Below are 127,500 nucleotides of genomic sequence, written 5' to 3' on the forward strand. Positions count from 1 at the left end.
CCAAATACTAAGAATTGAAAAACATCACCATTTTTTGCTGTTGTTTCGGGCTGGTTGACAAGGGGTCATGTTTGTAACGACCTCTCCTAGGGATTTTATCCCTAATCCACGTTCAACACTTTGTAGGAGTGTTATCACATAGACTTCCTGAGTAAAATTTGTTCTGCAAAATGATGTGAGACTTTTTCAGGAAACGGTGTGGGTTTTTGTGCATCAACTAAAAAGATTCGAAGGAAGACATCGTCAGGAAGTCACCTTTCTCAGAGGTGACTTCTTGGCGGTTTTATTTAGAGACCGAGTATAAGCACATTCGACGTTGCCCACATGTGCGCGGTGCTGCTGCAGCTCCTACACCTTCTTTGGGTGCGTCAGGATTAATACTATTAAGAGAACACGGCACCACAACCATACTTCATGACCTATGTTTTTCTTATCAACCCATCTTCAACATGTTGTTCTTTTCAATTAATATGCAGATGACACACTGTTACATATTCATGAAATCTTATTAAATTTTAAAATAAAAGCCATAGTTTACAATCTGAATTTCTCTGAGGCTTAATATACAACTATTCAGTCTCATGACTTGTACAAAAGCGGATTCTGGTACTAGAAATTCTGATCTCCTTTCACTGCTGAGCTGGCATAAAGGGATAATGTCAGTCCTCATTGTTCACATGATGCTGAGGCACACAAACGTTGCCTCAAGCCTTCACTATTTCCTTTCTTCGCTGTATTGGATTACTTGTACAACTCTTAAACACACTTCAAGCTTTCTTAAATATAGTAGCTTACAGATAGGTCGGTCAGCGCAAATAAGCCAGCTAAGTGGTTTGCAAATGACTTCTGTTAATCTGTCCGCTTCAATTGAAATAGTCCGTACAGCGACATGCTGAATGTAAATGTCACAACTATTATACTAGAATCCGATACTTACACTATCGTTCATACTTTAAAACAATCATCGGAGAAGTAGTATCATGAGCCACTGGGAAAACAAAATTGACAACATAAACAAGATGTCTTTGTCCGTGTTCTGATTCTCTATTTTTTATCGTCCTGTCTTTCCTTTTCCAAGCCTCTTTGAAGTTCATGTTCTGCAATAGTGGGCGATAGCGATTGTTTGAGATTGGCAATTGCTAACGTTTGATTTTTTGGTTATGTCAGTGTGTGCACAGATAGAGGCATAATGAATGTGTCATGCAGTCGATCTGGTGTGAATGTGGTATGGACGACCACTATGTTTGCTAAAAATGTAGGTTTGGTTGGTGTCTTTGTCTTTCTTATTTGAGCGCTTTGATGCTATAATAATTATGGATCCCCCTCAACTGAAGGTATGTCACCCAAATGTTGATACGGTTAAACGCATAAATGAAACCATTTCTCAAATACACACATCAAAGAAACTTACTGTTTGGAGCTCATAGATACCTTAAAGGGCAGGAAGCAGCAAAAATATTTGCTTCTTTTGCGATCATACGGTTTTCTTTTAAGCCCTGCAAACAGTTCCACTCTCAGTTTACACTTATGTCACAAATCCTTAAAGAACCAGCACATTTAAGAGTAACTGTGTCCGTCCTACATACCGGATGATCTGCATCTAAGTCAGAGCCGTACATCAGAACTCTCTTCCCACACAAATCAAAGTCAGAGATCTTCTTAGGGAACAAGGGTACACCAGGCAAAATCTGAAATACAATTCAGGTTTTTTCATGCAATCGTGATTTAACAGTAAGCCTGTGGCTTAGATCAAGTCGAGAAGCTTATTTAGATTTGGACTGCTTTTAAGGGATATAGGAAAAAAAATATAATTTAATCTGTTTATTCAAAAAGTAAAGTAAGGCCTACCGGGATCAGTCAGATGCGGAGGTTTCAGATGGAGAAATCTCAATGATATCAGCATGCTTCCTCAGCTGCTGAGTCAGCTCTTTGAGCTGTTCGTTGTGGTGTCACAATCAACAAAAATCTCAAAATTGAATCCCTTCGTTTGGACTTGCGAGACTCAATGTGAATGAGGTTGACGGTTTTCTCTGCACATAAAAGATGAACAAAACATATAGAAAGCTTCCAAGCAGTGAAACAACAACATCCAGAGAAAATCATTTCAGCAAAAAAAGATTCGCAGTTTGTCTTTAAACGTTAACTGTAACTTAAAAACCCACCTGGAAAAGCTTAAGTACTTTGACAAGACCACCAACTTCATTTCTCAGCGAGAATATGATAGTTGCAACACATTTCTCAGCGCTGGTGGTCTTTCCAGTGGAGTGCTTCTGTGTGTCCTGGTTCCCATCAATTTTACGGAATGTAACCTGAGTAATTTAAGAATAAAAACAAAACATTTAGACATATTGTATACTGTTACATTTCTTATGGCTTGAAATAAACAAATAAACATGTTTTTCAATGCTTACTACACAGCTTTGTTGAAATATCTTATTCTGATTGGGCAATTCTTACATCTACGTCTGTTTATTTATTTATAGCAGACCGCTGCGAATGGACATATACACCCCTTCAAGACCATGCACACCCTTAGGAGTTTATTTGTGCAGTAATGAACGCTTCACCTGTACTACATCATCACCTCACTTATTGTACCTACAGCTGCACTCAGGTGGTGAAATAAAGGTACTGTAATGTATGCTGGCATAGGTTGAACTGCGTGGACTTAATGGATGTATAAATCATGTATTCCTACTGCGCAGGAACAAACTGAGACTGAGCTCTGAGATTTGGTCTCATCTTGGTCTAGCTCTCAGAGAAATATTGGTCCACTGTGTTCCATAGTCATTAGCTTTTCCTGCTGTTTGGTGCTGTGCAGTAATGTACAGTGAAAACAGTAGCAACACTCCATATAGCGTAGAGGGAAACTGCAGAGTTGGTTGATAAACTCGCTCTAGTCCTCTCAGTCCATTCGATGCTTGTCAATATAGAAATACTGATTGACGCAGCTTCAAAATATTAATATTCAAATGAATAAAACATGTAACTATCTGCAACAACGGCAAATATATATGAAACATAAGCTAACTGAGAAACATTCCCCAATTTTACAAGACAAACACAACATAATACAAAACTCATGACCAAATACAGTGTATAATTGCAGTCGGACAAAATAAAAACAGAAAGTTATATTGCCCAGGGCAAGTAAAATGCTACATCAAGCTGTTAAGTGTATCAACCCACTTGCTCACTGGGAAATGATGATGAAATGATGATGATGATAGTTTAAGAGTTAGAGTAATAATACAGGAGATTTTATCAATTAGACTAGGGATGGAACCCAATTTTTTCCTACTGGGATATATCAAAGGACATAACATAAATCGCTTTGAAAAAATCTTCATAAATATGGGAATACTACAAGCAAAGAGAGTGATAGCTCTGACGTGGAAAAATATTGGCAAACCAAGTATACGCAACGGTTCAAAGAAGTGTCTTTATGTTTACCATTAGAAAAAATTACATGTACTTTAAAAGATAAACAAGAGATATTTCAGAAAATATGGGGGTGCTACATCCAGTAAAAGAATAAGATTTATCTGACTTACTGTGTGAAACAGGGACAGCATATTTCCCTGTACAGGACCACAATCATATGCTGCAACCTGAAGATACTTTATAACACCTGTAAGAACTCATGGACTCAAGTGCTCTTATAAATGTACCTAGTGTTTGTATATTGTTCGAATATGTAGGTCTGGTGTACTTTTGTATCTATGTAAAAACTATGTCAAAATTGGATTATTTCCATTAAACTGTAATCAAGCTGCCATAACAAAAGTAGACAGCATCTTGCTTGCGTGGCAGCTAAGAGTCTGTTGTTATTTCATAACCTTTGTTATAGATGGGGTGTCATGTTGGTGCCAAATTTCTGTCAAATGATTTTGCTGCCTTTGAGGACATTAACCTGTCCCCACCCTGTCTCGTTATGTTGGACACACAGTTAGAACTTATGGAAATGTGACGACACTCCTTATACAGGGGTTTGAAAAAATCCTCAGATAAGGCATCCTACCAAAAGGAATTTCTATATTTTGGCTCTAAAGGTGAGCAAACATCAACCATTACCGAGAGCATCTCCATCATGGAAGCAGTTTGTAGATGCTGGATGAAAGCAGCAGCCCTCACTTCTGCCTTGGTAACGCTACTGTTTGTATGATTCAATCTAATCAATCAAAGTGATGCAGGGTCCTCTAACAGTTATGATACTCTACTGTTCTAAATTTGAGTTTTATACCTTTTCTCTATCTCATTATTTGCAGTTACAGGGTGTTGGGTGGTGCAACAGATGATGTGACCTGTGCTATTCTGAATTTAAAACACTAAAAAGCATCTTTGGCAAATTCTTCATGACTTTTCTTCACTTTTGTTTGGTTGCAAAAAAGAAATAACATAAAAACATTTTTTTTGCTTGCAAACACAGCTGAGAAGAGCCACAAAACATGACAAAAATACATATTTGATTGGGTTCATCAGTTTTTAGTGGTCTTTTTCAGTAAATCTCAGACACCAGATGTGTGTTTTATAAATTTTAATATGAAAACATTTTCTGTCGAAGCAGCTCTTGCTTTCATGTAAAACATTAATTAATACTATATAATGTAATCATGATAATACTCTTTTGAATTAATTCTTCTTTATTTTAGTCAATAATTAAACATTGATTTTTGTTGTTCATTTGTATAGAAAAGGACAACTGAAATTAAAATGCTTTGATAAGGCGATGTCTTTTTGTGAAGTGCATTATATGTGAAATATATATAATAAAAACCATATAAAGAAATCATTTTAAACATTATTATTGTGTGACGTGAAGCTAAATCAAATCTTTCATAAAGCAGTGACATACTCGCTCAGTTTGTTGACGGTGTCCTCTTCCACTGCTCAGCTGCTGTCACAGATGTCACACAAGCTCTGGTCCAGCTGAGATGACAAAGAGAATTTCTGAATTTCCCCACGACCAAAAAACATTTTGACACTATTGTTTAACAAAATGGGATCACTAAGTGTGAATAATGTTTGATCTCAAATAATTAGAAATAATTTGACACCTTTGAGGTGAGGTCCAGCGATCAAACAACTCTCCATCAAGGTGACATCGACTTAAAGCTGCTACTATAACTGTCCATTCTTCTTTCAGGTGGAGCTTTTCAAGACACCGAACACGCACATCATTAGTGCTACGTACCTCATTGTTGAGCGGCTTCGCCTCAGAGTTTACGGAGTCAAAAGAATTCCCTCTGTGTGGCCCCTGTTCAGAAACTTCTGGGCATACATGCCTGTCTCTAGATCAGTAGTAAAAATGTAATAATTATCAGCTACAGCAAGCTTGGAACTAAGTGACTTTGAATTCTATGAAAGGAACCTCTCAGCAGTAGATGACTTTGACTTTAAATGAGCTACAGTACAAGCTGCCATCTGCACACAGAGCAAATTGCTGTGGTATTTATGACGCTGTAGGGGAGGGGAGGGCGCATGAAAAGAGGAAGCAGCCATTTCTTTCAGCTGGAGGGAGATGAGGAAGGGTCATGATTAACGTCATGGCCGACTTGTAACAGAATACCATAGAGGAGGAACCAAAAATGATTTATAGATGCCACAGAGTACCAATTATTTGTCAGTATAGTTCCAATTGTTTATGGAATTTCCTATCCTTAGGTTACATGAGGTCATGTGTGGGCCTTGAGTAGTATTAGTTTGGCTTTGATTGGGAACAGTAGGTGCCGGTCTATCTCAACACTGTGTGGGTCAGGGTCGAAGAGACCTATTGCTGCCTTCCTAGTCAAAATAGATAGCTTGCCGTTGACGTTCCAATCTGCGTAAACAGACATCTGTGTCTCCAGACTAGAATATGCTGACAATAAAACCTGCATGGGTATAGTATTTAGTTGTTATCTGTAGAGGTTTAAAGTCTATACACCAGGATGAGTTTGGCAGAATGTGAGACCGACTCAGGCACTTCTGATGAACTTTGAGAGTGTCTCTAATTCCCTTGATCAAGCGTCAATCTAACGTAACTGTACCTGTCAATCAAAGCGACCAGGCTTTAATTCTGAATAAGTAGACTTAATATAATTGAACAGATGAGTTGTATATAAATTCACCCTCAGTACAGTTGTCATGAACAGGGAAATTAGCTATAGAGACCAAAAGTGTTTTGGTCCCAGGCTGTGTTGTGTTTTATTTCTGCTGTGAAGTTGGACATTTTAACATGGGTATTTATGGAGTGGTTGCCGCTTAGTCAGAACACACCCATTTCCCTAAAGGCACATTGCTGCGAAAATAACTAATGCATGTACACTGGTCCAACCTTGTATTTTAGCTTAGGTAAGGCAAAATGTGGCACTGATACATACCCTTAACTAGTTTAGTATGGTATGTAAATAAACCTCGGGATAAGGGGCTGTTCGACGTTTTTTTTGGAATACTGGGAAAAATGGACCATCACCAATGCTGTAGGTCGCATGTCAGTGCCAATACAACTTGTTTGAAATAATTCTAATGTCAGTTTTCTTTTCGTTGCAGGTTTTGTTTCCAATGGCCAATTTCATTCTCGATGACAAAAAGAGTTACTGTGGTGTGTTTTAGGCTGGGGGTTGGGCTCCATGTGCTCTCTTGCAGAGAGTAGCAGAGAGTTGTTGTGGAGCTGACTGCGCACACCTGAATCAGATCATCATCGTCTCGAGCAGTATTTAGAGGCTGAAGAGCCTTCCACCACCCTCGTCCCGGCTCTATCCCCCCCCCCCCCGTGAGCTTGCCTGCCTCCGCTGCCTTCCTGGCTTCCGTGACACCTCCCCACCATTTTCCCTTTGTCTAATAAACGGCTGTTTATTTGACGACTCAGCTCCTCTGCATTTTTGGGTCCAATACTACCACCACATCACAGTTACTGCCGAACTGCTGATTCATTTGAAAATGAAACTTTTGACCATTTATTAATAATTTCTATTTTACCCCACTGGCAACCTCAAAGTCATGAACCCTATAGAAAATGCAACAGTTTTTCATCAACCTTCAGAAGTTTTTATGTGGCATAATTTCAGGTTGCAGGCTAGAGGGCTGAGAAAGCAAACCTGGCTTGCACATAATCAGTTCTAATCATATTATTTTTGCCATCACAGATATGTAGAATTTGTATAAGTTGCAGGCAACACTGAGGACTGTTGTATAGTGTGATCTGATGTTATGTTGCATTGGTAATCCCTTCATAAGTTGCCTTTGCACGTACTGCAGTAATACCAAGGTAGTTCTAAGAGCTTTAGTGTGTGACTCATGAATGTACTGAAGACTGCATAGTGCGTTCATGATGTTGCAGTTATGAGCAACCAACATGTTTACAAGCTCTTACCATCAGTAGCAACTTCAGGGGTGAAAATAACGAGGTTTCCTCTATTGTTAAAACAGACTAATGAGTGAATCAGACATTCTGATGGGATAGTTCAGGATTTGTGGCTGCTTTCATCTACATCTACGTCTTCACATGTCAGACATGCTTATAAACTCTATTGTTTTAAGTTTGTACATCTTGGTTCCTTTTACAAATTAATTACACATTAATTTAAATGAAATGGGACGTTGATTCCCAACAGAGTGAAACAAAGCCTAGCACACTCACGACTGAGGCCGATGATATGGCTGAGTGGTTTTCTCTCACACGATGAATGTGGGTGAGGAAGCACAGGCATGACGTATGTTTTGTATCACTGGCAGTGGGGGTAGACCACATAAATTCTACTGGTTTAATTGTCACAGTATGAGTCATGGATGCTCTTATTTTGAAGTGTTTAAAGTCAAAGTTAGTATATATAGCCTATCCTTGAGCAATCTTTGAACCTTATCGTCTGACAATTTAGCCTCTGGGGCCAAAAAAAAAAAAAATGGACTAATGGATATCTGCTCTAACATCAAACTCAGTGTGGTGCCTCTGATTGTACCCATCCTGGCAGTCCTGCCTCTGCCAACTCCAGACTAATCTAAAAATGGGCAGAGACGTGCAGCATAGCTATGGCGAGCTGAATGACGCCTCAGCATTCAAACAAGCCATCTGTAATGGCACCCACCTGTTAAATAGAGTGGCCAAGGTTGGTTTAATTTAATTAATTTAATTCTGCATAACTTTAAGCCTTAAATTAATTTGAAAAGGTGAGTTCTATATAAATTTACCCTCAGTACAGTTGTCATGAACGGGGAAATTAGCTACAGAGACCAAAACTATTTTTGTACCAGGTTGTAAAGATTTTATTTCTGCTTGGATATTTTAACATGGAGACTTATGGAGACTGACTTACCTCTGGAGCCAGCCTCAAGTGGATGTTTGAGTAACTGTTTTGGCACATCATCATCATCATCATGACACACACATCTAGCAACTTGGCCAAAACTTCCTCTGCAGTCCAATTAGCAACTAAATACATGAGAATGATGAAAAAGACATTTCTGCTCATTTCTATAAACAGACACCTGTATATGAAGACAGATTGTAATGAAGGTTGTCTTCATTACTTACCTTTCATAGTCATGTGAATTTCATATCACAATGAGTTAGATATATTATAGAATGAGGCACAAACCAAAGCAGTGAATCCTTTATTGAAACTGTGTGACTATTGTGTTAACAGTGTATGTGTGTGCAGGTTCTGTGTTGCCCTCGGTGGGGACTGATTGGAGACCAGGCCTGCAAGAGAAACATTCAGTTAGTTTGAATAGTTTGGTAGCTGGAACAAAGATGCTCTTTATGGTAATGTGCATCTGAAAGTATTTGGTAAAATGTGATGCAACTGTGAAAATAAGTTGAGGAAGTTCAGAAGAGAACAAGGGTCGGAACCAGGTCAGGGAGGTGTCCTTTAAACATGTATATTCTGCTGACTAGAGAACGGAGAAAGACGTTATGATGCCATCTGTATCTATGGGGAGGTGTCCGAGACAGCCCGTTTTCGAGTGAATAAGAACTAATTGTCGAGGCTCTTCTGGGAGCCTGATTTCTCTGTGTTGCACTGTTAAACGCTCCTTCTTGTACAAGAATAATAAATTCAACTTAAACTTTGATACTTCAAATCCAGTCTTCCTTATTAAATGGTCTTTTAATAAAGTGAATTTGTGAGCTCTCGGTCTTCGCTTGGCTGACTCACTCTAACTGGAACTGGTTGACAAGTCTGCATTACTTTAATTTTCACTCAGCAAATGATTGAACTGACTTCATTACATCACACTTGCACAAGCACAGATATATTTTACATTGTTCTTATGCATATAATTTTCCCCAGCTAAAAGAAATGTAAGGCCCAAGGGCAATGGCTTATAATGGGCCATTCATATCCACAGAGAGTGGGTCCTCTTCCATGGAGACCTCCATGTTTCTACAGTAGCCCAGAACAGTCAAACCAAACACTGGCTCTACATATGGCCATTTGCTTTTTATGTGAGTGTTTCTCATGTTTGGATGGAGAGGGTGAGGTGTGGGAGAGTATGCAGATGGCAGTTGGTTGCCTGCTAGGTGTCACTAAATCTTACACACTGGACCTTTAAGTGAACTAATTGTATGTATGATAAGTGACAAAAAAAATTGAAGTGTGTTAATAAAATTAGGATTATACTGGGGTTCAGATGTTTTTAAATCATATAATGTGTGTTTTCTTACATGTCTTGAGAAAGAGAGAGGTTGAACTGTATGTATAAGTTGAGGAAGTTCAGAACAGAACAAGGGTCGGAGCCAGGTCAGGGAGGTGTCCTTTAAACATGTATATTCTGCTGACTAGAAAACTGAGAAAGACGTTATGATGCCATCTGTATCTATGGGGAGGTGTCCGAAACAGCCCATTTTCGAGTGAATAAGAACTAAATGTCGAGGCTCTTCTAGGAGCCTGTCTTCTCTGCAACCCCCTTTTGTGTGTTGCACTGTTAAATTCTCCTTCTTGTACAAGAATAATAAATCCAACTTAAACTTTGATACTTCAAATCCAGTCTTCCTTATTAAAGGGTAATTTGAAAATTCTTTTAACAAAGTGAATTTGTGAGCTCTCGGTCTTCGCTCGACTTCACTCTAACTGGAACTGGTTGACAAGTTTGCATTACTTCAATTCCACTTAGCAAATGATTTAACTGACACAGATATATATTTTTTTACATTGTTCTCTATTCCCAGAGTCCTTATGCATATATTTTCCCCAGCTAAAAGAAATGTAAGGCCCAAGGGCAATGGCCCTGGGCACATGCCCACTTTGCCCATACTGTAATCCATCTATGACGACTAATTATAATTGTAGCAAGAGACAGGAAGTCTCTCTCTGGTTCTTTAATTTTGTCTGAAACAGTAGCCTGTTCCTAGCAGGCCTCATATGAGACCTGGCATATTTAAACCCATTTACAGCCGGATCTGACCTTCAACAGGCAATCACTGATGCAGGTTCACTAGTACCAAGTTATCTGCAGCCAGGATTTTCTGAGAGGTAAATCTGACCTTGGTGCAGCTCTGCTCCTTTGAGGAGCTTAATGAAAACCAATCTTAGAGTGTGATCCATCTGCTCTCTTTTAATAAAATTACAGAGCCAGGCCTTTGTGTAGCATTTAGAGGTATTGTGTCCAATGTGCATTACTGCTGTATGGTCTCTGTACAGGCCAGGGTCATTCTGTAACCACACATTATTTTATTATGCTATGCCCTTTCAGCACTGAACCATTTTAAAATCATTCACATGGATGATAGGGAGGCTCCTCCTCATGTGAAACTCAAAATAAGACCATGAGAGAATAAAAGAAAATTCTTTGCTGCCACAAATGATGGTTCATGTGTCAACAGTAAAGAGTGTATAAGGTGTGGTTTGACTGGTCTGGAAACAGTCTAAATACAGGCTCTGTGTCTGTGCGGATCCTTTTCACTATAAAACATTATGATTGTGTAGACCAGGGGTGTCAAACTCATTTTGGTCCAGGGGCCACATACAACTATATATGAGCTCAATATTTGAAAATATAAAAAAATATATAGATAAAAAAATGTGCTAAAAACAAGTGCAATACAAAATCTTTTTTCTTTTCTTCAATAAAATAAAAAGTAACAACCTGGGGCTTTAAAAGTAGATGATTTACAAAACAATCATCATTGATAAACAAGAAAGGCTTTTGTCATCACTTTTATCAATATAATATAATTTTTAATGATGGTAATTACCCAACAGAGTGTGATTGTATTGTCATAACCTTAAATACACATCATTTCATGACACCATGTTATCAGTTTTAATTATTCTTTACAGCGTGGTCACCCATCTCAGTACTGTCGCCTGAACCGTCATGTCCCCGTCTTGGTCATCTATTTTGATGGTGAGAGTGAACTGCGCCCAGACTTCCACCTTTCAAGACCAACTGTTGTCCACCTTATCCGGCTCCTTCGCTCTACATTAGACTACGGCTGGGGTCATGACCTGGAGGTTTTGGTCTTCCTTTTCTGGATGGCAAGCGCTACATCTTACCGTGTCGTGTCCAGAGCATTTGCCATCCTGCGATCCACGGTCCATGACATCATCCACAGGGTCACCGAAAAAGTCCTGGTGAAGAACTGGCTCATCTTTTTCCCCTCAGCTGATCAGCTTCAAACAATTGGTGCAGGGTTCGAACGTTTGGCTGGATCTGCAGCGTTTGCCAGGGTTGTGGGCAGTATTGACGGCTGCCAAGAACATGTCCTGCCTTGTTCCTGTGCCAAAGACGCCGCGTCCCAGCGGCCCTCAGGACTACAGAACGGTATCCTTGACATCCCACATAATGAAGACCCTAAAGAGGCTCGTCCTGGAGCAGCTAAAACCTGTGGTCAGGCCCTTCAATGATCCATTATAGTTTTGCCTACCAGCCCCGACTGGGAGTTGAGGATCGCATCATCTACCTGCTGAACAGACTCTACTCTCGTCTGGACAAGCTGGCGAGCACTGCGAGAATCATGTTCTTTGACTTCTCTAGTGCTTTTAACACTATCCGACTCTACATGGGTGAGAAGATGACTGCAATGCAGGTGGAGGCCTGTTGACTACCTGATGGTCAGTACATCTACAGAACTGTGTCCGATAGGGTGGTCAGTAACACTGGGGCCCCACAGGGGACTGTTCTCTCTCCCTTCCTCTTCACCATTTTCACCTCAGATTTCAACTATTGCACCAAATCCTGCCACCTTCAGAGGTTCTCTGATCATTTAGGTTGTATTGAAAAAGGTGATGATGGTGAATACAGGACTGTTGTGGGCAACTTTGTCACTTGGACTGAGCTGAACCATTTGCAGCTCAATGTGACAAAGACGAAGGAACTAATAGTGGATCTGAGGAGAGTGAAAACACCAGTGACCCCCGTTTCCATCCAGGGGGGTCCCTGTGGATAGTGTTGAGGAGTATAAGTACCTGGGGGTGTACTTGAATAAAAAATTGGACTGGACTAGAAACACAGAGGCTGTCTACAAAAAGGGCCAAAGCCGTCTCTTTTTCCTAAGGAGGCTGAGGTCTTTTAACATCTACCGGACAATGCTGAGGATGTTTTATGAGTCTGTTGTAGCCAGTGAGATCTTCTTTGCTGTCACATGCTGGGGCAGTGGGCTGAAGATCGCAGACACCAACAGACTAAACAAACTGGTCAGGAGAGCTGATGATGCTGAGCTGGACACTCTGACGACCGTGGCAGAGAGGAGGATGCTGTCCAGGCTTCAGTCCATATTGGACAATGTCTCTCACTCTCTCTATGACACACTGGCTCTGCAGAGGAGATTCTTCAGCAGCAGACTCCTCTCTCTGAAATGCACCACAGAGCGACACAGGAAATCATTCCTGCCTGCTGTCATTAATCTCTATAATAACTCTCTCAGCTGACACAAACACGGACATTTACTTTTGCATTTGTTGCACTTTATTTGTTTAATGTTAATGATCTTGTATATACCTTTTATTTATATATATATAATATATCAATATAATATATCTATATATAATATGTATTTATATATTTATGCATTTATTCGGAATTGATGATTACTTGTTTTACTTATACTGGGTATTGTACAACATATTAATTAATTATAATTATTAATTATTCTGATTATGATTAAGCCACCAAGTGCTGATGCCCAATGTTATTTTAACAGAAAACTGTTTCACTCCATACAACTCCAAGCAGTGTGTGACCACCAGTGCCAGTTTCTGGACATATTTGTTGGCTACCCTGGCTCTGGAGTTTTAAAGAACAGCCCCCTTTACGTCCAGAAGTTATACCCACCTGAAGGCTTCCAGATTCTCGGAGATGGTGGGTATCCCTGCACCTCGGAACCAATTGCCCTCATCACCCCTTACAGAAACAGAAACCCTGTTGAGGTCAGATTTAACAGGCACCACGCCAAGGCCCGTTCAGTGGTTGAGAGGGCATTTGGCATCATGAAGGCCAGGTGGCGCTCAGTTTTTCTCAAGGTCTTGGAGGTGAAGCCACACTTTGCCGTCAAAGTCATCGCTTGTTGTGCCATTCTCCACAATCTCTGCCTGAAGGATGGAGATATTCTGGAGCCTGTGGAGGAGGCACTGGGGCCAGATGATGGCGGCGATCAGGTCCAGCCAGATTTGGCATGCGGAGAACGGCTGCGTGGTCGCATTGCTGCTGCCGTTTCAGCATCAATTAACAATCCTCCAGCTCTACAAGACCACGATTATTAAGAGACAAGAAAGATAACGAAATCACAATCAATCGTTAATAGGTTAAGCTTAGATGTTCTCTCTTTCTTCTTACAAATTTAATTATTTTCTCTCTAACCTAATTTCACCCGTCACTCTCCTCTGCCCTCTTATCTTCTCTTGGTTCAAGTTGTAATTCATGTAAATAGTTTCAGTAGCCCTTGATCTGTTTTATATGTTCTCTATTCTATATGTTCTGTTTTATTCTCTGTAATTTTGTTTGTTCAGATGTTAATATTTTATAATTTAGTTGTTAAGTTGATAAAGGTGCAACTGATTGTAGGTGGAAACCAACCAGCAGATGGAAAAAGAGAGGAAAACTCTAGAGCAATCTCATGCTTCCCATGAACCTCAACTGGAGGAGCACAGAGCCGAAACTAGGAAGATCACATCTGCCATTAAAAACGCAAAGGATCTCCCAGAAACTGAGTTCCTGTCTCCAGGAAAAGACCACCATCCTAGAAGAGACTCAGAGATCAAAATCTGTCTTTGCTGCTCAGCTTGAGGAGCAGAAAGAGAAACAACACCATCGTGGCTGCTTTGAAGAAGGCTAAGCACCGCTGTCTAATTACTGAAATGAGTGACAAAAGGACAAAACATCCCTGATTCAGTGCCTTCAGAAAACTTTGGAGGAAAAAGTACTTTAAACAAAAAGGAATATAGAACTCCCACAGGCTTCACATCAAGCCGAAATGGAGGAGCACAAAGCCGAGTTCCAGAAGACTAATTTCCCTGAAAAGGCAGAGTATCTCCTAAAAACCGAGCGCCTCTGTCTAAAGGACAAGACAATCCTCCTGAAAGAAGCCCAGAAATAGTACACTCTCCATGTGGCTCAGCTTGAGGAGCGGAGACAGGTGAATGACACCGTCGCGGCTGCTCTGAAGACGGCTGAGCAGCAGTTAGAAAGTCAACAATTTGAGTGGCTAAAGGACAAAACATTGATCGTCCTGGCCTCCGATGCTCCGATGCAACTGATTGTAGGTGGAAACCAATCAGCAGATGGAAAAAGTGAAGAAAACTCTAGAGCAATCTCATGCTTCCCATGAACCTCAACTGGAGGAGCACAGAGCCGAAACTAGGAAGATCGCATCTGCCATGAAAAACGCAAAGGATCTCCCAGAAACTGAGTTAATGTCTCCAGGAAAAGACCACCATTGTAGAAGAGACTCAGAGATCAAAATCTGTCTTTGCTGCTCAGCTTGAGGAGCAGAAACAAAAACACCATTGTGGCTGCTTTGAAGAAGGCTGAGCACCGCTGTCTAATTACTGAAATGAGTGACAAACGGACAAAACATCCCTGATTCAGTGCCGTCAGAAAACTTTGGAGGAAAAAGTACTTTAAACAAAAAGGACTATAAAATTCACACAGGCTTCACATCAAGCCAAAATGGAGGAGCACAAAGCCGAGTTCCAGAAGACTAATTTCCCTGAAAAGGCAGAGTATCTCCTAAAAACCGAGCGCCTCTGTCTAAAGGACAAGACAATCCTCCTGAAAGAAGCCCAGAGATAGTACACTCTCCATGTGGCTCAGCTTGAGGAGCAGAGACAGGTGAATGACACCGTCGCGGCTGCTCTGAAGACAGCTGAGTAGCAGTCAGAAAGTCAACAATTTGAGTGGCAAAAGGACAAAACATTGATCGTCCTGGCCTCCGATGCTCTCAGGAAGACTCTAGAGGAAAAGGAGGCAGAGTGGATAAATCATGAAGTTGTCTTGAAGACTCGTATTAAGGAACTCGTGGTGTATGTTGCCAGTGTAGCAGGATGGACTCATTGGAAAAATGGGTAAGCATGAAACTAGAGGATGACACCTTAAAGCTTACCCATAGACCCAATAACAGAGTGACCATGAATATGAGCAAAGCCTCACTCAAACAATACCTAGATGAGCCGAGCTATGACTTTTGGGACTTTGAGACAAAACAGTTGAAAAGAGCAATACGTAACCTGAAATATAAACTCAATGAGGCTCAGGCTATAAATGTAGTCATTAAAGGGGACTGGCGATCTGAAATTGCAACTGGAAGATCAGTCAGTGTTGCTGCAGACCTCCAATGACGAGGTCTTGGACGACAAACTGAAGACAGAACGAGGCCCTTGAAAATAATTTGGTATATTTGTTGTTTCATTATCATAGATTTTTGGTTAAATTTTGATTTCTTTCTTTGTGATTAAGTACAGTTGTTTTATATTGTGTTGTGTGTGTGTTTCACTTGTTTGCTTCACGTGTGCGGTCCCTGGGATCCCTGTTCTTTTTGGACCCATTTGTCACTGTAGGTCTCAGCCCTAGTTGGCTCTTTTTATCTCCAGAGTAAGCGATTTTAGTGCCAGAGTTAAAAAAAAAAAAAGTAATTTGTAATAAATATATTTTGTATTCTCAAGCCACTGTCTCTGTCCTCCCTTGTGAAATGGACCTGAGTGCTTTCCTTTTGTGATCAGTCCATTTAAAGAAATCTCTGGGTGAAATTCCCAGGGTGGCGTTGTCAAGCAAGTCAATTCATTACTAAGGCTGTGAAAGATTCCATGCTCTTCACTGTCAAAAGACTCTTAAAACAATTTGCAAAAGAAAAAAGAATCATGGTCAGTGCATGGTATATTAACTTAGAATATTTTGTTGAGACGGATGTTGATTAAATGTCAAGGTTGAAGTTGAGTTTACTGTTAATTCTGTAATTTATTACAACCAGCAGTTTGTACGGGTTATTTTATTTTGAAAATCCACTGGATTCTCTATGCTGTTTCTGTGTCTGGCTTATGCAACCTCGAGATGCTCTGTGTAAATTGATGCAGGCTGCTCACAGCGTCCGTCAAAAATAGAACAGCCACATGGAGCCGAAACCCCACCGAACATGTGACGAACATAAAGCTTGTTAATTGAACTGCAGTTTAAGTCTTCCTTTAAACTATACACATTTCTCATTCATAATTTCCCTTTGAAAAATTACTAGACCGGCCATGATGCACATGGGTGCTCATTGGGCACTAACACTTACATCACCGTCATGTTGCGGCCGTGATTGTTTTGGTCCCTTCTCCACGCAACTTTACTGTAATGCCCAAACCCTATAGTAATATGCGGCCATTCTAATCAATGTATCAAACCCCACTGGCTCCGCCGTGGTGCGTTTCAAATGTGTCCCAGAAGCGTCTCTACGCTCGGCTATGTTGAATACATATCTGTTCTCTTTTTGACGCTTGACGCAAGGAGCACACATCAATTAGACCACCTCCAGTGGCACAGAAAAATCCGGATTTTCAAGCTAAAATACCCCATGCAAACGTAAAAAGAGACAAAAGTGTAACTAATTAACTACATAGCATATTTACGCATGTAAAAGCATATTTTGAAGAACATACACCGGGAAAATGGCCAAATCTGAGCAAGTCAATGTCTGGCAGGCTTAAATGCGAGCTTCTGAAACGCTCCCGGTGGGGTTCGACGTTCGTGGAGGACAGACCTAATACGCGACGCTCACGCAACGCGGACAGGCCTGGTGGAGTTTCGGTGTAAGAAGCTGTGTTCTGCCTGCCAGACTTTAAGATTTTTTCTTGGTTTTTCTAAATATGTAAATATTGTGTTATGTAGTTAAATTGGTTCCCTTTTGTTTGTTTTTATGATCAATTGTTTTTTACAATTTTTAAAACATTTTTTTTTTATTTTGATTCTTTAAGCCATTACTGTCTTTAACTTCAAGCCGGCTTGTGACATCTGTCATTTCCGTATTTCTGGCGGAGCTCTGAAACCCTTTTGAAACAGATCACTGCGTGTTGTTTACGTGTCCGCGATTAGCTCCACTGTACACGGAACACGTCACGCCTTTGCCCATTGGAAATTGGCCTTTAGTGTCGAGTCCCGTTATGAAGAGTATGTGGTGTACAGCTAAATTTGATTGATTGGACTGTATTTTACCTGTTGCGTATATAGTGCATTGATGTTTTTCACTCACTTTAACAAGGGCAGATAAAATACTCTAGTGGTCCAAAGCAGAAATAAATGCAGGACCAGCTGGACTCCATGAGAAATGCCCTACGGGAGAATAAAAAAATCAAAAAGTAGCTGGAGTGAATTTTTTTTGTGAAACATGTTACATTACTTGACACCTGCTAAAGAAACTGATACTTTTTTGATACAAAGCTTGCCTCACATTATACTCAACCATCTATGTAACTTTTCAGTACATGTTTTTATTTTTATTATTGTTTTAAGTGTGCCTCTTATCACTTAACAAAATTAAAGATTAAATAATAAGTGCAACTTTAAAAACAATCTCCAGTGCTTTATATTAATATAACATCAAAACAATGTTTTGTCTTAGGCGAGTCTCTTATCATTTGAGAACAAAGTATCTTCCGTGTCTCAAACCTCAGCATGAAATAGAACTTAGAAGTTGAACCACTCTAAGCGCACCTTTCCTCATTCAAACAAGAGTTTAACATTATTACAACATATAAACTTATAACAATTTTTAAACTATAAATCTGCATTTAAAGATACAATAATATTTATTTTTTTCCCCCAGTTTTCACCATGCTATCTGTCATACTTTCTATGTCTTTTTTTCCCTTGTACCTGTGCTTGTTTAATTTCTGCTGTTTGTACCATGTTCCCACTTAGCTATCGAGACCAAAACTGTTGTCTGAACCAGACTGAAGAGATGTTTTTGGCAAGAAGCAGAAATTTTTCCTAATGTCCATGATGCTGTTATGAAACCCACCCGTTGAATCTTGTTTAATTATGAAAGACTGTGGTGTCAGTTTTCTCGAACCCTCCTTTCCTCTCCTCCCAAAATGTAGCTGTTTATTTGTGTTCATTGCCTCAGAGTTTCTCAATATTGTCAGGCCCTCTTAAGTGATTGCATGGTGATGGTCAGTTTTATCAGAACGGCTGTGCCGCGGTCACGGGAGCTGATCGCTGCCAGTCTAATCAATCAAACCATTCACAGCTGGTGCGCAACATCTTAGCAGCGTCTCTCCGCGTTGCAGCCCCATCATTCCGTAGCACTTCTATTTTAACGCGAGCCATTGCTAAACCGTGTGAAACCCAACAGAGCAGATTGCACCAGACACGAAATCCGACACAGAATCAACGTAATACACTTCCGTCCCCTTTCAAAATAAAACACATACGCAGTTCATGTCGCCTATCACAACTTCACATCAACGTTATGTCATGACCGGTGGCACCAGGTCAAAGGGTCTCAACATAAACGATGAGAGATTGTTGAAGTGGAACAACACAATAATTTATGACACAACAGATCCTTTTTATAATGTCTTCCATGTCATAGAAGCAAAGTAAGCTGTTTGTTGTTGTTGTTTCCTTTAGGCAAGGCAAGGCACAATTCGTACACAAAGCAATTCATAGTGCTTTACAGAGGCAAGGAAAAACATTTGACATTAAGACAAGCAATAGCAATAGAAATAAAAAATTAAAAAGAGAAGAAAATTTAATTAAAAACATCAGAATGTCATTTAAAATCATTAAAACAGCTAATTTTAAAACAATTTAAAACGTTAAACGAATCACTGGATTATGATTAAAAATCCATTAAAAGTTCCTTATACACAGTTTATCGTGTACGTTCAGGATTCTTGTGTGATTTCGCGTGAATACGGCTGGCTTGCTACACTGCCGTCACGTGCCCAGTGTGAATTGACGCCAGGCAGAGGATGAAGCAAAACCGTGGCGCAGCCGTTCCGCAATGCTTACATCCCATGTGAATCCCCAGTAAGAAACTTAAGTCCATTAAAGACATTGTTTGATGCGGTGTGGTGGTCTTGCATGATTCACCATGTCCGACTATAAGGGGGTTTGTTAAAAAAAATGGTTGATGCTCTTAACCTGACTAATGAAGTAGTACTGACCCTGGTGACTTCTTTTTTTTTTTTTGGCATTTTTAAGCTTTTATTTCTGATAGAGACAGCTGAAGAGTGACAGTACAGCCGTCCCTCGCTATAACGCAGTTCACTTTTCGCGGACTCACTGTTTCACTGATTTTTTTGTGTAATTTTGCATGCTTTTTTTACAGCGTACTGTACAGTATGAAGACGCATGTTCTGCGTCCTGATTAACTAAGGGAGTACTGTACAAAATGTGTGTAAAAAGGTGTATAAAAGTGTGTTTTACGGCCTTAAAACATGTATAATCGCGGATTTCATTTATTGCGGGTTATTTTTTAGAACGTGTCCCCCGCGATAAAGGAGGGACTATTGTAATACAGGGAGAGAGAGACAGGGAGTGACATGCGGGAAGGAGCCACAGGTTGGATTTGAACCCTGGACTTCCACAGCAAGGACTGAGCCTTTGCACATGGGTCGGCTGCTCTACCAACTGAGCTAAAAAAATCACCTTGAGATCATCTTTTGTAATTTTTGCAAAATCCACAGCTTGTTTTGTGTTTTTTTTAGATAATCCTGGAAACATTTTACAACCCAAGAAGTTGACTGGGACATACTGACTAATTAAGCTCCTCACATGACATCAGCACATAGCTCTCCTTTGGTTTTGAGTTCTTTTCATCCTCTTCCAACCATTCAACTCAACCACCATACAATTAATTAATAATTAACAACAAAACAATTCATTCAGCACTCTAAAAAAAAGCTCCAGGACACGGGTGATTCACTTTCATTAAGTTTACTGGGAATCTTGTGAAAAGTTTTTGCCTTAGCGAAGAGGGAGAAAGAGAAGCTGACGGCTGAGAGAGCTCACGATTAACCGTAGCTGATCACGGCAGTTGGTAGTTGGCAGTTCTATTCTTGTTGCTGCTCAAACAGACTGACAAACATATTTTCATTGATTCATTCATTTATTTAATGGGAGCATGTACAGTATTAAACATAAACGATTACATTTGATGTACTGCACCAGAGTTTTGAATCTGCAGTCCTTTCGGCAGACACAATTAAAACATACTAGAAAATTTCTACAGAAATTTTGGCTACGTTTACACGTAGCCGGGTATGTTGAGAAACGAATATTTCCCTCCCTCCGTTTTCCAAAATAACATCGTGCACATAGCATCGTTTTCAAAAAAGTCAACCCGCATAAATACGCCATCGAGCGCCGTCATAACTACGCCAAGCCTGTGGGTGGCAGTGTAGGAAGAAGGCGAATCCTCTGCAAGCCAATCAGAATAATGCTTCCATGAGCATCGTCATAGCAACAAGTAAACATTGGTCGCACTTTTGCCGCATCCGCTGCCTAAAACTCCGTTTATCTCAATTTACACGCAAACGCAAAACCGGAGTTTTCCAGAATCTCCACTCTAGCCGGAGTTTTTAGAAAGATTCGTTTTCAGAGGCGAATTCACCGCTTGCGTGTAAAAGATAGGTACAAACGAAGGGAAATGTCTCTGGCTGTGTCCGAAATCACTCCCTAACCACTAAATAGTGCACTATATAGTGACCACGCCATTTTGTAGTGGTGTCCGAATGTTTAGTGTCCACTATATAGTGCACTGCATGTATCCCACAATTCACCGCGAAATGTAGTGAACATCCGATGGTCACTAACCGAAGCAAGATATCCCATCATGCATTGCCAGAAGTTCTCTGGGCGCGGAAAGGAAATAAATTGAAATAAAAAAGTAAATAAAAAGTAAATAATTGAATTATTGATAAAACACAAACAGCCAGACTGACAGTAGATGGCATTTCTATAGCGCTACATGAGTTTTCTAAAATAACGGTGTATGTTTTTTTCGGCGGATGGATGAGAGGATGAGGATGATGCTTAAATAGAAAACAAAACACGAAAATAAAACATACAGGACAGTAATCAAAAGACTCTAATTTAATAAAAATGCAGTAGTAAATGGACAAGAATTATGTGAGACGACATTAATGTGGTACGTTTTAATTGTGCGACAGCAATGACGTAATTACCGGCGCCAAGAGAAGTGTCTGAAAGTGTCCGAACATTTTTTCTGTTAAGCTCACTATATAGTCCACTACATTTATTTCCCTATGTAGGGAGTAGGGAGTAGGGAATGAGTGAGTGATTTCGGACACAGCCTCTGTTTTTAAAAATACCCGGGTACGTGTAAACAGGGCCTTTGAGAGTGCCTGACTCTGGCCCCGTCGCCCCCATACATTATTACTGACACTGCTCAGCGAATTCAGTACTAGAAAATTCCTGCAGAAATTTTGAGAGTGACGAGTTTTCTGTTGCCAGGGGTCTGTATTCAAACAGCACACCTTAAATAGTCATTTTTAACATGTTTATTTAGACACAGGAGCAGCTAGCACTGATGCGCTAGCAATTAGCATTACCATGTTAGCATTAACATGTTAACATTAGCATGTTAGCGTTGATGCGCTACCTGTTAACATTAGCATGTTAACATTAGCAATTAACATGTTATCATTAGCATGTTAACGTTGATGCGCTAGCAATTAGCATGTTAGCTTGTTAATATTAGTATGTTAGCATTAACGTGTTAGCGCTGATGTGCTGACGTGCTAGCAATTAGCATGTTAGCATTAACATGTTTACATTAGCATGTTAGCAAGTACTGCACCAGAGTTACCGTACAGCTACTTTTCATCTGCAGTCCCTTCAGCAGACACAATTAAAACGTATTACAGCACAATAACAAACAGTACAAAGCAAAAAACACACAGGACACATAATACAAAATACAAAGTTACACACAATAGCACATAACACGATGTCAGTGGCTACAGAGCTGAGTATCCTTTAGCAGACTTTTGCATTTGGTCTTAGGAACTGCAGCTCTTTATATCATCAGGTTGGGCATTCCACTGAGTTGTGGCTTTCACAGAAATGCAGAGTGACGAAATGGTACGGTACAATCTTACTGTTGGTTGGTAGCTAACTGGCACTTAGCTGACAGATGCAGTTGTATCTTGGTCCTTTTTTTTTTAGCTTGTAGTTGATGGAAATTCTTTGTTCTTTCGCTCAAATGTTTCTTAGAGTCTTCATCCATTCATTGTTGTCATCGTTTACTTTGAATTTTCATCTACTTTGTCGTGAAAAAAAAATACATATTAAAGATAAATCAAGGGAGTATTGTTTATGTCTTTGTCATGCATTCTGTTCCCAAGCAATACAATCTCTTTAACAAGAAATGATCTTCACACTGAATAGCTTCATTTATTTGTGACACTGCAAACCCTTGTGGATATTGTGGGTATTGCACAGGTAATGTGAAGCTTAAACAGTGAGGCAAAAAGCATTAACAATAATGTAGCGACCCGGAACAATGAAGCTACGAAGCAACTGGTTTTTCTGGACTTTATTCTCGAACTGGAACACAGGCTACTGTGGGCCGTAGCCAACGCCAAAATAATAAACGGGCAAGCACAGCAGCATATAACATTTGCACATTAGCTCTCTCTCGGCTCTCTCGTCCGGCTCTCGTCTACACACACACCTGAACACACCCCCCACGGGTCCTCAGCCAATCCCAGGTGGCTACTTCGCGCCCCTCACCGCCATGGCAACTGCCATGATTGACAGGCTTCACAGCCTCTAACAACGCCACTCCCCCAAACGTCACCCCATACACTGCAGCCTAACTTAGTAGAACACAACTCACAGCCACAGTGTATACACAGTCCATACACAGTCCGTTACACTACCCCCCCTTTTCAAAGTCCCTCGCCCCCGAGGGGGCAAACAAAGTCTCTCAGATGGGCAGGGGGTCTGTGATTTCTCCGTGGCCGTGTCCGACCCAGGTTAGGAGAAGGTGAAGAGGAAGGGGCAGGGAAGGGGCCTGGTGAAGGGAAAGGTTGTGAGGGCCCGGATGACACATCCGGGTCCCCAGAGGGGGCTTGTTGGGGGCTCTGGGCTGTGTCTGGGGGGTCTGGTGTCTTATTCCTCGGTCCCAGTGGAGCAGCTGTGCCCCGGTAGGGAGCCAGCCTGTCCCGATGTAGAGCAACTTTCCGCCCCCTTGGTGGCAATTGGACCCTGTACACGACCTCACCCAGTCTCTCTAGGACCCTGCAGGGCCCCACCCACACACTGTCCAGCTTAGGGCATCTGCCCTTCTTCCTTTGGGGGTTATATACCCACACTGACTCTCCAACCTCAAAATGGCGTCCTCTGGCACGCACGTCATAGTTCCTCTTCTGTCTCGCTCCTGCGCTCAGAAGCTGACCCCTGGCGAACTCGTGGGCGGATTCAAGGCGGTCCTGTAGCTTCCTAGCATACTCCGGTCCCGGGGGAACCACAGGGGTGTCAGGTGGTTTTCCTACCATCATCTCTGCTGGAGTCCGGATCTCTTTGCCCAACATGAGGAGGGAAGGGGAGCAGGCAGTGGAGTCCTGGGCCGCATTAACACCAGGGGGACGTGTGTATCCCAGTCGCGTTGGTGTTTAGCTGTCACGATGGCTAGCTGCTGTGCTAGTGTGCGGTTAAATCTCTCCACGAGACCGTCGCTCTGAGGGTGGAGGGGTGTGGTTCGGGTCTTGTGGGAGCCAAGTTTTTCACACATTACTGCAAACACACGGGACTCAAAGTTCCTCCCCTGATCAGTGTGGATGACCTCTGGCACCCCAAACCTGCTGAACATCCCCTCTACCAGCGCGTCCACGATGGTCTCAGCCTCCTGGTCTGGCAGACTGTATGCCTCTGGCCACTTGGTGAAGTAGTCCATAGCAGTGAGAATGTACCGGTTTCCCCTATCTGTACGGGGAAACGGCCCGAGAACATCAATTCCCACCCTTTCCATGGGGCACCCTGTTGGAAACTGCTGGAGCTGAGCATAAGATCTCTCTGTGGGGCCCTTCCGTGCAGTGCAACTGTCGCAGCGGCGACAATAGTCTTCCACGTCTCGTCGATGCTGGCCCCAATAGAACCCCTGTCGGAGCCGGCGGAGGGTTTTAGCTACTTCAAAGTGGCCAGAACCAGGTGCACCGTGCACTGCCTGGAGCACCGTCTCCCGCAGGGCCTTTGGCACCACCACCTGCCACCGTGTCTCTCCTGTAGCTGGCTCCTTCCAGCCCCTCTGTAGCACTCCATCACACAGGCGCAGAGCTCCAAACATCGACCAAAGTCCCTTTGTGGCTCGTGAAAACATGGCAACATCTTCCCGTGGAGGTTGACGCTGTGCCGCCACCCAAGAGAGTACAGGTCTGATGTCCACATCATCCCCCTGTTTGTGTGCCCACTCTGCTCTATTCACATCTGTCAGTCTCTGGTCGGTGGTCGGCCCCTCTTCCCCCACAGCTGCACATCTCACATCAGGGTTTAGTTGCTCTCTCTCCAGCATCTCTCTTTTCTCACAGAACTGGCAGGAGTCAGCGCTGCAGGGGCGGCGAGAAAGTGCATCAGCGTTCCCATGCTGGGCCCCTGGCCTGTGGACCACAGTGAAGTCATAGGCTTGTAGCTCTTCGATCCAGCGTGCCAGCTGACCCTCTGGTTCTCTGAAAGACATGAGCCACTGCAAAGCGGAGTGATCAGTCCTGACCGTGAAGTGGAGGCCGCCCAGGTAATACTTGAAATGTCGTATGGCACTGACCACAGTGAGCAGCTCTCTTCTGGTGACACAGTAGCGACGTTCTGCCTTGTTGAATGTCCTGCTGTAGTATGCCACTACTCTCTCTCCTCCAGGCGTCGCCTGAGCCAGCACAGCCCCTGAGCCAACGTTGCTGGCGTCTGTGTCCAGGATGAAAGGCAGGGTGAGGTCAGGTGGGGACAGAACCGGGGCCTCCACAAGGGCTCTTTGTAGGGCGGTGAATGCTGCATGGCACTCCTCTGTCCATGTGAATGTCTCTCCTTTTTGCAGGAGACGGAACAGGGGCGCCGCTATGCAGGAGAACCCCCTCACGAACTTCCTGTAGTAGGAGGCCAGTCCCAGGAAACTTAGTCATCTGGATAACATGTCCATCTGGAAAGGTGAGTGTGCCTTTCCTGGTGTTAATAACACAGTCCAATGCTTCAAGAACATCCAGTCCCAGAATCCAGTCCTCCAGGCTCGCGACCCACACCGGGCAGCGAACCGACTTCTTCCCCAACCCCAGAGTCACTACTGCTTCCCCCACCATTGGAGCTCGTTCTCCGGTGACAGTCTGCAATTTCACCACGGTGGGGAAAACCAAGATCTCAGCACTCAGCACACTGGGTTTTATCAGGGTGGCTGAGGAACCCGTGTCCACGAGTGCAGAGCAGCATGTTTCTCCAATAGTCACTGACGCGTACCAGCAGTCTCCAATCCAGGTTCGGCCCAGTACCACTAGCCGTTCCAGCTGTCCATCAAGATCCTCTGCTGGTCGCTCTGCTACTGCTTGGTTGGAGTGTTGCACTGTTGGAAGAGGTCGGGACACAGGTTTAGGGGTCCGCATTGTCCCGGTCATGCGGTCCCCGGTGCGTTTCCCTGATTCTGGGGTGTGCGGGGGCAGTCCCGGACTAGATGGCCTGGTTGTCCACATCCCCAGCAGAGCCTTGAACGTGGCCTCCCCCTCTGTTCCTCTCTCAGTGTGGCAGCCTGCACTAACTGTGTCAATTTGTCCATCCAGGCTGGTTCTGTTGCATTTGAGTCGGCTACATTAGCAGCTCTCACCTTTGGTGATGTTTCGAGTGTGCCTGCCAGGGAACCAGCACACAGCATCTCTCTTTCTATAGCCAGCTCCAAAGCCTGTTGTAGAGACCTAGGATGAGCCAACAGTGTTTGGATACGCAGGTCGGCTGGCAGCAAGGCCTGGAGGAAATGGTCTCGGGCTAACTCGCTCTGGATGGCCGGAGGCATGTGAGCATAGGTGCGATGAACTAGACCTTCAACATCATTGGCCAGATCTCTCAGTGGCTCTCCTGGTCGCCGCTGGCGGCTGCACAGCTCAGATCATAGCAGGCTGGCTGCTGAGCATAGTCCAAACCGTTTCTTTAGAGCTCTGACTAAGGCATCATAGTCGCTCCTATCGTCCGGGCTTAATAGCAGCAGGCTTGACAAAGCGTCCCCAGTAAGGCACATTGCTAGCTGCAGTGCTTTCTCTTCAGTGGACCACCTGCCAGCACATTGCTAGCTGCAGTGCTTTCTCTTCAGTGGACCACCTGCCAGCTTGAGCTAACAGTTCAAATTGTGCATGAAAAGCTTCCCAGTCCGCTTTGCCATCATATCTGGGGGTTTTAATTGTGGGTGGGAGGGCGCCACCGTGTGGCTCTACCTGTCTGCTCATGTCCATGCTCCTGGCAGCTGCTGTTTTCCCGCCTTTAGCATCGCCCTCTCCGGCGCAGCGAGAAGAGCCCAAGCCAGCCTCTGTAGCCATCCTCACTGCCATCTCTCTCATCCGCTCTCTGTGTCCTGCCGCACTCTGAGCGGTGTCCATGTCCTCATCAGATACCTCCTCCCGCTTGATCTTGAAAAGTTTCTGTGGCAACATGTTGCTCCCCCGCAGAACACTTAGCAGCAGTTAGCACCTCGTCAAGCTAGCGAGCGGCGTGGTAACCCCGTTGGCGAAGTCCGGTCACTTCTGACACCAATTGTAGCGACCCGGAACAATGAAGCTACGAAGCAACTGGTTTTTCTGGACTTTATTCTCGAACTGGAACACAGGCTACTGTGGGCCGTAGCCAACGCCAAAATAATAAACGGGCAAGCACAGCAGCATATAACATTTGCACATTAGCTCTCTCTCGGCTCTCTCGTCCGGCTCTCGTCTACACACACACCTGAACACACCCCCCACGGGTCCTCAGCCAATCCCAGGTGGCTACTTCGCGCCCCTCACCGCCATGGCAACTGCCATGATTGACAGGCTTCACAGCCTCTAACAACGCCACTCCCCCAAACGTCACCCCATACACTGCAGCCTAACTTAGTAGAACACAACTCACAGCCACAGTCCATACACAGTCCATACACAGTCCGTTACAATAATATAAACAATAGAATAACACTATAATTATTATTAATATAAACAATATAACAATATTAACAATAATATGAACATTATAACAGTATCAACAATATGAACAATAAAATAACTATTAACAGTACAAGATCATTTACAATATAACAGTATTAAAAATATCAAAACAGTATTTACAATATAATAATTAGTATTAACGGCTATACCTGATTTGGGCCCAGAGAGTTGTAGAGTACATACAGTGGTACAGAGAAAAGAAGATAGGGTATGATGAGGAAGAGCAGAGATGGGAACAGTGTTAAGGCTACAGATGTTTTATAATAAATAATAAACAGCATTAGCCATGACATTCAGGGCTACTTTTAGGCCTCACAAATTGTGTCCTAAAGGCCAGATTCAAAGGCAGTGACGCTCCACACTCTAAGCAGTTCACTGCATTTGGAGGTGATCTTTAAGGCAGTTAGCTAATGCACTTAAACAAATATCATTTCCCCAAAGCGTGAAATGAACTCCACCTATCAAAAGTAGCCCAGGAGTGTCCTGTCTAATGTAAAGGGTACTCAGTCATGGCACTTTGGCACAGATTTTTGGTGTCATCAGCACCTTGGGCTCAAATATGAAAATAAGATCATGACAAGCTGACGTTCTCCATGTTGTTGCCGTCACAGTGGATGATGTGGACATCTGGTGCTGTTCTTCCTCACAGGGAGTGGCAAAAGAAGGGGAGGCAGTCCACATCAGCCAAACCAGCAGATGCAGAGGTCTGGTAGGTTTAGGCTGCTTCCTGACATCTCTGCAGCTCCCTGGGCACCAAGTTGGACATAGCTGTCATCAATAATGCACACTGTGAATACAGGAAAAATAAAGTAAACTAAAAAGGGTGGCTCATATATAGGAGAAAATAAGACAGATGACAGTATTAAAAACTTTTTTTGTTGGACTTTTGAAGACTTTGTGACAGTCCACATAGAGTTTATGCCATGTAAAGCAGGGATAGTGGAAGACTGAATTAAAGAAATAAACATATTGATCTCTCACCACAATACACATTAATTACAGTACTCAATGCATTGAAAATTTCAACTTGTGTCTAACTTATCAGTACCTACTTACATGAACTGAATCCCTACAGCAAGTACTCCAAATAAAACATACAAAACAAGCACACATGTATCCCAATAAGTCTGCAGTGCTTTATGAACATTAAATACCTTGTATAAGGTGAATAGCAGGAGAGGAATAAAAGATGCAACCCATGCCTTCATTCATCTGTATGTAGTGATAAAAAGGAGTGCGACCCCCCTGCTGGAGCTCGGAGGCATTACTAGCAGATCACTGTTGCATAAGAATGACTAAACAGCTAACATCAATCACATGTAAGTTAATGAAGTGACATCCAAATAACTGAAGTTATGCGGAGTATGTAAATTAAGGCTAAGTGATTTGCTTCAAATTGCTTATCAGACATGTAATGTTACACTGATTGATGGTAACGCTGGCCTAACGTTTGACAAATTACCACAAATATATATTCAGAAAACATCGTTTTTAAGCTTGTAAAGCATAATCTCAGTAACAAGTACATCATTATTTAAAGTTTTGTCTAACAGTTTATTAAGCTGAGTGTACAGAGCGTCCAGACTGGGAGTTAGGAGGCAGCACAATAGATCAATGCAATCTAGTGTTACAGGCACTGAGCTACAGCACCCATCAACAGTTTTATATATTCTGAAAAAGAAGAAAGATACAGGGAGATGTTTGCATTGTCTGTTTTTTTCTTTTCATTTAACCAGTATTCACTGCACATTCACTGTCTCTCTACACACATTTTCCCATAGATAAGACCATTACTACATTATCTCTACATTTATCTTAACAGATAAATTGCATCACAAATGCATTGACACACAGTTAATAGCAAGTATTGTTAGGACCTATTTAGGCAAGTTTAGTTACTGAAAATCTTTAAAAACAGTTTGTTTCTAGATTACAAACCTGAAAATAGAGGAAAGAAACAATACAGAAAGACGTGGCTTGACTTTACTATTTTAGTTTATCAAACGCATGAATCATACAGAAAGCCTTTAGAAAAAACAAAACAAACAAACATGTTGTTTAAGGTCCTTTGTCTATTACTGAGCTACTGAGGGTCTGACCCAAGATCAACCTAACTGACGTGCTAAACTTTCCTCTTTCCTGGCTGTGTGTTGCGTTCAACATCGAATCCCCACCTTGTTCTTGATGCTACAATGATGCTTTATTTTCTGTGCAACATAGAACAATATTTGTGAGGTCTCTTCATCAAACCATACACTAAGCTTTTCAAACAGTGGTCAAAAACCGTTTGCCCTTCGGGGATCAAAGAGCACCTGACATCAACACTATATTTATACCTGTGGCCTGGATATTTATACAGCGCCATCTACTGTACCTAGAGAAAAAAGACAACACCATCATTCTGCAGCAGCAACACACTTCCATAGCTGTCAGTGGATATTATTATGTAATTGTAAATAACTTTGATAAATAACTTTGTTACTTGTTATTTATAATAATAAATAACAAGCAATAACATGTCCAATAATGTAATACCTGCAAATAATGTAATAAATTTGGACATTTTAAATGTAATAAAGCCACTAACGTAATAACATGCCAATAATGTATCACGTTATTGAAGTAGCGTTTAAAAAATCATTATCCTCAATACAAGGCGGCTGATATCGCTCTACCCAGATGATTTTTGACAGACCCTGAACAATCTGCCCCGTATTTGCTCGATTTGATAAAGTTTTGATTTGGTGTGGTTTCGGGATACACCATAAACTGGCAAAAAAGTGACCTTCTCTCTCTCACAGCTGATTTAGACCTGACATTCGTGACCTCAACTCAGTTTAACATTTAAAAAAACTGTGTTAAATATGTAGGTGTTAAACTCACTAGAAAACCAGAGTAACTTTTTAAATATAACTTCATGGAGAGCTTAAATGCCCTGAAAAAGAATATTGAAAAATGGAGAACATTGCCGTTAGGCTGTATAAATACAATACATAATTATTACAGTGGTCTCTCTGCCACGATTACTTTCCTTGTTTCAAAACATCCCAATTTTTATCCTGATCCTGTCCTTCTTCAAAATGACTGACTGATTTTACCATTTATTTGGGGATATAAGGCACAAAGAATCTCTAAACAACATCTTCAAAAGCCAAAGGAGTTTCGAAGTCTAGGCCTACCATGTTTCCTACATTATTACTGGGCCGCTAATAGAGCAATGATATATTGGCAACTGGCTAATAAACCTGATTCACAGACTGAGCTTCTTGCAAGGGAGATCATTACACGATATCTAATGCTCAAAAAATCTGGATGCAGATCAGAAAATGTTGTGATCTTCCAAAGACATCAGTGCATGCCCCTATATGGCTTAATCATGCTTTTCTCCCTTCAAACACAGATGCAGTTTTTAAGGAGTGGAATAGGAAAGGAATAGGGTCCATTAAAGATCTTTATGTTAATATACATCTGAATTATTAAAAAAAAAAAAAAGACCTGCCAAAATCAAACTTCTTTAGGTATTTACAGTTACGTCATTACATAAGACAAAATATTTCATAATCTGATTCCTTGCCAGAAGAAAGTGCTATTTTTAAGCTCTTACTTGGCCCACCAGAAGTGAACGGTTTGTACTTTCTCTCACACACTTGCACAACCTGCTGTGGGAGGCTGATCTTAACATCACAATTCAAGATGAAATATGGAAACAAGCTTTAAGTGACATTCACCATTGCTCAGTTAGTGCTAGGTCACAATTGATTCAATTCTAGGTCAAACACGTCCCCCAGACTTCTTCACTGTGTGAAAGGTGCAAGAAATCAAATAGCACACTTGCACACCAATTTTGGCTATGCCCTGAGATTCAGAATTCCTCCACATTGAAAAACTAAGATACGAGATACGTGGCAACCTACAGAAATTCTATGGTGTATGGAGACCTATCCTGGAGTACTTGAAACTGTAGTTAACCCCTCTAATGTGTATTTTAAGAGTACCTATGTTCGATGCACTTAAGTGGACATTCAACTCTGACATTATATTAAGCCTCTTTGTGTGTATTTTATTTTGGCATGTTATGGTTTGTGTCAAGTTTTTATTTAGTTATTTATTTACTATTATTATTACTACTACTACTGTGTGTGTGTGTGTGTGTGTGTGTTGTTGTATTGTAAAAATAAATATTTTAAATAAATAATGTAATAATACACAAATAGAACTAAATTTCCTGGAAAGAAAAGATTATTTTGCAGTTTTTGTGCAGTTTGCTCATCAGAAATATATATAGTGGATGGTATAGTCGTCATAATCATTCATCAAGGGTACGTACTATGCAGCACTCTCTCACCTTATGGTTGTAAGAACAAAATCGTCATTTAGAATATTGTTTATTTGCTTAGATGTGTAAATTCATAATTTCATGTATGGAGGAATATTACTGAATGTATTACTGTGTATTACTGTGAAGTAGTAGTTAGATCACTTAGTGGAATGTGCTTGGACTTTAGACCCCAGACCTCGAACAGACCAGAGCACACAGGACAGAGCTCTCACCTACAAATTACTGGTATGTCAAACTGCTTTCTTCAATAAAATACAAAACAACTGCAACTGTCAAAATGTCTGGAAAGTCAAATCTTTGGGTCTGCGTCGGTTCACTCCTATCCCCACCTGTGAAGTAATGACAACCTGAATGAAAAGGCAATTGTTTGGGAAATGGAAAAAAATTGTCGTTACACAAATATATAACTGAAGCTATTGATTTTATGTCTGCAACCCTGTTTTTTTTTTTATTAAGTCATCCCACCTGAGAGAGACTGTGGAAGCCCTGAAAGGCCATACATACATACATTTTATTCCACCCGTTTCCCCGTGATAACGAGATAATTTCTTACATTTTCCCGCGATAACAAGATACATTCCTCCGTTTTCTCATGATAGCGAGATAATTAATTTGAGATCTCGAGAAAACAAAACGATAGTTATGTTATCTCGTTATCCCGGGAAAACGGAGGAAAATTATCTCGTTATCCCGGGAAAACGGAGGAAAATTATCTCGTTATCACGGGAAAACGGGTGGAATAAAATGTATGTATGGCCTTTTAGGGCTTCCGTAAATGTGCTTGGACTTTGGAGCATCCAGATATATAACTGAAGCTATTGATTTTATGTCTGCAACCCAACCCTGTGTTTTTTTTTTTTATTAAGTCATCCCACCTGAGAGAGAGGGACAGCCGGCAGGGGTTGTTGTTGTTGTTGTGAATCTGCACATGTATGGAACGCAGCCCTGCTTTTAGGTTGTAGGTGTAGCTGGAGATGTGTTGAACGCAGCCCGCCCGCAAGCCCGTCTGGTTCCTGTCTCCGGCAGAAATCGGGGCTCCCTGTTCACAGACAGACAGCGCTCGGTAGCTGTGGTCAGCGAACTTTAAAAACAAAGTTACCCTGTGTAGTTTTACACCCAGGAGAAGAAACGACGCGGTGAACAAAATGCCAGCGGTCTCTAAAGGGGACGGGATGCGTGGCCTGGCCGTGTTCATCTCTGACATCAGGAACTGTAAGTTTGTTTATCACTGTCAGACACTGTTTGACACAGGCTGCCACTCACAGGATAGTTCGCTGCTGTGGGCTTTAGCGAGCTGGCAGCTCTTGACATGTGAAGAAGTCTGTGTTTTCTTTCACTCAAACTGTTTGTCAAACTTTAACGTCTTAAAGTAGCTTCAGACGAGCTAGTCTGCGTTAGTTAGCCGCTAGCCTCCAGTTGCTAACGTCATGTTGAAGGGCGTGGACCGCACCGCTAAGTGCAGATAATGCCAAAACTTTAACATTTTTAACTCTGACACGACAATGTGTCGTTTAGCATTTTACAAACAGCTCGCTGCCAGAGTTGACATTTCCTGCGTGTAAAACGTTACGACTGGAGGAATATTTCAGTCAAAAAAGGAGGTGCAGCGCGAAAATTGTGAACAGCTGTGGCGTGTTTTGTTTTTTGTTTTTTTTCCATAGCAGCATAAAGTGTGTTTTAAACAGCCAGAGAGTGTTCACTGTGTGTTTCTACAAGCGGAACTGTTGCCAAACAAGTTGCCTAACATTTCTGCCCCGTTACAGCATACACATACATGTACATGTTTTAAAAGGTGCTGACTTACGGAAGCCCTAAAAGGCCATACATACATACATTTTATTCCACCGGAAGCCCTAAAAGGCCATACATACATACATTTTATTCCACCGTTTTCCCGTGATAACGAGATAATTTTCCTCCGTTTTCTCATGATAACGAGATAATTAATTCGAGATCTCGAGAAAACAAAACGTTAGTCTAGTGTATTAAATCAAGTGAGCCCGTATTACAGAATGTATGGCAAATGCATGTAGTCCATGATACGGAAGCCCTAAAAGGCCATACATACATACATTTTATTCCCACTGTTTTCCGGTGATAACGAGATAATTAATTCGAGATCTCGAGAAAACAAAACGATAGTCTAGTGTATTAAATCAAGTGAGCCCGTATTACAGAATGTATGGCAAATGCATGTAGTCCATGATACGGAAGCCCTAAAAGGCCATACATACATACATTTTATTCCCACTGTTTTCCGGTGATAACGAGATAATTAATTCGAGATCTCGAGAAAACAAAACGATAGTCTAGTGTATTAAATCAAGTGCGCCCGTATTACAGAATGTATGGCAAATGCATGTAGTCCATGATACGGAAGCCCTAAAAGGCCATACATGCATACATTTTATTCCACCCGTTTTCCCATGATAACGAGATAATTTTCCTCCGTTTTCCCGTGATAACGAGATAATTAATTTCGAGATCTCAAGAAAACAAAACGTTAGTCTAGTGTATTAAATCAAGTGCACCCGTATTACAGAATGTATGGCAAATGCATGTAGTCCATGATACGGAAGCCCTAAAAGACCATACATACATACATTTTATTCCACCCGTTTTCCGGTGATAACGAGATAATTTTCCTCTGTTTTCTCGTGATAAGGTGATAATTAATTCAAGATCTCGAAAAAACAAAACGAGAGAGTAAGGACTGGAGTGAGGATTAGCCAAAGTGTATCAACCTTTGTCAGAAATTATAGATCAAAGGGATTTTACAGTAGAGTAAATATTGTACATAATGCCCTTTTTCATTTCAAAATAATGAACTTTGAGGATGAATTGCTCCAAAATGATACAGTAAATATGCTTTATACTGAGTGAGTGAACAGTCAGGATGGTCCTGAGATCAAGTGTATCAACCTTTGTCAGAAATTATGGATCAAAGGGATTTTACAGTGGCGTAATAGGTTTGCTCGCTCTGTATCATGGACTACATGCATTTATCATACATTCTGTAATATGGGCGCACTTGATTCAATACACTAGACTATCGTTTTGTTTTCTCGAGATCTCGAATTAATTATCCTGTTATCACTGGGAAAACGGAGGAAATTATCTCGTTATCACGGGAAAACGGGTGGAATAAAATGTATGTATGTATGGCCTTTTAGGGCTTCCGTAGACTTGATCAGGATGAAAGTATTTGTCACATTTTACAGTTACTCAACAACTCTGCTGAATGTCTGACTGTGTAAATGTATGAAACGGAATCAAATTCACGACTTTCACACCCCATAATTATGACTCATAACATTATAGTCATTATTGTGTAATTATAGAGTGTTTGTCTCTCAAATATGAGAAAACGGAACTCTTTACTGTGAGAAAAAGATTGAAGATGATGTAAAAATACAGATGACTCATGATTTCTGCCTTGTTTGAGATTTATATTATCGACTATATAAAAAAAAAAAAAATGTTAATGTCAGCATTGCTCAGACATGGCTGGGTTGGTCCAGTCACAGCCACACCCAGAGCTCACACTGATCCACTCGTTATCTTGTCTGTCCACCAGTCTCAGCTCGTGCACGTCGTTTTTTTCTTTGCTGTTTACTGTCAGCAGTACACATACTGACAACAAACTGTTCCTATAACTGTGAAGTATTAGTATATAGTCACCAGAGGTGTTTACTCTCACTTAATGCTGATGTAGCGTCTGCACAGAAGAAGTTATCACCAACCTTGAAACCTCGAGATTGGTTCTCAGTCAGGAGGTCTTGGAGTCCTCCCTCAGAAAGAGTGAGTTTCAGACACAAGACAAAATAATAAAGTAACACTGCAACAGTGTGTTTATGTGCAATACTTTAAATTTGACTTTACAATACAGAATAATTCACCCATCTGCATTCATTCATTCATTCATTGTCTCCTTTTTTGTCTTTGTCTGTCGCTCACTGAGGAGGATGAGGCCTCTTCTGCATCACGTGCATGTCAAGGAAACGACTTTTGGTGTAGCTGTATTGTTGTCCGGGTGGAAACGGTGGACGATTAGAATCCTAGGGCTTATCTAAGCTGGTGGAGTAGCAGAAACAGGTTGTGATTAAGACAGAGAGAAAAAAACGTGTGAGCATTTGGGGAGAAAACCGGGAGAGGAAAACGAAAAACTGCAGCGAAAATCCAGAGGGTTGGCAAGTATGATGCTCACTGTGATAAAAGACACAAACTGGAGGACTGTTTGGATCTACTTACCACAGCTCCTACACATAAACATAATTTCATACAGGTCTTATATGGGAGTTATTTCAAAAAATGATATGATATGAGATACTAATACCAAGGGACTTATGTCACAATCACAGGAAAAGGTCTCACATTTCTTTGTTTGGTGTGAATGAAATATAGTTTTGACATTTCAGTATTACAGTGTGTCATCCTGTGTCTCTGCATCATCGAGTTCATTTTTACAAAAACACAGAAAAGAGCTGCAACGTTGTTGTTACGGGAATTTTAAAGAAAACCCCTTAAATAAGGAGGATCGGATTCAAAGCATCAAAGTTTAAGTTGAATTTATTATTCTTGTACAAGAGGAGCGTTTCACAGTGCAACACACTAAAAGGGTTACAGAGAAAAAGGCTCCCAGAGGAGCGTTAACAGTTGGTTCTTATACATTTTCCTGAAGATGGGCTGTCTCAACCTCTGTGAATTGTTAACAGTCAATTTGCATATAATGCATTTAAACAGCTTTCTTCAACATATCCCCTAATGAGTAGCCAGTATGTCCCCAATCTTGATGTCACCTCTCTGACCTGTCCCTAGGCCCCATTCTGTTCTCAAATCCCTCTATTTATACATTAACCTGAACCTTACCTTACCCTGCCAGTCTCAGGAAAACAGCAATAAAGGGAAGTGCCCTCAAGACATGTAATAAATAGGAACAAACATTGTATAAGTTCAAACATCCAACTAGCTGTGTAACCCTAATTTTTATAACATTTCCCCCCTGTTTGTACTATTTCAAAAAGGTACAAAAATAAAATCACAAGAATAAAAATTAATCAGTGTTCAATAGTTGGTACAAATAATCATGAATAATGTGGGAGCGAAAAACCTGTCTGGCAGTTCTTTAACATTCTTATTCTTCATACTGTTGCTTTCTAGACAGGAAAATTCTCCACACGGCCCCGCTGCCCCGGCGGCCAACAATTTGTATTAATAACCGTTACAATCACTTCAGTATGCTTAATCACTCAAAAAGATGTCAAATATTAATGCAAAAAATATTCATTCTGATAACAGCAAATGTATAGGTACATTTATGAATCTAATAAAGAAAAATAAAACAGGCTGATTGACTCATCGGACCCTCTTTCCCTGCCTACGGGTGCTGTCCCTGAGACGAGAAAAAAACAAAACCTTAAATGTATATACAATTTGCCATCAGTCTTTTTCTCTCAAGCATACGTTACATCAGAACACTATTGTGCTGTGGAACAAACTAAACAGTGTGTCTTTCTCAGTAGGTGTTTCTCCTCCCATGGGCGCGTAGATTGACTCTTCTACTCGCTGAACTGGACCCATTCTTCGTACTCGTCCTCATTCTCGTATCTAACCACACCTTGTCCTTCAGTCATCTCATGCCTCTTGAACTCATCAACTGTGGAGACAGGCTGATAGAACAATTGTTGTTTCGTTAGTGTGGTAGTAATCAATCTTTGTATCAATTCTCTCATACATGGAATACAACAGCATCCGCAGGTGACTAGGACAGCAATTGCAATTCCTACAGACATTATCAGTACCTTTAGGGTCCCCATCTCCCAAATATGCTTTCCATCCATTTTGTGATTGGATCTGTCATACCTGAGTTGTCTACCAGCTCATCTGACAATGACGTCAGTCCTTCTAGTGCCTTTGTGATGCTGCCATCAGGTGCTGTGTTATTTGGGATGAAGGTCCAACATAGATTTCCAAATATCTTACACACACCTCCTTTTTCAGCTAGTAGCATGTCTAAAGCTAATCTGTTCTGCCAGGCCATTAAACTAGTTTTATCTAATTGTTCGTGGATTCCTCTAAATCCATCACGAGTGTAATTAATAAAGCGTTGTTGATTATAATAGATGTAATTTATCCAATCCACTTTTTTATTTATTGTCACCCACCAGGTAAAGAATGATTCAAAACCTGCTGCCACCTGGTTTCTAGCTTTAAACTTATTTCGGACCCCTCTGGGAGCACCAATTGAATCTAAATAAACTCTAGAATCAAATGAAGTGGGTATTATCTTATCACGTTTAACCCTGTGCATATCCTCTATATTTAGTTTAGGAAACTGTGGACGCATAGGAAGCAATTATGTAGGCATCATTAAGTGAATCAAAGTGCAGGTACCATACCAGAGTTTAGGCAACCTAGGTCTTAACCTCTGTCCTCCACAATACCACCATATATCTGATCGTGCATATTCGTGTGTAGTCATCAGCTCATAAATGATCCCATAGGGATTTTCTCCTACCGTAATTATAGTGCCACACCCTGTCAGGGATCCTGTGTCTTGTCCTCTCCTTGTTTCCCTGTTTCCTAAACAGGCAGGTGTAATTCCCCTCGTATGGTGTGAACCATGGTGGAATAATCTCAGTGGAAACAGCTGGAAAGGGATACTTGAGAGTGGTACAGTCCTGTAATATTAGGTTGTATGTGAAGACTCAGCATTACTGCTGACAAACAGGTTACCCATGCTTTTCCTGTCTCGTCCATGGCTTTCCTAAGTTTAGCCTTGATTGTACCGTTCGCTCTTTCCACTAGTCCTGCTGATTGTGGATGATAAGAACAATGATATTTCATTTTCATGGAAAACAGTTCACTCAATTTAGCAATTACATCATTTCCGAAATGTGGTCCATTATCACTATATATGATTTCTGGAAATCCAAATCTTGGTGCAATATGTGTTGCTATAACTTTAGCTACTGTTATTGCATCATTTCGTGAGGTTGGAATAACTTCAATCCATTTTGAGTATAAGTCTATGATCACTAGACAATACTTCTTATTTTCACATTTGTTTAATTCAATGAAATCCATGCATATCGTATGGAATGGATACTGAGCATTAGGCATTTTACCTGGTCTTGGTCTTAATCTGCCTTGGACATTCTGCTTTCCACACACTAGACATGATGCACAAAAAATTTTTTTTGCATAATTTTGGAATCCATATGCTGTATATATTTTATTTAATAGCTCATACATCCCCCCTGTTGACGCATGTGTTAATCCATGCGTCAACACTGCTGCAAATCGAAATAAATTCTTTGGAAGTATGTACTTGCCCTCTGGTCATTTCCATAACTCATTATCAGAAAATGTCGCCCCCCTGTTCATCCAAGATGGTTTTTCTGATTCAGGTGAGCTCTGTTGAATATCTTTTAAGATGTCATGGTCAATGTGTGTGATCTCCTCAGCCGTGTATATGTCTTGGTAATCTTTTCTAGCAGCAGCTATCTTTGCTTCCTCATCTACTTTACGATTTCCTTGTGAAACCAAGTCTGTACCTGTTGTGTGGGCTGCACACTTACATACTGCTATCTGAAGTGGTAGTTGCACAGCTTTTAATATGGCTAAAATCAGATTTGTATGAAAAATCGATTTACCTGTGGATGTAATCATACCTCTATTTTTCCACTGTTGTGCAAAAACATGTAGAGTATTAAAAGCATATGCACTATCAGTATAGACAGTTATTCTCTTTCCTGCTCCTAATTTGCATGCTTCAGTTAGTGCAATCAGTTCTGCTGCTTGAGCTGAGAGGTGAGGCGCGAGTGCTCTAGAATTTAACACTTTGTCTATAGTTACCACTGCATATCCACTACCGTTTGTCCCATCTAGGTTCTTTTTGCATGATCCATCTACAAACATCACTACATCCGGATTGTAATGCCACATCAGTTAAATCCGCTCTTGGCAACACTTTTTCTGTTGTTTCAGCTACACAATCATGTTTAACGCCTTCTATTTCGTTTGGTAGTAGCATTGCTGGATTTAAAATTGTACACCTTTCAATAGTTAGATGAGGCTGAGAGAGTAGGATAGTCATACAGTTTAGATGTCTAACTGGAGACATGAAGGATATTTTTTTACTATGTCAGTAGTGCATCTACAGCATGTGACACCTTCAGTGTTAATGGGTGAAACAAGACAATTGTAGCTGAACTCTGTATTGCTAAGGCTGCGGCCTGTACAGCTTGCAGACACTGCGGCATTGCTCTGGCTATTGGATCTAATTTAGACGAATAGTATGCTACGGGTCTAAGTTTTCCTCCAAAAAGTTGGGTTAGCACACTGGTCATAAATCCACTTCTAGCATCACACATTTGTATGAATGGTTTTTTATAATCTGGGAGTGCTAAACTCCTGAACTCACACATATTTCACTACTTCTTTCCATAACTGCAATTTATTTTTACTCACTTTGTGGCCCTGTTCTGCTAAATATTTTAATAGAGCAATAGTGTCAATTTTGCAGTCCTGTTCATTTTCTGAGGCTAGCAAAATATCATCAACATACAATAATAGCTGACTTCCTCTCGGGGGAGTAAATTGTGCTAAGTTAGATGACATTGCCATTGAAAAGATGGCCGGACTTTCACAATATCCTTGTGGGAGTCTTGTGAATATATACCTTTTACCTCTATACTGAAATGCAAACCAAAATTGATCTTCTTTGTGAAGTGGTATAGAGAAAATGCATTAGCTAAACCTACCACTGTAAAATATTTTGCTTTTGGATTGAGTTCATTTAACAGAGTGTGTGGGTCTGGTACAAGGGGAGCATGTGGTATTATCGCTTTGTTTACTGTTTTTAGATTTACATGGCGCGCTTTCATACCGAGACCAATTTTGTCCGGTACTACTGCTGTCCCTAGTTTAGTCATCGGATCTCTCCCTAAAAGGTTAACGGGACACAATTGTGATGACACAACTGAGGCCAGGATACTTCTCTTTTTTTTTAGGATCACTTATTTTTAGTGGTTTGGTCATAGGTTCAATAGTTACATGTCCTGTGGCTGACCTGACTCTCAAAGCACTATTTCGCTGCAAAGGGAAATTTTCTTCTGTTTCGCTACATCGCACAACTGTTCTACAGGCTCCAGTGTCACACAAGAAAATCATTGTTTTCCCATGCACTTCTAATTTTATCCATGGTTTAGTTCCTTCCTGTGATAGTAGAATCTCAGCTGTCTGTAACGATAGAATCTCATCTACCTCTGCCTCATCATCTGTTGCTGTGTCATCTATCTGTCTGTGTGTGTGTGTGTGTCTGCATGACCTGTTTCTGGAGTTAGTCATGCGGTGCGATCCTTTTCTCTCCTGTCCTGCCAGGGCCATGCTCCGCTCCTTCGCCTCCTCCCGCTCTCCATCCTCCCCTCCTTCCTCTCCTCCTTGGAGCTCTGCAGTCTCTTGCATAGTGTCCAAATTTTCCACAATTGTAGCACACATCATTGTCCATTCTTCTGTTCTCACCACCTCCACGTCCTCTCCCCCTTCCTTGGTTATCTCGGAAGAAAAGTTCACCAGTGTTACTATCATAACACAAAAATGCATTTATATATACTGTACCGCGTCTTGTCTCTGGAGGAGATTGCCAACGGGGGGGCATCTCTCCCTTTCATGGTGAGTGGACGGGAGGCGGCGGAGCAGTTGATGGTGCAGGAGTAGGAGGAGGAGGTTGAGGCGTGGGACAAGGCGGAGAATCCGGACGGAGCCCATATGGCACGTACCCGTTATCACCTTGAGGGTCTCGGGCAGAAAATAAGACAAGATTTATGTTAATTTGTTTTTTCGCTGCTCCGTTGAGCTTCTTTCTGTTCACTTGCATTTTCTTCTCTTAGCAACTTTCTCTTCTCCTTCTATTTTCTTTCTCTGACTTACCTGCTTATCTGGCCCTAGCTTCTATGAGCCACAACTTGGCCTGCAACAGTCCTTCTTTCCTTGACTACCTTTTCTCTTTCTCACTAATAGCTTTCACCAACTCTTCACATTCTTATACATCCAATCCAACAAAAACATACATTCTTAAAATATGTAACATTATCAGGATTTAAATGGTAAATGGACTGTAATTATATAGCACCTTTCTAGTCTTCTGACCACTCAAAGCACTTTACATTACATATCTCATTCACCCATTCACACACATTCATACACTGATGGCATTGGCCAATTGCTCATCAGTTTTAAGCACTCATACACATTTACACACCGATGGCACAGCCTTCGGGAACAATTTAGGGTTCAGTATCTTCCCCAAGGACACTTCGACATGCAGTCTGGAGGAGCCGGGGATCGAACCACTAATATTCTGCTTAGTGGATGACCCACTCTACCTCCGAGCCACAACCGCCCCTCTAATAATTTTAATTTAATTTTAATTATTTAAGTTTAAGACCTCGTGTTATTGTTTCCATACGTTTGGCATTGTTCTATTTTAGGTTTTTATATAAAAACAAAACAAAACACACATGCTTTCTTTATTGGAGTCACAATCTCCCAGTCTTACCTTAAATATCTAGTATATATGAACAAACACTAAAGCATGCTTTCCTTTTTGTTTTCTTCTCCCCGGAGTCCTAGACTCCCAGTATTACTTTAAGCATCTAGCTTACAAGCAACACTATACTAACGAAGTCCTCGACTTCCCCGACGTCTTTTTGTTTACTCAGGCCTGAAGGATCAAGTTTTCCAATTGTCGTTCCAAAGACATTACCCTCTAGTCCCTGACTGAGGCACCCTGGGTCTCCCCTCTATGTTCCCAACTGAACTGAGGTCTCTTCTAAGTTCCCTACTAAACTGTAGTCTCTGGCCAATAATCAAAATTCAACTTACTCTTTTGTTTCCTCAATCCTGTGGGTTCGTCTCCTTTTTTTCTTTTTTGTGTGGTTGGCCCCGTCACTGCCTCCTCTCTCAGCTGGTTCTGGTTCACGCCAAAACAAGGTCTTAGGAACCTCGTGGCGGTTTTCAATCAATATACCTGCAGGTTTTTTCCAGTGCCATTGCTTCCAGAGGAGAACAGATATTGGGGCCCCACGTTGGGCGCCAGATGTTACGGGAATTTTAAAGTAAAACCCTTAAATAAGGAGCATCGGATTCAAGCATCAAAGTTTAAGTTGAATTTATTGTTCTTGTACAAGAGGAGCGTTTCACAGTGCAACACACTAAAGGGGTTACAGAGAAAAAGGCTCCCAGAGGAGCGTTAACAGTTGGTTCTTATACATTTTCCTGAAGATGGGCTGTCTCAACCTCTGTGAATTGTTAACAGTCAATTTGCATATAATGCATTTAAACAGCTTTCTTCAACATATCCCCTAATGAGTAGCCAGTATGTCCCCAATCTTGATGTCACCTCTCTGACCTGTCCCTAGGCCCCATTCTGTTCTCAAATCCCTCTATTTATACATTAACCTGAACCTTACCTTACCCTGCCAGTCTCAGGAAAACAGCAATAAAGGGAAGTGCCCTCAAGACATGTAATAAATAGGAACAAACATTGTATAAGTTCAAACATCCAACTAGCTGTGTAACCCTAATTTTTATAACAGTTGTCACTGAGTGACAGCTCATCAGCGTGGACGAGGAATAAGGATGATCTCTTCAACTCTATGATCACAGCACCACATAACATGCAACATATCTCCATCTGTCTGCAGGTAAAAGTAAAGAGGCAGAAATAAAGAGGATAAACAAAGAGCTGGCCAACATCCGCTCCAAATTTAAAGGTAGGTGAACAATCCTGACAAAGCAGGCTAAACTTATGGAGAGGTAGGACTGACTTATAGCGCCTGATGTTTTCCTGTTCTGCTGTGTTGAACGTTCACACACCTCACTGTCAATGTGTCTGCGGTTGTTCCTCCTGCCACCTGTTCCTCGCTGCCTATAATTAGTTTGCTCCAGAATGAAGCTGCCTCCTCTGCCCATAGTTCCCAGCGTACTGACCTATGTTCATTTCGTGTGTACCCTCCTGTCCCTGCATTATGCTGAAGTGTCTTTGGCAGTGATTGTTTTTCTTTATACGTGTATTTTTCTTGTACGTAGACTGTGAAAGTTAAATTGTCAGCTGGACAGTTATGGAGGAAGGAGGTTTCAGGCATACGGATCCCTTTTTAATAATGTGTTTGAGTGGTTTGTGGGTTAGCCCAGCAGTTCAGTGCAGCTTCAACCAAAGCTTCTGATGACACGTGTGTCCTGAGCAAAACTAGAAAAGGAAAGAAATAAAAAGCTGACCAGAGTCAAGCCCTTCCTGGAATTTGCAAACTTGAGATCACACATTCCACTCCACTGTATGTACAAGGATGTTTATTGGGCTTGTTGGACTTTGTTCTTCTTTTCCTGCATTAAAATCTGAGTCACCCTGACCAAACTTGAGTTACTCTGTGAGGTTACAGAAGATAGATTTCCAATAGCACCCGACTGATACAGGATTTATAAGACTAATACAGGAAGCCACTTGAGGCTGTTTACGTAAACAAATATTTGTATTATTTTTTTAGGATATATATATTTTTGGCCTTTTTGAGCTATATTTGACAGAGACAGCTGAAGAGTGACAGTAATTTTGGGGAGAGAGAGATGAGGAAAGACATGCGGGAAAGAGCCACAGGTCGGATCGAACCCTGGGCCGCTGGGCCAAGGGCTGAGCCTTTGTACATGGGGTGAATGCTCTACCAACTGAACTAAACGACATCCCCTTAAACAAATATTAAACTTTATTAAATATTCATGTTAGATATGTTAAATAATTTACCATATACATTGTAGACTAATTGTAGCTGACATTGCCAAATTGCTACTTCTTTGGATTTGTGAAGGATGACCCGGACACGACTGAAAATATCTTCTAGGTAAATATTTTAAATCTTTAGACACATCACAGAAATTGAGTGTAGTGCAGCTGCTCTGCAGGTCTCCTGGACAGTACTCGATAATAACTAGATAATAATCTTATTGTAAATAAGGTGTATAAAAGAAAAAATAATAATGCTGAGCATTTATTTAAAACAAAAGTATTTGTGGATAAGACAAAGCATATAATCACATGCACATGACAAATGAAAAATAAGACATGGGCCTGAAGCTCCAGCTCTGAAAATCCCAAAGAATCCTGTTTATTCCACTCCTGGATTATTTGGCTATAAAAACTGGAATCCGCCTTTTCCTCAATATTACTCACCAGTTTGGTATAAAGTGACCGACTGCATTCTTTAACGTCCAGCCTCCTCACAGGCCAGTGTCAGAGCACTGAAATCTCTTTGTAACTTCATGGAGACATTCAAATCCATTTTTGTCTGTGTGGGTGTGGATGTGTGTGTGTGTATTTGCACGTGTGTGGACAGGAGACAAGGCTCTAGACGGCTACAGTAAAAAAAAGTATGTCTGCAAGCTGCTCTTTATCTTTCTCCTGGGCCATGACATCGACTTTGGACACATGGAGGCTGTCAACCTCCTCAGCTCCAACAAGTACACAGAGAAACAAATTGTAAGTTTGTCCTCATGTTCATGTTCACTTGACGTTGTTGTTCACTTATCACTCAGATATGTTTGTGTGGAGGGACGGGGGGCTAAGAGCTGTACAAATAACTTCTTCTACATTATGTTGTTCCCTCTCAGGGCTACCTGTTCATCTCTGTGCTGGTGAACTCCAACAGCGACCTGATCCGTCTAATCAACAACGGCATTAAGAATGACCTGGCCAGCCGCAACCCGACCTTCATGAACCTGGCCCTGCACTGCATCGCTAATGTGGGCAGCAGAGAAATGGCTGAGGCGTTTGCTTCTGAAATCCCCAACATCTTGGTGGCAGGGTTTGTACATGAACCTCAATGCACAGATACTTTAATTTACTCTCTGAGTGTCAAACAAATAGCAAATTATGTCATTATTTTACCCAGTTTCCTCTGAAGTAATTATAGTTTTAATTTAAATGGTGCAGTCTGCTATTGCTGCGTGGGAGTCAAATTGCCTTCGCATACTAAAAGGATTTACAGCAAACTGTTGTATTTCAACATGTCTCTCCATTTACTGATCGCTCTGCTAACACCATGTTAGAGCAGGGTATGTGTGAATCCTTAATGTCTTAGCAAGCCTTGAATTTGATTTGAAGCATTTATTATTTAAAAAGTCTGATGTTCTTTATAAAAGGTCATACATTTTGCGATGATGTGTTGACCCGCAAGAAATCACATCGACCCACAGGATTTAATCTATCTTAAAGGTCCAGTGTGTAGCATAGGCCTGTTTTGAAAAAAAACGATTTTCCGATTCTGAATCGATTTGTATATTAATTTCTTAAGATCGATTCGTACATCCAAAGATCGATTTAATTAAATTAAAATTTTAATACATTTTCCTACGGTGAACTTTAACCCCACTAGTCGCGTCATTGAATTGAAACAGGCGTGCACCGTGTTTAAACTACACTACGGCGTCTAACACATGCAAGGTGCGTTCAGTGGCCGTCAGAATGACTATGATGCGTTCATGAATGTGGGAAAAATGGAAATTCACCGGAAATATAATAAAACTACAGACAAAAGAACACTCAAGGAAAACTCTACAACTACCAGCCACTTCTGTACGTTCTCTTAAAATAACTGAGGCGATTGCAGGTTACATTTGCAAAGATATGCGCCTGTATTCCGTTGTTGAAAACGAGGGCTTCAGGCGACCAAAAAAATGGTTTTAATAACACTAACCCGAATCGAGATCAGATCGGATCGGATTATGATAATCGATTCTTAGTCTTGAGAATCGTAATCGAATCGATTCTTGGAATTTGAATGGATACCCAGCCCTAGAGGTGAGGGGTATTCAGTTGCAATCTGCAAATCCTACACACTGGATCTTTTAAATAAAATCCGTTGTCTTGACTGAGTTGGATGTCTGGTTGTCATTATCCAGTCTGAGCCTGTACTTTTATTTCTATGCAGTGTGTGATTTAGCTTAGTTGAGATGATTATTATTGATTCAGCAGAAGTACTGATAGGGTTACATGAAACACTGATTTATTTTAGTTTGATAGAGAAATGGTTGTCCTTTAGTGATGTGAAATACATCACTTTTATTGTGTTTTAGAGTTGTTGTGAGGTTCAGCGATGTATCACATGATCACCTTGAACCAGTTCAGTGCCTGGAACATTTTGATCATCGTGCTCTGATAATATTGTGAATGTCCACGTATTACTCTATCAGGGACACCATGGACAGCGTGAAGCAGAGTGCAGCACTGTGTCTGCTCAGACTCAACAGGACGTCTGCTGACCTGGTGCCAATGGGAGAGTGGACAGCACGAGTGGTCCATCTGCTGAACGATCAGCACCTGGTAAGACTGAACCCGTGTGCCGCTGCCGTACTACACACTGATTCTGAGCAGGTCCAAGTATGTCGTGTGTTCACACTGGAAAAATGTTGGCAAAGCAAACACGCTAAATACAGCTGATTTTTTTTTTTTTGTGTGTGTGTGCTGTTGATACACACTCTTCTTCCACAATGCAGTGCACAAAATTACTTGTGGGTGGAAAATAAAACGCATTTTCATGTGTCTGTGTAAAATTTTATTGGCAGTAGAAGTTAAAGTTTTTGACATTCTTACTGCTAAAACAGTAAACTGTTACCACTCACTCTCTGTAATGTCTGTTTACCTGCAACAGCTGCAGGATGATGAAACATTGTGTCAGTTAGTGTGTCTGTCTGTTTTCAGGGTGTGGTAACTGCAGCCACCAGCCTTATTACCACTCTGGCCCAGAAGAGTCCTGACGACTTCAAAACATCCATCTCACTGGCTGTGGCCAGGCTCAGCAGGGTGGGTGTCTTTCTGTAACTTGATATGAAATCTCCATCACTCTGAGGTCAAACATTAAGTCTGAGTTCAACATATATTAATGTGTTGTCTTGTTGTCATGTGTCTAGATCGTTACTTCAGCATCCATCGACCTACAGGACTACACGTACTACTTTGTCGCTGCGCCATGGTTGTCTGTCAAGTTGCTGCGGCTGCTACAGTGCTACCCTCCACCTGGTATGGTACAGTACAGTCAGTCAGACGGTTATTTCTAGCACCACCCTCAGGCTTTGTATGTAACATGTTAATGTTTGTCTCCATTTCAAAAGCAACCTCCAGACTGGAGTTCAACCAACCAATCAATGAGCTTTACACACCCTGTGTTTGCCGGGGGTGTGTGATTCTTCCGGATAATTCAGGAAATCTGGCTTTTCCGACCTGAAAGTGAGGGTCTCGTAAGAGCCTGCAGTCGTTGCGGAAGGTTATCTGAATCAGGTTATCTGATTCAGATAACCTTCTGCAACAAAGGAAAAATGCAACGAATGTCTGACGACATTTTTGGCATTTTTAAGCATTCACAGAAACGCCCGTGAGTGTGTAAGTGTTATTTGCACCTACCATGACGCCGCATCATGGTAGGTGCGCTGTATATTTTCCTGCTTTTTTGTCCTTTGCCAATCACACCTATGGTTTGCAGACACTTTACAGTGTGTGTGGGTTTTTTTTAAACAACATAATTCCAGTTTCCAGTTATATCGTTTCCCAAAAATCCTTCAATAGACACTGATACCATTTCTCCAGAGCTTACATTTAAAGGTTTAATTGAACATGATCAGCCAAACAGAGGGAAATGATGACCATGAATTGACGACTCTTTGCATTGAACAAACGTGCCACCAGGATCGGCTGTGTGAGTTCCACTTGAAGCTGTTGACATGTAGTCGTAGTCTGAGTTTGTCTTTTAAATTTTGACAGCCTGCACTAAAGCTGGACAGTGTTTTGGAATTTTCTATCCCTAGGTTACACAAGGTCACGTGTGGGCCTTGAGGTCCTCGGCAGTATTAATTGTTTGGTTTTGGTTGGGAACAATAGGTGCCAGTCTATCTCAACACTGTGATGGCCTGGGTCGAAGAGACCTATTGCTGCCTTCCTAGTCATAATAGATAGCTTGCCGTTCCAATCTCTGTAAACAGACATCTGTGTCTCCAGACTAGAATATGCTGACAATAACACCTGCATGACTAAAAATATCAATAAATATTACAGCATAAGACATCAGAGGCTCCTGAACACCTTCTTCCCTCCTGACCTCACCGTTGACCTTTGACGTCAGCAATTTCTCCACAACAGACAGGAATACTGTGTGAATGGATACGATGACTCCACACCAAACCACAGATTGTTTGTTTATGCACAGGTTGAGTAAACAAGATGTGTGATGTAGGTAAGACAGATTCAGAGGTGCACATAGTGTGAGACTTGATATATCAGTTTTTTTGCTAATAAGGTGAAAGCATCGACCAAAACCAAAAACAGGAGCTTCAGTACATTCAGTGATCTGATCCATTGTTGATGTAAAAAGGATAATGAAGCCTTTATACTACTAGTTTGGTGAAGTAATGATGTTGATGAGCATTCACGTAAAGGCTCGGAGGTGATAAGAACATGTTTGTTTGTTTGTTTGTTTGTTGTTGCAGAGGATGCAGCTCTGCGAAGTCGTCTGACAGAGTGTCTGGAGACCATCCTCAATAAAGCCCAGGAACCGCCCAAGTCCAAGAAGGTCCAACACTCTAACGCAAAGAATGCTGTCCTGTTTGAAGCCATCTCCCTCATCATCCACCATGACAGGTTGGTCCTACTCACTGTCACTCACTTTCTGCTGGTGGAATATCGTAGAACTACGGAGGTTTGTTCTGAAAAAGGAAAATAAGGAATTTTCTAATGGAATTTTACTATTGGATCACTGGATAGAGTTTGTAGCAGGTAGTGTTTGTTTCCATCAAGTTGTGTTAGATATTTTCAGACAGCATACTGTTTGGCTGAGCTCTAACTGACTTATTCTTTATCTTTAAACTTCTCATCAAAGCCTTTGGTGCAAACCTCACTGTCATTAGTTTACATTCCTGTGTTGTGTAGCACTTTGTGGATGTTGCAATCGGCGTTGGCCTTTTTAAACTACAGCTAGTTGTTGTGTCTTGTCTCTCAGTGAGCCCACCCTGTTGGTACGAGCCTGCAACCAGCTAGGCCAGTTTCTGCAGCACAGGGAAACCAACCTCCGTTATCTGGCTTTGGAGAGCATGTGCACACTGGCCAGCTCTGAGTTTTCTCACGAGACAGTGAAGACACATATCGAAACTGTGATCAATGCTCTAAAGGTGAGTGTTTATGTCATCGCTTACAGTGACACAGCTTGGATTTTTTTTTTTTAACCGTCTGAGCACAAGAGAGCCACGGTGTCTGAAATGTGCCACTTATTAATAATCACTTCACAAATGCAGCACTGTAGAACCTGAAATATCTCAGTTCTGTCACAGTTCTTCATCGAACAGAAAACAGTCTTTTCAGACGTCTGAACTCAACAGCTCATTAAATGTGTCTTTAAATTCACTCCAACTGCAATAATTAAACAAATAAACAAAGTTAATTCCACAGCATTCCCTGGATCACAGTGCATCAGAATGTAGAATTACTTCATTGAAGGATGACAACATGTTCTGTTTACAAAATATAAAACCATCACTGTATCAACATGTCAGTGTCTGTTTACCTGTCAACCAATCACTGTAGATGTAGTCAGTAAGTCTCTGAGAGAGTTTCTTATTTTATGGTTTAAAAAAAGGGTCAGCGTGTCTTTCAGCAGCTTTGCGAATGACTCTACAGAGGAAATGCTGTGCTGAAAAGCTTTAGCTCCTCCTATTGAACATGACCCCTGAACTTCATATTATAAACATGAGAAGATCACAACTAATAGCAGCCATATTTTAACACTGGTAATTTATGTGAAGACACTATGTTTGTGTCATGTCAAGCATGAACTGTGAAGTTATTAAGTTAAACTTGACCTGCACATTATACTGGGGTTCAAAGTTACATCATTCACCACCAAACGATTCACTTTAAGGCAAACAGTGGTCCTGTATGGGTGAAACTTGACGCTTTGTTAGGTTTTTACATTTCTATTGTTATTGATATTAAAAAAATTACATGCATCAAAATAAATGGCTCATGATAAAGTGACAGAATACTGCCTCTGTCACTACAATGCCTTGAAATACTTCTGGAGGCTGCAGTTATCATCACCAATCATCAATGAACTCCAAACTCCCTCAAGGTCCTTTTTGTGAATATATCCAGAAATGTTATTCAACCATAAGATCAAATGTCCACATGACTTCAGTACACTTTCTTTATGCAGATATATGGTTGGTACTGCAGATCTATTTCTCAGTGTCTCACCATCAGCTCATCCTTATTCCACACATACATACTTTTGTACTGTGAAAAGATTCGGTTAATTCCAAATGAATACCAAACACATGCAGTGATGTTTCTTTCTCCGGGGAGCTCTGTTTGGCTGAGCAGAACATATCCCAACTCACACGGCCTGGATTCACATTTGTAGTTTATTCAAATTGATTAGCAAGAGAGAGAGTGAGCGAGAGTAAAACTCCCAGAGGGGAAATTTGGCTTGCAGACAGCAGTCAATAGTAGTAAATATTAAATACAGTAATTAATAAAAATGGCCTACCCCCAAAATCCCTGGCGGTATCAGTGTCTGTGCAACAGGCTTCCGTGGAATTTAAGAGGCTGGTGCAGCTGGTGCAATCTGCCAGAAACGTTTGTCATTTCATATCTTCTGTCCGTGTTTGTTTTCTGCACAGACGGAGCGAGATGTGAGCGTTCGCCAGCGGGCTGTTGATCTGCTCTATGCCATGTGCGACCGCAGCAACGCCAAGCAGATCGTGGCAGAGATGCTGAGCTACCTGGAGACCGCTGACTACTCGATCAGAGAGGAGATAGTGGGTCATCAGTGCATGCCTGCGCACCCTTTACTTCCTCTGTGTGCCGCGCTCGCCCTCAGCCACTTCCTTCTTTCCCTCAGGTGCTCAAGGTGGCTATCCTGGCAGAAAAATATGCCGTGGACTACACCTGGTACGTGGACACCATCCTCAACCTCATCCGCATCGCAGGCGACTATGTCAGTGAGGAGGTGTGGTATCGCGTCATCCAGATCGTCATAAACAGAGACGATGTCCAAGGCTATGCTGCCAAGACCGTCTTTGAGGTGGGCATGAAGAGTGCACACATCATCAGACCTTTCACAGCAAACATGTTCATGTGGACTAAGTGGGAATTGGCTACAACTGGTTACACTATGGGGGAATCTGAATTAAGGGAAGTGTGTGACTTCTTCTGTGGTGTTTCTACCCTGATGCCGTCATGCTATGTGAACACTTGTAGGCACTACAGGCTCCTGCCTGCCATGAGAACCTGGTGAAGGTGGGTGGTTACATCCTGGGAGAGTTTGGAAACCTAATCGCAGGGGACTCGCGCTCCAGGTATAAACCACATCCATGCATCAAATTACTATTTCTTCTGTAAAAAATAGTTTTAATGAAGTGCATGGCTGGGTGCAGGCTTATGTGAGAACGTGTTTGTATTACTTTCTCCAGAGCTGACCCGACTGTTGAAAAGGTTTAACTGTTCTGTGTCGTGTTCTCGTTCAGCCCTTTGGTCCAGTTCAACCTTCTACACTCCAAGTTCCACCTGTGCTCTGTGCCAACTCGAGCGCTGTTGCTGTCAGCCTACATCAAGTTCATTAACTTGTTTCCAGAAGTGAAGGCCACGATCCAAGATGTCCTGCGCTCAGACAGCCAGCTCCGCAACGCTGACGTGGAGCTTCAGCAGAGAGCTGTCGAGTACCTGAGGCTCAGCTGCATCGCCAGCACTGACATACTGGTTAGTGAGTTATGCAGGAACACCTGACGGTCTATCAGTCTCTCACACACACACACTTAACAGTATTGTCTTGTTGTCTTTGTCCCTCTACAGGCCACAGTCTTAGAAGAGATGCCTCCATTCCCAGAGAGAGAGTCTTCAATCCTGGCCAAGCTGAAGAGGAAGAAGGGCCCCGGCCACCTTCCTGACATCGACGACGCCCGGCGGAATGTCAACGGCAGCACAGAGCCCAGCGAGAACACAGAGGCCACAAAAAAGGTAAACACACAGCAGAGCTGTGAAATCTTTACTTCATAACAAGTGAACTATGATATTCTGTGTGTTGTTGTATATTGTTCATTACTGGTTTGCAGCCTTTGAGCCTTTGTTTTCTTCCATTTTAACACTTCCTTGACCTTTACCTTCACTTGTTCTTTCTCCTCCCTCTCTCCTGCTTTTCCCTCTTTCTCCTCCTTTTCTTTCTCCATCAGTCTTCTCCTTCACTGATGGCAGACCTTCTACCTACCAACAGACCCCGCCCTGCCTCTTCTAGTCCCATCATGCTCTCTGCTGGGACCATGGTATACTGATAGAAACAGCGCGTAGCCTCTGTTACCATTCCTGCATTATTATGTAACTCTATGTTCAAGTATTGTGCATAGAAGTTTCCGTGCTCTTCTGTGTTCTCATAAAGCAGCTCTGCAGAGGTTTTGGTTTTGTTGTAGGATTCTGTGGTCTGTGTATTTTTCTAGTGCAGATATTGATCACTCCAATCTTCTTAAAATCTATTGGCGATAACAAGTCCAGTTTGTTTTCAAGTTCAAAGCTAGGGCTTCAACTGTTGGACTACAGTGGTCCCTCGTTTATCGCGGAGGATATGTTCTAAAAATAACCCGCAATAAACGAAATCCGCGAAGTAAGTTTTACAATAATTATACATGTTTTAAGGCTGTAAAACCCCTAACCACACACTTTTATACACCTTTTTACACGCATTTTGTACAGTACTTCCTTAGTTAATCAGGACGCAGAACACGTGCGGTTCTCTCTTAGCCAATTTAGGACGCAGAACACAATGCGCGTTCATACTGTACAGTACGCTGTAAAAAAAAAGCATGCAAAATTACACTGAAAAAATCCGCGAAACAGTGAGTCCACGAAAAAGTGAACCGCATTATAGCGAGGGACGACTGTATTTGTATATTTGTTTGTTGGGTAAGAATTCCCAAAGCAGTGCATGAATGTGTTAAGATTCTGGTGCATTGATACCTGCTGAGTTCTGGCACTCTCGTCACTTGTCATGCCCACAACTGTTCCAGTGGAAGAGAGCCAGCTCGCAATAGCTGAACCCTGTCATCTGCATAATGTGTGGCAAACACAATTTGCATATGCCGATAATTCAGCAGCTGTTAAAAGAAAACCTGGACAAAAAGTCATGGGAAGTCCTGCGAGCTAGGCTAATTAGCTTCCATAGTGTGAAAAATTCACATCATTAACCAGACGAGCTCTCAGTTAGCAAACAGCATGGGAAATACCCAGAACTCTCCAACACACAACAGCTTCAGTGTTATTATAGTTTATATTTTGACTTTAATGTCGATGCTTTAGAAAGCAGAGAGTTAAGTAGATTCCTGTGGGATTAACTCATGTTTAATTAGTGTTTACATATTTAAAAAAACAATACACTTGTTCAGATTTCAGTGTATGTAGATACTGTGTGTTAAAGATACTGTATGTTTCTCTCCCAGGGTTCCACCCATCCCTTCACAGACCTGCTCAATCTAAACTCCACCCCTCCATCAGGAGCCAGCCTGCTGGTGGATGTCTTCTCCGACATCTCCACCGCTGCACCTGCAGAAGTGTGTGAGGAGAACTTTCCCAGGTGGGGACCATACTGTGAGCTGGTTTGATGAAATAGTTTAGGTGAATCCACGTTTAATTGAATATTAAAGGGGCACTCCACAAGAGACAGTATTTAAAAAAAGAACGGTCAGAATTGAAGCTTCAGAGGCCGAGGTATCGTGACTCATGTCTAATATGGTTCAAACACTGGATCTTCATGAACTTTTAAAATGTTTTCTGCCAAACAAAACTGAAGCTCTGGTTGTAAATTTATAATTGTGTGCTTGTGAATTCCAGGTTTGTTTGTAAGAACAACGGTGTCATCTATGAGAACCAGCTCCTGCAGATTGGACTGAAGTCTGAGTACAGACAGAACCTCGGTGAGCAGCTTCATAGCACTCTTTATTTCTCCAGTTTATCTCATCAGACCTCATCAGTGTCACGGGTATCTTTTAAAGGACACTCCTGACAGGCTGTCATTAGACAATAATGAATGGAATGAACTCAGACATTGATTACCTGCTCTCTGTCTTACAGGTCGCATTTATGTGTTTTACGGCAACAAGACCTCTACCCAGTTCCTGAGCTTCTCCTCATCAGTGACCAGTTCTGACACACTCAAGGCTCATATCCTTCCACTGCTCGCTGGCTTCTTGTTAGGCACTCGATTGTGGAATTTACACACTTAAAAATAAAGAAGTACTACTGCTACTTCCCAACTGCAGACATTACTCAACATGATTTAACTACACCAGCAGACGTGTGCATATCTCTCCTGTTCTTAACTCCCTTCATTGGCTTCCTGTCCTTTATAGAATTGATTTTGAACTTTTAATATTTGTTTTTAAAGCTCTTAACGGCCTCGCCCCGTCGTATTTATCTGAGCTTTTAACTGTCCGCAATCCTGGTAGAGCTCTGAGGTCTAAAGATCACTGGGGTGACCGAGCCTTTTCCGTTGCCGCCCCCAGACTCTGGAATAAGCTCCCCGTCGAGATGCGTCTTGTTTCTGACCTGGGCCTTTTTAAATCCAGGCTAATTACCCACTTATTTAGGATGGCTTTTAATTCCCAGTAGTATGATGACACTTTTATCTTATCTTATTCGATTTTGTTGTATTTTATTGTTTTTATTGTTCTTTATTGTTTTTACTTATTGTTCTCTTTATTTATTATCTGCTGTAAAGCACTTTGGTACACCGAAAGGACTGTTGTAAAGGGCTGTATAAATAAAGTACATTTACAGCAGTGTCCACTGTGAGTGGACAGGTAGGTGTACAGCGATGTATGCTGGTGTCCATCAGGTATCTGTAGAGTCCTTGACCGTTGTCTCCACAGCTGAATGTCCACGCCAAGACAGTAGACCCCATAATAGAAGGTGGAGCTCAGGTCCAGCAGATTCTCAACATTGAGTGTGTGTCAGATTTCACAGATGCACCCGTGCTCAACATCCAGTTCAGGTTTGTGTCTGAATGCATATGTTATTTTTGCATACATACTCTATACTCTATAAGCTAATTCCTCTGTGTGTGAACAGATACGGTGGAACTCTTCAGAATATCGGAGTGAAACTTCCTGTGATGCTGAACAAGTTTTTCCAGCCCACAGAGATGTTGTCCCAAGACTTCTTCCAGCGCTGGAAACAGCTCGGAGCGTAAGCACCCATGTCCCACGATTCCTATCAGCAGTGGACTGATATGTCCACATTTGTCTCTGTCAGAAAAGGTGGAAACCTTTTGAGATTAAACCAGTTAAGAACCATTGTTATGTTCTGTTTTGGATCGGTTCCAACTTGATAACATAACCTGAGTTATCCAAACTTCAAATCTCTGATCTAATCTTTGCTCCGTAACATTGTGCAGCATGCTCAGGTAGCATTCTTCTTATTTTAGCTGCTGCTGACTCATATTTGCTGGTTTCTGACGGGCAGATTATATCAACCAAAGATCATGAGTAAGGAAAGAAGCACTGCTCTGTAACACTCAAACTTCAACCTACACCGGTGTTTATGGGATTCCTCATGTAGCACGTGGCATTGGAAAATGCTTTGGACTATTGTTGGCATTTTTAAAATGAGGTTTGAATAGTTAATGTGTATTACATGTTTTGTAGTGAATAGCCTTCTATAGTAACCTGTTATTGCCCCCTCTCCCTCTCTGGCTTTTCTCCTCAGCCCCCAACAAGAAGTTCAGAAAATCTTCAAAGCCAGACACCCGATGGACACCGACGTCACCAAGGCCAAGGTACAACATCAGTTCTTCACACATTAACCAACTGTGTGTGAGAACATCACAGAGACATATTTCATTTGTATTATTATTATTATTCTTGGTCAGCTTCTGCACTTTTTAACTTTTTATTTTATGAATGGTACATTTAGGATATGACATACTACCCTGTATTTATGTCTCCTTTAAATCATTCTCCAAACGTTTTCCAGACATTCATCAATCTAACTAGTGAAACAAAAAAAGAATGAATGAAAAGTGAGGATATAGAATTTCACAAAATGGTCTTAGACAAGGTCCACTAAGGCCACGTCCAGCCCTGTTTGAGAAGAGTCACTGTAGCGGGTGTGTCAGGTCAGGAGGGGTGCCAACACAGCAAACGACACAGAGTCACCCAGCAACGCTCTGTGTTGATCAATCACATACAGCGTAATCCACCAGGAATGTGAAGACTAGAAAGATTTAATAGTTTCCCTTCTAACCAGAAAGCTTTAAACACCTTTTAAACCTTTAATCTGTTACTCCAACTGGACGGGCTGGATGATATTTCATGTCTCACCAGTGAAGATTCTGGAGCTTTCAACCATGTCAGGATTTCTCATTCACATTAACTTAAAAATCCCCCAAAAAAAAGACTTGAAAGAGATGTTGAGGTCAAGAAGTAGCTCTCAAACTCAACTTTTACAGTACGAATGGTGAAGTGAAAGAATCAGGTTGATGTTGTAAACTAGTGTGTTGTGGTAATGAAATGGTAATGTGTTTGTAGATCTTGGGTTTTGGTGTAGCTCTGCTGGACGGGGTGGATCCCAATCCTGCAAACTTTGTTGGAGCCGGAGTCATTCACACTAAGAACACTCAGGTGGGCTGCCTCCTCAGGCTGGAGCCCAACACACAAGCACAGGTAAAAAACACACACACACACACATGCCAGGGTATCCGCAGGGTCTTTAAAAAGCCTTAAAACATCTAAAATCCAATAATTTAAGGCCTTAAAATTCTCTTAAAATCTCATAAAATGTCTTTTTGAAAGGTCTTAAAAATGTATTACCATTACTTTTATTTAAAACAAATGCATAAACTTCAGTCCTGCTTTTAAATGTGACGCTATAACATAACTACAAAACGGAACTAAAGTAGCAGCAGAGAAAACTTAACCAAAGCCCACAGCAAAGCTGAATTACTTGTATACGATGGGTAAGTGCAAGTTCAACCATTTGTGGCTTCAGAACGATCAATTCAATGCATGGTTGAAGCCAGTGGATGGAAACATATATGAAGCATGCTGCTTTGAAACTTGGAACACTGGGCATCAAGGCATTGGAATCCCACGGCAAATCAGAAAAACACAAAAATGCCAGCCAGCATAATTCCTGGCCTCTGATTTTCCTTCATGTCTTATGTACTTTTTTGCCAGTGTGAATGTTAAATGGGTCTTAAATTTAGGGCTGGGTATCGATTCAAATTCCAAGAATCGATTCGATTACGATTCTCAAGACTGAGAATCGATTATCGAAATCCAATCTGATCGATCCGATCTCGATTCGGGTTAGTGTTATTAAAACCATTTTTTTGGCCTGAAGCCCTCATTTTCAACAACGGAATACGGGCGCATATCTTTGCAAATGTAACCCGCAATCACCTCGGTTATTTTAAGAGAACGTACAGAAGTGGCTGGTAGTTGTAGAGTTTTCCTTGAATGTTCTTTTGTCTGTAGTTTTATTATATTTCCGGTGAATTTCCATTTTTCCCACGTTCATGAACGCATCATAGTCATTCCGACGGCCATTGAACGCACCTCGCATGTGTGAGACGCCATAGTGTAGTTTAAACACGGTGCACGCCTGTTTCAATTCAATGAAGCGACTAGTGGGGTTAAAGTTCACCGGGGGAAAATGTATTAAAATTATAATTTAACTAAATCGATCTTTGGATGTACGAATCGATCTTAAGGAATTAATATGCAAATCGATTCAGAATCAGAAAATCGATTTTTTTCAACACAGGCCTACTTAAATTGTATTAATTATGGTCTTTAAAAAGTCTTAAATTTGACTTGTTGAAACCTGCAGAGACCCTACACACACACACACACACACACACACACACACACACACACACACACACACACTGACTCATGCCTGCATCCTATCATACAGCCTGTGTAATTGTGTGTGTGTTTTCTTTTCAGATGTACCGTCTCACCCTCCGGACCAGCAGGGACTCTGTGTCTCAGAGACTGTGTGATCTGCTCTCTGAACAGTTTTAGACTCAGCACCAGCATTTTTACACCGTTACTCCCCTCGTCTCTTTAGATTGAATCGATGTATTGTACAGTGTAAATTGTTTGTTGTTTTTTTTTATTTGACTTACTCTACATGTAAATGAAGTGAAATGTATTCTTCGCACATAGCTTTACTAACAGGTCACTGCTTTAAACTTACCCTGTTCCCTGCGGACGGTACAGAGAGGCTCTGAATGCTCCTCTAGTTCTTCTGCAGCTTCAGAGTTTTGAACATTTTGTGTGTTTTTTGCTGCTTGGGTACTGCCGTTCTTACTCGAAACACTTTGAAGAGTTTGTTTGGAAGCATTAATAAGAGATGAGTTAGTTAAAACACTCAGTAGGATTAATCAGCCTACCAATGATCTAATAGTACATAATTCAGTTCTAGAGTTTCTGAGACATTTTATTCTCGTAGTGTTTCAAACAAATGTTGCACAGATCTGGGAAGCTTTCCTGAACTTCTCGCACCATTTTGCACTCGTTCGGTGAAAAATAAGATCACATAAGTAGCTCAGAGAGAGAGAGTTTTGACTCTGATGTCAGCTTATTTCACCAATTTACACGTCTGTCATCTCAGGAGGAAAAGCAAAGCTTTGCATTGTGGTTGTTTTTTTCTTTTGTTTTTTGTTTTTAGCAAAAAGTAGACTTTATCGTTCTGGTTCCGTTACGTGAATGTTTGATCTACATTGTGCAGAAATTTTCCACATAGAATTCAGACACTCGGATTAAAATAGCAAAGGTCACTGTGTAGCAAATAGATTTCAGTTACTCATAGTGATTTCATTCATTTAGTTTCCACTGGAACAATCACACTATTGTGCCTGTGAACTCTGTCACTTAAAAACAGAAAGAGCCTTCAAATAGACGAGAGTCTAACGCACTGCCACACTACTTTCACCCAAATGCATTAATTCATAGAGCACTGCCAAACTGGTAATATTTCTATCTTTCAATGACCTGTATTTTCTCTTTTATATGATGTACTCTTATTATAATCCTTGATAGCACATTTGATGCTTGGCATAAAGGCCCGGCAGTGTAAACTGTGTCCGGCTGTAGCTTCATATTTAACAGACAGGTATTAGAGTGATATTGATTTTCATGTCGAACTCAGCAACAAAGTGAAAATAAGTATGTACCAAAACTATTCTTTCAAGAAATATCCATCAAAATTAGTACCAAGAAATAGAGAATACGTGTTCAGATTGTGAGAATAAATCTTTACATTGTGTTAAAGGGTTTGGCCAATTCATTAATAAGAGGACCTGGACCTGAGAAGCTTTACTGTGATGTGTAACTTTACCAAATCATCACCATATTTTAACAATGGCTATGAGCCATAACCTAATATATGGTTTCACACTATTTTAAGAGCAGTGGACTCGACCCCTTCTGTTTACTTTGGTCAGGCCCAGGTCAGCTGTGAACTAGAAGGGTCACAGTGTGCCTTCTGTGTTTTTATGTACGTCACATCTGCTAACAAAGTAAATGACCACTTGACAATAAGCACTGACGGTCTTTGGATACAGTACTGTGGAAAAGTCAAATGCCTACATGTTTATGTCAAAGGGTTCGAAGCCAAAGAGAATTTGTACCCCAATCTACATTTCTTTTGAACTCATCTTAAACTCTTTAGTTTGGGCTTAAACCTGCAGCTTTACTGTTCCGGTTCAGACTGACTGCTCCCTTTTAGAGTTACTTCAAGATGCAGCAGGCGGCTCTAATGAGCCCTTCTGCACACAGCACCAAACAGCAGACAGACACGTTGGGCACATGATGGAGCATTTTAGCCACACATTTCCCTCGAGAGCTGAAGAAGACCTGAACAGAGCGGAGAGGAGAGTGAACGCTGAAACATAACATCCAATGATGTTGCTGATGTTGAATTAAGCTGTCTGCTAACAGATTTTATGAGGTGATTTAAAGCAGTTCTGTCGTTTTCTAACCTTTGTCTTGTTTTCATGTTTGTCCAGTGTGCTCACATGATGGTTTGCTGCACTGTACTTCTGTTACAGAGAACACAGATGTGTGCTCAGCTGGTCCGTAGCTTTAGCCCAGAATTCAAATGAGGCCACCAAAAATACAAGCCACACAAATCTGGATTAAAAGTCCAATCTAAAACCAGTTACCTGCTCACAGCTTCTGTCATGATTCTGAGAAATAACTTTTATTGTTCGCCTCCATTTAAAGCTTGAAATGACTGATGATTTTGACAGTTCACACTAAAAATCAAGTCACATTTCTGTGTGCTCACTGCATTCTAATGTAAAGCAGAGCTGAAGTGGAGTACAAGGTACAAAGTTCAGCTATACTGTAGATATTTGGGCCTAAACACTGTGTACTTGATACTGTATCCAGCACACTCGTCTACAGCGTCTACATCAGCCACCATTTGAACTTTCATAATTCTACATTAAACAGCGCTGTTTGATGTGCCTTTGGGAGAAGAAAAGACTGGATATGTTGTTGCTGTTTCAGTGTAATGTGATTTTGACATCCCATAGTTGTTTTTACAAATAAAATAAAAAACAGCTTGCTTTTGAATGGAAAAACTTGTGTACACTTGACTGCAGGTATCTTTAACGTCAGCCAACAGGCCGCAGGAGGCTCTGTGTTGACCAATCACATTCAGAGTAACCTACCAAGAATGTGTACTTGAATGTAATGAACTAAATGTGGCCGTTCTAACCAGAAAACTGGGATATCTTGAAACCTTTAACCTGTTACTCCAGCTGGACTTCAGTGCTTCCAACAGTACTCTCCTCTGTGCTGTTTTGAAGGCAGGGCTGAACCTCTGGACTGCCCTCAGGACTCCAAAGCACTCAGTCCTGGTTGAGGAACGCCCCCTACTGAGTAAAGAGTGTTTTTCTTTGGAAGATTTGGAGTCAAAGATGCAGGAGCTGCACCGCTTCTGCTACACATCATCCTTTTTTTCATAAATGAATATCCACTGCTGGACATACTAACAAAATGTAGGCACGGCATGATTTTACACTTCAGTTGATATATGCACTTGAACTGCTGCCAGTTTTTTCAGGACTTGCAGAAACTTGCAGTATAATTGATCACAGACACTATATTTCAACTCCATTCAACTGAATCTGTCCCTCATTCACTACTCCCACCCTATTTTTCCACACACACAACTGGCACTGCACAGTTACAGGTGACATCACGATTAGACCTGACAACACCGCTTCATGAAACCTGAACTAACCCTTTAAAAAAACATCTTTCTGATAACCAGCTCTACCTGTCAGGAGGAGACGGCGGCTCAGTGTTTCCTTTCTGGCTTCCTCGGAATAATTCACCTGGTATCATGCAATACTACAGGGTTAAGAGTTAAAAGAGTGAATATTGGACAAAACACTCAGGTGTCCAGAAACAGCAAATCGGTGCTAACATCATGCTGCATGGTGAGATGTGTAGACTGATTTGGAGAACTTTTGACAAAGCGTCAAAAACCCTGAAATACAGACCCTTTCCAAAAAATTAGAATATCATAGAAAGGTTTACTTATTTCCATAATTCTAATTTTTTGAATTCCTGTTTTCATGGGTTTTTTGAGCTGTAAACCCAAAATATGTAAAAAAATAAACAAATAAATACTTGAAATTGTTTGAATTATGGGCCCTGAATCTATAATCTATGAAAGTTTAACCTTTTTAATGGAATTATGGAAATAAGTAAACTTTTCTATGATGTTCTAATTTTTTGGAAAGGGTCTGTAGATACAAGGAGAATAAGGCCAAAGGAGACACACACAGAAGTAAGAACAAAATATGAGCTTACGCAATATAGACCACAGTACATAGAGTAACTAGTATATTAATATTTTTTTTATTTCTTGAAGTAAAACAATCAATCACAATAGCTTCAAATGTTTATTTGATATGAAAGTCATAGGCAGAGGTATATTGAAACACCCTGACACAGAGTGTGGGTATAAAGAGATTAAAGTGTAATCCAGTATAAATGAGTCCAGGCACATTATTTTAAGAAAAGAGTCATCACTGTTCATCATTAAATAACACAGAGAGCTGTCTGTGGTGACTGTTTCCTACTTACTAAATACAAAAATATGTCTAGCAGACTCGACATCCTCGTAAAGTCCATGTGTACTGTCAGTCCTGATAACGCACCTCTGCTCTGAGCTCCTTTGTGATGTAGTTCAGTAATGTAGCGGTGACCTGCTGCTGGAGAGTGGCATTGCCCATGACCAGTGCAACGAGCTGGGCGGCGTCCATCCAGTTCAGATTACCTAACACGGCCATAATGTCGTCATAGAGCTTTTTCTGCTGGTTAGGAGGCAACTCCATCAGGATCTGAGGCATAGGCCTGAACTGTCCGCTGGTCATCCAGCTGCCCAAGAGACCACCGACCGCACCACCTGGTACAGACACAGAGAGGCAGGGTAAAGGGTCAGTTTGCTGTGGTGGTGAACTGACAGTCACAGAACGTACCTGAGCCAGTGAGTTGACCCAGAGCAAATGAAATGGAGCACTTTTATACAGAAAGACAACGCAGATCAAAGAGTAGGGAACAGAGGTAAGGGAAGGTACTGTGGGGTAGGTAACAAAGGGAGGGGTATTTGCATTAAGACCTGAAGTTCAAGTCAAGTAAACAAAGGGACAGTCACAAGACCAAGGCCTGAACACGAGGCGGCTGGTAGATGTTTCTAGATGACTTGATTAACGAGTCTGCACTGTCCCCAGTGTGTATTGCGTTGATCAAGGAACCAACCCAGTAGGGGCTAAAGGCCTCTAGACATTACTTGATTCAGTAAGTTTACATTATGTTGAATGTGTATAGGAACTAGTGTTGATGGGCTTCAGTAGGGACAGTTTCTACAACAGGGCCATAGTCCTGTTAAATGAGAACCGTTTCGTTTCTTGGAATGATTCACCTGGTAGTTTTTCTTGGCCTTCCTCCACCTGCTTCCCCACAGGGCACAGTTCAGCTTCATGTCATCACATATTTTACTTATCAGAAGAAGAAGCTGCTACAGTCAATATATTCCTGAGTTGTTGTTTTTTTGTCTGAGTGATCTTACCAACTGCAATCCCTGGAGGTCCACAGAGTAGCCCTCCTACGAAGGCACTTCCTCCGGCCACCATCGCTCCTTTGGTTGAGTTTTTCACCGCCACCTTGATCTGATCATGAGCCGATATTTCACAGCACAGACGCATGACATCATCTATTCGTGGAGCCATGCCAGAGTTCAGACTGATAGGAGTGATAGGAGAGAGAGAGAGAGAGGACAGTCAACTCTACTGTAGGTAGATCTTACCTAAACAATGAGAACAACCCATCTTTACACCTACGACTAGAGGGAAAACCTGATTTTGAAATTAAACTAATGACACACACAGTGATCCTGGGACCTCAGAGCCGGTGACTGGTTACTAATAAATTACACACTTTAAATTTAAATGGTATTTTTTCAACATTTTTCAGACAATGTTGCTCTGTCAGCTGTTCCTGAGTCAGATACAAACACATATAGTGTGTTAATGTGACGTCAGCCCATTAGAAATAACTAGACTGATGACAAACTATGGAGGAGACACTAAAAGGTGCAGCACGTTGTGAATGTGGTTTCACTTTTACTTTTACATCAACATAACCTGAACAATGTAAACTAGTGAACAAATACATGATCAGATAATTGAGATTTTCCCACAGTTCACAACTGTTGAAGTTTTTTTTTTTTCAGGTTTGAAGAACATTCTTTAAAATGTGGTTAGTTTTCTAACTAATATAAACAAACAAACAAACAAACAAACATGGATCCACAGAGTTAATCAGCTGTGCTTTGATTACAATTCAAAAAGTTTATAGTTTCTATTTTAATCTCTCACAGAACATGGCTTCAAGCTCCTCCGGGGTCATTTCCTAAATAATAAGAGTTACATAATAAGACCTGTGTTACACTTTACCCGCAGCTCTCGTCCCAGCACGCACAGTCCGCTACAGATCCTTATTACAGCTTCTTTTTTAATCTCCACATGTATCTCAGCTTTTATTAAAAACTCCAGACCTTTGCACTGTGACGGGGCTGGCGGCTTGTTCTACTTCCGTTTCGGGGAAAGCTACATCAGAGAGTTCACAACATACTGCTGAGACAAGATAACTATTTTCAACGAAAACACTAGTGATGGGAACTTCGGTTCTTTTTAGTGAGTCACATCATTTAACTCAAATCACCAAGAAGAGCCGGAGTTGTGCCAAAAAGTTAATGTCTGCCAGAATCTGATTTCTGGCCGCGGGAGCGCAAAAACGTCTGCTTTGCTCTGGATTAAACAGTCATAATATGCAGATACACAGTATTCTAATGTAATTATAGCAAAGGTATGTGTCTTCAAAAGTTTAACACTTGTTGTTACGTAATTATTACAAATTTGGCCAAAACAAGTGGCCAGAAATCAGATTCTGGCAGACAATCGCTTTTTGGCAGTCGGCTCTTTCGGCTCCCAGTTATACCTTTAATAGTCTAGCGCTGTTTTGACTTGTGATTTGTATGTGTACACCTATATCACTTAAATTATTCAATATGGGGGCGGTCGGTAGCGTAGTGGGTTAAGCGGCCGCCCCGTGTGTGGAGGCTATAGTCCTCGCTGTAGCTGGCCCCAGTTCGAATCCTGCATCGGACGGCTAATTTACTGCGTGTCATTCCCCCTCTCTCTGCCCCCTGCTTCCTGTCTATCTACAGCTGTCCTATCTTAAAAGGCCAAAATAATAATCTTAATATATATATATATATTCAATACATCCTTTGTACTGAAGTATTTAAAAGTAAGAATTACATTTTCTAATATCAATAAATTGCTGTAGCCAATTGTTTTAATTGTATTTACAGGAGTGGACAAGAGCCGGCTCTTTGAACCGGCTCGTTCACGATCGACACATCACTAGAAAACACACTGACACCGACATACTGTGTCTATAACGCTACATATGAACCAATGAGACATACACAACGCCATGTTGTGTCTATATTGATATAGTACGTTCTTCTGAGATATTTTGAGAAGTCACATCATAGACATATATACATAGACGCCTCATTGAGCAGGTTGGTCCGTTGCTGCGATACGTTAACTTGTCCGCCATATTGGATGTGGCAGATCTGCCCCGTAAACTAATACAAGGAAATGGACTGAACTTCATAAAGCGCCTTTCTACAAAGTTCTTTAAGTTAATGTCTCTTATACACCCATTCACACACACACTAATATATCTGGGAAACAAACAGGCACCAAAAACAACGTATGTAACTTTTAAAGTGATGATTATAAATGTTTACTCCTTATGTAAGCACCAAACCTGCTGAGTGTTTACAGCTACTAATGTGTGTAACACTGTTACTGTGATGATAAATATTGAAATATTTATATTTAACATTTAATCAGTGTCTATAATAACCAGATCCTGAAATGTAGATGTGATATTTCATGTTTATTGCTAAATAAATATAAATATGACAAATATAAAAAGATATTCACAGTGCAGATGTAGCAGTATAAACAGTGTGAATATATCAAAAATACACACGGAGGGGGGGTGCACATTGATGTGATACATTGATACACGGGGGGCATTGATGAACATACATATCTATACAGCTATACAATTGCAGTCTCTGTGTATGTGTTTCCAAGTTAAAAACCTTGGTAAAGAATACTCTTGCACAGCTTTTTCCGTGTGTTGCCACTCTGCAACTTAAGGGTTGCGCTCTACTTTGTGTATATATGTCTGTGTATATATGTCTGTGTGTTTATGTCTGTGTATATATGTCTGTGTATATACGTCTGTGTATTTATGTCTGTGTGTATATGTCTATGTGTGTATATATGTCTGTGCTGTGCACAACACAAAGCGGGTTTGTTGACATATGACGCAGCGGGCACGCTCGCCCCGCCTCCTCGGGGAGGGCTCTGGTGACGTTTCAGGACACAGCGAGCGCTCTCTCGCCGATAAACAAGTTTCAGAGATCAAAACAATCTGCGAAGAACAGCAGCACAGGCTGATCGTGACCGTGCACCGACCACACCCGAGGACAAGACACCGTTTGATTTGACCAGGTGAGTCAAATTTAAATCTCCACGCATCACGCAGAGTGTGCGTCCTGTGAGGAGGGCTCAGGTTTTATCTGTCTTTTGTTCTCTGACTCCTGTCCTCATAGCTGTGTGATGTTTGCAGCCTCTGTTCTTTGGACTCGCTGTTGTAAAGTGTGTCACAGTCTATGTGACTGTCATCGGGCTGCAGGGATTATGTCACGGGCAGGGTTTGTTGCAGTAATGTGGGTGAGCGGACAGTGTCTGTCTGACAAACAGGCATCCAGACACAGGCGGGGAAACACGGGTCTATTTATGGGTCTGTGTTGTCGAGCAGAAATCTACCAAACGCGTAATAAATGTGTAATATATCACTGTGTGTAATATATTTTATGATATATATGATGATGTCTTTGACAGATAAGGTGAAAATGGGTCTTGTGCAATTGTTCTGACATAAAGATTTGATAAGTAAACAACATGAAGCCAGTGTGTTAGTGACTAGTTTCACTTATTTGTCACAGTAAGGTTTCACAGTTGAAATGTGTTTTTATGTCATAATATGTAATGTTGTGGTACCTAAGGCAGTCTGTACTGAGGACTTCCAAACAAACTGTGTTGCAACAGTGTTGAAATAGTTCCCCCATCATGCTAGAATAACAAATGGTTCCAGGGTGAGCAGTGTGGGACAAAAGGTCAAAGAGCTGCAGGCACAAATAAAAGTTCCCCTCTTTATGGAAGGAATCTAAACCAGTATGACAGATTATATAATATCAGTGTGTATCGTTCGTCCTGTTCCCTCAGCTGTTTCCCCTTCTAAACCGACCCCACGTCACAGCCACGTAACAGCTCAGCCGCTCAGGTTTCTCTGCTGGCGTAAGGGAAGTGGTTGTTGATGCAGAGCGGGCATGTCAGTGGTGTGTTCACTGACACAGCCTCAAGGGGGAGCCAGTTTATAATTTGCACAAGCAGGAAGGAGGTTCAAGTGGATCAACTTCTTCAGCTGACACGCAACTTTCACTGACACGCATTCTTGTAATTCAGCCGTGTTCTGCTGTTCATTCACAGATTTGCTATAGAAGCATCGAGATGATTGGAAAGATTCTTTCTCAGCTGCTCGGGAACGCTGGCGAGGACTTTGAGGCAGCAGACAAGACTTTTGAGGAGCTAATGGAGTTCGAGGAGGGAGAATGGGTCATTGTGGATCTGCCAGGTGAGAGATATTATCTGCTAGAGGTACATCAGTGTAATTCACACCCATGGATCTGTGAGGGTGCAGGATGAAAGCTGATCTGTTGAGCTGTGATGTTCTTTGTACAGAGAACGGGCCGCTGTCAGCCCCCCAGGTGGACCCACTGGAGAACCTGCTGATTGAGCACCCCAGCATGTCTGTCTACCAGATGAGATGCGGGATGAGTGGAGTGGAGGAGGAGGAAGAGGACGAGCTTGGCTCTGATGAAGACGAAGTGGACATCTCCAGGTTACTTTCCATTTCTGTCTCCAGCTTATAAACACACACATTTGTCTTGGATCTTGAGGTCGAATAACCACTGATCACTTTGATCAGTTTGTGTGATGAATGAAGATGTCTCTTGTCATCCATTCCTAAAACAAGCGTGAGCCTCAAACTGCTTGGGAGCTCTGTGACTGATGATTGGAATCATTGATGTTTAGGGGACAGCCCTCCACAGGTTGACACATGACTTTCCATCTGCTGTCTGACCGCACATTTAATCAAACGCAAATTATTCCTTCAAAGGATAAGAAGTCCTGAGGCACGGTCAAGATTTGGGTCACTCCAGCTGTTTTAGGGATGGATGATATGTATTGACAGTCTGTCTTAATCCCAGTGCTCATATTAACTGTAATGAAAGTTTAATCCTAAACTAACCTCCGAGACACGATGAGCGTCCTCACCTCCAGGGTCTAAATTTAACTGGTTTTCACACAGAGCTGGTGTACAGTGAAACTTCTCTCTCATATTATATTTCATCATCACATACTGTAACACCTCTCCTGTGTGTATCCAGGCCAGTGGCAGTGAGGCGGCACATATCCTGGTGTCTGGCTGCCTGGGGAATTCCTCTACCCTGCAACATCCAGCTGCTGGCTGTGCAGAGAGCCAGGACCCAGGCTGAGAGGAAGAAGCTGAGCCACCGGGCCCTTCACAGGCAGAACCTGGCTAAGACGCGATTCTCCCCGGCAGAGAAACGCTACGGCCACTTCAAGCAGCCCTGCCAGCGTCTCTACAACTACTGAACAACAACCCTACTGCGAGTGCGGTGTGTCTCATGTTGCCTCCACCATAGCCCAGCGTGCAGCACAGTGCCTTGATTCTAAAGCCCTCAGGTTTTTCACCTCACACAGTTAATTCTGCATATCCACCAAGGTGAAGCATATGAGACTCACCTTTCTTTGCAGTGAAATGATCAAACGTAAGCCAAATGAACCACAGCAACACACGTTTATATGCATTTGTTAATACATCAACCTGCACTGTAATTCTCATGTCTGAAGCCACTGAAAACAACAAACCTTCATCTCTGACATCATGAATGACTTGGGTTGGGAAAGCATCAGTAACACACACACAGTTACTTTCGTATGAAAGCCTTTGTACATTATCAGATGACAACATTTGAGCTGTTTGACTTGTTTTTAGATTGATTAGATATAAGTAGGGGTAGGGCCTGTAGGAAGCTGGAGGTGTGTGTGTGTTTGTGTGTGTGTGTGTGTTATTTTAAAGGTGTTGGTAAACACTGATCCAAGTCTGAAAAATTCAAACCTGCTCTAAATTATGATGCAGGTGGATTATGATACGCTTGGATTGGTTTCCTCTTTGTTTCTATTCATGTATGTTTTATATCACGTGCCTTAGCTTTAGAAGTTCTTGTGATGAGTGTGTTAAAAGTTGATTTTATATCACATTGACCTGTACAGATTTCATGTGTGAAAACATGAGGATTTGTGAAAGATAAAGGTTCCATTTGTTCCTAATTGAGGAATAATTACAAACCACTGTTCATTTTGTATGGAGTGTGCCATTTCGTACTTTCCAGCAGGTACTCACTTTTTCATGTGACACAAATTGTTCATTTTAGACTCACGAGTGTAAATACAGTTGAATATTATGTTTTTCTATTTGTGCTTATTTATAAAATGTACAAAAAAATGCAAATAAATCTTGTTTTCTTAAGCTGGTGGCTGTTTTTATTGTGGCATTACAAACACGTAAGGCGGTGAGGGTGATGACAGAAAGCCTGTCATTTTAGAAGGTCACGTCTCTTTCCCATAAACCTCTTCACTCGCTCCGGGTCGACTCCGTTGGCCCAGTGGCCACCCTCCTTGAAATGAGAACCTATGATCATCCCATTTGCATCGAGGTATCGTTCCATGTTGTCATGGGTCACTCCAGAACCTATGAGCACTGGGATGCTCACGGACTGGGAAACGTCTGTGAAAGCAAAGAACCAGCAGTTGTTTTTAAACACGCACACACACAAGTTTATAGTCACACAAATCCATGGGACAGATTTCTGAATGTCACCCACACTGTCCGTCATGATGGTGAGACGGGGGGTGGGGGGCTGTGATACAAATAGTAACCTTTGGACACAGAAGCCAACCTTCGCACTGACATGTAAGATCCAGAACGAACGAAAAAGAGAGTGTGCATGTGTGCTGGGTAAAGTGCGTGTGTGTTTGTTCTCGTCTGACAGTGCACTCATGTGCATGAATCCAGGCTATGTGCCTGTTTAACTCCCGTGTTTACGGTCTTGTATGTCTTGCTGGAGACTCTGCCTAAAATAGAAGCCCTGGTGTTGCTATGAGAGAGACATAGTCCAGATCTCAGACCCAGTGACCCTGAGCAGATACAAACCTTAGTGCCTTCCGTCAAAGCCTCCTTGGCTACTGATTAAGCTGCTGCTGATATATATTTATCTATATATATATATATATTATATAATATATCTATATCTATATATATATAAAGTATTCAAACTATGGCAGGATCAAGTACAGAAGCAGCATCAACTGAATGTAGTCAAGTATTAACAGTGCTGATACTCATTATATAAGTTGTTTCTGATCCCTTTCAGAATATTTTTTTATTTATTTACAACATGAAGTTATCTATCTTATATAACAAAACAAGCAGTATTTTAATATATATGCAGTATACTATAGAGTTATTCATAGATTCCTCTTAAAGTTAACAAAACTGAAATATTACCACTTTTGTCCACAGGGGCCACCAGAATTAATACAAGAAGAAAGTTCTGTCTCTATTATACACCTTATTAAGCTGATATGCCAATTCTGCTATATATCTACATATGTACACTACATACGCTAACTCCAGCACACACATGAAATTAGAATTAAAACATAAAATCATAGCTTCTGGTTTTAGTTTCAGTTGCCTGTTTATACAACGAGCAGACACGGAGTGTGTCTACATGTGTGTTTTTCCACTTGCTGTCCTTTTAGCTCCATTTTGGTCTCCTCCTTCAACTCAATATCTGGACATGAAACTGCTAAATGTTCCACTGTGTTCACCAGCTAGTCACTAACTTTGTCTGTCTGTGTAGTGAGTGGACCTGTGGGTTTATCAGAGCTTTTCACTGAAAACAGAATGAAAACTGTAGAGTTATGGACTGTAAAATCAGAACGGTGAAAGTGAAAAGGGGCTTTGGAGGACTGAGAGCAACTGCAGAATCAGACGATAATCATCTGTGGGGTGGTGACAACATTCACGTTACACATCATCCATTTCTTTCATTGTTATCAGGCCCCTTTTCACTGCAGACATTTGACTTGTCATAGTAGGAGAAGCACAGTTATCACTAATAACATTAACACTGGCTCTGTTTATATATTGTGTGACAGTTAGCCAGCACGCACAATACCAGCACCCTGCAGCTGAAGCAGCTAAATGAATTTCATTTCATTTTATTATATACGACTCTGCTCTTCATGGTAAGATGCCCTCCACACGGCCGATAAAGTAAAAAGATATTGATGAGTGCATCCTTAAGTGTAGTGCTTGAGTAAATGTAGTTACAGTCCACCACTGGAATGTAGTAGAGACATATAAAGTAACACGCAATGAAAAGGCCATTAATACTTATATACTGCTGTATATGTGAGAGAGGCAGAGACAGAGTGGGTGTGCATATCCTACATTCTTAAACTGAGCCACAGTGCAGCCAGACCTAATGTTCGGATGGGTGCCATACTGCTGATCACTGGTCTGAGTGTCAGGAACTCCCATGGGCTGTCCTATAGGTGAAGGTGTCCTCTGGTGGACAGACAGGGTAGTGACTTAAAATGATTGTAATATACACTGTTGCCCATATTGTCAAGCTGTGCGATCAAAGCTAGCATTCGTCGCAGCACCATATGGCACCATGAGTGTAGAATAACCTCTGAGCTCCCGCGGGTCAGCCTGCACTCCTGTAGCCGTTCCTGTGATGATGAGTCCATCAGAGAGGAAGAACTCGGCAGCATGCGCCGTCTCTTCAATGCTCACGTCTGATGTCAGGGCGTGGGAGCTGGAAAACACACATACAGTATGCACACACACACACACTGGTTGGGAATAAAACTGAAACAAAATCTGAACAGTTGGGTAAATCACGTGCAGAGAGAAGGAATGACCAATTTAGAGACAAGGATTTAACCTCTGGTCCCATATTGAAAAGAGACATATTGAGATTTCCTTTTTTGATTATAAAACTACTACTTACTATATAAATACTGTGAAGGTATGAAAACACTCAGGGCCGTTTCTAACTGTTTGGGGGCCCTTTGCAAGATGCTATTTGAAACTGTGAGGGAGATATTCCTAACCTTTTCAGATGATCTGTGGCAATGCAACAGTCTGATACATTATAAGAGGAAAACAGGTAGAGTACATTAATAAATGCAACAGATGCAGCATGAAAACTGTTTTTTTTTTATGGTAAACTTTGAAAACAGGTGACATTAAAAGTTTACTGTTTTGGATTGGTGGTTTTTATAACCACCAATCCAAAACGGTAAACTTTTTTATAGCTTATGAGCAAGGCTAAGCTGCTATAATAGGGAGGCTGTGACTGTGTTTGTGGGGTAATCAAGTCAAAATCACCTTTGGGCTGGGCTGTCATGCAGTAAGTGGCATCTGCCAACAGGTATGACAGGCTGCTTATAACCTATAAAAAACTTTTAATAATTTATAATAAAGACAAGTACTAGTAATTCTCCCAAAATATATGGAGGCTGAACTTGCAGCTTGGCCCCCTGATGATGCGGCAGGGCCCTATACATCCGCATAGTCCACATATAGCAAGAAACGGCTCTGAAAACACACAAAGCACACAGCCCGTACTCAGAAACTGAGCCATTAGGACTTTGGTATGGTTTTGATGTCACAACTACAGCCCCATGCCCAACCTTGACCCACCATCCGAAAAGGCTACAATCTGTTACCTGTGGTTGACCTGAGCTCCAGAGACATGTGTGAGAGAGGAGATATAAAGATATATTAATATGTTTTTTGGTACTGAAACCACAAATATGTCTTGATAGATATCAAAACGTCCAAAAAAAAAAAAACATGTGAAATATGTGGAACCTTTTAAATTTGCCAAAAGATGGCCTTAAATCACCTATAAATAACTAACATTTGTCGACTTAACCCAAAATTATATGTGTCACTCTTCTTTTGCTACAGTTCCTTTCAGAGATATAAAGTGTCAAATATGCATCCAGGTCATTCTTGCATATGAGTGGCTCAACAGGTTTCTTTAGACTGTACAGATGACAATCTCACCTGTGCTTCTTTTTGATGTCGGTGAAGATCTGCACATGCTCAGCTCCAATCTGCTTACGATATCTCAGTAAGTCTCCGGCGCAGGCGTTCAGGAGGCCCTCGTCCGCCACGTGAGAAAAGACAAAACCCTCAGCCCTGATGAAATCCAGACCTGGGAACATACAGCGACACTGTAATGTCATATGTGGCTAACTGATCGCAAGTCTGACTTACAGGTAGATAAGAACGTAATTGGTGTAAAGACTGAACCTGAAGCCAGAGCTATGGCCAGGGCCTGCTGGTTAGCAGAAGACAGTATTTGCACTCCGAGCGGCATGGACGGGCAGACACTTCTCACAGCGGTGCACACTGCAGTCATACAGGCACACACCTCAGGGCCCACAGAGAAGGAGTAAGGGATATCATGCATGTTCTCAATGATTAAACCATCCTGAAAGAGAGGTTTACAGGTCATGGTGTTACCTGGAAAGACTTCAGATTTAAAAGGCATTCACACACTGTAACTTACAATCCCTGCATCGCGGTAGATTGCTGCCTCCTTGCATGCTTCTTCTGTGATCTGGGACATTTTCATACAACCCAGAGGGGTGCCTGAGAGAGACGAGAACCTCAGTTACACTGAGTACAGAATACAGTGTGAAGGAGAAACTACAGTGGACGCACAGTGTCTGTATATATAAAAGTCTCACTCTAACAAAAAACTGACCTGATTATACAGCAATGAAAACATATTTTATTTGCCATATTTTGTAAATAGAGACACACTGGACCTACAGCTCTGCTGTCGTGGGGACAGATACAGGAAATCTTTCCTGCCACATGCAACCACACTGTATAATAATAACAGCTAGGTCATAATTTACAATTTTCAATTCACAGTCACTTCACATTTCTCCCCTTACTTTGCACAACACTGCCAATTTGCTGTATACAGTATACCTCTGTACAATATATTTTATTTATTATTGCTATTTGATATTTTATTATGTATAGTTTTCTCTTATATTTTTATTCTTATGTTGTCTATTGCCACTGTGTGTAATGCTGCTGCTGCACTGTAATTTCCCAGCTTGGGATAAATAAAGTATCTATCTATCTATCTATCTATCTATCTATCTATCTATCTATCTATCTATCTATCTATCTATCTATAAGTGGAAGTCTACTTTTACTTGAATTGTTTCCACTACATTCCACTTTGACAGTGAAGTTAGTTACTCTGCATACTCTCTGTTATAGATTACACTACCCACCAGTAAATAAGTTTAACTAAGCTTCACATAAGACCACTTGGAACAGCAAAGCGTTACATCAACATTCACGTACAGGCATAAATATTGTAATAATGTAATAGGGCCTATGTAACAGTATAACATTCATTTTTTCTGCTTTTTACATTTTGCTAAATAAATAAACTCCACTTTTACCTAAGAAACATTCTCAGTACAGGAGTATTTTTAAAGTACTGCAGTAGCCTAAGTAACTTTTACTTTTAGAGGTGAGTTTACCTGGTAAGGCTTTAACATGAACCATTCCAATCACCACAGATTTCATTCGCCCAAAAAGCTCCAAAAACTTCATGTTCCCGTTTGTGTGTGTGTGTGTGTGTGTGTGAAGAAACCATGGAGAGGAAATATTCTGTTTTTTTTGTTTGTTTGCTTTTTTGTCTTTCGAAACATGGGGACCACGTGACCGGTCAAAGGTCATGTTAAAAAAATCGATCTAAATCTTTTAAAATCTATATCGAGAACAGAGCAGGAAACTTGTGCAGGATCCAAACGCATATATCAGTGCAGACAGTGTGTGTGTGTGTGTGTACAAAGCTTTATAATGGGGGATATGTGACATTATGTGCGCCTGGCTGCAGCATCCGCGGGCTAACATAGTTCATTTTCTGCTAAATAATAGACGCGCCCAGGGTGACAACGACTTGCAGCCACGTTTGGAGTCCATGGACCGATATGGCACGATGATCTCACCACACTTTTGTCTTGTCATGTTTTTATTTCGAGTTTAATCCAAAGCACTCAGTGCTTTGTTTACATCTGACAGGACTAGCCACGCGGTTGCCCGGGCACTTCCTCTTGGGAAGCTCCGCCCCCGCAGCTGTCACCGGCGGCAGACACGCCTCCACCGGTGTTTTTTTTTATTATAAACTTTATTTTGCCTTTTTTTTCTTCAGCAGCAATAAAAGGATTAAGCGTTAAACATGTGCGCGCTCTATAGGTGCAAAGCTGTTGGTGAATGGAGCTGGAGTTAGTTTTTAAAAAAGAGGCTCGAAGGTTTAGCGCCAAGTTAAATGCGCTCCTCCCTGACGTTGATGCTCGCAGTCATCTGTTCTCTACAAGGCGCCAGCTCAGAGGAAGTAGCCCCACCGGCCTGGACACACACACGCATCCACAGATTACCTCCTGAATCCGAACAACAGAGGAACTCACACACAACGTGCACTTCTTTTTTTATTTCCTTTTGCAAGACAAGAGTGAACTTCAAGGGCAAGAAACTTGAGGTGAGCCGGATGGAAACATTTCAAACTTTTTCCTTTTATAATCACCGCGTCGAAGTGAGCTGCTGCTTTAGCAAAAAAAAGCTAAAGTTGTTGTAGTAGTGTGGTTAATGAAATAAATAAAAGTGTGTGTTCGTGTTAACCGGCTGCTCGGTGTCGGTGTTAAATGTTTTGAATTGAAAAAGGAAAACAGGCTGTGCGCCCTGCTTGTTCGGCCATTATGCGGGGCAAGCCAGCTGTCCCAAGTGTTAGTGTTAGAGAGGGAAATAACAAATAAATAAATAAAAATACACCAAATAACCAAGCTGGACAGTTAATATAACGTCTGCTGTGTGACACTTGTTGATTTCAGGAACATGCGTGCGTCCTGTGGCACTTTTTGGCGACTTTTAACATCGCGTACTGTTTCCATTTCCCCGCGCCAGGCTGAGCTGGGCTTTGTCAGAAGGAGGGAGTTCAGTGTGGGGGTTGGGAGTGTGTGTGTTAGTGTGTTAGTGTGTGTTTTCTTAAACCCCCCCCAAAAAAAATAAAATAAAATCTTCTCATTCACAGGTTTACTCTGGAAAAGGACGCACAGACCTCTGAGGAGAATGCGGGGTAACCGGTGAGTTTCATCCTTTTTTTTTTTTTTTTTTTTTTTTTTTTTTTTTTTGATTTTGCGCGTCAATCAAAAGAGTGACGACAACTTGATTTAGCCATCCGGGTAGTTAGCCTGTAGCTATGTGACCTTATTTTTTATTTTTTATTTTTTGGATCAAATCGAGGCTCCTTCAAATGTTTCATGCTTTCTTTCAACTTTCTTTTTTTGTGTGTCGTTAAAGGGAAGAGACACAACCGAAGACTGTCGCTCCCGAGGCGCCCAGAGAAACTACAGTACAACCGAGAAAGAGGAAGGCAGATGTTGCCATTGTAAGTAGTCTGAAAAGGCTTTGCAGGCTTTTAAACTGGCCCTTTACACACACAAGCCTTCAGCTGTGGCTATGTTTCTCATTGAATAATGAAAATATCAAACCGGTATCGCATATATTCACAAAAGTACGGTTGATCATGCAGCTTATATTGTGTTATTAATGGAGTTAGGGTTTAGTTTGTTTTCCACAAACTTTCATCAGCAGTGGGAATTCATTTTAACTGGATATCATGTCAAATATCTTCCATCCTTTTTAGTATTTACACGATGTGGATGATGACTATGAGGTGGCGGAGATGACGAAGAAGAAACAGCGGGACTGTGAGGTGGGATTGCTTATCTGTAATTGTACAATATGTTTGTGTTGATTTGTCCTGTACACGTGACATCCATTGCACGTCTGTCTGTCCTGGGAGAGGGATCCCTCCTCTGTGGCTCTTCCTGAGGTTTCTTCCACATTTTTTCCCTGTTAAAGGTTTTTTGTGTCACTCGAACCGAGGGTCTAAGGACAGAGGGTGTCACCCCCTGTACAGATTGTAAAGCCCTCTGAGGCAAAATGTACTTTGTGACTTTGGGCTATACAAATAAAATTGATTTGATCTTTTAACACTTGGTGGCTAAACGTATGCCAGCCTTAACCCGGGCCCTCGGTTCTGTTAATGTGTCTGCGGGTCTGTCCCCTCACATTTTCTTTGTGTTGACCTCTCTGCTTTTCCTCTGAAGCCTGGATGGAGTCCTGATCCCGTTTACACGAGTCCACAGAGGTGGATCCCCACACCCGATGAGGAAGAAGACCAACCAGTGTCCCTGATAAATGCAGGCTTCCCCCACTATAACTTTACCAACATATTCACGACGCCTGTGCATTGCGCCCCACTGCCCCCACTGTGGTGAGTGTTGTTGACTCTCTCGGGTTAGGCTCAATATCCTGCAGCTACCCGTGCTCTCTCTCTTGTAAACAAACACATACTGATGGGTTTCAGGTTAAAGACATGCCCAGGCAACAAGGCCTAGACTTATCTTAGATGAATTAATTTACAGTCGTTACAGCTTAAAGTTCTCCTTCACCTTCAGTCACTTCCCCCTTAACTAAAGCTAATACAGCCTTGTAGAAACTGCATTGTTTTCTGTTTACTGTGGTTTATGTGTCTGTCTGTGGACAATCATACTTTTAAATCTAAGTGGTACAGCTTTGCAGTCAAGAGTTACCATTGTGTCCCTCTGTTTTGTCATCAGCTGGGCCAGTAAGGATGTGGTATGGAACAACATGTTGGAGAAGGATAAAACCTACACCAGGGACGTCCACATGATGGAGAACCATCCACATCTGCAGCCCAAGATGAGGGCAATTCTCCTGGACTGGCTCATGGAGGTCTGTACCATCTTTTGACTGAAGGGTTTCTTCCATATTTTATATGTAGATATAAAAACATGTCCATTCCAGAACCACTACTACACATATCACTGCTGTTTCACTACTTTTTAGTGAAGACAGAAAGGTCCCCCTGCTTTTGAGCTCCACAAAATTCCAACCAGAGCCGTGACCTGAACTCTTTCTTTGTCACTTGGAATAAACTCTGGAAATTTTTATGGTTAAAAAATCCTTGACCTGTTTTTCCTTGAGACTAAATGGGCTCCAAACAGAGTCTGTACCAGGAAACAGGAATCAGGTTTAAAAAAACTAACAAACAATTCACAGCAGCTAGTGACATTTCTAAGAGCTGTGGCCAGACACATACGTGATTAACACTTAACCCACCACAAAGTTTCCTTCCTTGCTTTTAACCACTTCTGAATTTTTGTTGGTTGTGTCTCTTTATGAAACGTATGGAATCAGCAAAGATACTAATGGCTCTGTTCCAATCAGTGCAACAAAGATTTTCCATGAGACAAGCTTCAGGTGGAATGTTGTTCCGTCACTGTTGTGAACTTCCTGATACCATTTAATGCCCATTTCATATTTTCATATATGCAAACCTGCGCATGGATACGTTCTGATGTCATGGAAGGTCACGTGATGTTCTGTTTGTGTTTCAGGTGAGTGAAGTGTACAAGCTGCACAGGGAGACGTACCACCTCGCTCAGGACTACTTTGACCGCTTCATGGCCACACAGAGAAACGTGTTCAAATCAACGCTGCAGCTCATCGGTATCACCTGTCTCTTCATCGCTGCTAAAGTCGAGGTGAGAAGGGTTGGACCACACAGGGATGATCCAAATCCCCGGTTTTAAAGAAGGCTGTAGTTCTTTGTGGGCTTTGGTGTGTGTGTCTTTGTCTTTGTTGCCTTGCCCCTTTTCTTCTACAACATTGTGAGTTAGTTGTTCTAATGCTCTGCCATCTTCTTCCAGGAGATGTATCCTCCCAAGGTCCACCAGTTTGCCTATGTGACAGACGAAGCCTGCACTGAAGATGAGATTCTCAGTATGGAAATCATTATTATGAAGGTGAAGACCACACACTCTTAATTTTAGAGCACGTTTGTCCGAAAAGTATTTAAATTTATCTGGATTTTGCAAAGCTGGGGGGGAAAAAAAAGCCAAACACCAACAGCTTGTCTGCTCTGTCTTTTCCTCACACAGGAGCTGAAGTGGAGTCTGAGCCCACAGACTCCGGTCTCCTGGCTCAATGTGTACATGCAGGTGGCCTACCTGAAAGAGACAGACGAGCTGCTCATCCCCAGATACCCCCAGGCTACATTCACACAGATCGCAGAGGTGTGTTGTTGTTGTTTTCTTTTTTAATAATAAATTGATATCTGTTATGTACTTATTGATCAAATGACAGAAATATGAGGCTTCGACCAGATGTGCACGGTTCTGTTTAACGTTTCAGCCACACCACAGCCTGGTGTCCGTCTCACCTGTGACAGTGTGATTCACAGCAGAGTTATCTGGATGCTTTAATTGTTTCTTTAAGATTTGATTAATAAAATCAGTATTACAGAGAGATATTTGTAAAACTCTAGCTCTAGTTTCTACAAACAGTCGGCAGCATGTAACAAACAAAGTTCAACTCTTTAACTGTGTCAGTCATAAGTATTTAAATCAGCAATACTTGTAGGCTAATTGGGCTTAATAGTATCACACACTACTGTTGTTCAACACCTGGGTAAAATGTCAGGAATGTTGTTGTGAATGAAGCCAAGCCTTTCAGTGTCTCTCCATTGGTTTTAGGTCATGACTAACCTGTTGGTTTGGCAAAGCAGGATGAGAAGTGTAGCCCAGCATGGAGCAGAGGAAAGGGAAAGATGAGAACACTTTGTCAGAACACAGGTGGATATGTTTAATGTAACATTTCAAACCCAGGAGACAACATTTAGTCCTTGAACGTGAACTTGATCTGTGGGTAACCTCCATTATCTTGTTAAATCGTGGTACCCCGTCTCTCTGGTGTTGACGGTCATGATTTCTATTCACTGTTCAGCCATGGTTGGTCTCAGAGACAATGTTGTTGGCCAGTCTTAGTGTTATCGTGGTCAGCAGCACCCTCTCTCCCAACAACCTGTCATAAGCATATATTGGCCTAAAAATCACAGATGATGATCATGCTTTCTTTTTTTCTAAGAACAAGTTATGCTCTGATGCTTAATTACACATTCTTTTCTCTGTTTTTTTTTTTTTTTTTTTTTTTTCCCCTAGTTGTTGGACCTGTGTATGTTAGATATGCGTTGCCTTGAGTTTTCGAATGGCATCCTCGCTGCTTCAGCCCTGTTTCACTTCTCTTCTCTGGAGCTGGTGGAAAATGTCTCAGGTAAACAAAACAAACTTCTCCAAATGAGAGATTTACTCTTCTTGAGCAAAAATTAAATGAGAACATCCTAGTTTCTGTTGCCCTGACTCATCACTGTTTGTCCTTCTGTCTGTGCAGCTCTGAAGAGGGTGGAGGTAGAGGAGTGCGTGAGGTGGATGGTGCCGTTTGCCATGGCACTGCGGGAGTTCGGTGGGACACCTATGAAGACGTTCCCAGGAATCCCTGCAGATGACATGCACAACATCCAAACCCACGCTGCATACATCACATGGCTGGTGAGTGAAAGTATTGTAATGAAAATAACTGCCATCTTCTGCTTTCTGCTGACCCCACACTTAATCTGCGTATTTGTTTTTGTCTGCAGGACAAGGCCTACTCTTACCAGGACGTGGAGCTGGAGCACCACAACAACTGTCCTGTCCCGTCAGGAGTCCTGACTCCACCCCTGAGCAGTGAGAAAACCGAAGAGCTGGTACGAGTGGACGCCACGATGCTGAAAATCAGGCCAAGAATGCGTACACCATCCCCACAGTGGCCTGATCCACAGTAGCGAAGCAAACACACTGAAACTGACAAAGACAACAGAAAATCCTAATTAGTTTTTATATTACAACACCTGGGATGTGTCGACTCTGCAGTACCAGTACACATACTGTATGAATTATTGGATTACGGTGGGATGCATTGTTGAAAATGTTCTCTTTTCAAAGTCATGCTGATTTTTTTTTTTTTTTTTTTTTTTTTTTTTTTTTTTTTTTTTTTTTTGGATCCAGATGCTTTTAAATGTCTCTGTAATGGATGCACGCACTGACTTTGGCTAAACTGGGGAGACACAGAGTGAGCGAATAGTCCAACCACCCCCCCGCCCACAGGAAACTTTCCTCCAGTGTGGATGAAAATGGATGAAACTTGGGTTGGGACGGGATGACTTGGCTCGAGGACATTTTTGTTTTTTTTGAACAGCATTGTACCCATTGCTTGCATTAATTACCAACCACACCTACATTTAGTGGTTGCCGTTTTTATTTTCTATGCAGAGGCCAAATCGAATGGACATTTTATGGAGTCTCTACGTAATTTAGTTTGTGTGTGTGTGTGGTGATTGCTGTTTTAAATCTGTTAGTGGCCTCATTTGCCCAAAAAACTATTTCTAGAGTCACATTTGGCTCTATGTGCTGCTATAAAAGTGGGCTTTGCATGATGGAGGGGGTGAGTGGGTGTGTGTGTGTGTCTGTGTGTCTGTGTGTGTGTGTGTATATATGAGCTAGTTTGTTGCTCTTGTTTTTGGTTCTACTGTTGCCATTTTATTGGACAAAACATGGCCATGTTTTGCTTGGGGACCAATAGCTCAGCTACCTACATGGAAGTGGATAGTGAACCAACCAGGCTTCAGAAGCTGAAATATTGATTGTATTTAACTTTTATTTTAATCCCAACCTGCAGTTTGTTTTTTTCCCCCACCACCAAAATGTAAGATTTCTATCTGACTTTTTAAATAAAATGCTGCTACATATTTTCCATTAAAGAGTTGTTTCTGAGGACTTTTTGAAGCTGCAGTATCCATGTTAAAGTGTGACTTTCCTCCATGTTCTCCTTCAACTCCTGAAGAAATCAGATTCACTCTGTGTGTTTTCCACTAGATGTCAGTGTGATGCTGTCTGTCTGAACAAACTCTCCTCGCCAAGAAAGAGAAACCTGAAAGTGACCAGATCAGACATCAATATCAACAACTGGGGAAGACAATACGACGTGTATTTTAATGACAGAACGGAGCTTTCCAGTGAGTTTGGACATTTGAGCCTTAAGTATGTTAAAGACTTGCGTAATGTATTCTTAGAAATAACCAAAGTACCACACAGAGACATGTCCAGATTTGGTTTCAGCTCTCTGGTTATTTAAAGAGCTCCACAGATCTATCCAGTCAGAAGAGGCCTCTTAGCTAAACACACTATAATATGTCAGATCTTTTATTAGCTTATAATACTTTTCAGTCAGACTATCATTGCAGTCATAGAATTTTAAAAAATACTTCAGGAAGAAGAGCTGAGGATGGATCCCTCTTTCAGGACAGTCATGCAGTGCACACATGGGCCTAAACAATGATCAGAGTGCAGTTTGCATGTTAATATGTTGAATACTTTGCAGATACTTTGACAAAAACAGAAGCACCGCTGAGTGATGAGTGCAGCCTCTGTGAAAATGTGATAAATTTGACTTTTACTACAGAGTCATTTAAGTTCACTGTTCAGGAAGAGGAACTGTTTCAATCTGTCAGGTGAAGCTGAACCTGAGTAACTGGTGAGCTGTGCAAGACATATATGTAACAGCAGACACACATCACCTTTTATGATGAACGAGGAGAATTTATTTATTTATGAAACGCTCTATAATACATCAATGAAAGGACACGCCATGATGACAAAGAAAGACACATGGGTTGATATTATTGACTTAATTTATTTGAAACACACACACAGATTAAACTCATTTAAGTTGAACTTAAACTTGAACTTCGAGGCGAGGAACATGGATTACAGTTCTGTTTTTTTTTTCTTTGCGTTTGTACTGGGATCTGTTTATGTAGCTGTTTGGGTAATTTAGATTGAGACTTAACATTTGGAAGTCCTCTATACAGGAATGCAGAAATGAATAACTCATTTCAAAATTTATACAAGAAATTATGCTTCAAATCAAGAACCCGACCAAAATGATGTTGACGTTTTTATTAAAAGATCAAATGGATTTTCTGGATTCACTCTAACCTCATTTGAACTCCATAATGTTTTCGATGAAATGCCAAATAATACAGATCCTGGACCAGATGGACTCTTCAAACAACAGGGAAACCATATTGTTGTTGTTTCTGTCTCTTTCTTTTTAACTGATATTAAACAGAACATTCCAATCCCACACGTACTGAAAGTAGTACTGAGAAACTTTGTTTCAGTACTTCTCAAACAGACATGGATCCCATGTTAATGTCAAGTTACCACCCCCTACCTCTAATTAATACTGATCATTAGATCTTCACTAAAGCACTTGAGACTGTGATGTCACCAGTAACTCATCATAAGCAAATGATTTGACCAATGGAAGATTTTCAGCCAATAACACACACAGGTTATTCAATTTCATACCTTCAATAATAGTGTCTTTATATTTGATAAAGACAATTGAATGCTTAGCACATTTAAGGATTCCTTAAACAAAAAAAGACACCTTTCCCCCTATATATATATATATTATATATATATAGATAGATTATATATATATATATATATATATAAGGTGTCTTTTTTGTTTAGGAATCATCTAACATACATAACATCTAGCAACATCTAACATATATATTATATATATATATAATATAATATAATATAATTATATATATATATATATTATATATATCTAATATATATATATATATAATATATATATATATATATATATATATATATTATATATATATTATATATATATATATATATATATATATGAGAGACCCGGGCGACGTGTTCACTCATCCTGAGGTAGGCTGATATATCATGAGGGGTCTTGCCTAAGGACCCTTACTGGATGATGTTTTGTTGTTGTTGTTGTTGTCGACCTTAACACGTCCAGAACAGGCAGAATTTCAACTGTTGAAATGATGATATTCCCAAAGATCAACTACCTCCACTACTTACCATGATTCCTGTTGAACACTGTTGTTGGTTCAAGTCACTAAACTCCTTCAAATCCAACTCCTGTTGGAGAAACAATAAAACAAGAATGATGTTGACAGCTCTACAAAACTGCAAATAACGACGAGGACAAATCAGACAACTAACCAATTGGATGGAATTCTCAGGAATTCTGTCATCAACGCAACAGAAATCACTCAGTCGCGACAACTCTGACAGCTAGGTGAGTAAGTCCATAAAACTGCTAACTCCACCTTTTCCCCTGCAGATTCACCCCAATGTGGTAAAAACCTGATATTTCACTTTCTCACCACCTGGAAGTACAACATCTAACATAAGGTATAACACACCGTCACCATATTTGCAGGAATAATACATTCATAACATTCATCCGCCTAGTCTAGCTCTTTATTGGGAGAGAACAATATCTTAAACATTCTCGACTGATATCAGGTATTAAATCAAGAATAAACAACACATAATCATCGACAGCGATGTGTTGTTTTTTCACCATGAAATAAGTGTAACACTGTTAGCATCCTCTGGATTATCACACTACACTACAGTGGAGCCTAAACATCATGAGCAGTGTGCATCTTTTTGTTCACAGTTAATGGGCCATCAGTGAGGTTGGATAAATAAGGACCATTATTTTTGGACTTGTTTATGTGTATTGGTCTACATAAATGAGATTTTTTTTTCCACACATGGAGAGGAAGAAAAGAACCACTGAGTTTAAATAACGTCTAATTAAGCCCCACTCGAATGGGATTAACATTACAGGAGGAGGTGGGGAATGAAATATTCACTGTGCTCCTCTGTAATTTAACTCATTGTTCCGGTCTGCATTTTAATCATCGGGAAATTGTAGGATATGGGCTGTATGGACATGGACATTCTGCAGGACAAAGCCAAAAGAGCAATACAGAAGCCTCATCAGGGGGTGTGCAAGAGTTTAAGTGGAGGCAAGACAATACAGTGTGTGACTTGAAAAACTTGAGTCTCCTCAGAGTCAAATCTGAGCACACAGACATGAAAAACATATTAATATTCTCGAGGATATCCATCACAAATAAACTAAATATGTACATAGGAACAAGACTTCAGAGCTTGCCTAAAAAGACATTACAGAACAAGTTTTAACAACAAGTTTTTTTTTAACAAGTAATCCAGTGATGTACATCAGTGGGTACACTGCACAAACAGGAACCGCTGATAGCTAGCGTCACATAGTTTTTATGGTGTCAAATATGGGTTCGAAAAACTGGGGCTCGATGACGACCATGACCATCCCATTTGATCAGTTTAACTTTTTCTGCCATCATATTGATTCCCAAATCAATACGGGCCTACATGTTGGTATTAGCATGTATCCATTTATCAGATTAAAGTTTATCAGACCAAAGGAGAAAGTGTTATTACCGTCCAGGACCGCCCACAAAATCCTGATCTGAAAACAGCTTGAACCTCTAACTCTAAGTGAGTCTTTTCACATGTTTTCAGCAACAATTTTCCAACATATTTAATGTATTTTGAAAGAAATCTCGGAATTGCCTTTACACAGACTTTTTGGATTTCCTCCATTTTCTCCCAAAGATGTTGGGGTGTGGCCCTTTGCTGCATGTTGTTGCCCATGTCTCCTGTTGTTCCCCCACATTCCTGTCAATCTTCAGCTGTCTCTATCAAATAAACTTGAAAAGGCCAAAAAATATATATATATTTTAAAAAGAATACAAAGATGATCTGGACAGGATTTCAACTCAGGAGGAACACTCAAGCAATGGAAAAGTTACAGTTTCTGAATATTACCACGCCAAATCACGACACATCATCAGGTCGTGGCAAACATGTTTTTGACACTGTTAGCTTGCAAACATTCCTTCAGATGCAGTGACTGGTTTTTGAAATGAAAAAGTGATGGTGGGACTGAAACCTGCTCCAAAGCATGTGGTGAGGAAGTATGACCATAAATACATTCAACTTGGATTCCTAATGGCAGGTGGTGACGCTGAGAAAGGACAGTGTGCTGAATGTGGTGAAATCTTCTTCTTCCTCTTCTGTTACATCGTGTTTTTCCCCCTCATTTTTGGGGGGAATGTGGAAGCTGTTCTGCAACATGATCTCCTGCCTGTCTTGTCTTTGCATTGCAGGTTACGCCATGTTTCTGCCTGTCCTGGAGCAGGTTGACTTCAGAGGATCAAAACATGTCAGCAGTCTGTCTTCTGACCCGTCGGGTCAAAGGTAAGGTGGAAGTTTCTTATAAATGAATCTGAATCATTTTGCTGTTCCAAGCTTTCCGTTTCCACTCCACTTTTAAAAAGCTTTGATTTATTACAAATACATACATATATTATATTATATACATTATTATATACATATACAGCTCAGAATAATACATGGAGACTTTGTGATGATGACGGTAGATTTAATTTGTTTTTCTTTTATTTAAAAAACAAACAAAAAACAGTACATAAGTATTAAATATTTCTTGCTGATAAATTTGGCATTTCGGTCAGACAGGCCTCATCAGACACAAAGTACTTGTCCTCTCAGCTTTGACAGCAGAAACAGTGTGACATTCACTTTTTTTGTGTATTATCATGTGTATTGATAACAGCTTGTTAATCATCAGACAAAAAAAGAAAAGAAAAGAAAAACACAGCATATAATAAATCCCACATTTTTTTAATTTTTGGAAATTATTCGAGCTCCTCCAGCTTCTTGTTCTAGTCATGTGATTAGATAGCATTCATTTCACCTCGTTGAATATCACTTTGTGCTGACGCTTTAACAAAATTCTCCTCCGGGTGTTTCACTTTCATCTCTTTTCATTTGAAGGACAGACTCGTGGTTCTGATAATGTTGCCTGTCACACGAACATGCTGGTAGCTAGACTGATAAAACCCCAAATTAATAACCAGCTTTGTGATAAAAGTTATCCAGGATCACTAATGTTAGACAGTCGGTGAAGCCAGGTAACCCATAGAACCTGTGTCGTCAGTTTTCATGTCATATTATTCACGTTTTGATGTGACATGAAGATCCTGAGGAGTTCGGTCGGATCTTTTTCAGTTTGAAGTATGTTCACGTAATTGTATATATCATATATGTCATTTTAAGTAAACTAAAATGAATGTTAAACTAATGAATGAATCATGATTTTTGCTTCATAGTAAAAAAAGATCTCCAACATGTGATCTCTCTTTAAATGTCACATCCAGCGTGTAACATTTAGGAGGGTAGTTTTGGTTACCTGATAATGAGCCTTTCATATCTACAGAAAGAGCACGTCCACCATGTTGTACCCCAGAATGGACAAACCAAACACTGGATCTACATAGGGCCCTTTGTGTTTTTCACACGTTTGGCTGCAAGCGTAGTTTTTTCTACACGCTTGAAAGAGGAGGGTGAGGTGAAGAGGGGTTCAGTTGACTGCACTCTGCTCACCACTAGATGGCACTAAATACTACACACTGTTCCTTTAAAATAACACCCTGATATCCATTCCAACAACAGTGGAGTGTATGAATTAAAAATACAAAGGTGGGCACAGCCAATCTGACATTATTTAAATAATACTTCCACCAATACAGTGATAGTAAATGGACTGTACTTATGTAACGCTTCCGACCACTCAAAGCGCTTTACAGGACATATCTCATTCATCCATTCATACACTGATAGAGAAAATCTATCTATCTATCTATCTATCTATCTATCTATCTATCTATCTATCTATCTATCTATCTATCTATCTATCTATCTATCTATCTATCTATCTAGATAGACTGAGCACCATCAGTGCGGTTGAGTTCATGTCATATCAAAACCTGACCTCATGAGCATGTGCTGGGGTTCACTTATATACCACTCTTCATATATGTATGTTCAATACATGCTGCAGCTTCTGTCTTTCTGTGTTTTCAAAGTTATGAAATTAAACTTGACTGTGTCTGCTCACATTATTGTACATTATCACATGTTATGCTAATAGCAGATAGGCTTTTCACACCTCTTTGGTCTTTGTCGCACGAGAACCGACTCTGTGGCGGAGGCCCTGAACAGCCACACAGAAACTAGACCAGAGAGAGCACACCAAGGTTCTTGTTAACCACCAACATAGATCTAGACTTGTTTGTCTCGTGTGGTTAGTTTCCTTTCTGTATGTTGACACTGCCAATGCCAAACAACACGTTTGCTCATAGCTGAGCAGAGTTAGAACCAGGCCACACATCCCTCAGGGCCTTGCCATCATCCCATGTAAACAAGTTGCTGCAGTGTATATTAGCAGACACTTTGATGTCGTCCGCTGACTTAGTTTTCTCTTCTCTTATTCTTAAATATTTTATTGACTTGACTGATTCCCAACAGTGGAGTTGAGATATTGGCTATAACAAGAACTATGACTGCTGATTGCTCTTTCAGAAACTCAAAGGAATGAGTTTATTCTATGGTGTATGCTAATCATAAACATGGCAGCAAGCACATACTTTATGAAAAATCTTGTATGATTTCCAGTTGATCAGTTTGAGTTTGTGAAGGGCCTGTGATTGTTCAGGGGCCTCCTGAAAGCCTCGAGTGCCCTCAGCCTGTGCTGAAACGCTCAGGGACTCATGTACACGCTGCTTTTTTTCTGTCTTGCCGCTTTAAACGTGTGTCTGCCTCCCTCTTGTGGCTACTCTAATCAAATGCAGGATCACTTGCTGAACCCAAGACTCCCCTCACAAGAGCATCATGCTGCCTCCTATGAGAGGACACGGAGAAAGGAACCGTGTCTGGTTTTAACATGCTTTTAACTAAACACCTCTGTGACAAAGTTAACAAAAATGGACTTGAGTTTCACAAAGGCTTTTTTTTTTGTTTTTTGCTTTGTATTAGATTGAAGCTGTTTATGCATAAGATGAGTCACACTAGTCTGTTTGTGACAGTCATCACTTAGTTCTTCATCTACCGATGACAACTTGCCCCTCTGGATAAAATATGTTTCCCAGCTGAGCACAAAATCTGAAACAGAAGTCGCAAATCATGTGAGCAATGTGAGCACGCTCCACGATTGCACCATTTTGGCATGCTTGGTACAAAATTCAGAAACTAAAACAATGTGAGGTTTATGTACTTTTTGTGTATTAATCATGCTGCTGCTAGGTTGGTATGCCACACACACACACACACACACACACACACACACACACACACCACACATCCTGGAAGACTGCGTGAAGTCTTCCATTCAGTCAGTCAAGAAGGTGCAGTACAACCATATCTCTGTTTAAAAGAGGGGATATATCACTGCTTTCTTCTTCTTTGAGTCCCTTGTGTTGAATTAGTGTGGATGCAGTGTATGAACTCAAGATATATTTTTACTTGTCATAGCAGGGAAAGCAGAAGTGTAGGTAATGACAGTAACAATGATTCTGTTCAAAGTACCAGTGAGCCACTATGCGCCAGCCTCCTGGACTGACACTTGCAAATTAAAACGTATAAAAGGCCCCTTACATTGTAAGTGTACTGAGTCTTCACTGTTTTGTACTCTTACATTTTGAATTATTTTAAGAAAATGAAAAGTCTGTATAGAAACCACCATGAAGTATTTTATGATTCATTAATAAAACGGCCCTTCACATGACCCATCTCTCATCTCTCAGACACATTAATAACCAGTAAATCAAAGCTGCCACCATCATCTAACAGCATAATATACTGACCTCATATGAGCAATGTCTCAGGAGAGTTCAACAATTGACATTAAATGAATATATACATACAGATGCATAACTACAAATATAATAACAAACACAAGAGAAGCAGCAGTGTCTGTAGATATATAGTCTTATTCTAAAGTAACAAGAACATCTTTCTTTCAGGTGATTATACACTGTAATGTAATCATAGTTATGAATATTATATTACATCTCTGCCATATTCAGTAAATAGTCCCTAAATCTGACACACTGGACCTTTAAGTTATTTCATGCATATAAACGTTATCAAGAAGAGATTCAATTGAACGATGACATTAACGTTTTTGTGTCTATATTTAATTATATAAATAAACATTTTAAACAGTGTTTATTACAAAATCAAATATATTTTCCACCTTGTTCAGTTCACAGTATTCACATAAACTTTCATCTTTAACCATAACCCTGTATATTCCCTTCCAAAACAAAATCCCAATAAAATATTTTACTAGCAACCTATTGGTTGTAAAACAGTCTATTCTAGCTCACAATGCTGGCCTTTCAGTTCTCGCCCCAAATCTCTCAAACGACAAGAACAAGTGATACAAATAATCTCAACGTTGAGAAAATATTAGCACAATAGGGCCAGCTGACTTCCCGGTTTAGTCTTTTCCTCCTTCAGCAGCTCGTCACCACAAGCAGCTGCTGTCCAAATGTCCCACAACTTTCCTCATTAATATGTAAATTTATGTGGCAGCGTGCACGGATCTAATCTGATCACATACTGTAGGCTGATTAAGGATACTGTGGTTTGAATTACGATCAATGACTGCTCTTGAGTACTGATATTAACAAGAAGGCGTTAACCTGCAGACGCTGCCATTATGAAGTTCAATGTTACACATGACAAAGAGGATGGACATAAAACGTGACAAACAGACTCCACCTCCTGTAAGCAAAGACACACACACCCCCCGTAGTGTTTGACGTTGTTTCTGGGATGTTTAGCTGTTCAAATGTTCACCTAAGAGCCATTTTATCTCGATTTGGAAGTGGATCTACAGCAGACCCAGAACTTCTAAAAATCCTTGGCAGAGCGCTCCATTCTCATGTCATGCTCGATAAAAGAAGTATCTGTATCTCCCCTTATAATTTAGACTGAGAGGGACATATTTGGAATAGATCTTAGAGCTGTATAGCACAATAGAGCATGTGTGGATTAGTCCTATTTAATAATGCAGACACAAAGACACTCTGTTCTTTTAAGTCTTTATGGGATTTCATAATGTGTGTGTTTGTGTGCGGACGTGAGTGTGTATGTGTGGGTGTGTGTGTGTGTGTGTGTGTCACACATGAGAGGCCGTTTCCTGTCGATACTACTCCACACATCCCCGGTTCCTTTTCCATTGTAATTCCTTTAATTAAAGTGATTTTATTCACAGGCACACAGCTGGCACCGGCTACTTTCCATTAGCCATCTGAGTGGACGCCTCGTTCGGTGGGAGGACCCGCACTGGGGCTGCTTCCTATGGAGCACACAATACTATTTTCATCTCCCAGCTGAGTTTGTTGTGTGTTTTGAATTTATTAATCATTGATTTTAATGTGCTGCCTCTTGACAGTGGCAGCTACCCACGCATTAATTAATTCCTGCTTCCCTGCCTTACAAAATGGCATTTAAAAACAATGAGATGTCGGCTGGTGTTTCCTCTGACCTATAAATGGAATGTGTCAAAAAGCAAAATGTCAAAATTTGCTTTTATTTGTTCTTCTCTTGGCAGATTTTATTGCCTCCTTTTTATTTGATAGAGCAAGATAGAAATGAGGTTATTTTAGGTCTGTTGAAATGATGTGTAAATACAGTTGTGTCACCTTTAATATTCCGCTCGTCTTTTTTTTTGGGGGGGGGGGTTGTGAAATGCAATAATGTCTCTTTTGTTGGGCATGTTTCCCTCAGTGCACCTGCTTTGCATACGGCATCTGCCAGGAGCACTCTCAAAGGAACTGTGGGTCTTAAGTTGAGGATAAAGGTGCATTGCCATCAACAATAGGTAGTCTGTGTTTATCCTTTGAGGTCTTAAACAACTATGTGTACAAAGATTTGCCTCCCGTGAATTGGTGGAAATAGAAAAAGGCAGATTAGATCTTAAATTAAGCATATGGTGGCGGAATTTGAATGGTGTTGGGATTTGAATGTATTTATGGAGTATATTCTTTTTTTTATTTATTGAGCAGACCTGAATTGTTCATCCATTTAAATGAGTGACTGGTCTGTGTGTTTGAAGAGATAAAAGCTCGCTCTCATAATCCTTATTGACACTCTGGGATGCGTAAAGACAGCTATTGCTAAGTCCCTGCAGTGCCCTGCCCCATGGAAAGGGCCTCATCCCTATTCACAGTGGGTTGTTTAAAGCTAAAGATTTCCTGACAGATTGCTCTCAACAGATTGATTAGCACATGTTGTGAGAGAGGCAACTACCCAAACCTGGGTTTGTGTACGTTTTGCGTGTCTACGTGTGTGTGTGTGTGCACGGCGGTGCTGCTGTGTGTGCATGCAACCCAAGAGTGAAGGAGGTGGGGGGAGTCGTGGAGTGCTTATCGCACGCTTCAAAAAGCATTCCTGCTATAATTAAAAAAGCAAACAACCACAGTCGTAACCTGATGGCATTTAGTGGGAGCCCCCGTGGAGCTTCGGCACAAAACCGCGAACAGTGCTGACAGCTGCAAAAGATAATACACTCGCTCCTCTCAGCTCACCTCTATCATACTCCGAACGGCTGTTACGTAGAAAGAGAAGAGGTAAATAGATACCGTGTTCATACACGCACTCACAAAAAAGTGCTTATGCTTCACAAACCTATAGTACAGCAGCGTGGCTGAGCTGTTCGGATCGCGGCACAAAAGGCCCCGTCTGATGCGCCCAGATTTGTGAGGTCACGGAGCACTTTTAGAAACAGCTGTAAAATAAGCAGCAGGATTGGTTTGAATGCTGAATCTGTGACTTCATTCAGGAGCGTTCACACATTCACTAGTACACTGCTGCTCTTTGGTGCAGATGCAAGGCCTCTGGCTCAGCCTCCCCTACAAAGTAAAAAATAATCATTCCCATGCAAATGCACTGTTTGACATGTTCAATTAGACCCTTGTGAAGAAAACGATTGCCGCTTTGAAGAGAGACAGTTCCCACTGTTAGTGCACCTATGAAGCCCTAAAGCTGCTTGGCCTTTCTACCCCCTCCTCCTCCTCCCCCTCCTCCTCCCCCCCCCCCCTCTCCCTCTCGCTGTCCTCCCCGTTCCAGCCTCCCCTTCCTGTGCCTGGCCTCTAAAGAGAGAGAGAGAGAAAGAGAGATCCATCGATCAGGGCGATCATTGAGCGCCCGCCCCGCCTCCTGCCTCCTGCCTCGCATTGTTTTTATCTCATCTCTCAACCCTGTTGCCATGGCACTGAAGATGGCACTTCAACCCTTGTGCTTAATGATCTCTTGGATGATAGCCTACTTGTCAGGCATTCATGCCCTGTTCTGTTGAAATGCAAGACAGAGAGGAATGAGCCGCCGCTGCTAGTGGAAGGGAGGGCTGGTTATTGTGGTTATTTGAACATTTTATTCTAAGCTTAACTGGTAGTGAATGTGGCGTTATGGGTTATTTACCAAATGAGCTGTCTTTAACAGCTGTTTTCTTTCCTCTTCCTGGCCAGCTGAACTGTGTTCTCCGAGATGGACATTGAGAAAGACAGAGAAGCCAATTTGCATTCATTTAGTGACTCCTTTTGTTTTGCAGCATTACTTTAAAAGCCATCCCTCTTTTCTGGCAGTTCAGTGCTGGGTGAGGGATTACTCATATAAATAGCTGCCATTGATTTGACTAAGAGAATGCTTTGTGTCATTATGAAGGCAGAAAATCCTAATTTGGAAATTGGAACACAAAAAAAAAAAGAGAAGAGCAGGGCGTTCAATTCATATCCATAATCCACCACATTGCATGAAATCAGGGGTGTCGAGTTACAATGCTTGATTTTAGTCATCGCTGTGATGGAGACAAAGGTAGCGCCTGGAGCCATCATGGCGGTGCTACTCAGTGACGAAATGTGTCATTTTATTATGTTTTATCTGGCAGCCTCCCTCTGTGCTTTGCTGCGTGGAAGGCCTGCGTGGGGAGACACAGGGGCTGTGATCCTGGAAGGCTGAGGTTAAAGACGTGAGCGTAAAAAAAAAAGTGAATAATTAACAGCAAATATGTTCAAATGTGAATGCAGTCGCGCCTAATCACTTATAACTTGAGGGAGATGATGTGTGCAACAATGCACCCCCCCCGCAACCCCACCCCGATTCCCCGTTATTTAAATATGGATTCAGGCGTCTCACTCTGTCAAACACATTAGTGACTGCTTATTGATTGAGATTCCTGGAAAAGAAGAGATATGCCGGCTCACCATCGCCGGAGATGGAACTGTTCGATCACATCTGACCTATTATTCATATGTGGCGGGTTACAGTTGATTTCATCTTCCCCTCTACATATTTGAAGGCATTCACTCTCATCAGAGTTCTGAAAAGATCACTTTGATTGGTTTCTTGATCAAAACGTGTTAATCGCTCCATAATTTAAGGGTGGATGGCAAGGAGACTTTTCGTAGATCCTTAAGCTAGAGAGTTTACACACTTGGATCCTTCTGATGGAAGGGCCCGATAACTTGGAGGTGTAAGTTTGGTGTGTCGTCACTTTGAGAGCATGGCGAGAAGTCAAATATAGCCCTGGTCTGAGTTTAGTTAAATGTGTTAAATTGTGTTTTGTCTCCTGAACGCAGACAGGCAGCATTATGAAGCGACTTAATCCTCTCCTCCCTTACAGAACAGAACACAATGAAAAACACACTCCTCGTTTTATCTGCTTTTATCCCCCTTTGTGCTGAAGAGCTTTAAAGAATCAGCGTCTTTATCTCTCCCCCACTCCCCATAATGTAATAGGGCGAATGCTTCCTGTGTGTCATAAATAAGGTATTGAAAGGTCCAATTGAATTAAACTAAAAGATCTGGGAAGAAAATGGGAAGTACTCTCACTTTTTTCCCTCTCATTTTTGACGGCGGGAATTGCTGTAAATTGACACTGAAATGGTCCGTCTCGCCTCAGCCGCCCTCCCTTAAACACCACCACAACCACCACCCCACCACCCGCTACCCCCCACTCGCCGGCTCCACACGCCCCCTCACAGCGCAGTCCAGATAACGTGCATATTAACGGGGCTCTGGACAAAGTGTGTTGAAATGGGACAGAAATGCAGTAAATGAGATATCCATTGTCTAGCAGATAGCATTTCCCCTCATCAGAGCGGCTTGCTTGATTTCCTCCCCTACTGACGCTTGATGGCTTTATGACGTAGCCACTCCAAATTAACTGACCTTGGCCTTGATGTCTGTTCGCGCACACACACACACACACACACACACACACACACACACACACACACAGTAGCCAAGACAATATCTAAACTCTGGACAATCTGTTTGTTTCATTCTAAAGTCGATTCGCAAAATGTCGGCATTTGTCATTGTCATTGCTTTTAGTGGAAGGTGTTTAAAACAGTTAATATTTTTGTAAAAAAAAGTGATCAAAAGACTAATATATAATGTAAACTGGGTCATTTGTTGAACCTACAGAGAATTTTAACTCAACTCCTTGAGCCTGCCTTAGCTCAGTCTTTTTTAGACTCTTTCAGCAATTTGTTTTGGTTTTGCTTTTGTTTTTCGTTCAGTCTCGACATTTTCAGACAGCGGGCAGCAGTTTTCATGCAAAAAAAAGTTCCAATGAACTACTACCTGCCAAGCAAGTAACAGCCAAGTAACTTAGTACAGGATTTATCTGTTAATGAGTCAATGTTTTTCTCAAGAATTAGTGAAGCTAAAAGGATCACTCTCCTTTTTATTGGACTTTATCAGGTGACTCTAACCCTAACTCCGGACCAAACTAATGGTACTCTGTGTCTGCTGGATGTGTAGGAGTCAACTGTTTGCTGACATGTCAGCAATAATAACTTTATAATGATAATATTCCAATGTTGGGTTACAATATAAAATGAAAATGCACAGCGCTGGTGAATTTCCCATTGATACCTGTGAAATGTAGGTTAGATGTTTCGTGGAACTTGCGTCAGTGTTTAGCAATTGTCACTTCTGCTTTAGCACGGCATTATGGGGATTCTCTTCCTTCGAGTGGCAACTGTCAGGGAATATTTTGGTGTGTCTGAAAAAAGAGAGATGCCTTGAATACACATGCTATTAATAATTAACTATGTGCTTTATTCCCCTTTGAAAGTTATTATGCAAAATTAATATTTCATACGGGTACAGGCTGTACATGACAACTGTGCTAAGACAAAGGATAGTAATGGCACAAAGTTTGACAAGTCTGTCTGGGCTTGCTCTAAAATCATTGGCCTTCATCTTATATTTAGTATTCAAGAGACGCCATGAGATGAATCTCTATTTTTGTTCACTTTCCTATTCATGAATTCTTCTTTCCCACCCTATGCACAAAATATAAGAAGCATTGCATTTTGAATGCGCAGTGGTAGGCTTTCCCCTTTGGAGATGGTATCTGTCATTAGCCCGTCAGGATCTAGAAGCTGCTTTTGTGATCCACATCAGTCCTTAACACTTAGACCCTGAATAGACTTAGAGATCTTCAGAGACAAGATGCATCAGGTCGATGGCAAGTGTGCCACCTTTCCTCTGTGGCACTTGAGGGACCTCCGGTTCTGGGCGGGTGTTTCAGACACCATTGGGCGATCCAACAAGCACTCTGTCTGAAGGTTCTTTACACAAGATCAGTGGTAAGAGTTGTACTCAGGAGGTTGGGCACTGAACATAGGGTTCTGTAGGTTTACATCACCAGTGTCATTTAGTCAGTAAATGTGATAAACAAAACAATGGGTCAAGCAAAGGCTGACTGTGAGCTTCAGTTGAAAACAAAAGAAAGCACTGAATGTTAGCCTCCTTCACTTGATCAATAAGGTTTTGTGAGCATTAAAGCTTTTCTGTTCTTCTTGTACCGGGTCAAACAGATTGAGGCTCATAAAAGGTCCAGACATGAAATCTGATGCTAAAGGTAAGTACCAATAAATATTTTTTTTGCTCCCACCACCAGAAAATAATGTCTCACGCCAATGCCACTGATGTGCAGAGAGTTTAATTATGCGACAGAGATTACAGTTTTACATTTAAGGTAAAGTTGTGTTATTTGGGAATACCATTAATCGCTTTCCTTCTTCACTTGACGGAAGACTGCAGGACGATTTTCAAAGTGTTACCACTGCAGTGTACCTTAACGCAGAATTAGTCACGACAGCATTTTATACAGCGCTGTGTGTTTATTTCGTACACCTCTTTGTCTCAACATTTCTTTCTGCCCCTCTCTCTCTCTCTCTTCTCCCTCCTCCTCTCTTGTCTGACTCTCTTGTCTCATGATATGCCACAGAGAGACACAATTATCCACTTCATTTGAGTCATGGTGCTAATGGTTGAGACTGGCCTCTTGGGGAGTTTGGTGGGGGGGTTTGGGGGGGTAGATAGGTAGCAGTAATTGTAAATGGTGTAATGAGTGTGGAATGGCCACAATGTAGCGCGCCACCATTACAGGTGACCCGCTCCTGCCCCTCTCCTCCCCCCAACATCACACCGACAACAAGTGAGCCCACCCCTCCCTCTCTCTCTCTCTCTCTCTCTCTCTCTCTCTCTCCCCTTCAGGGTTCAGCTGAGACAGAGGAAATATTAGCCTCACAGACCATTACTCCCAAGTGGTTTGGCGATTGCTCCTATTTGGCTCGTTCTGCGGGTGGCCCCCTCACCTCCTGTTTCACTTCTCGCCTAATCTGACATTTGTTTTTTTTCCCCCCTCCCCCAACTTTTGTCTTTTTTCCCTGACAGGTCAAATTAACCAGCTCTGGACTGGTTTTACTATTTGTACAACAACATCTCATCAAGCCATGACATAGTATGTATTGCTCATACTCACAGGCATTAATGTCTCCTTATGTCTGCCTTATTTTTCATCTTTAACACCCCATTATGTCTTACATCTATTGAGCTTCGCATCTTGTGAAGGTATGAATCAATGTCCATCACTTTATTAATTAATTTGATTGGTCTGCCAACTATCGTATTTATGCCAACATTGCTGACTGAGAGAATCAAGAGATATAAAAAAAAAAAAAAAAAAATCTGTCAAAAATGCTGCAAAAGATTTAAATTTCTCTTTTAAGGCACCATATGTCAATTGCTGAAAACACGATATGCGCATGTGGTTGGATAGTTACTTTTATAGGAAGAAACCAGACACCATATACGTCACCTGCCTTCTGATCAGCCAACAGCAAAATTCAGTTGCAGTAGCCAGATTTCAGCCAGTAGAGAGACGTCGCTATGCATACATATGCACATATCATAGATACAGTAAAATAAGTACAAGCAGGGGCAGTAATGATGGGACCAAAGGTGAACATTTTTATACAGTTATCTTGTTTTTCCTGTTTAATTTCAGATATGCAAAATGACTGGTGGTGATGGTGATCTCTTGCTATTCAAACAATGGATTGGATTGAATGAATAATGCTGATCTCACGTACCAAGAACAGTTTCCGACCCCCAAATTCCACCGGGAACGTATGTAGAGCGTTGCGTGTGCACCACAGCCGCTGGAGCTATACGCGGCTGTTCTAGTCAATGCTTCAAACCCCATCGGCCTTGCTGCAGTCTGGTTCAGGAGTGGACCTCTGCTCGGTTCCCGCGGGGAATACACAAGTGATCTATTTTCGACGGACATTGCGAGCAGCCCGCGTCAATCTATACAAAGAAGCCAGACACAGCAACAGCATAGAGAACCCAGTCATTTTCAAAATAAAACTCGGTAAACACTGTATACTGAAGTCATAAAAGCAGCCAAAAGAGAAGCAAATGAACGGGTGTAGTAAGAACCCAAATGCAGCACACAGGAACGAGCCACTGGTAGCCGAGCCGTCACCAGCTGGCGGAATCCAGAGGGGCCAGAAGCTGAACTCGTGGTCGGGGACAGAAGGCAGAGTCGGTTTCCGGGATTACAGCGAAACATGTTAGTCCAAGGCAGGCAGAGTCAGCAACGAGAGCTCAGTCTGGAGAAACATGCTGGAGAGTCCAGTGTGAACATGTAGAACAATCTGACAGAGAGTGGGTGAGCAGAGAGGGCTTAAATACTGGCTTGATTGGTGATGGGAAGCAGGTGAGTCAAGTAGGTAAGGGGAGTTGGTCTGATGAGGGAGGTGTGGCTGGCAGGTGAGTGGAGAGTGAATGGAAAAGTACTGAGAGGCAGGTGAGAGAGGAGCAGACTGTGACACACTCGCTCATGATGGGATTTGGAGTTGCATGTAGAAGAGACCAAAAAAGACAGAGACGTGCCCGGTGGGGTTACAGGGTGAGCTATTTTTACTGTTACACAGGCTACTGAGGTATCTGATCATGCAATGCGTATACTTTTGTATAAAGCATGGTAATAAAGTTTGCATTTGTTAGTATTGTACTACTTCATACTACGTTTGTGGCTAATTCGAGTAAGTAGTGGTGTTGTCAATATCCATCACAGACCAACTTCCTGCTTCACCTTTGACCTACTGTACTGTGCACAGTTTGTCTATGCACAAATAAAGTGGCCTAGTTAATTTGGCTAAACGGTCGGCTAAAAGACAATCTGTTTAATTGTATGATTTTTGGAAACGATGGCTGAAGGTACAAAAGTAGGAAGCAGTTCTAAATAAACCAGGTGTCTGCAACCAGGGGTCCGTGACCCCCAGAGGGTCTGCAGAGGTACTGCAGGGGGTCCGCCAATTTTTGTCAAAATATTTTCTGAGAATTAAAAAATGATAAATGATACAACGCTATAGGAAAAGAAAAAAAAAGGTGTTGGCTATTATGATAATATGTGAAGCAGAAAGGATAAATTTGTCACAGTTAATAAGATGAGATAAAAGTTAAATGATGTATGTTTAAAAGATGCTTCAGGCCAGGCTTGAAATGTGACACATTTTAAAAAATGACATGTTCGGAGGTCCCTGTTCTGTTTGTCCCCTGAAATACAGCATAATTATTCTACAATGTTAATAATTGTTTCCTGGTGTTTTTTTAACGAGTAGTATTTTTAGTCATTTTACCAACACTGTTACTCTTGAAATAGCTAGATAACTAAAAGCGTGTGGCTTGCTATCGTCGTCCTCACTCTCATCATTCTCTGTCGGCACCTGAGACCTGTAGGGGGTGTCACAAGCAGCCAATCACAGTTCTCGTCGTCACCACAAGGTTTCCCCGTGGCTCCTGTGCCCCCGACGTGTAGTTACATATTTAAGGAGTCAGCTAGCTACAGTGGCTACCTGTGTGGGCTCCCCTTTACGCACAAGTATAAATCAGCCTTAAACTGTGTTCTCGCAATTCCCACAGACAGAGGACGGTAAAGATAATGAATGACTAAACACAGCTTTAAATGAGCTTTTTTTTCCCCCCATCCTGTCCCTCTCTCAATCACATAAACAGCAGCTGTTTGGGTGTTGAGGAATAAAAGAGGAGGATGGAGGAGGAGGAGGAAGATGAAGAAGAGGAGCCGTTCCTCTCCGGTGGGCGATGACATCCCAGCACCTGCGCGGAGACAGGTGAGCGAGTGCACTGACGTTCCCCAATTATCACAAGTGACACAGTGTCAGCGAATTACCTCCCTGCTCACCGACGCCTGGAGTGCTCGGGAGCAGCGGGAGGCCCGACAAACCTCAGGCAACATTCATCGAAGAGAGCTGCCTGGCTGCCTGTGGAGGAACAACACACACACACACACACACACACACACACACACACACACACGCAAAGGTTTTCTGCTCCTTGTACTCTCATATGATCTTCGTCTGTACTATTCTTTTTTTTACACCCACACACTCATGGACATCTCTCTCACTCTCACACACACAGACACTCACACACAGACACACACACACACACACAGACACTCACACACAGACACACACACACACACACTCCTCTCCCGGTGAAGTGTGTGTGATGAGCTGCTTGTCATGGATTCCTGCTGTTTCAGAGTACATGGGAGCGATATGTGCTCACTTTAAAATTCCTCTATTAATTAACTGCCCCCCCCCTTCACCTCATCAACTCCAGCCCACACTTCCTCCCTGTTGTCAGAGGTGTCACTGTCCACATGTCTTAAATCTATAAGTCCCTAACTGGCTCTTTTGATTTTGTACGAGCAGGTTGAATAGTCTGACTGAGTGACTGGAACTGAAACACCATCTGAAGGTCTCTCCCTTTACCTCCTCGTGGTGTGTGACTTATGACCTTATCACTTATCAACACACTTGTGTTTGAAAGGGGCTGTTTAAAATATTACATAACTTCTTTGAGAGGCCAAATGACTGTAATCTAGTTGTGATGCCTTTAAATGTCTCTTGTGAATCAGCTCAACTAATTAAATAACAAAGAATAGCATAAGGAAACTTACTATAGGATTAAGCAACTGATTGCAAAAAAAAGGGTTAAAGCCTGTTTTTGTGGCCCTGGGCCTTAAAAAACTAATTCCAAACCAAATTATTTTTTTAGTTTTGCAAGTTTGTCACAAACTTTAAAGAAGAGTGACAAAATATATGAAGTTACAGAGACCATATACACCAACATTTCACCAAAGGGAAGTTTTAAGTGTATGCATGTTATGAAAGGCACTATTTAACAGGGAGGGTACCACTGTCAAAATGACTCCAAATTATATAATACCAACAAATACCACATAAGACAGCCAGTCATCCTTGACTTTATATTTTCTCTGAATTCATGAATGTGAACCGAGCTGCCCAGGGATATGGGCAGTATGGGTAATTATACAATAATCATAATTTGTTATGTGAAAGTTCCACTGAGAAAGATTTTTATATGAAAAATACACATTTTACAGTTCAGTGCAAGACGTAGGGTTAAAATAGAAACCAGTGTTCCGTTCCCAAGTCCTAGAAACTAGACGACAAAATATGTCATGTCTCATTACCTTTTAAAAAACAACATTTGTCGGTGCCTTCTAAAACTGTTACAAATCACTTTTACAAAAATGTTTCACATAATCATTTTCTGATCTCCCTCCAGTATTGTTAAAGCAGTATATATATGTATATGTATAAATGTATAGTTTGAAAATAATAATAATAATAATAATAATAATGTAAAAACAATGTGAAAGGGGTTGCTGCCGTGATGATCCTACAGAGAATCTGAAGCTTTATGAAGCTGTACACTGAGTTTCAGCTGGATGTTTTGCTGTCAGGTAAAGTGTCATGATTCTCCAGACCCACAATTTGATTTGACTTTTGATTTTAAGTTCATGAGAACAGTCATATTGTACTTTAAAAAGATATGTGGTATCAAGTGTGATATAATTGACTGATGTCCGCCATAGAGTCCATTTCAATAATTTATGTAAAATGTAATAATAACAACTCTTATCAATTGGGAATAAAGCTTTGAACACAAAAACGCAAAGAAAAATCACTAGATGGCAGAAGGGTGCTTTAAAACAACAGTTTCATGTGTCTCACCTGCAAAATGTCACACAGGCTTTGTTTAGACTGAAGGCGAATCATATTTTTCTCAGATCGGATCTTTAAGACAGATAAATAGTGTCTGCACTATTTGTAAGTGATCAGATCATGTTTGTGTGTCGATGGCCCACAGCTGCACCTTACTCTGTCACTCTGGATTTGACGTCATCGTCGTGTCGCACAGTTCGAGGGAATCAAAAGATACTTTGTAAACTGATATCAGTGGTCAGAGCTTCCAGACCGAGACTGGAGTCACATTTCAAACCACCTCAATGTGGCTGGTACCAATTTACAAAGATCACATTTCATGAGGTGTTTTTTTTTTTTTTTTTGCCCTCCAGACTTTTTAAAATCAATCTGGATATGGCAGAAAACAAATCTGGACTGAACAAGGCCAAAGACTAGCAGGTTTGTTGTGGTAAGTGAATATCTCCTCATTCCAGTACGTTGCAGGTGCATGCTGTGAGGGGTAGAAGTTCAGTCGGTCAGTCCCTGTTCGTGCAACGTTACTGTGGTGTCTCCTGCATTTGTCACAGTAGAGTTATGTGAGATTTATCATACTGTTATCAGTGGAAATTTGCTGTTTTTCTTTGGACATGCACCAGACTCGCCCTCAGTACAGTTGGACATTTTAACATGGGGACTGACTTGTTCTGTAGCCAGCCTCAAGTGGCCGTTTGAGGAACTGCAGTTTTTAGCTGCCGCTTGTTTTGAGAGAAAAAGCTCTAAAAACCCACTGTGCAAATACTCAGCAACAAACAACAGAGAGTCACAGTCAGTGACTAGCTGGTGAACACAGAGGAGCGCTTAGCAGCTAAAGAGACAGATGTTTCCCTCAGGAGCTGGTCGAGACTAAAAACACAACTTAAAGAGCGAAAGGTTGGATTTACATTCACCAGGAGGCCAACTCCAGTTTCAAAGATTCAGTGTAGCTCAGTACCTGCTGGATTTGCGAGTAACTCCTCGTCTCGTTGCCTGTCGGAGCATGGCCTTGAAGGGTTTTTAGCTTCTATAGCACCACGATACTAACCTTTCTCCCTGACAGACAAGAAACATTATTCACTACAACTCCTGGAGGTCCTTGTCAGCTAAACATAAACATATGCTGTTTTTAGGCATTTTAAAAAATGAGGGATGCTGTTGTTTTTCTTGGGAGGACAGTTGAAACGTTGGTGTCAAACATGGATTTTAAATAGAAACTTTACATAGGAAGACATAAATCATAACTACACGGTTGCCTAGTCATTTAAAAAATGTTGTGCTGGACCAATCTTATTCTATGCGGGGACCCTGGATGAGATTTTGCTTAAACTTGAGAAGAGATTTGAAAAAGAACAACAGCAGGCTTTGTGACTGGAGACCCAAGGAGAGCAGGTGCTTGCCTATGACACAGGCTGACCCTGGTGTAATAAAATAGTATATTGAATGCAGGTAAGGAATCTGTACTTAATCTAGCGAGTCCTAAATTCTGCACCTACCAGACTAAATGTGGCAGTGCCGTCTGTGCTGGGGGTGGGGGTTTGGGTATCCACTGTGGAACCAGAATTCCAGGGAGGAAAGAAGCTATGAGGCGCTCCAGGAGATCCTTGACTCATGGTGGGACTCGAGGAGAGGATATTAAAGATTTCATTGCCAGAGAGACATCTGTGTCACAGCTGAGCCCTCCTCCCCATTAGCCTCCAGCATCTCCCCTCCCCTTTGTCCTACAAGTCCCAGTGGCCTTTGCTCTTCCAGTCTCCATTGAGGGAAGGGGAGAGGGGAGGGGTTGTGCTGATAGACATGGATCCTTACGCTTTTGCTGGCTGTCCTTAAACACTTAACAAAGGGAGTGTCAGTTGGCTTTGGAAGACAGTCAAGGAGCAAAGCCACAGCCTGAGAAAGTCTCATTTTAAATTAAATATACATGATATATGAAAATAACAAGAAATACTGATACGAGAATCTCTCACTGCTACTTACACTTGTGCAAGTATTTTTCATTAATCATCTTAGATGGATGGTTTCAAACTTATTTAGTAAGTGTAAAGTCTTAGCAGTGCGGAGAGACGAGGTGAACGGCCCTGGGGCAGGAAAAACGGGCAAGGGCCTAGTAACCGGGCAGAACGGCTCAGGAGGACAACCAGGAGGCTAATCTAACGGGCAGAGCACCTCTGGAGTGTGACCCAGATGTGGCAACATAAGCGGAGCAGCTTTGGAGGACACCCAGGAGGACAACCAGGAGACCAGGCCTGTTGTGTAAGCCGGGCAGATGGTTGGGGCTTGGGTCAGAGACCTTGATGCCTCATGACAGATAGTTTGGTTGTCTGTGTATGATCCATTTACTTTTTACTTTTCATTTTACTCCTCCCTCTCTGTCTGTCCCGGCCTCCAGTCACGTCTCACTTACCCCAAGTCCATACCTTGCATGGACCTCCATTTCCCATTCATCCACCAGATACACTCAGACTTTTCTACCAGTCACACCAATTGGTATTGGTTTCAGTGTCAGGTCGTCGTCATGCTACGTGTCAGGCATTCAGCTCTGAGTTTTTGGATCTTTCCAAACACTCTCCTGTAGCGTCTGCATTAGGGCCTTTCCTATTGAGTTACCTGTATCCCTGCCTGTCTGTCTGATCTTCTGCTTGATCCACAGATCCTCATTTAGTGCCTTGTCTCAGACAAGCGCTTGGACTGCCTTCCTCATTTTCACTCTTTCCTGTCTTATGCTGATGTCATGAACTCTTCCTGTCTGTCTGGACTCTATTTGGGTCCTTCCCAAGTCGCTGCACACTCACCCCTGTGACAGTACAGTCTGGCCAAAAATGGACTGAGCAGATGAAGCATTTTCTGTGGATGGACTTAATGAGGTGACTTATGCAGAAACACCTCCAGTATTGAGGAGAACGATGCAGCCTTTTCACAGACACACCAACTCTCTTTAAGTCTGAATTAGTGGCGCTGCTGCCGTTATTCTCAATTCAACTTCATTTATATGTTGCCAAAGCATATTATTTATCTTCTTACACTTTTCATATAGAGCAGGTCTAGACTGTACTTTTTTTATAAATATTTATAGAGACCATAAATTCATACCACGAGCAAGCGCTCGGTGACAGAAGAGTCAGAAACCTCGAGCGGAACCCATCTCATCATGGTTTTGGTTTAAAGGGTGATAGATAGAGGAGCTTTGGTTTCCTCTGCCTTATGATTCAGTCAGCTCATGTACTCTGATTGTCTCACTGAACTCTTCCTGTCCTGACCGTCTGCATTCGGGTCTCAGTCGCCATACAAGCTCTTTAACATTAGGAAGTCTAATAGAAAGATGCATCAGAACAAAAACTCGGACTGTAAAAGAGCCAGAACAAAAACCAAAACAGTGTCAGTACCAGATATTAACTGTTACATGTACCACAAAAATACAGCTGAGATTAAAGAACAGGATGCAGATGAATCCTGCACACAGAGACGTTGTGCTTACATGGTGGAATTTCCTAAATTAAGTATTTTTATTATTTAAAAGAGGAAAAATGAATTGACACATATCCTGGGAGAGGTAGCACTGGTTGCTGGGTCTCTCGGTAAAATATGATATTGCACTTAGTGTGCATTCTGAAGGAACACGACATGTAGAGAACACACAGAGAGCGTTAGAAATTAAGCGTTTAGGGTAGCCCAACTACTTATTTTTGTCCTAGGGCTCCACAGTGGGTTACCCTAGGGTATGGTAGGTTCACTTTTATTGCTCTCATGGTATTGTACAGTACATATACAATGCAGGGGGTACACAAACACAATTTAATGCAGGAATCCTATTTTAAAAAAAGCGTTTTTGTCAAGTTTATTATGTTTTGTTTAAGTTTTTGTTGTTTTTAGAGCTTCCATTTTATTGTAAGGTGTTCATGTTATTTTGTCCACGCACTGTCTTCATACCTGGGACAGAGCACGAGCCAGTAGCCCCGATCCTCCAGCAGGGGGTGGTATTAGCACTTGTTTCTCAGCTGGGGCCTTTTGGGATAGACAGCTGAAATGCCAGCACTGCCTACAGAGACAGAAGGAAAGAGGAGGGGAGGAGGGGGGGGTCTAAACAACCCAACAGTATCAGACATGTAGTCTTAACGGAGTCAGGAGAAGCTGATTGTTATTCAAAGTTATGTGTGTCAGGGTCGTTAAACGAGTCGATGGCAGGGATTTCAACTGCAGCCTGCTGCTCGATCCCACACCGTACCACGAGCTCACATCTATCTCAATTCCCTCAACATATGTGTTTGAACGGGAAATAAATCATGGTTCATCATTGGCGTCTCAAAACACTGTCAGTCACTCCCGCTCATCACGGCGTTCTGTTTTCACCTGCTCTGCTCTGCTTAATTCTGTTTTTATTCTATTTTTAAAAAAGACATTTCTCACATCATGTAGGCATTAAATCACCCATCCCTAACATCACCTCCTTTACAGCCTAATCCGGGTTTGGTCAAGTGAAAAAAAACCTAACTCCCACTGATCCACAGTTAAAGAAATAAGCTTTTTCTTTTTTTCTCTCTCTCTCTTTTCTTTTTTTTTTATTCCAGTGGATTTAAAGTCAGTCAGGAACATTATCAGGCTGGGCCCAGCCGAGCAGAAACATTCCATAACCCCAACCTTCCCGCTGACCCCTCCTTTGCTTTTAACAACTGCCGACATAGTTTGGCTCTGTTATGTGATCATGCTTGGATGAAATCTGTCAAACAGCTCCCTGAGTTATTAGGCTGTCTGCGCCTGACCTTTCCGCAATCAAAGATATATGACTTAAGGGCTCGGATTTGCCATGGCAACGGCTCCAATTTGCCGCCGTGAGAAAAGGTCTAATTGTTGCAGAAATTTAATGATCTAGCCCCGACATCAGGGGCTGTGAGATTTTATGAACTGTTTACGCTATAATTTTCTTTTGTTAATGCATTCCGCCTTAACCCCTTCCCTGCTGGCTGCCTGCAGGGAGGGGAAGGAGGGGAGTAGAGTGTGAGTGTGTATATGTGTGTGTGTGTGTGTGTGTGTGTTTGGGGTTGGGGGGGGGGGTTGTATTGGTGAGCGAGAGTGCGGTGATGAGGAGGAGGAGGAGGAGGAGGAGGAGGAGGAGGAGGGTGATTTCTGCCCCCAACCTGTTAGCTTGTGTGTCTGGCTCCTCTTTAAAAAGGGCAGTTTTGTCTTTAAGAAAAGCAGCTGCCTGCCGCATTATCTGCTCTCAGCGATGTAGACATCAGTAATATATTCTACAAGGTCAAAGACAACTGAGATTAAAATGTCTAATCAGTTAATTTGTTTTATTGAGAAGGACTGCCGTGTGATTGGACACACAGAGAGATAGAGAGGGAGAGAGAGAGAGAGAAAGGGAGAGGTGGAGGAGGAGGATTGGGGGGGGGGGGTGGAAGAATATGGAGAGATGGAGAGATGGAGGGGAGGAGGTGCTCAGATTTGCACATTGGTATTTTGACTGAGCTTGATGCTGGAAAATATGGCCGTGCCACTCAGTTATAGCATGTTGATGAAGCTCTGACACCCTTTGTTTTTCTCCCTCGTCCCTCCACCCTCCTCCTCCCCCCTTTGCTCTTGTCTCACACTCTCTCTCACCATTCATTTTCAATCTATGGCACATTCATACAAGACTGATTTTATTAGTTGCTGAAATAGACTTATATTTTATATCTCATTAAATATTCAAAATAAATTCAGCATATTTGAGCTGTTCATACATATTCAGTTTCTGTAACTAGGATCAGAATATTTTGATTGAGCCTGTACAGCAGAGACATTTTGAATTTCTTTTTGTGTGCAGATAATTCCATTCAGAGGAATGAGTTGAATCACAATTGATCTCGTTGTTTTCTTTTCCCCCCCACTTACAATTAAATGTGGAGGAATATATTTCTATGGATAAAGTGACTACAGAGGGTATTGGTTTGTGCAGGCCAGCACATTTAGCAGTTTGACTTCAGTGGAGACTTGTGGAGAAAAATGTCTCCATAATGAAGACAGTGGCATTAAATCACCAGCCGCTTTGTGTACGTGCAATATACGGGATATATGGGTAACCTGACTTTTAACACATGATATCATAAGGATTACTGTAATGACCTTTAATGCCTCATAATGACCTATATCAGCATGTAGGTGAGCACTGTGATGGAGCACTTTCTAATTAATTTCATGAAATAAGATCTTCTAATTGGTTATACGTTACTGTAACGTGCCGCCGTGCCGCTTTACAGATGTGAGCTTCAAGTTGAGCTCTACCTCGGCACAGAAGCACACAGAGTGTGTTTAAACATTTCTCTCGCGCGTTGCGTGGATCAGAACAACAGCGGGGATCTAAATGTGGCGATTGCAGATATGAGGCAGAGTGGATGATTATGGTCAGTTTGATCTGAGAGGGGGAAACAAATAAAACTATGAAACTGTGGAGTGTGTTCCTAAAATTACAGGAGAAATTGACAGAAAATTAATCAGCAGCAATTTTGATAATCTCTTGATTTATTTTGAGCAAAAAAATGCCAATCATTAATGAGCTTTTCTGCATATTATATCAATATAAACAAAATATTTGAAATTGAAGATGTCATGTTGGGCTTCTTTATTGAGATGACTTTAATTATGGAAACAACTGGTATGGTATGGAAACAACTGTACAAGTGATTGCATATGATCATGCGTGTTTGTGTTTCATACATGTGTTTACATACGGCATACATGAAGAATCTGTATTTGCATGCTCGCATGCAGGTATACTTCATCACAGCTCATATTACACCTCACAGAATATACAGATGATGATGATGATGATGATGATGATGATGATGATGATGAATATTTTATATTACCCAACCAATCCTATTCATATAATAATAGAGGCTTTTTTTTGTGATACTTGATCACACTAATTTGTCCGTGTTACAAACATTAAAGTAATGTTCTGTGATTTTCACATGTTGGGATGATTAAAGTGACTCTTCTTCTACTTTATATTTAGATACAAAGGCATTGTTTCAGTCAGGACACCATATGAGTGTTTGCATGTGCTCCTTTTTTTTTTTTTTTCGTGTGGGTAAATGTGTCTCTGTGAATGTGACCTCCATTAGGAGCAGCTGAGGAGATCCATCCAGGGGCAGTTTGTTTTCCAGAGAGGAGCAGCAATGGTGGACGGCCCTTGATTTATTAGAACCACGAGCCAAGTGACCATGATGAAGTGCATTTCCATTTTAAAAGACTATACAGCTTCATCTGGAGAGGGAAGAAGAAAGTTAAAGAGCAGAGGAATGCAAAGAGAATGGAGTTGATGACGAGAGTGGAGCTGCAATAATCACAAAGACGGAGACCACTGGAGAAAATAGATACACCAGAGTCTGTTTTATTAGAGAGATATCCTTAAAAAACACATTTAAATGCACTAAAATACGATAATATATTTGAACATGTGGATGAGTATGGTTGCCGGGGAAAAAGAAGAGTGAACGATTTAGAGATGTTTTTAGTCGGGACATTGATATCAGATATTTAATCCTCTGTGAAGTTGTAATTCCACATACTTAAGCGGCAAAACATTTTGAGATAGTCGCTGCCAAACCTTCCAATCTTGTAAGGGTTGTGTAATGAAAGTAGGGCTCTGGCAGTGCATGGGTGGTATATCACAAAGAACCCATGGGAATATTTCTTTTTTTTTTTTTTTAAGTGTCTTTGCCGACATCATACTCATTCAAAAAACATCGAAATAAAAAACAAAACCAAAGAGCCCGCCGCGGATGCGTCCTGTGTCCGCTGCCCGCTTTGCAGAGCTCGTGTGCATCCTTCAGATGGAGTGTAACAAACAGGCTCCCATCCGGAGGAGTGATGGAGTGTTTCTTAAATGAAAATACACCTGTCTTTAGGACAAATATGTGCCACTAATTACCTGTCTAACCTAAATCTCTGGGCGCCAGATGTTGCTAAAACACAGCGAGACAGAGACAAATTGCAGCATGCTGTTGTAGCCCTGCACGTAAATATAGTAGAGGCTTAAATCATCTTTTCCTTGACCCTGTTAGAGAAGTTGCTCAATGTGATTTTGGAGTGTGCTGCACCTGTAGGAAACTAATTGTAAAGATAGGGTAAGGTATCACAGTATCACATAATCTCTCTTCCGCTCTCTGTCTCTGTCTCTCTCTCTCTCTCTCTCGCTCTCTTTTGGCTTGACCGAGCCATAAGCAGGATTACATTTTGATCTGTATCCTTGCTTCCAATTCAGATTTCTATTTCAGTTATGTAGACTCCCCATATCCTCCTCCTCCTCCTCCTCCTCCTCCTCCTCCTCCTCCTCCTCTTCTGCTCCTGTCTTGTCCAGATGAGAGGAGGTAGAAAAAAATTCAGCTTGATGACTCGAACAAAAGCGGTGAAGACATTCAAGGCTAGAGGACCTTGAAAAGTTTCCAGGTCTATGTTACAGTAACCCAATAAGAACCCTTTCATACAGCACTTTAGTCCTCTAAATGCAGCGCCTCTTCTTTCTGCTCCTCGCTTTGCTCTCCTTACCGTCTCTGCTTTTCTCTGTCGGCATGCAAGACATTATTCGTCCGTCTTTCTCTGCTTCTCATTCTGAAGCAGGGGTGGACAAAATAACCAAAACACAAAATAACACACACAGTTATCTGTTAGCTTCTATGTAGCAGCACCAGGCTTTGCTACCAGAACAGCTTTAATCCTCTGGAGTTTACAGTAGCAGCAGGAGCTATCAAGTCCCCTTACTTCCAACATTAAGCGCTTTTTAAGATTTACCGATGCACGCAACTTGGCTTCTTGATTACTGAACGGGTTAAGGCAGGCAGGCAGCAGGCTAAGAGGCCCAAGAGGTCCTGGAGCCCCTCAGCCAGAGTCGATTGTATTATTATTTTCATAAAATATAGAGAGGAGTGTCAGTGTGGTTCTGCCGTGGCAGCTTTGGAGGGGAGAAGAAAATACTGAAGCTCAGGTGCAGTTTGCAGCTGACAGCAGAGCTTCACGGTGAGTTAGTGTTTCATTCTCATGTCCAATCGAAATTCCAGTGTCACGTTATGGTGGAAAACGTTTCAGTCAGAACAATGAGGGAAATCCAAACAGCAGTGAACAGATCATTCAGATCCAAACTCACACTACAATGTACTCTGACTTCACCGTGGACGGAGCAAGAGAAAAACCCTTCCACCACATATAGCATACACTGAAATGTGTTCTTCTAACATGTGTCTGTATATGCCATGAAGCTGTTAGGCTCTGATATGTGCCTTAATACCACCAACACAAAGCCCTGCACATTCATCCTGTGCAGTTGGCAAATGAAGTGCCTTTGATTCTTTTTTCTTCTCTTAAATCCTCTTTTCCTTCCCTCCATCCTCACGTCTATGTCCTCCTCTATTTCCCCCGACTGTCCATATTTGAATTATAAGTGAAGGGGTAATAATAATAGGGGCACCACAAACAGCCATGTTCGGCTTTTCCTTAAAGGACAGGATAATGAGACAGAGTATCTATTTGCATAGCGTAATGTGTGTGTGTCCAGACGCTGTTAAAAGACACGTGGACCTCTCTCTCTCTGTCTCTCTCTCTCTCTCTCTCTCTCTGAGCGGTAGGGTGGAGGATCATATGGAGTGGTGTTTTTCAGTCTTCCTCTGAACAGGCGGATGTCCACCTTCTACATTAGCAGCTACGAATACCAGAGCACACTCAGGTGGAGGTTTCTCTGCTGGTGGGGGGGGGGGGTTTAACACGCACTCATTGGTGCACCAACCTGCCAATCTTAATCACAGATAACCAATATGCAGCAAAGGTAAATATGTCCATTAAAGGCCCCCAGGGGCGGGATTATAAGCGGCCAGCAGCCTATGAAATGCAGATTCCCCCATTCAGGATGCTACACACACCACTCTCCTGTGTGATATCAGCCATGAGCGCTCATTCTAATTATTTGGGCAAATGTACTAATTAGCTATCAGGTGCCCCCCCATCCTCCCCCCCCCATCCTCACTTATCATCCTCCCTCGACATCTTTTGTATTCAAAATAGGTTCCCAGCATGGTTGGAATTTTTCAGGCCATCAGCAAATATTTACCAGTTCCATCTCATTATGTTCCAGGCTAAAATGCTGGCTATGAATATCTTAAGGCCCCTGGTACATGCCATCTAAACTTTGCCTTGACCTTTTACTGCTGGCCGCCTGCACTGGCAATTGAGCTGCAGTTTCACTATGTAGGCACACATGCACATGCCCACACAATCCAGCCCGTACTCGCACAGTATCTGTGTCATCATGTCTCAGTGCTGTTTCACTGTAGACTTAAGACTAAAGCAAACTGATGATTATGCATATGCACCTTCCTCTGCATAGTTAGCCTCGCCGTCCCTGCCTCCCGCTCTGATCAATCCATTAACTTACATCCTGTTGTATATATCTGGTTTAGCACGATCAACAGAAATGCTGACAGCTCTTATTTCTTTTGCTTTGGCGATTAGCAACTTGGTCCTTGTCAATACAATAGTAATGAATGGGCCAGATAAATGCGATTTGGGGGCATAATCATTTTTTTGTGATAGTTTGATATTGCTGGTCTGCATTTTTGCTTTAAAAGCAAAGTGATTAATCAATAATTAATTTTGAAGCAGGGGCACTGATAGAGGCAAAACGATGAAAACATTTGCCATAAATCTGCACTTTATTGCTGGTGCTATTGAAGGATTCGTGGCAACACCTCGTCAGTCTCGGTAAGTATGTTGTGAGCATTTTCTGTATGGTTTGCAGAATGGCTGAGAGAAAATATTCATGTGTCTTATTTACTGCCAAATGTCTTTTTATGCAGGGGATATTTGTGCACTTATCAATTTTATTTAAGCCGAGAGCTCGTCTCTGCAAAGTCCGATGGTGGTGAGTTAGCTGGAGCAGAGATGTGAGGATGCTGTGGATGTTAGAACATATTCATTCATTCACACATGCATTAGGGCTTTGGGGACCATGGCCTGTATTCTTGGTTAATACTTACTGTGTGAACTGGATGTGATTAAGCAGGTACCCACCTGCACGTTTGTGGAGCATTTTCTCTCACAACTGGATCTGAATATCGTGTTTAAGGGCACAGCGTACTGCACACTCCAGCGGAGGGTGACTCCTTTGAAGGGATATTTTTGGGAAATTCAGTTTCTTGACAAGAGAGATGATTCGATTGATGCGTCTCTCAGATCTATGTGTCAAATATGAAGTGCCCGTGGATGGTCAGCTTAGCTTAGCTTAAAGCTAAGCTCTGTTTAAACAAATGTGTAAACTAGTGAGCTGCTAGACAGATTTGATTTTACGTTTTGAAAAAGTCGGGTTTGCTGTTTCCACTGGTTCTAGTCCAATTGCTAAGCTCAGCTAACTGTCTGCTATAACTTCACATTTAAAGGGCCAGTGTGCAGCATTTGGTGGCATCTAGTGGGGTAGTTGCTGATTGCTGGATACCTTCTTTCCAAACAGGAAATGCGAATATGCAAAACACAAAAGGTGCTTTTTGGAGCCAGTGTTCAGTTTGTCCATTCTGGGCTAGGGGAATTGGTAAGATTTTTATGATTCCGATTCCATTATCGATTCTGCTTAACGATTCGATTCTTTATCGATTCTCATTTGGGGAAAAAAGGAGAACAAACAGTTTGATCAGCATCATCTAGAGGAGGCAGTGAACTGGAGCGAGTACTAGTACAGCTGCCAGCCTCTGAGCCAGCCAGACTCTCTCTCTCGTCATGGTCATCTTCTAAATGTAATGCAGAAGGCATTTGTTTAATGTTAACTGTTATAGCATGTTTTACAAAGAAGCACATGGCGCTAACATGGTAGGCAGTGTGTTATTTACCTTCCGTAGTAACCACAGAGGTGGTCATAGCCTGGCTGCTGCCGCTGCTGCTAGGTTGAGATTCATCTCCAGTCTGAAGCGTGTCAAAAACACGACATTCATTTAAAAATATTGCATGTTGTGTGCGCAAATGTTTCTGCATGTTCGCCGTGTTCCCTCCTGACGCTGTTATCTCCACTTTGCAATGATTGTAAGTCGCCCTGTTGCCGCCTGTTTTGGTAAAATGCAGCCAAACTTTGGAGCGTTTGAACCGAGTGGGTGACATTGTTTACTACTGATTGCACTGCACGTGTGAAACTTGTGTAAGTTACGTGGCGTAATTTGTCGTGCTTGCTGGAATCGATAAGAGAATCATTAGATAAACTGCCAAAGATTCCATGGAATTGAAACACATGGAACCGGTTCTCAACAAGAACCGGTTCTCGATTCCCATCCCTATTCTGGGCTACTGTAGAAACATGGAAGTTAAACATGGTGGAAAAGGACTTGCAGTGTCTGTAGATAAAAGTTAATTTTAAAGTAACAAAAACATAACAATTCTAATTTTCAGGTGATTATACACTAATTTCTGCCATATTCTGTAAATAAAGCTCCTAAAATCTGACATGCTGGACCTTTAATGGACAGATCTGAGAGTGGTATTGATATTCTTATCCAACTCTCAACAAGAAAATGAATAAACAGAAATGTTCCCTGAACATTAAACACAACACAATATCTGACTGCATAGACAATCTGTTTTAAACTTAATAAAAAAAAACCTTCTCTGATAATCTAATATCAGCTCTTCTCTTTCACAGCGTATCCACCTGCTTTATAGCAACATCTCTGACTCTGAATACAGAGTTTCAAAACAAAAAGGGTTTTAGCCCCCAAAATATCCCTCTACATCATCATTTTAGATGTATAGAGGTGTGTGTGTGTGTGTGTGTGCGTGCGTGTGTTTAAAGGAGACAATGGTGTGAATTTAAAGACAATGCTGTGTGCTTGCCAGGTCTTTGAAGCTGAGCCAAGCCCCATCGTTCCCAGAGGTATTTACCCCCGTCTCTTCCTACCACATTGTTAAACACTACCTCTGTACGTTTTTATAACACCATTGTTAAGCTCAATAGATTTTTATTTGGCTGCTTTACCCCTCCCCCCCTCCCTCACTCTCCCATACTCTTTCTCTCTGGCTAGCAGTGTTTGTGTGTTTGCGTTGCCCCATCCTTTCACCTGGAAGTGTCTAGGTGTGTATTTATAGTTCCTTAGACAGCAGACATGAGACCCAAGACCAAACATCCTCTTCCTCTCTGGAAATTGCAGAGACTGGAACAGTTGAAAATGTTGACTCTAAGATGTCATGCGTCTCTCCTTAAAACAGTTTTGGTGTGTGTGCGCTCGTGAGAGACACTCTTATTTGTTTTTAATCATTTGTGTTGCCTTTTTTTATTATTATTTAACCTCCATCGAATCCTTCGTTATAAAAAATATATATCTCGATTTCTGCTGCTATGTTCTCAGAGAAGGTCACTCGAGACTTTTATTTTGTAGACTTGCAAACTGATGACAACTGACAACAGATTACCTGTTAATAAAATTCTGAATATTTTTTTAATATTAAATAATGTTTTCTGTAATCTGCTTTTCGAGTTTTTTTAGAGCATTCATTTAGGTGAAAACATCTCATTTGGCGTACGCACACACTCATATTGATGCTGTGGCTCACTGAGAAGTTGCACTAATGCAGCGGTTAGAGGGCAATTTTTGTGACTTTGTGGCAGCGTAACAGAAAACCCCGTAAACACAGAGCCAAAATGAGAAAACCACAATGTTTGTCCTCAGCAGCAGCAGCAGCAGCTTCTATTAAGTTTTATTTTTTAAATCAGGATTGAATTATCCTGATTATTAGTTTCAGTGAGTCACCCTCTTTTATCCTGAATACATTTGCATTTGTTCAGGTTAATGTCAGACTTTGTGTCACTGCCATTTGTCCAGCTCTCGATGGCTACCCCTCGCATTGGGCAGGACAGATAAGGAAAGATGAGTGAGGGTGGGAGAATGGATGGACAGGGGGGAGGATGGATGAATTTGATAGCAGAGGGGATGAGAAAGAGAAGAAAGTGAGAAAGGGGGTAAGGAGAAAGGCGGTTGTGCTTCAGCCATCTGTTGTGTGTTCCCCAGCAGCAGCAGCAGAGCAGAAGAAGGTGAGGTCTGTCCACATCTATCCTCTGGCCGCACATCACAGGCCTGCCGTTGGCCCAGTGTCGGCCCCGCTGTCTCTCTGTGTGTGCGAGCGCGTTTGTCTGCGAGTGTGTGCGTGCATTATGTGGCCAGCGTCGACCCCAGACACGAGCTGCTCTGGCTGATTTAATGAGAAGGGCTGGGTTGCCATGGCTAGGGCACACACACACACACACACACACACACACACACACACACACACACACACACACACAGAGATACACGCACACACACACTTGACATGCCCAGCCGATTCCCCACCGCCACATCACTCCCCTCCAAAATCACACACGCTTGTCGAAACTCACACGGCTCTTCTGGAAAGTCATTGGGAAAATATGAAAATGGAAAAAGAAAAGGCCTGGATGCGTCAACCTTTCTGCATTTTCAGGTCTTTGTGGAATTTGGGAGCGTTTCGAAAAGAATGGGGGCACCAAAAAAAAAAAAAAATGCTAATGTGCACGACTATGAGAGGCTTGCCTGGTCTCTCGCCTGGCCAGCAAGTGTGGCAGTGTTTTAATGATGCATCTGCTTGTGTCAAATGATTCTGGGCACATGGCGAAACCCGGGGCTACTGGCCCCTTTGATGTCACCGAGCATGCACACACACACACACTTTCTTGAAAATACTCACACAAGCACTTCTGCATGCACCCACACACCCTTTCACGTACTCACAGACACACACACACACACATGCATACTCCCATACAGCTATGTGCTGGGCAGCGGTTCACTCGGGCCCCCTCTGGTGCTGTGGTGGCTGGTTTTAATGTCCCTGCCTAATGATCTGGCACGCGTCGAAAGGTAAATGATAATTTGCTTTAAGTGGAGCCTTTAGGCGGAAAAGCCTTGTAGGGCTTAGCTGTCTCCCTGACATGACAGTGTTTACCACAAGCAGCCCTCGACAGATTTCATTTCAAATATGATTTCTTTATGAAAATCCATCGGACCGACTCTGCTGACTGTTGCACAAACAGACATACATCTGTATTTGTGCGTGTTGTTAATTCTGAGAGATCCTCCATGAAGGCGTCTCCGGGAGACGATTGAAGACAATTCAGTTGGTAGACGGCCGCCGGTGGACGGACACAGCGGCGAGAATTACCCAGAGAGAGAGAGAGTGAGAGAGACAGAGACAGAGGAGAAAAAAAATCACTTTTTTCTCTGATTTCGAGGCTGTGAAAGCACATTCTGAGGAGACAGCGCGAACATGCAGCCTTGGTGTCGTGTCTCTTTGTAGAAGAAATCTGGGCAGTTTCAAATGACTTTCTCATCACTGAAAAGGGGACTCATTATCACTTTTGTATACTCTCTCCGTTCCATTCTTCATCAGGCTTTGTAAGCACAAAAAGTGCTAAAGCAGTTTTTTTTTTTGGTGCCCAATTCTCTCCACTTGTAAATCAGTCAGGAGTTACTTATGTGATGAGCGAGTGGGGAAACTGCTGAAAGTAAATGTCTTAACACCACAACATGTTGGGATTGTGACAGCTTTCTGTGTTTTGCATCTGAGCAAAAATAGAATTGATCACATTTGTGTTGTGCCAGATGCACAGACCGTAAACACTGAGTGTAACACCACCAATTTTCAGTATCTGGTGAAATACTTTTCAATCATCAGCCACTTACTGAATCACACACACACAGAAAAAGCTCTCTAAATGAGACACCATCAAAGAAGGCAACAGCATTACTCTGTCACTACGCTACTTGTGAAGCGATTCACAATGTGAATGAACCGATTTCAGACGAGGAGACACGAGGACGGAATGCGAGCGTAACAAGAGCAGAGGAGGTGAGAGTAAACATCAAAGAAAGGTGAGGAAAAACAGACAACACCTAAGTCAAACAGGAGGCAGCTCAGATCAGCAAGAAACGAGACGAGGAGGTGAGCGTGTGACAGCTGATCATAACACCGGGCTGCAGGGTGGATGTCTTGTCCCCTCTCCTCCCCTGCCTCCTACTCACTTTCATCCTTTCCATTTTTATCCCCCCCTTCAACAAGCCTTTCTTCATCTAACACAGCCCCCCCCCTGAAAAATCACCTGTTTCCTCTTTCCACACCTCTGTCTCTCCTGACTGAAATATTGCATATTCAGAATCATCTTTCACACATCCAACACATTCAACCGCTCCATCGCCACTGAACAACAAGGTAACACGTTGTTTAACCTTTGTCTACTCTCATCACCAAGTAGCAGTAAGACAGCACTGCAGTACACAGGAGTGAAGCCTGATTTCAGTAAAGCGCACTCATCTTTAGTTGTGTTTGGTCATTTCCTGTGGGCAATAACATGCAGCAACTTCTCTGATGTAACACAGCACTATACTTTTAAGATTAGTTTAGTTCAGAGTTAACATTAAAAACTACAGACACATTTTTATCACAGGTCTTATTAAAATTAAAATACAAAAATAAAATCATTCCTTTCTTTTCATGGCCTAAAACTCTTTTTAGTTTCAGTGGTTAACTACACAAAAATGTCAAAGTCATTTTTACTACTTGAATCACCATGTAGATATGAATGTAGCTGAAATACCAATGAACGGCTGCACAAATGTAGTAGTTAACTACTCCCCAACACTGCCTGTGGATGGAAGTGTCGCCACACATGAAAGCAGAATTTCTACTGAGCATTATTTATCCAGTCATTTATTTAAAATTGAACATATTGTGATTCATATCTTACTGTGTGATGTGTTTTTTAATGTAAACTTTTTACCACTGCAGCAGCTTTTTCCTATTGCAGTTAATCCATTTTAAATATCTGAATTTTAAAATTTCAGATCTTTAAAAAAAAAACAAAAAAAAACTGAACAATGAGCTAAATAACTTTTACTGTTTCGTTTTTCATAGTTTAAGTCTCTTCCTGACTGCGAACTCTATCTGCGAATTCTGTTGAGAAATGTAATATTCTATAACTGAATAAGGAGTCAAATCTTCTGTTTTTTTGTTAATGATTAAACATGACGACAGTCCTCACTTCACCTTAACAAAGTGGTTTTAGTGGCCTGTGTGACTGGATCTGCTTGCCGTGCATGGATATTATGGGAATGATTATTTTTAAAATGGTCGTGATGAAAGTTGAAAAAACGTAACTTTGCAGAATATCTCTAACATGCACCATTTGGTTTGGCGAGTTGTAAACACACACATGTTCTAAAATTTCATTTTGGACGATCCTGCTCGTTGTGATTTCCATCCAGATCTTTAAAAATAACACTGAACGTTAAAAAAATGTCACTTTTGCAGAACGGTCCAATATGGCTGTTCTGGTGTGGTGGTAGGGTTGGTGTAACACCTCCTTTTCCAGTAAAAAAATCATGTTGAATGGAGTGGGCAGACACTGCAGCTTAAGCGTGCCCCTTAAAATCACTTATTGAAATGTACTTCTCATACAGATCCCCGGTCTGTCTGCAGATTCAGCTCTCAGTTACAGATAGACAGAACAAGAGACACGAGGTAGACATGTGATCATACAACAGTTAGCATGTCTGTCACTCACTCTATTCCTCCTCGGGCTGACTTGTCATTACTTAAACCTTTGTACCATTCCAGTAAAAGAATTCCCAGAAACCCCCCAAAAGCCTCTGGGTGGAGAAGTGACAGACTGTGTGTTAAGATGAAAGATAATACACTCACAATCTGTCTGAGAACAGTAGATCCATCTTCTGTTATAAGGTTAATAATCTCTAAGAAAGTTTTAAAAATAATAATACATTAATCAGTAACAGTTCATTAGGGCCGCCTCTCGTCATGATGCTGTTTTAAAAACCGTCATGTTTAAATCATTGTTTTAATTTTTATGAATCTGTGGTCCTATTCTGTCTGGAATGACTCTGATTTTTTTTTTCTTGTCAGCCCTATTGTATGTACTCTCGTGCAGTCTGTTTCCTGTACATGTTCATTCATGTAAATCAGGGGTCTCCAAACTACGGCCCGCGGGCCACATCCGGCCTGCCTAAACAATTGGAGTGGCCCACTTAACGATCCCAAACAATCCCTCTAAACATGGCCTATTTTTAAATTGCATTTTCCTATTATAAACTATCCACACTTAATGATTAAGCTTGGCATTCTAATTAAAATCTACCTTATTTACGAACTATTTACAGTACTAGCTAATTTTCATCTCCTCACACAATGGTATATTCCGACGTGACTTTGCTCGTGATCAACTTCCGCGCAGTCTGCCCGGGGGATTCAACGGGCAGGATCCCCTCGTGGGACCTCTCCCCAGCGCTGGCTGGCCTCCGCCGGGCGCATTTCTTCAGCAACGGTGCGCCGTGACCAGCTCTGGGTCGGCTTGGAAAGGCTCGGGGGCGAAGGTGCCCTCCTGCCTGGACCTTGCCGCTTCCCGGGGCCGTGGACTTAGTGCTCGCTGCGCCCTCTCCGCGACTGTCGAATCGCAACTTATCGCAACTTTCACTTCCTCCCGCAAACAAAATCGCAACAAAAATGTAAAAAGCACCGCAACTTTCACCGCAATTTTTTTGAAAACCTCATGCGACATCAGGGATTTTAGGCCGCAACTATTTCAAAAAAGGCCGTGAAATCCTGCTGGGACTGATATCATTTCCGGTTATAGACTCCCATCACAGAAAGGCACGTTGATGTGGCCCGCACCGAAAAAAGTTTGGGGACCCCTGATGTAAATGTTTACATTATTTTAAATATGTTCTTATTTTTAAACATCATCCTATCACCGTGTGAGTTTAACAATTGCATTTCTTTCCTCTCAGACATTTCCTTTAACAAAACATCGTTCTCTTGCATTATCTCTTTACTTGTCTTAAACTGCTGGAAAAAGCCATGCTTTTAGAGTGATGGGAAAATGTGATTTCCAGGCATTAGCAGTACATGTGTATGGTTGGAGTAGCCGCGGGGAAAAGGAAATGCTGTTGCTTTAGCTGCTGATTTCTTCCTGCTACAGGCGAAGAGAGGGGAGGCCCTAGGGGCACAAAGCCTCGGGAAACGTCTGGATATCTCTTAAGAGGCTGTTTCCCCCGAGCTGTAATGGAGTGTGGAACATAGAAAAAATGTGTATTCGTAGCATAAAGTTCACTTCATGATCACTTAACTGTGCGGGTTGAGGATAAAGACGGCAAGGAGATACTGGGTTCACACACTGTGCTCGAGATATCGCTCTTAAAACCATTTTATTTCATCAGAAGCAAAAGACATTGTAAGCACGTTACAATTAACATAATGAAAGGATGATGTGACACAAATATAATTAGAGATGCAGCTCATGATTATTTTCATCATTGATTAATCTATCAATGAATATATTCACTTCATATTTTACTTAATTCAGAAAATAAAATATATTTTAAACAATTACAAACACCCTTCAAGTTACTGAAGTGATTCTCACTCATGTTTCAGCTGTAAACAGGACGCAAAAAATTCAAATTCACTCTAAATTACACATGAATACACACGTTAATACATGTATTCTTCATTTACATCCTGTCATGTAACCTATAGTCTATTTTCTTGTCCAACCGTCCTCTTAAATGCTCACTTCTTTAAAATCCAGTCACCTGGTTTATAACACAAGATAACAGCTGTCCATTTACACACCCATGCAGATACTACGCAACATTATTTATATTATGTATAGCCATTATGTAGTTTGTATTTGTTGAAGAGGGTCATGTCTCAGGTAACTCTTGTATGCTATAGATATGGAATATTTTTTTATGAATAAAAGCCTGTATTGTATCTTTTTCTTTTTATTGGAGTCTTTTCTCTTTCTGACTTCTAAACTTTAAACGGGCCAACTGATAATTATATCTGTCAGTCACACCGAATGTCTGCTGTTCACTATGGTTTTTGATCTGTATGCCTGTTGTGTGAATTCCAGTGTTGGATGGGAGGGGTTAAAACGTTAAAGCTGCAGGGTGAACCAAAATAAAGACGCTTCACGCTTACAGTTATCTGCGGGGTCATCCACATTTTACATAAAGTGATCCATTAATATTCATGTCAAGCAGCTTTACTGACTGCTAAACTGATCATTCTGTGTAAAAGTGGTGGACCTCTCCTTTAGGAGGCTGAAGTCCGGCTGTAAAGTTAATTAATTTCATTAATTAAGTGAAAGTTTTTTGATAAACACTCCAGCTCATGGCAGGCAGTTTTTTTTTTCTTTCTTCCGTGTGTGTATGTTCTCTCGGTGGCCTCCGCCCAAGTCAATTTATTTAAAGACACTGACTAACTCCAATTACGTGGGACCCCTCCTTTGATACGCTGCTTTCCTTTCTTCGCCAGCCATCTTTGATTCCTGGGCCGATCCGCCTCCTCTTGCACACAGCTGCCTCCTCGCTTGTTGTTCTTGGCACCACATCCAAAAGTCCTCAAGCCTTGCTGCGGTCCCCTCAAAAAGGAGAGGGACATCAAAAGGCTTTCGCAGGGCTCTGTCGACATGAACATCGCTGAACCTTCCTTGTCTCTCAGTCGGCGAGTGGAGTCGTTGTATGTGATGGAGGGGGGGTTGGTGGAAACCTCAGACCCCCTTTGGCTCTTTGTGTGTAAACGCGACAGAGGAGGCTAAGGGCCCTCTTCTTTTCCAACATAAAGAGCCCCAAGGTTAAAGCTCAGCCACTGATCCCCTTCCAGCAGCCACGTTCCTCTTCTCCTTCCCCTTCCTCATGTCTCATTCTGTGCCATTCTACTCCATGCCATGCCATGCCATCCCTTGCCATTCGTTGTTGGCCTGACACAAACAGGTGCTGTTTGTCTGACCTTGACTCTTTTGAAGAGATTATATATTTAGCAGCCTCCTCCCCTCTTGTTGATAAGCACTGTTCTCCCTTTCTCTTCTTTTTTTTCATCCCATCTTCCCCTCTGTCCTCGATTACAAAGCACCTTTATTCTTCTTCAGCGTTTCGTGTTTGCCACCAGATTACGCTGTGGACGGATGAGATGGTGAATGCTTGGGAACCCGGACACACTGACCCAAACTGGATGCAGGATTTCTAGTCAGACTCTATCTAGATTATTTACACACAGAGATGTTTTATATTTTATTCTTAAATATAGGGTAAGATGTGGAAAGATGCCCGCCACATAGCAAATATACAACGTGCAGTTTACTGTACATGCAGTATGAGCCAACATTTGTAAATGTCAATCTTAATATTTTTATTTTGCAATTCAGCCACAACAGAATTTAAGGTCATTTTTCATGATCTGTGTATTTTAACACAATATTTTTGTAATCCAACAACTATTTCTATTGATCATTTTAAAAATGTGAAAAAAGTTAGCCCCTGGTGATGTGAGGGCATCTTCCCTCACACCTCTGAAAAGACTGAAACAGTAAATCATGTTTCAACTTATACTCTGATACTGCTTCTAACTTATTTGCTTATTTTCTTAAATCGAGATGTAACTGCTGAGTACAATTTGCTTTCAGGAAAAAAATATTATATACATAAATAAATGAAAACACCTAAATGCATCAGAATTGATTTTTTAAATTTCCAGTAGCCTAATTAATTAACTTTGCCACATCCCATGAGTTTTAATTGTTGTTTTTCTTAAGGAAAACAGGTCTACACATCAACTGACACATCATGAGCTTTAATTGAATGGGTTTTTTTCTTCTCTGAAGTCCTGCAGTCAGTCAGAACATGCTTCAGTGTCAGGCTGTATGTTCATCATGTCCCAGCTATCATGTGCAGCTTGTGCTTGACTCCTAATAAGAGCTGACAGAACACCTCTGTGTGAAGATCTATGTATTTGCTTTGCTTTTTTGTCTTTCCTCGTTTTATGAATCAGTGTGATTTAAAATCGTTGTCTGTTTTTACTGTTATCGGTTTTTGTGTGGACCCCAAGAGGGCCGGTGACCACAGATGTTTCTGTTATTTTATCCACCAAATCAGTATCAGTGTGGGAGCAGGAACTCTGTGTAATGCATAACAAGAACATTTAAAACATCTTCAACAAAGACTGAACATTAAAACCTCCATGAGTGTAGAATTTATCTATCTGTACCTAATAAACTGGTAACTGTAGTTATAACTGATCATTTTATACAATCAATACAACAAAAATGATAGTAACTATAATTAGTAGTGAGTGATCTCAGCATGTGAATGTTGTCATGAGACTGCAGGCTGCTTGGATTGAGCATCTTGAGTCTGTGTGTGTGTGTTTCTTAAGTCTGGTGGAGGTGATGGCAGCATGTTTGTTCCAAGTGTAACAAGAGCCATGCAGGTGTTTGTGTGTATTGCCAGTTAAATATATTGTATTGCTTAGTGAGAGGAAATTAAAGAAATATTATTGTGTATGGGTAACATGGTACACATTGTGCCACTCATTACTTATTACACTTGAATAACCTGGAAATGCTGAGGACAAGATGCACATGCTAGGACATGTGGCGTATTTGTCTGGAAGACAGAATAAATGGTGTTCAAAAGTGGCGTTGTTATGAATAACATTGATTAAAATCACACACTTAGCTTGTGATGCACATTACTTACACTGCCTACATTATGTCACGTACTGACTTGATCCCGAACCATGATCTCTTCATGAACCCGACCCTCAGAAGAAGGGGGAATGTTGTTCAGCGAGCTTATTTGGACAGTCTAATCAGGTACTGCATATTTATTAATGCTAACTTGAGCGGCCGTTGCATATTAATTGGCACTAACTTTTTTTAATATAATAATAATATTTTTTCATATTGGATGAGGTTTTATTGTATACACATCTTGAATATTTTATACGTGTCTCAAATTAAATGTGACTTTTTTCGGGGGTGCTCTCATGCAAACGCGAAGGTGACATCTTGGGTCCGGTTAATCAGAACCGTAAGGCTGTTCACTGCATATGTCTGGTAACTGGGTGTAAATGTGTCTAGCTGTTGTGTTGTGGCCCTGCAATGCATCCTGTGTGATAATAGGCCTGGCAGCAAACAGGGCAAGGAGGGGAGGGTGGGGAGTGGGTTTGCTCGGAGGTGGAGGGGGTGGGGGGCATTGACGGGACACCACGCGTGTGTGGCATATACATATTCACATGGGTGTATGTACATGTTTATATGCAAGTGTGTGTATGCTTATGTGTGCGACTGGGCTCGTCGGTTACCAGGGAAATGGATGTGTTGGCCTCATCAGAGAGTCTCCAGCTGGTGGAGAGGCTTCGGAAGCGGCGCCTTGGCAGCCGCCCGGTCAGGGGGGAGTTTGCATCTGTGCTGCCTTGGCATTGGACAGGATTGTGGTTGTGGTGGTGATGTGTGTACGTGTGTGTGTGTGTGTGTGTGTGTGTGTGTGTGTGTGTGTAGGGGGTTTGTGTGTTGAAGGCTGTGTGGGCTGAGGGCTGCCCCTCTTTCACCTTTTAACAACCCCTCACCTCGTCTGCACACACACACACACACACACACACACACACACACACACACACACACACACACACACACACACACACACAGGCACTCATGAAGACCCTAACCTTAACCATCACCACTAAACACCTGACACCAACCCTCACTAGCTGGGTACAATCTGTGCATCACTCCTTTTAACTCGACTGAATCAACTTTGTTGACACTTTTCATCAGTTGCTAACTGACAGTGAGCAAAGTAGCTCGAGAGAACGACCCTTGTGACAGACCGCCAGCGCGACAGTTACAACACCGACTAACCCCCACGAGCGGTCGGCGCTTCATCGAGCCACTAGAACCAAATATTTCTGGACGATTGGTTTTGCTGTGCCATCACATCATTTAAATTCACTCTTGCCTGGGTCCTTTGCTGAAGACCGCGCGAGACCACACGCCATCGAGGAAGTGTGAATTTCATCCTAATCGGATACAGAGAGAGACAATGGCACAAAGAGATCTCTCTCTCTCCCTCTCTCTCTCTCCCTCTCTCTCTCTCTCTATCTCTTCGTATTTTGTCTGTTACCCCTGTCTTTCTCCCCTTTTCCAGCCACATTGTCTCGCCCCCTTCTCCCTTTACTCCTCCTCTCAATCTGGCCTCCCCCTCTATTTTTTTCCACCTAATTTTTCTCCCGTTCTCTCCATTATTCACTCGTTCTATTCACCCTCATTTATCCTTCTTTTCCCCTCTGTCTGTTGCTCTACCCTTCTGCTCTTTTGAGCCTCCTCTCCTTGAAACTCCCCTTCTGTTGTCTATCTATCTATCTATCTATCTATCTATCTATCTGTGTTTAGTCTGCAGTCTATTTGGATCCTCCACATGCTCCACTGTATTTATTTCAATCGAGCGTCTTACTCCTTGCTCATTCATCCCTGTCCCAGCTGTTTTTTTCCGCCGGCGACTGTCGTTAATATGTTTTTCCACCACATGTGCTGCGGATTATAGAGCCCGATGACAGCGATGATAGCAGGAAGTTGTCTGGGATGAACGTTCATTCTGGGC

At 41.6% G+C, this 127,500-nt stretch overlaps 5 protein-coding genes and 2 long non-coding RNA genes across 10 annotated transcripts; 4 read left to right on the top strand and 3 right to left on the bottom strand.

Moving 5' to 3' along the window:
- Positions 1 to 32,729: 32,729 nt before the first annotated feature.
- Positions 32,730 to 61,595, top strand: LOC104921433 (adaptor related protein complex 2 subunit alpha 2). 2 transcript variants are annotated; one of them, XM_019274044.2, is made up of 23 exons: positions 32,730 to 33,135; positions 43,632 to 43,700; positions 45,315 to 45,457; positions 45,589 to 45,782; positions 47,170 to 47,299; positions 47,678 to 47,779; positions 47,887 to 47,995; positions 49,456 to 49,606; positions 49,965 to 50,133; positions 51,640 to 51,777; positions 51,861 to 52,043; positions 52,220 to 52,317; positions 52,486 to 52,717; positions 52,811 to 52,975; positions 53,188 to 53,277; positions 54,445 to 54,578; positions 54,836 to 54,918; positions 55,076 to 55,165; positions 55,871 to 55,994; positions 56,072 to 56,188; positions 56,708 to 56,777; positions 57,529 to 57,663; positions 58,951 to 61,595. In XM_019274044.2, exons 1-23 carry the CDS (start codon positions 33,069 to 33,071, stop codon positions 59,026 to 59,028), a joined length of 2,871 nt encoding a protein of 956 aa, XP_019129589.1. In that variant the 5' UTR covers positions 32,730 to 33,068; the 3' UTR covers positions 59,029 to 61,595. The 2 variants fall into 2 exon arrangements, with proteins under 2 accessions (XP_019129589.1, XP_010732260.1); XM_010733958.3 differs by lacking the exon at positions 53,188 to 53,277 and having other exon boundaries at positions 32,732 to 33,135.
- LOC113746298 (uncharacterized) lies at positions 37,406 to 42,070 on the bottom strand. The gene is made up of 2 exons (XR_003462733.1): positions 41,255 to 42,070; positions 37,406 to 37,592 (listed from the first exon to the last, which is right to left on the bottom strand). It is a non-coding gene; the product is annotated as an uncharacterized LOC113746298 (long non-coding RNA).
- Positions 61,596 to 62,864: 1,269 nt separating the features above from the next.
- On the bottom strand, positions 62,865 to 65,144 carry LOC104921432 (protein C19orf12 homolog). Its single transcript, XM_010733956.3, has 3 exons — positions 64,983 to 65,144; positions 64,097 to 64,269; positions 62,865 to 63,433 (listed from the first exon to the last, which is right to left on the bottom strand). Exons 2-3 carry the CDS (start codon positions 64,254 to 64,256, stop codon positions 63,168 to 63,170), a joined length of 426 nt encoding a protein of 141 aa, XP_010732258.1. The 5' UTR covers positions 64,257 to 64,269; positions 64,983 to 65,144; the 3' UTR covers positions 62,865 to 63,167.
- A 1,829-nt stretch (positions 65,145 to 66,973) lies between these two features.
- On the top strand, positions 66,974 to 70,296 carry si:ch211-260e23.9 (tumor protein p53-inducible nuclear protein 2). Its single transcript, XM_010733955.3, has 4 exons — positions 66,974 to 67,127; positions 68,169 to 68,313; positions 68,421 to 68,580; positions 69,131 to 70,296. Exons 2-4 carry the CDS (start codon positions 68,190 to 68,192, stop codon positions 69,357 to 69,359), a joined length of 513 nt encoding a protein of 170 aa, XP_010732257.1. The 5' UTR covers positions 66,974 to 67,127; positions 68,169 to 68,189; the 3' UTR covers positions 69,360 to 70,296.
- zgc:162297 (uncharacterized protein F13E9.13, mitochondrial) lies at positions 69,906 to 76,002 on the bottom strand. Of its 3 annotated transcripts, none has more exons than XR_002042853.2 (7): positions 75,423 to 76,002; positions 74,423 to 74,505; positions 74,164 to 74,344; positions 73,915 to 74,065; positions 72,528 to 72,655; positions 72,286 to 72,402; positions 70,450 to 70,554 (listed from the first exon to the last, which is right to left on the bottom strand). XR_002042853.2 is itself a non-coding variant. In XM_019274046.2 (7 exons), exons 1-6 carry the CDS (start codon positions 75,619 to 75,621, stop codon positions 72,362 to 72,364), a joined length of 783 nt encoding a protein of 260 aa, XP_019129591.2. In that variant the 5' UTR covers positions 75,622 to 76,002; the 3' UTR covers positions 70,457 to 70,554; positions 72,317 to 72,361. The 3 variants fall into 3 exon arrangements, 2 of the variants coding, with proteins under 2 accessions (XP_010732256.3, XP_019129591.2); XM_019274046.2 differs by having other exon boundaries at positions 70,457 to 70,554; positions 72,317 to 72,402; XM_010733954.3 differs by lacking the exon at positions 72,286 to 72,402 and having other exon boundaries at positions 69,906 to 70,554.
- A 235-nt stretch (positions 76,003 to 76,237) lies between these two features.
- Positions 76,238 to 82,606, top strand: ccne1 (cyclin E1). The gene is made up of 12 exons (XM_010733953.3): positions 76,238 to 76,423; positions 76,973 to 77,024; positions 77,242 to 77,329; positions 77,588 to 77,656; positions 78,054 to 78,220; positions 78,567 to 78,702; positions 79,368 to 79,514; positions 79,680 to 79,775; positions 79,911 to 80,045; positions 80,970 to 81,081; positions 81,199 to 81,356; positions 81,446 to 82,606. Exons 2-12 carry the CDS (start codon positions 77,011 to 77,013, stop codon positions 81,629 to 81,631), a joined length of 1,308 nt encoding a protein of 435 aa, XP_010732255.2. The 5' UTR covers positions 76,238 to 76,423; positions 76,973 to 77,010; the 3' UTR covers positions 81,632 to 82,606.
- Positions 82,607 to 99,645: 17,039 nt separating this feature from the next.
- LOC113746358 (uncharacterized) lies at positions 99,646 to 111,318 on the top strand. Its single transcript, XR_003462791.1, has 4 exons — positions 99,646 to 99,885; positions 100,995 to 101,110; positions 103,390 to 103,466; positions 110,137 to 111,318. It is a non-coding gene; the product is annotated as an uncharacterized LOC113746358 (long non-coding RNA).
- The last annotated feature ends 16,182 nt before the right edge of the window (positions 111,319 to 127,500 follow it).

Source organism: Larimichthys crocea, chromosome VIII, assembly GCF_000972845.2.
Source record: "Larimichthys crocea isolate SSNF chromosome VIII, L_crocea_2.0, whole genome shotgun sequence".
NCBI classification, from domain to species: Eukaryota; Metazoa; Chordata; class Actinopteri; family Sciaenidae; genus Larimichthys; species Larimichthys crocea.

Bases quoted from the DNA above. Each gene is read 5' to 3' on its own strand.
- si:ch211-260e23.9 (XM_010733955.3), top strand. From the start codon at position 68,190: ATGATTGGAAAGATTCTTTCTCAGCTGCTCGGGAACGCTGGCGAGGAC. The intron at 68,314-68,420 runs GTGAGAGATATT...TTCTTTGTACAG, and splicing joins GGTCATTGTGGATCTGCCAG to AGAACGGGCCGCTGTCAGCC. The intron at 68,581-69,130 runs GTTACTTTCCAT...GTGTGTATCCAG, and splicing joins GACGAAGTGGACATCTCCAG to GCCAGTGGCAGTGAGGCGGC.
- ccne1 (XM_010733953.3), top strand. The intron at 80,046-80,969 runs GTGTGTTGTTGT...TTTTTCCCCTAG, and splicing joins CATTCACACAGATCGCAGAG to TTGTTGGACCTGTGTATGTT. The intron at 81,082-81,198 runs GTAAACAAAACA...CTGTCTGTGCAG, and splicing joins GCTGGTGGAAAATGTCTCAG to CTCTGAAGAGGGTGGAGGTA.
- LOC104921432 (XM_010733956.3), bottom strand. From the start codon at position 64,256: ATGGCTCCACGAATAGATGATGTCATGCGTCTGTGCTGTGAAATATCG. The intron at 63,434-64,096 runs GTAAGATCACTC...TGTCTGTACCAG, and splicing joins ACCTCCAGGGATTGCAGTTG to GTGGTGCGGTCGGTGGTCTC.
- zgc:162297 (XM_010733954.3), bottom strand. From the start codon at position 75,621: ATGACCTTTGACCGGTCACGTGGTCCCCATGTTTCGAAAGACAAAAAA. The intron at 74,506-75,422 runs GTAAACTCACCT...CGTCTCTCTCAG, and splicing joins TCATGTTAAAGCCTTACCAG to GCACCCCTCTGGGTTGTATG. The intron at 74,066-74,163 runs GTTCAGTCTTTA...GTATGTTCCCAG, and splicing joins GGCCATAGCTCTGGCTTCAG to GTCTGGATTTCATCAGGGCT.
- LOC104921433 (XM_019274044.2), top strand. From the start codon at position 33,069: ATGCCAGCGGTCTCTAAAGGGGACGGGATGCGTGGCCTGGCCGTGTTC. The intron at 52,718-52,810 runs GTTAGTGAGTTA...GTCCCTCTACAG, and splicing joins TCGCCAGCACTGACATACTG to GCCACAGTCTTAGAAGAGAT. The intron at 55,995-56,071 runs GTTTGTGTCTGA...GTGTGTGAACAG, and splicing joins GTGCTCAACATCCAGTTCAG to ATACGGTGGAACTCTTCAGA.